At 37.4% G+C, this 127,662-nt stretch overlaps 1 protein-coding gene and 4 pseudogenes across 4 annotated transcripts; 2 read left to right on the top strand and 3 right to left on the bottom strand.

The window, feature by feature from the left end:
* Positions 1-10,236: 10,236 nt before the first annotated feature.
* On the bottom strand, positions 10,237-76,973 carry LOC124962242 (uncharacterized). Of its 4 annotated transcripts, none has more exons than XM_047521445.1 (6): positions 76,395-76,973; positions 75,660-75,733; positions 74,445-74,648; positions 16,895-17,503; positions 16,142-16,326; positions 10,237-10,375 (listed from the first exon to the last, which is right to left on the bottom strand). In XM_047521445.1, the coding sequence occupies exons 1-3, from the start codon at positions 76,878-76,880 to the stop codon at positions 74,555-74,557; spliced, it is 654 nt and encodes a 217-aa protein (XP_047377401.1). In that variant the 5' UTR covers positions 76,881-76,973; the 3' UTR covers positions 10,237-10,375; positions 16,142-16,326; positions 16,895-17,503; positions 74,445-74,554. The 4 variants fall into 4 exon arrangements, with proteins under 4 accessions (XP_047377401.1, XP_047377403.1, XP_047377402.1 ...); XM_047521447.1 differs by having other exon boundaries at positions 74,445-74,527; positions 76,395-76,965; XM_047521446.1 differs by lacking the exons at positions 10,237-10,375; positions 16,142-16,326; positions 16,895-17,503 and adding exons at positions 29,686-30,509; positions 32,919-33,032.
* On the bottom strand, positions 27,479-28,654 carry LOC124961349 (dihydrofolate reductase-like; annotated as a pseudogene).
* LOC124961348 (vacuolar protein sorting-associated protein 72 homolog) lies at positions 33,977-34,489 on the top strand (annotated as a pseudogene).
* Positions 76,974-77,710: 737 nt separating the features above from the next.
* Positions 77,711-89,984, bottom strand: LOC124961347 (quinone oxidoreductase-like protein 1; annotated as a pseudogene).
* A 935-nt stretch (positions 89,985-90,919) lies between these two features.
* Positions 90,920-99,016, top strand: LOC124961346 (protein O-glucosyltransferase 3-like; annotated as a pseudogene).
* The last annotated feature ends 28,646 nt before the right edge of the window (positions 99,017-127,662 follow it).

Raw genomic sequence — 127,662 nt, 5'->3', positions numbered from 1 at the left:
ACTGCAGCATTTTCATCTTGGGGGAAGTACGCTTCAAATAAATCTCTGTTCAATAAAACAATTACTTTAAAAGTAAAAAAATATTTATGTGCCTGAAATCATTGTGTTCTTAGAGACATACATGGTTATTGTAGTATATCATCTCTTAAGGTAGTTTCAGGGAATTCTAACTATATTAAGATTAAATAAGGAGGCTCCAAGATGGTGGACTAGAGGGCGGCTGCATTTCATGTTGCTCCAGGACGCAGGATTCAAAAGAGGAGATAGTGAGAGACTTGGGACCAACTCAAAGCCGCCGGTAAGTCTCTCCCATTGGGGAGGCGTCCCGGATGGGGCGGTAGCCCCGGAACGCAGGGAACTTTGTGAAGTAGAGTTGCCTGGTGAGACGCCCCTCCCCCCGCTGGAGCGGTAAACACAGACCACTGGGAACATCGTAGAGGTGGCTGTTCAGCACAGCGCTTGGACTCGGAGCAACCACTGGGGCTCCGGGTAGCTGCCTGAGGAGGAGCTGCATGGTGAGCTATTTGGACTCAGAGCAATTGCTTCTGAACACCGGGGAGTTGCCCGGTTGAAGAGGAGAAGCGCGGCGGGTCGCTTGGTCTAGGAGTGACTGCATCAGAGCTACAGGCGGTTGCCAGAGGAGGAGCTGCGTGGAGAGCTGTTTGGACTCAGAGCGACCGCTTCTGAACACCGGGGGGCTGCCCAGAGGAAGAGGAGGAACGTGGCGGGACGATTGGTGTAGGAGTGACTGCATCAGAGCTACAGGCAGTTGCCAGAGGAGGAGGCGAGTGGTGAGTTGTTTGGACTCAAAGCAACTGCTGATGAACACCGGTGGCCTGCCTGGAGGAGGAGTGCGGTGGGTCGCTTGGTCTCCGAGCCACCGCTCCTGAACACATGGGGGGCTAACCCAAGGAGGAGGAGGAACAGGGCGGGTCACTTGGACTCAGAGTGACTGCCTAGGCTACGGGGGGTTGGCGGGAGGAGGAGATGCGAAGTGAGTTGCTTGGACCCCTAGAGACTGCGTCAGAACACCAGGCGGCTGTCCGGAGGAACAGGGGTGAGGCGGGTCTCTGGGTCTTGGAGCTATTGTACGGGGCTCCAGGTGGCAGCTCAGAGGAGGGGCCGCATAGCCAGGCGATTAGGTGCAGAGCTGGGTCCCAGGACCTAGGCAGCTTCTTGGTGGAAGAGCCTCACAGAGACATGCCTAGGGGTGGAGCGAAATTTCCAGGTCTGTGGGCAGATTCTCTGAGGAGAGGCAGCCTAAGGAGACTCGTCTGCGAAGGGTAAGGCTCCCAGGCCCAGGAGGTAGGTCTGGGCCCCTGGGAACATTGCAGAGGAAGACAGCCCAGCCCAGGCAGTAGTTGTAGATTGAGGGGTACCTCTAGGAGGGGAACTGACCAGTGAGACATCCCCACCGGGTGAGTCTCCCCTGCCGGTGAGGTTTTCCCACAAGGACAATAAAACCAGAGACACAGGCACAAACAGGCCTTGCCTCAGCCTGCAGCCTAGTTCCCCTTTGGATGACCATTGGTCAACAAGTGGAGGCACCTCTGCCAACTATCAGGGAATATACACCACCTGAGGGTCACCACCCCTAGAGAGGCAGCTTCCTTGTGGAGCACCGCATTATCAACTTCCTCCAAGACTTCAGGATACTGAAAGCTAAGAGGGGATATACTAGATCTTCAGGGATAATATAAGTCAATAGAGGAAATCTGCAATATCTTAATGACTCACTGATTCCTGAACAATATGAGAAAACAAGGGAAGAAAATGCCCCAAACAAATCTAGATGTTACATCAATAAAATCCAATGACAGCATGGCAGAAAAAATGACAGAAAGGGAGTTCAGAATGTACATAATTAAAATGATCAGGGAAGCAAACGAGATGAAAGAGCAAATGCAGGCATTGAATGATGAGATGAAAGAGCAAATGCAGGCATTGAATGATCGCACCAATCGACAGTTAAAAGAGCAAATACAGGAAGCAAAAGATCATTTCAATAAAGAGTTAGAGATATTGAAAAAAAAACAAACAGAAATCCTTGAAATGAAGGAAACAATAAACCAAATAAAGAACTCCATAGAAAGCACAACCAATAGGATAGAACACCTGGAAGACAGAACCTCAGATATCGAAGACAAAATATTTAACCTTGAAAACAAAGTTGAACAAACAGAGAAGATGGTAAGAAATCATGAACAGAATCTACAAGAGCTATGGGATATCATGAAAAGGCCAAATTTGAGAATTATTGGGATTGAGGAAGGCTTAGAGAAACAAACCAAAGGAATGAACAATCTATTCAATGAAATAATATCAGAAAATTTCCCAAATCTGAAGAATGAAATGGAAAATCAGGTTCAAGAGACTTATAGGACTCCAAATACACAAAATTACAACAGACCCACACCAAGGCACATTATAATGAAAATACCTAACATACAAAGTAAAGACAGAATTTTAAAGGCTGTGAGAGAAAAGAACCAAATTACATTCAGGGGGAAACCAATACGGATATCAGCAGATTTTTCAATCCAGACCCTAAAAGCTAGAAGGGCCTGGAACAACATTTTTCAAGCTCTGAAAGAAAATGGATGCCAACCAAGAATCTATACAAAGCAAAACTTATCTTCAAATTTGACGATGAAATAAAATCATTCCATGATAAACAAAAGCTAAAAGAATTTACAAAAAGAAAGCTGGCATTACAGAACATTCTCAGCAAAATATTCCATGAGGAAGAGATAAAAAACAAAGAAGCAAATCAGCAAAGGGAGGAATTATCCTAAAGGAACTGTCAAATAAAGGAGGAACCAAGTTGTGTCAAATAAATAAATAAATAAATAAATAAAATTTTAAAATGAACCAAATGACCGGGAATACAAATCATAGCTCAATAATAACCCTGAATGTTAACGGCCTGAATTCATCAATCAAAAGACATAGACTGGCAGATTGGATTAAAAAGAAAGATCCAACAATATGTTGCCTGTGGGAGACTCACCTCATAGAAAGAGATACCCATAGACTCAAGGTGAAAGCATGGGGAAAAACATACCATGCACATGGACTCAGCAAAAAAGCTGGAGTATCCATCCTCATTTCAGATAATGTGGACTTCAAGCCAAAGTTAGTCAGAAGGGATAAAGAAGGACATTTCATAATGCTTAAGGGAAGCATAAATCAGCAAGATATAACAATCATAAACATCTATGCCCCAAACATTGGCTCATCCATGTATGTCAAACAAATCCTTCTCAATTTTAGAAACCAAATAGACCATAACACAATAATACTAGGTGATTTTAACACGCCTCTCTCACCACTGGACAGATCTTTCAAACAAAAATTGAACAAAGAAACCATAGATCTCAATAACACAATCAATAATTTAGACTTAACATTTATAGAATATACCATCCAACCAAGAGCGAATACACTTTCTTCTCAGCAGCACATGGATCCTTCTCTAAAATAGACCATATATTATGCCACAAAGTTAATGTTAGCAAATACAAGAAGATAGAGACACTACCTTGTATTCTATCAGATCATAATGGATTGAAGTTAGAAATAAATGAAAGAGTAAAAAACAGAAACTACTCCAACACCTGGAGATTAAACAATATGCTATTATATGATGAATGGATAACAGAAGATATTAGGAAGGAAATTTAAAAATTCTTAGAGGTCAATGAGAACAAAGAAACATCATATCAAAATCCCTGGGACACTATGAAAGCAGTACTTAGAGGAAAATTTATTTCATGGAGCGCATTCAATAAAAGAAGTAAAACTCAACAAATAAATGGCCTAACATGACAGCTCAAAGCCCTAGAAAAAGAAGAACAGACCAACACCAAAAGTAGTAGAAGACAGGAAATAAACTCAGAGCTGATATCAATGAAATTGAAACAAAAGAAACAATACAAAAAATTGACAAAATAATAGTTGGTTCTTTGAAAAAATAAACAAAATTGATAAACCTTTAGCCACACTAACAAAGAGAAGACGAGAGAAAACCCAAATCACTAAAATTCGGAATGAACAAGGAAATAAATATCACAACAGACACGACTGAAATACAAAACATAATTAGAAGCTATTTTGAAAATCTATACTCCAACAAAGTAGAAAATTTCAAAGACATCAACAGGTTTCTAGAGACACATGAATTGCCTAAACTGAACGAGGAGAACATACACAATTTAAATAGACCAATTTCAAGTAATGAAATAGAAGAAGTCATCAAAAGCCTACCAAGAAAGAAAAGTCCAGGACCAGATGGGTTCTCAGCCGAGTTCTACAAAAGCTTTAAAGAAGAGCTCATTCCAATACTTCTCAAAATATTCCATAAAATAGAAGAGGAGGGAACCCTCATTGTATGAAGCGAATATTACCCTGATACCTAAACCAGACAGAGACACATCGAGGAAAGAAAATTTCAGACCAATATCCTTAATGAACATCGACGCAAAAATTCTCAACAAAATTTTATCAAATCGCATACAAAAATATATTAAAAAGATAGTGCACCATGATCAAATGGGTTTCATCCCAGGGATGCAAGGTTGGTTCAACATAAGGAAATCAATAAATGTCATTCACCATATCAATAGACTTAAAGTCAAGAATCACATGATTATTTCAATAGATGCAGAAAAACCATTCGATAAAATACAGCACCCCTTCATGCTCAAAACACTAGAAAAAATAGGGATAGTGGGAACATTCCTTAACATTGTAAAGGCCATCTATGCTAAGCCCATGGATAATATCATTCTAAATGGTGAAAAACTGAAAGCATTCCCCCTAAAAACTGGAACAAGGCAGAGATGCCCTCTTTCACAACTTCTTTTCAATATCGTCCTTGAAACTCTAGCCAGAGCAATTAGACAGACCAAAGAAATTAAAGGGATACGAATAGGAAAAGAAGAACTCAAACTATCCCTGTTCGCTGATGATATGATTATATACTTAGAGGAACCAGGAAATTCCACCAGAAAACTTTTAGATCTCATAAGTGAATTCAGTAAAGTAGCGGGATATAAGATCAATGCACATAAATCTAAGGCATTTTTATACATAAGTGATGAATCTTCAGAAAGAGAAATTAGGAAATCTACTCCATTCACAATAGCATCGAAAAAAATAAAATACTTGGGAATCAATGTCACAAAAGAGGTGAAAGACCTCTACAATGAGAACTACAGAACACTAAAGAAAGAAATTAAAGAAAACCTTAGAAGATGGAAAGATCTCCCATGTTCTTGGATAGGAAGAATTAATATTGTCAAAATGGGCATACTACCAAAAGTGCTATACAGATTTAATGCAATTCCAATTAAAATCCCAATGATGTACCTTACAGAAATAGAGCAAGCAATTATGAAATTCATCTGAAAGAACAAAAAACCCAGAATAGCTAAAACAATCCTCAGTAGAAAGAGTGAAGTAGGGGGTATCGCAATACCAGATCTTCAACTCTACTACAAAGCAATAGTAACAAAAACAGCATGGTATTGGTACCAAAATAGAAAGGTGGATCAATGGTACAGAATAGAGGACAAGGACACAAACCCAAATAAATAGTTTTCTCATACTAGGCAAATGGGCCAAAAATATGCAATGGAGAAAAGATAGCCTCTTCAACAAATGGTGCTGGGAAAATTGGAAATCCATATGCAACAGAATGAAACTAAACCCATATCTTTCACCATGCACGAAACTAAACTCAAAATGGATTAAGGACCTCGGAATCAGATCAGAGACCTTCCATCTTATAGAAGAAAAAGTAGGTCCAGAGCTTCAACATGTCGGCTTAGGACCAGACTTCCTGAACAGGACTCTCATAGCTCAAGAAATAAAAGCAAGAATCAATAACTGGGATAGATTCAAACTAAAAAGCTTTCTCTCAGCAAAGGAAACTATCAGCAATGCAAAGAAAGAGCCTACAGAGTGGGAGAAAATCTTTGCCAATCATTCTTCAGATAGAGCACTAATCCCCAGAATCTACAAAGAACTCAAAAAACTCTACACCAAGAACCCAAATAATTCAATTGACAAATGGGCTAAGGAAATGAATAGACACTTCACAGAAGATCTACAAGCAATCAACAAACATATGGAAAAATGTTCAACATCTCTAGCAATAAGAGAAATGCAAATCAAAACTACCTAAGATTCCATCTTACCCCAATTAGAATGGCGATTATCAAAAATACAAGCAACAACAGGTGTTGGCGAGGATGTGGGGAGAAAGGTACACTCATACATTGGTGGTGGGGCTGCAAATTAGTGTGGCCACTCTGGAAAGCAGTGTGGAGACTCCTCAGAAAACTTGGAATGGAACCACCATTTGACCCAGCTATCCCACTCCTTGGTCTATACCCAAAGGACTTAAAATCAGCATATTACAGAGATACAGCCACATCAATGTTCATAGCTGCTCAGTTCACAATAGCCAGATTGTGGAACCAACCTAGATGTCCTTCAATTGATGAATGGATAAGGAAACTATGGTATATATATATACAATGGAATATTACTCAGCCATAAAGAATGATAAAATTATGGCATTTGCAGGCAAATGGATGAAATTGGAGAATATCATGCTAAGTGAGATAAGCCAATCTCAAAAAACCAAAGGACGAATGATATCGCTTATAAGTGGATGATGACACATAATGGGGTGTGGGAGGGGTTAGTGTTAAGGTTAGAATTAAGGTTAGGGAGGGGGGCAAGAATGGAGGAAGGAAGGACTGTAGAGAGGGATAAGAGGGGTGGGAGTGGTGGGGGGAAGGGAAAAAATAACAATGAATCAAACAACAACATTACCCTATGTAAATTTATGATTACACAAATGGTATGCCTTTACGCCATGTACAAACAGAGAAACAACATGCATCCCATTTGTTTACAATAAAAAAATATTAAATAATAGTAACATCAAATCCTTAATCAAATGAGACAGTTAAGGGAATAAGCATTTTTAATAAATGCTCAGGATTCTTTGATATAGAATAACACCAGATATTCTGAAGGTGCAATTCTGGATTGCAAGAAAGACACAGGCAGAGCAGCACAAGAGTGAGCAAGAGAGGACAGGCAGGGAAAAGGCCAGATGTGGGGCTGGGGTGCTCTAGATGCCAGACTCAGAGGTAAGCAGACAGGCATCAGAGGCCATGGACTTCAGTGGGGAAGAGTGTGAGGCTCTCTGCAGTCTGAAATTAAGATGGAAGGAGAGAAGGAAGAAGGCAGGGAGAGCATTCAGAGACCTTACGGATCTACACATCACTCAGGTCTCAAACACAGCTCCCTCCCTCCATATCCAATGTGAACAAAATGACAGGAACAAAAACCCTCAGATGTTGAAGCCCCCTGTGTAAAATGGCATCACTTTTGCATATTATCTACAAATGTCTTCCCTCATACTGGAAATCTTTGTCAGATTACTTATAATGCACAATGCAAGGAGAATATCATATAGATAGTTGACCTGCTGTATCATTCAGGTTTTGGCACAGATGCTAAGCTTCTGAATGTTTCAGATCATGTCTAGTTGAATCCACAGAGGCAGATCCTATGACTGTGGTGAGATGACTGTATTTAGAGTATGTCGGTACATAATTGTGAAATGGAGATGGTGTCTTCAGGGAAGGGGTACGATTACAGAATGTAAAAGTTTCAGACTGGAGACAACTATACAGAAAGCTATGTGTGGACCAACCAGACTCATGACCCAATGTCTACGAGGTAATCAAGAACTTCCATTGTTGTATCCATTAGTTCTATTTGAAATTTGTTATTTAAAACTTTATTTTGAAAGAGAATAATGAGAAAAATAAAAGTAGAATTTGGAGAAGGAAATATTATCATCAACAGGGAAAAAATAATGACATAAGTATCCAAAGAAATGGGCATATATGGTTAGAAGCGCAAAATAATGTGATGTGAAGCATTTGACAACTTTATCAAATTTAAAGCACCTGATGACAAGGGGGATCACTATGACCACTTTATATCATTTGTTATGAATACAGGTGTCACTGGCTACCTGGCCTAGTATGTTTCCAGTGCCTTATGTTAAGTCAAGGAATCAGCACAACTACCCTAAAAGAATATAGTTTTACTCCCTCCACTTTGCAGATCAGGAAATGGAACACTAACCTGTTACCATGTCCACTAGTAGTGGACCTGGACAGCTGGGGGTTTGTGTGAAGTTTCAGGAATGGGTCCCTGGCCAGATCAACCCAGTAGTGGGAAAATTCCCTCCCCTGCCAGAATGACTGGTTTCGAGGTCAGGCACTTTCTAGCTAATGAAATATGACCAGTAGTTTATCAGGTGGCTTGGGAACTTGCATGCTCTTTCTCAAAAGACAGCTACTTGAAGCAGCCTTCTTCCACGTCCCCCTCCCACATCAAGGGAAGCACACAGCCCCAGGAACTAACAAAAGACAGCAGAGGCCATAAAAGGAAGATGGCACTGCAGGAGGCAGAATGCCAGTCACAGGAGCCCATAAGCCCCCTCTGTGGCTAAAGGCAATTAGGGTTAGGGTACTCAGTTGCTGCAGACTGAACACACCCTAACAGACACACCATTTCAACTGCGGCTGTCCCTCTCTTTCTACTTGACTGAGCCATTTTAAAATCACATCTCTAGCCATGTTCCACAAAAGCAAACCACAAAACTAGTCACAGTGAGGAGCTGGGCTCACACCCTAGCCCCAGCACTTGGTAGAGTACATTAACACTACTTCTGTAGGTTCTAAAATGATAACAATAAATCCCAAGTAACTCTGTTGAGTTTTGGGGGGCACAGGCTGTAGGGATAAGTAGCTTAGAAGGATAAGGCTGAAGTGTGGACTTTGCTGAATGGACTTTTCTATGACCACATGAAAATCATCATAATTCCTTCTGCTCAAGTTCATTGCTCATGGACACAGGAGCTTAGGATCTGCTGAAGGGACCAATAGAGACTGTGGGACTCGGTGACAGGAAAAGGTAAGATGCATATTACTTCAGTTTACCCACAACAACCTTCTCTCTGAACATGACCCACAGATGACATACCTCTGCACAAACCACCTTCTTTGAGGAATTCATCTGGTGTCACACCAGGTCAAGTTACACTGTGCTGTTTAAAAATATACCCAATCCAGTCTGTCCCTCATTCAGAAATTCAGTGCTATAACTTCTGCACTCGGAAAAAAATTCTCTTTAGTATTTTGGCACCACAACAAAATTCTCATCCTAATGATGCTGTGGGTAAAATAATGAATCCATACTCCTATAAAGCTTCAGTGTCCTTGATTTTGCTCACAGAAATTCTAGTCATATGTTACCCCCTATGTCTAAGAGGCAGAAGAGTTTTATTTGCTAAGTAGTATTGTGACTTTATAAAGTTTAACAAAGGTCAAAGACATTACAAAGAAGTTTCAAATATTCTGAATGCTCTACATTCTTCATAGCAAAAATGCCTTATTTCTTCTCTATGCTCTGGTACACCTTCCTATTCCATCAGAATCCAGTCATTTCATCAATGCACATGTGCGGGATATCCTCTCTGTGCCAGATGCTAAGGTAGATGACAGAGCTGCAAAAACCAGAAAGGAGCTGTTCTTGCCTTCAAAACCAGGACCATACAACGAAGGAAGAAAGTGGTAAGTGCTACAGTACAGATGAAGGCCCACTACCCAGACAGCTGCTTACTCACTTGCAAACAGGGTAAAATCTGAGGCCCCTCCAGTTCTGAGTAAGAGCTAAGTAGAAGCTACTGCAATACTTCAGGCCCATAATAATTTTTATAATGGTCTAACAGGAACATGGCAGAAACCACCCCAAGCATCAATTAAGTTGAGCACACTTAGAAACTGAGAAAAGCTGATCCCATCAAGACCAGAGAAGGAGCTTAGAACAGATCCCTGCCACCACGGGGCTGTGAAAAGAGGGGGACTTGTGACACTGACTTTAGAACAAAATGGAAATATTTAATCCACATCCACGAGGAGACCTCTCACCTCACAAACCACAGTGTGGACAGCCTCTGCCTTTACCCAAGCCCATCTGTTACTCCAGCTACTTTCCTCACTCACACAGATTTAGATTAACACCATTAGTTATTAGTAAATTAGTAAAGATTTAGTCTTGATCAGGAACATGTTATAAACCTGCTGTTAGCCTGTTAAACATACTAACTCCATTGTGTTGGGAATTCCAAGGTCCTTACCCAGCAACTCATACAGAGAATTCGGGATGGTTTTCCAAAACTCACTGGCTTCTTGCCCAGTGGTGTCACGTCAGACAAGTACGTGGCACTGCTGTAGACGTGCAGTTGGTTCATGCACTCCAGCACGAGGCTTATTATTTCCTGGAAGGCAGAATCCCCATCAGATACCACCCGCTGTCATAAAGAATATGCTGACCTGACTTAAGGAAGTAAGTCTGGCTCACAGTGTTCTCTGTTAATCATAAAGAAAATTGAGATGGCTTATTTAAAGGACTGGAAGATAGATAATCGCACAGGAAATAAAATGTTCTTCAAATAATTCAAGTGACTTTAAACCCTGAGTGCCATTTTCAAAGGGGAAGGGAAGAAAAACATGAAAATACTCATTGTACAATTGTGTTTATATGATTTAATGCTAGGCTAAATGAGTCCATCATAAATGACAGTCTTTTGTTAAGTAATCATCTTTCCTGGACAGTTTTAACTAACTTAATAGATACAATTCTTTCATTTTATATTATGAAAGCTTTTTTCCCTTCTGTTTTTCTTGGTGTTCCTGCTGTGATGATTGATTCACAGTGTGTGTGTGGTGTGTATCACACACATACACATATTTCTTGTTTCTCATCCTTAGCATTTTTAACGCGGTTTTTTTTCCTTGCCTTGTTTGAGGATTATGACATTTTTAATTTTGTTTGCTTGTTTCTCATTTCTTTCTCTCTTCTTCCTTCTCCCATTAACAACTAAGTTTCTTTGTTCTTTCCTCCACTTTTTCTTTTTTCTCCTTATTGATAACCTTCAGTTGCTATATATATCTATGTTCTCTCAAATCAAGTTTTAAGCATTCTAAACTTTTTTTAACCTTCCTATCACATTTTCTTTTTTTTTTTCTTAATTAACTGTATTTCTACTATCTTTTAGAAGTATTTGGTCCATGTCACTGCTGCCCCTACCATTCATGCTATTGTGGTTATTAATTATATGGATGGCATAGTTGACACCTGCCACTCACTATAATGTCAGTTCTTGTTCCCAGTTATTTATTATTTTTGCTGCTGGCAATTGCTGACCTTGCCATTTCTGTGTTTGGGTAATTAGTGTTGTAGATGTCACAGTAGGTACTGGGTTATTTATTATAATGCTGTATATAGTTTGCTTCAGGTGTTTTTTAAATTTTTTTCCTGCCTCTTCTGTGAAGTGCTAGTAATCTACAGAGAAACTACAAGTTCACAGGGAATTAATTCTGCTACTAAACTAAACCAAACCCAGTCAAAAGACAGTTCACCTTGATCTACACCCAAATTAACGGTCCACAAACTTCAGCAACACTGTACCTAAAAATCACAGAAAAGTCAAACCCCTAGAACAAATGATTAGGTCCCAATAGGAACAACTGACAGGACCCTTAGTTTCCACTCATGGACCTTTACTTCTACAGAAAAACAGAAGACACTGTGGAAAGAGAAGGCCATGCCCTAAAAAAATCCCACATGTAAGTCAATCCCAAAAGATACATAAAACACAACCCAGAAAAACATGAAATATGAATAAACAAGGTAATACAATACCTTCTCAAGTTCATGATTCACCAGCAACTGACCCTAAAGATACTGAAATAAAATCACAAAAAATTCAAAAGAATGACTAGAAAAGTGATCAATAAATTCCAAGAAAACACAAATAACAACTGAGAAAATTAGGAAATTAATAAAGGATATGGGTGAGAAATTCAATAAGGAGTTGTACATAATGAAAAATAACCAAACATAAATCTTAGAAATGAAAGACAATAAATCCAATAATATTCATCTGAATGTCTGTTAGTGTAGACCATGCTGCAGACACAATTTCAGAACTGGAAGACAAAGTGCCAGCATTGAAGATTCAGACACTATTTAAGGTAAGAAAATAAAACATGATAGGAATAACAAGAAGTCTGGGATATTAAGGGATAAAATTTAAGAATCATTGGAATTAAAGTGGGTTATGAGATACAACTAATGGCACGGATAACTTCTTCAGGGAGATAACAACAGAAAAACTTCCAAACCTTGACAATGAGATGGACATCCAAATACAGAACTCCAAATAGGCAAGATATTAAAAAAAAAAATTCTCCATAATGCATTGTAATTAAAACGCCTAACAAAAAAAGAATAGAATTTTAAAAGCCTCAAGAGGAAGATGTCATGCCACATTTAGACACAAGCCAATCAGCATTACTTCTGACTTCTTGGCATGAACTTTAAAATGCAGGAATGCTTAGAATGATGTGTCCCAAGCCCTGAAAGAAAATAACTGTCAAACAAGATTGTTATATTCAGCAAAGCTATTTTTTCAGAATCAGCAAAGAAATAAGAACCTTCTAAGATAAACAGCAAGTCAAAGAATTCATGACTACTAAGCCATCACTACAAAAAATTACAAAAATATTCCACACGGTAAAAATTTTAGAAAACTCTAGCACTTGCAAATGAAAAAAATGTCATTTGAAGAGTAGTTAAGAAAATGAGAAACAGGACCAAATTTAACGTAAGAAATGAATCAAAATGGCAAAAACTAATAAACATCTCCTTGTAATAACATTGAATGTAAATGGTCTCAACTCTCTAAAAGATGTAGGCTGATAGCATGGTTTAAAAAACAAGAACTAACTGTGCTATTTGCAACAGACACACCTTACAGGCAAACATAGGCACGGGCTGACAATGAAAGGATGGAAAGTGATATACCATGCCAAAGAGTCTGAAAACCAGCAAACTAGCCATTTTCATTTCCAAAGAAGCAGAATTCAAGCCTAAATTAACCAAAAGAGATTACAAAGGTCACTTCATACTGGCAAAGGGAACAATCCAGCAAAATGATAAAATAAAACAATATTTATGCCCCAAACATTGGTTAGCCTAATTGCATAAAACTGGTAACACTGTGATTAGAACCTCAGATAGCTCTCAGTACAAATAAAGGTGATTACAACACACCCCTCTCACCAGTCACACAGAAACTCAGTAAAGACTCTTCAAACCTAAAAAAATTTAAAAAAAGAATTTAACAGGCATCTATACAATATTTCATTCAATAATATTTGAATATAATTTCTTCTCAGATGCTCATGAAAGCTTCTCTAAAACAGACCATACTTTAGGTCACAAAGCAACATTTACCAAACGTGCATGTGCGCACACATACACACACACACACACACACCCGATGTAATTCATTACATAAATTCTGATCACAACGGAATAAAATTAAACACCAAAAGATCTACAGAAACAATATAAACATAGAGATTGAACAATACAATTTTGAATAATCAATGGGTAATAGAAGAAATCAGAGGAGAAATTAAAAAGTTCCTGGAATCAAGTGAGAATAATGATACAACATACCAGGACCTCTAGGATACTATAAAGCCAACTGTAAAAGGAAAGTTTACAGCTATAAGCACATACATAAGAAAACCAGAAATGTCAAAAAAATAAAAAACTGAAAATCAACATAACAATGCATCTCAAGACACTTGAAAACAGAGACAATTAAAAAGTACTCCAAAACCAGAAAAAGGAAAGATATAATTGATTAGATTTGAAATCAATATATTCAAGAATAAAAACAATCAATAAAAAAGAATCAATGAAACAAAGTGTTGGTTTTTCAAAAGGTTAATCAAGATTGAGAGGCCCTAAACCAAACTAACCAAAGGAAAGGATGCAAATTAATAAAATTAGAGAAGAAAAATCACCACAGACATCACAGAAATCCAGAGGACCATTGGGAACTATTTCAGAAACTTACACTCCAACAAATTGGAAAATCTAGAAGAAATGGAAATGTTTTTGGACACATGTGACCTGACTAAATTGAATAAGGAGGACACCGAAAACTTAAGCACCTCAGAAACTAGAAATGAAATAGAAGCAGTAGTAAAAACTCTTCTAATGGGGAAAAGACAGGACCAGAGAGATTCTCACCTGAATCTCCCAGAAATTTCAAGGACTAATTCCAAAACTCCTCAAGTTACTCCATGAAAAAGAAAGGACTGAACACTTTCAATTCATTCTATAAACCCAGTATCTCACTCATATCAAAACCAGATAAAGCACATGAAGTAAAGAAAACTACCAACCAACATCCCTAATGAACTCAGAAGAAAATACTCTTAATATTAGCAAATTGTATTTAACAACAGCATGTTAAGAAGACTGTACATCATGACCAACTTGTTTCTATCTGAGATGAAAGGCTGGTTTAACTTATACAAATCAAATTGCACCACAGAGTCCAGTCTCATACTCTGTCAAATTCATAATAATGGTGCTGGTCTTGAGTGCCTGTCTCAGTTGACAGCCTGTGAGCTGCAGGCTGTATTCCCCCAACAATCCCAGGTCATCTGAGAGAAGGGCTGCACATGCCATCCCCCCTTTCTCTTTTGCAGTAGGACCTCACGGTTGTGCAGTTCTTTCCCACACAGCCAGGTGTCCTAGGGGAAGCCATCCCACTCCAAGCTGCAGTGGTTATTTTTACTCTGTCAATCATTATATTAGGAGTGGGCATTTAACCAAACTCTGGTTAATGGGACAAATAGTCTGGTGTGGAAAGAGGTTCTGGAAACATATACTTCTCTCCTAAGAAAGGGGTGAGGGAAAAAGTGGTCTTCCTTCTTTCTCTGGACACTGTCCTGTCTGGACAGAATAACTAGAGCCCTGCAGCCATCTGGCTATGGTGAACTGGCAGCCAGCCAAGAGATGGACAGTGAAGGTCCCATGACTCTGGGTCTACTCTACCTCTGGATTAACACACTGGCTTTGGGAGTTTCAGGAATGTGGCACCAAAGGAGAAGGAAGTCAATGTGAAGAGTCGGAAGGCCCACAAAGCAGTGCTGAAATCCACCACAGCCGCACATGTGCTGGGCACATGCTCTGCCACTGAGCTCCTCGTCCAGTCCCCCAGCTTGTTCTCTTGAACACATTCCTCGGGGCCACAAAAGGTTTCAGTCAGCAATGCACAGAAATATTTAGAGAAAAATATTCTCTTTATCAGAAAAAAATAAGCTAAATACTCCAACATTAAGAAGTGGCTCAACTGATTTTCAGTAATCCTTCTAACGGAATATTAAACTATGGTCAAAATTCTGTTAAGAAAAATGTAGTAGTTCATCAGACTTTATTAAATAAAAATTACACCCAACACAGTAGTAGTTGACCCTACTTGGCATTAACAAAATACAAATATGCTGTCAGTTGCAGTGCATACACACACACAGTGTATTTCACGTGAAGGGTGGACTGTAAACTATTTAAATTATCCTACTTTCAAATTGCAGTATCCTCTTGTAATCTTTTCTATAACATCTATTAAATATAGAACAAAAAACGCAATTTTTTAAATAGGTACTACCTCATGAAAAAAATTTACTACCTAATCTGCCAGACATACTGAAAATAAAAGTTCACTAATTTTTACAGTAAAACATCTTTCTCAATTTTGTCCCCATCCTCTCTACTCTTAACCTGTCCTCACGTGCAGTCACCTTCACCCACTGAGGAGACCTACTGGCACCAGGGACAAGTCGGGAATGCAGTGCCAGGCAGGAAACAAGCTCAGGGACACACTTAAGGGATGCTTGCTTGGTCACTGTTCTGTTGGCCCTAAGTGTGAGCTGTGACATGACCTCACAGCAGCGTCCAGAATCACAGTCCCCGAGTGGAAACTACAGAGAAACCTGGACAGTAAGGGAATTAGAATGCAAACTCTGAACACGGACAGATGATCAGGCGAGAGTCAAGAGCAGAATGTGTCAAACACCCAAGCGTTAGGAAAAACGTATTAAGAGGAACGGTGTTAGGTAAGAGGAGTTAAAACTGAGAAATTCAGAAAGTTTCAAATTACCTAACATAACAATACCTTTGTTACGGAATTCCGCGATGAAACACCGTTCACTGCTTCTGCAGGCGAGTGGGGGAGATCTGCTCAAGCTGCACGTCTCTGTTGCCCAGAAATGTTGCAGGTCCTAATGACGGTCCACGCCTTCAAGCGTAGAAGGACACCCCAGCAGCTCACCGTCCACCGCTTCCATTCGAAAAAAGTAACTGGAACACGGAAAAGAGACGAAACAGCACCACACACTGGAACACCACACACCCCACTGTGTTTAGGGGTTTATATAGCCCTTGACTCCCTGCTATTGGTCCAACCTTATGCTAATTAGGGTTTAAAAGAAGGAACCAATGATATTGGTCCAAATTTATGTTAACTAGTGCGTGGAAACGTACTAACGCTATTGGTCCAAATTTATGCTAATTAGTGCGTGGAAACGTACTAACGCTATTGGTCCAAATTTATGCTAATTAGCGCGTGGAAACGTACTAACGCTATTGGTCAGTTTTTTGAATATTTATTGGAGATTCATTCATAAAAGTTCATCAACACGAGCATGAATGGGCTGGATGTACTCAGCCGCAAAGCACTAGCCTGGAACTCATCAACCCTTGGGTTCGATTCCCAGTTCCAAAAGAGAAAAGGCAAAAAAGAGCATCATCAAGAAACAATAAAGTAAAGGAGAACGCGTGAAAAAGCAATATTTATCAATACATAAAATCTTACTCAAGGCACTCTGCGGGTCTACTCACCCCCCCCCCCCACCTTAGTTCATCTTACTTCTTGTGCCGCCACCACCAGGAGGGAGACCTTGCATCTGCAGGGTGGGCAGTGTGGCAAGCAGATCGGTGTCAACTTCTACGAGGTGATCAGCCAGGAGGATGTCTTTGATACTACCAGCATATAACACGGGGACAGTCATCTGCAGTTGGAGAGCATCAACGTGTACTACAGCAGGAACACCGATGGCAAGTACGTGCCCCCCACTGTGCTCATGGACCTGGAGACCAGCTCCACGGACTTGATGCGCTTGGGCCCCTTTGGGCAGATCTTCAGGCCAGACAACTTCGTCTTGGGTCTGAGTGGTGCCTGGAACGACTGAGCCAAGGGGCACTACACAGAAAGCGTGGAGTGGGTGGACTTTGCGCTGCTTGTTGTGAGAAGGAGGCAAGAGCTCTGCCTGCCTGCCGGATTTCCAAATGGCCCACTGCCTTGGTGGAGGGACAGGGTCTGGGATGGGGAGCCTCCTCATCAGCAAGATCCAGGAGGAATACCCAACAGGATCACGAACTCGTTCAGTGTGGTGCCCTCTCCCAACTGTCAGACACAGTGGTCAAGCCGTAGTCCGCCAGCATTCTTCCATTTGCAAGACATTCCATAAGTCAATACCTAAAAAAAAAAAAAGAGTAAGGCTTGTAAGGGATTTAGAATGGTTGGAGGAAACTGAACAGGTGCATGTGGAAATATGTTAGCGTAATCAAATGCTTTTATATCATATTTTTCATAGTCTTACAACATGCATGGTTTGTAAAACTCCAGAGAATGATACAACTAAAAATAATAAATAATACATTATGCTCGTTAAATTCCAATATAACTGAACATTTTCTTAAAAATATTTAGATTCTAAAAAGTGTTGGTAAATGCCAGTGCTACTCTGTCCATAATGGTCTTGGCTCCAATTCTAGTATGTTTTCCATGTGTCTTGAAAACCCTTGTTGGGATTTTGATTTTAAAAGCATCTATATATTCTATGCATCAATTTGGGAACAATTCATTTTTTGAGTGAACTTTCCTTTCTATCCATGAACACTGCATAAATAACTCATGTTGTATGCTGAGTTTTCTTTGAAAATTTTTTATTGGTTGTTTTTAGTTATATATGACAGCAGAATCGATTTTGATATAATTATAGAAGCATGGAATATATCTTATTCTAGTTAGAGTGCCAGTCTTATATATAGCTAGTGGTGGGATTCACTGTGTTGTTTTCATGTATGTATATGGGAAAACTATATCAGATTCATTCCATGCTCTTTCCTTTGCTTACCCCCCCATCCTTTCCCTTCATTCCCATTTTCTAATTGACACATTTCTATTCTCCTCTCCCCGCTCCTCTTATTGTGGGTTAGTGTCCACCTTTCAGAGACAACATTTGACCTCTGGGGTCTTTGGAATGGCTTACTTCACTTAGCATGTCCATCCACATGCTGAAAATGTCATAAAGTCATTCTTCTTTAGGGCTGAGTAATACTCCATTGTATATATATATATATATATATATATATATATATATATACACACACATTTTCTTTATTCTTTCTTCTATTGAAGGGCACCCAGGTTGGAAGCATATCTCAGCTATTGTCAATTGAGTTGCTATACATATGGGTGTGGTGTGTTACTGAGGTATGCTGATTTTATAAGCATCAACATATACCGAGGTGTGAGATAACTGGGTGAAAAGGTGGTTCCATTCCCATTTTCTGAGGATTCTCCATACTGCTTTCCAGAGTGTTTGTACCAATTTGCATTCATGCCAGCAATGTATAAGTGCATATTGGTCAGTTCTTGAAGCCCGATTTTCATCAAGTCTTCTCCCTTTTTATTTTCCCATGGAAGGTCAGGAAGTGGGAGGTTGAGGTGGTGGGATGGGGCTGCAGCAATGAGTGGACTGCGCGTCTGTAGCAGATGTCCATATTGTGTCTGGTCCCGGCCTCCAATGGATGACAGGTTGGTGCACCGTGACTCTCCTGGGCACTGTGGCTGCACCTGTATGGCAGGCTCCACCAGGCTGCAGGCTGTGCTTGCCACTTGCCATCTGACCCACCCAGGCCACAATCTGGGCTGGCACTCTGCCACTCCATTGTTGACTGCCACTTCTTGACAGGGACCAAGAGGCCAGCTGCATGGCTTAGCAGACAAAGTGAGCATGTCACCTTTACTTTACACTAGCAACTATATATTATTTAAATTGAAAATGATTCCATGAGAAGAATATAATTTGACATATTCACAAAAGCTCTCAAATGTATGACTGAAAAGAAAAAAGGTGTATGATCATATTTGCTTCTGCCTTTGATCAATTGAGATATCACACACCATGGAGCCTCTGGAAAGTCCCACCATGTACTCATGGGAGAATGAGAAGGAACCAGGCAAACATATTCTTGGTTTTATTGTGCAGAATAGATTTGACCTTTCAGATCCACGAGACTGGCTGGTACAGGTGTAGCAGTTAGGACCGTAGTAGTCATTGAGAACTTTGGCTCCAATATCACACTAGCCTGGATCAAGATGCATCTCAGCACTTGCTCGTTGTGTCTCTCTATTGTGTCAGCTTCTTCATTCATTCCTTTGTTCAGGAAATGTATACTGGGAGCCTGTCATAGGCCAGGTACCATTGTGGGTTCTAAGAATACTTCGCCTGGTGTTGGTGTTCTCCTATAATTCTTACCTTGGAATCCTATCCCCTGATGCAGGGTCTTTGAGGGGATTACATCAGAGCATGGAGCCCTCAGATGGAATTAGTGCTCCTATAAAATGGACTCCAGAGACCTCCCTCACTTTCCTTCCAGCCAAACTGAAGGGCTTTACACAAAACTCCTGACAGATATTCTTTAACACTGTCAAGGTCATGAGAAACAGAAGACAGGAAACCAGTCACAGACAAGAGGAAACTAAGGAACCATAATGAACGAGCACATTGTGGCAGCCTAGATTAGTCCCCAGATCAGAAAAAGGACAGTAAAGACAAAAGAAAGCCTGGTGTTAGGTTAACAGTGATGCGCCAAAGTTGATTCTGTGGTTTGGAAAGAAATACCACAGCGATATAAAATATCACTAGAGGAAACTGAAATGGAAACTGAAGTGGGTTCAGATACAGGAATTCCCCACACCAGCTTTACAACTTTGCTGTAAACCTAAAATTATTACAAAATAAAATGGTTACTTAAACAATAATTAACAACCACACCCTCAACTCCACCCCCACCAAAACCAAAAACCTTGAATTTTCCTTTCAAAAGTAACACACCTCATTTACATATACACACATAATTGTACAATCTTCTCAGAGACTTGTTGCACTCCCCTATCAACAGAAGCCTCCATCCTCCATGGCCTCTGGGTCCCCTGAGGTCCAGTGACTGGATCTAAACTCCAGAGTCTTCTGCAGATGAGCCAGCATAAAATGCACCTCCCTGGAACCTCCCGGCTGGTAGATCTCGCCCCCTTCATCCCTATGAGGTCTGATTTCTCATGGGCTCACGGTCTCTTGAGGCAACTGCAGCAGCTGCCATGCAGGGAAGTGTGCACCTGAGCTGAATGTAAAGACAGATGTGGAAGCAAAGGGAGGGCTCATGCCCTTCCCAGTTGGTTCTCTGCACATTCCGCAACAGGGCTAAGCCATTACCATGGGCCACTGTGTCCATAAGGCCCAGAAGGAGAGGGTGTCTCCATATCTCCTAGGGAATGAAGCCTCTGGTGCCCTGTGGATATATGAGCATCACTCTATCATAGTCCAGAAAAGTAAGATAAAGGGATGCTGGGTGTGGGTGGCTGAGAAGGCAGGACAGGAAAGAAATGGCATGGAGGGGCATCACATACATCTCGTCCTGCCTTCCTACAGTATGGGTGCATTGGGCATCTCAACCAAGTTCAGTGGTGGCGCAAGGCTTAGATAAACACAGTGTGGGGAATGGACCAGATGCCTGAGTCCCCATTAAACACACACAGTCCCACAGCCCTTGGGACTGCAGAATACTAGCTGAGTTTATAGTCCTGCTACATACTTGCTGGTTCTGGCCTCATTTCTTCCTTCTTTGAACCTCATTTTTGTTCCTTAAAGTGGAGATGTTGGTTGGCATCTTAACAGGGTTCACCCCCTGAAGGTGTACAAGGACAACCTGAGTGGTCAACATTTAGCCATGCCATGGCAGTATTGCCTGTATTTATTGAATCTTCCTATTCATGTCCTGTGAATAGCCATCTAGGGGCCACACAGTGTTACCAGGAAGTTCATCTGGAAGCTATCATAAATCAATTCTCTTGCACTTCCAGGTTTCTCCATCCAGTCAGCTTTTTGGAACTGCAAGAAATGATTGGACGGATAATGACAGAAAAACTTGTGAATTTTTATAGAAGTGCAAGTAAAGAAAGCAGGGAAATGACCTTCAAGAAAGGCCTCATCTGGTTTTGGGGGATGTTGGCAGAAATAACCTCTCCTGAACTAAATACTGTTTCTGAGTGGGTATGATTCTCTGGAGGGCTCTGCCTTCAGGGTGACAGAATGGGCACCAAATCTCTGCAAACCTCCCCCATGAATCCAGCTCTGAGACCTCACCTATGTACTCTGATATATCACAGACAAGCAAAGTGGCTTGGGAGAACTGCATCTGCAAATAGGACACATTGCAGTCATGTGACTCATATATACGAGGAGCCTTGGAAACAGCTGACCCTGTTTCCAGGTGGGGATCCTGCCAGGCAGGGGAGCAGGCTTCAGGGTGGAGATACTGCAACCTCTGTTCGTGTTTCCTGGGCTGTGCTCTTTCACACCGTCCTTCTGAACTCCACTGTCCTCTGTTCAAAGAGGGATTCCTGACAGAAACTCTTTCCCTTCCATGTCCATTTCCCTAAAAAATGTAGGAAGGCTTCCTGTGTGAGTGTGAGTTTGGGGTTTGCTCCTGGCTTCTGGGTCTGCTCCTTGTGTTATATTTCAGTCAGTATTCAGTCAACAGACATTCAGTGAACACCTGCTATGTGGCAGGCCCTGGATTGATCCTGCATCCAGACATCACCAGGCATGATGCAGGAACATTCCCCTAGGAGGGCAGGAACTGAGACACTAGGGAGAATTCTGAAAAATTGGAAAGACAAAGGCAGGTGGGTAGCTGCCAGGAAAAATGTTAAATGCAGTAAATGGATCTGAGAAGGTTCATAGAGTTGCAGGGAGGTGGACAGAGACAGACCCTATGAAGATGTCATGATTGAAAATAAGGAACAGGTCACATGTCATCAGAGGGAGGGCGAACCAGCAGAGGGCAGCTATTGCAGGGCTCCTGAAGTGGGAGCAAACATGCCCTTCCCATTCAACAGGGTGTCAACCCTTTCTTGTTCAAACCAAGAGAGTCAGTACCTCAGCTATTGAGGGCCACAGGTCCCTTGGTGCGATTGCTCCACTTTGTTACATTCATAGCAGAGGAGGTTTTAACAAGCCCTCAATGACCAGGTGCAGGTATTCTCCAATAATGATTTTTAATGAACACTGAAATAGAAATTTCACAGTTTCTTGGTCCTTCTGCATTGTTATGTTTTTGGCAGTTTTAAGTAGAAAATCTGAGCTGGAAGGTCTGAAAACACAAGTGGAAGGCCTCTGTGGGTCCAAAGTCTGTGATGTGCACACCCTTGTGTGCAGAGGTTCAGCAAGGCTGCTAGTGAGGGAGCAGGGCAGTGGGGAGGAAGGCAGCTGGAGATCGATCGATCAGCAAGAGGAACAGGGCCCATCCTCTCAGCCTTGAGGGCCATGCTAGGGCTGTGGTGTTACAACACGCCCTGGAAATGACTGCCTGCACTTTCTGAAGCTATGGTGATTCTGGCCAATAGGTGTCACCCAGGGAGTCTTGCAGGCAGGGAGCTGGTATGAGGATGTGCGTGGAGGCTGCTTCAGTTCCCTTTGTAAAAGTCGCTGTGTGATCTTGCCTGAATTCCTTTCCTTCTCTGGGCTTCTGCACTGACCTACCCTGCAGGTGCTGTCTGGGCAAGACCTGGGCTTCGGAGTCCGGCCAAAATTGCGGGTGGCTCTAGGCTGCCACGCCCCTCTCCTGCCCCTCCCTCGCCTTTCCTGGAGCTCTAGGTCTCTAACCCACAGCCCAGCCTGTGACAGCACTGAACCAGCTGGAAGGGAGAGATTCAAGCTCCTTGCAAAAGGGCACAGCCCAGGTCCCAGGTTCCCAGTGCAGGAGGGGGGACAGCTTAGCATCTGCCCTGCATCACTACTGACAGCCCTGACTGCAGAGAAGCCCTGCAAGCGATGAACACCTTCGAGGGCCACCTTAGGGATGCAGGCCCCCTCCACCATGGCCACATGCAACCATGGTGACTGTGATTCCTGGGAATCCATGCAAAGAGCAGCAGTAGGGAAGGCTCCCTGGTGAGGGTTGGGGTCAGCGCTGGTGGCCAGCCAGGGGTGGTTTCTGTGGTCCCCCAAATATGAGACCACACCAGATGCAGCAGTGAATGCACTTGAAGCAGCAGGGACTCCTCTGAAGGTCCAGGCATCCAATGACCAGGCATTGTGGTACCCTCCCCCACAATCCCCGGTGAAGTCGCCCAGGGCAGAGTTTCTAAGGCTGTCATTTTGGTTGTTCTGGGTCTGCACAGACAGAAAGTTCCTGAAGTTTGGGACTCTCGGTCTCCTCTACATGGTCAGCTTCTTCAAAATAAGACAATAAATTTTGGAAGGTTGACAAGTAGTGTCACCTCAGGTCCAGCCCTTACCCTTCCAGAGGTACTTTTCAGAACAGGACCCTTTCCAGGACCGTCAATCCCCCAATCATGCCAACCTCATCAGTACATTAAAGGCTGCTCAATGACCCTTGGCATTGTCACAGAGGGCTTGTATCTCAGAGACAGATTCAGGCAAGGGGGTTTATGTCCAGGCCTGGGTGTGGGGCAGTGGCAGATGCAGATGGCCTGGCAGTTGCAGTGTGCACAGGTACCAGGATGATCGCTGGCTTGCTGGCTCCTTGCCTGCAACACACATTCTCACTGACACTGCCTCCCACCCTCACTAGGGAGCACAGCCACCACCCAGCTCCCCTTAGTGTTCATACTTGACAGGATCCAGATGTCACCCCTATTGACTTTCTAGGAATAGAGGGGCACCCCACCAGAGTTTGTGTGATGTTTTCCAACTCCAACTTATCCTAACACCACCTAGCTGCATGGGATTATCCACCACCATCAGCAGTTGACGTCCCTTACTCCATGTGGGTGGTTGGGCCCTAACCAGTGCCTTGACTGGATGATATCTTGGCCTAGCCAGGGCCTGGAGGAGTGGGGCTGGAGGGCAATGCCGCTGGGGCCGGTGCTATGCGGGGATATTTATTCCACTTTTTTTCCCTGCCTGATTGTGGTTATAGCTTCTTTCTACTAAGACCCTTGTCCTTTGTCAGACACCTCTGTCCCATGCATGAAGACCTTGCAGGGTTCCAGAAACTTCTCATTCCCTTTGTGCCTTCAGGCCTATGGATGATAACGGTTGGATGCTTTATCATTCCTTTCCTTGAAATCTGCCCAAACTTTTGTAAATAGTCTCTTCATTATACCTTCTTCAGTTCCCCTTTGAGTGTGTCAACTGCTTCCTGCCAGGGCCCTAAGTAACACATAAATATACATTAAAATTATTTTTAACCCTATTATCACCCAAGAATTCTGCTCACATGAATTATAGCCTTAAAGTTTGAATATGATGTGTCTTCTGTCATTCGTTGAACATATACATTTGTATGTTCTAATGTATGTGTACATGCAAAGTCTAGTAAATACAGTTACATAGCAATTGTTCAATAACTGGGTAGAATGCAGACCTCTGTCCTAATTGTTCCAAAATCTAGTTGGGTTAACTTTAGGTTCTTAAAACAATGAGAGGAAAAAAGACCAAAATACCACAGTATTAAGGTAGAGATCCTAGCTAGTTGTCCCCGAGATGTTTCCTACTCTTGAATGGTAGAACTATCTACTTTTATCACATAGCTCCTTGAAATAATGTCTCTCTTTCCCTCTCTCCATGTACCTAGGTGCTACTAGATATGACCAGTGAGATATAAAAGTGGAAATGATGTGTGCAGCATTGAGGAATTTCTTCAAAAGATGATTTGCCATTCTTTCTTTTCTTCCTGTTGGCTGAAATTAGACCTGCTGTTCAAGCTCCTTAAGGAAGGCAGAGCAACAAGACTGGAAGAGCGGAGTCCTTGACACTGGAAAACCATAATCAGCCCTTAACTTCCTACTTCCCCCATTTTCACAGACAGAAATAAACTTCTACCTTATTTCAGTTACAGTTAACTTAAGTTATCTGAGATACATAGCCAAAACTATCTCATTCACTGTGGGTATTTGTATTAGCTTCCTATTGCTAATGTAAAAAATTACCACAAATGTAATGGATTAAAGCAAATGTATTGTAAATCTGCACATCAAAGTACAAAATGGGACTCATGAGACTAAAATCAAGGTTTGGGCAAGATGGGTCTACACCAGAAGACTCTAGGGGAGAGTCTGGTTCTTTGCCTTTTCCAGCCCCTAGGCTGCTCCCATTCCTTGGCTCTTTAGCATCTTCTTCCATCTTCAAAGCCAGCAACATCTGGCACTCACTTTTATATTGCCAGCTCACTGGTTCTTTATATTCTGCCTCCCTCTTCCACATAAAAAGGACTTTGCTCTTCAGTTGAACCCACCCAGATAATCAGAACATCTTTCTGTTTGAAGATCAACTAATTAGCAAGCTTAATTCCATCTATAACTTTAATTTCCCTCTGTGATATAACCTAACATTCACAGGTTTGGGTGATTAGGACATGAACACTTTTGGGGGGCCCACTCTTCAACCTACAGTGTAAAAATTTTAAGTTTTGTAATTGATAAATATGTTTTTACTTGATTTATCTTTAATACATAAGCAACTTTATAGCATTATGCTAATTGGTCATTACTCTTTACAGAACATTTAGTATTGCGCCCCATGTTTAAAATAATTATTCATTGGCTAATTTAGTCAAGTAATATTCTTGAGAATATTCTACAATATTCTTGAACATGTTCTATGTGACAGACCCTGCATACAGTGCCTGGCCTCAAGAAGCTTACAGGTTTGTGGGAGAAGCATTTCCAAAAAGGCTGTTATACAAATGGAAGGGAGGCAAGGTATATGTAAGAGAGATAGCTAAACTGATAAGAAGTCTTTCTGAAAGTGCTCCTACTAAGCACTGTGATTATATATGTGAAGAAAAGTTATTCTAAAAATGAATTATAATCTTTTCAAAATTTACTGGAAGTGTAAATGGGTAGAATATTTTCATTAGTTTTTTCTTTATATTTTTCATAATTTGCACTTATTTACTTTTCACACAAGATTCATGTATAAGTTAAGATAAAGTTCAGCATAAATTATTTTCAAGTTTAAATTGCACAAATTTCCTAGTGTTCCTCACTTTCCAAACACATTTGAGTACAGTAATTTATGATTCTCTAAACATCAAAAATTTTAAATTGGTTAATTTCCTGGTTAATGTCATGTTGGTGTTATTCCTTCATCCAATGCCTATTTTCAATCCTAGAGCTTTGATGGGACAAGGTGAGAGAATTCAAAGAGAGAAGTCACAGTGCATGCAAATTCTAAGGTGAAGGTATAGTGCTTTGGGGATGCATATCTGGTAGAATTAAGCCCCACATAGCTTATAATTCCCATATACTCTGGAGTAGTTTGTCCATGTCCCTGGTAAAGCATTTATCACTTAAATATATGTGGTTTTTGTTTTGTTTGGTTTATGTCTGGCCCCTCTCCTGGTCATCTTTGTGTTTTTGATACAGAAAGCAGTACCTGTCTGAAGTATTCTTAATAATTATGGAAAAGATGGAAAGTTCTCATCATTGGTAAGTCATTCCAGCACAGGGGTTTTGTGAAGAGCAAATAGAATAGTGTATGTGGACTGTTCCACATGGTATCTGGCATTTGATAGAGTACATAAAAGGTAACAAAAAAATAGGAGATTCTCAGGCAAAGATTAAAGTCAGATGTCAAGGGCATAATCCACTAGAATTCTTACACAGTGCCTTTATCTTCAAAGGTAAAAGATAATTTTTATCCCTGAAATTGTCATTTCAAGCATACGTGTAACTAAAGAGCAAAAGGAGGAGAGAATGTTAACATGTTTTGCTTAGCATTAATTGGAATATTATATTTTCTAGAAAGGTTGTTGGCTTACTTTAGCTATCTTGTTTAAGGAACTGCCTCTTCGACAAGTACACTTCCTACCCTAGGATAAACAACACTATTTGCAATGCTATTAGCTAGCCTGTGGCACTTGCTACACTAATTCAGGTTCATTTTAAAAATGCAAGTTAAAGATTATGAAAGAAAAATAAAAATTGCCTTAGTTTCTTGGTTCACGTTATAGATACCTATTTGAACTATAGAAGCAAAAGTAGAAATTTATCATAAAGATATTAATGTCTTTTTTCATAGAATCCAAAAGTAGGAGTGAAGTCAGGTCTCACAAATCAAGAATCAGAAACACCTCTAAATGTACAGGGGTGCCTTTCCATTACTTGCCTCCACATCACTGTGTTTCTGTTTCATTTTGTTGCAGGGCCTACTTCTGTGCATGAAGGTGGTCTGGACTCAGAAGAGATATGAGGACACAGATAAGCACCTGCCATAACCATTCCATTCCATAGTGCTCAGAGAAAAAATCCTACCCTCAAAGTGTTATTCAATAAAGATTGTATTATTCAATGTTTCTTCACATGTATAGTTAATGTAGTTACAACTGTTAATTTTTCCATATATGTATAAGAACATATAATTTAGTATTATGCTGTTTTCACTTAACATGTCTATTTTCCTACATAGCTACATAACCATTACATTTGTTTTACAGGATTGTAACATTCAAGCTGATAAGTGTAATTTACTAAACCAGTTTCATATTGTTGAAAGTTTTACTTATCATTTTTGCTTTATAAAGAATAAACAACACTATATAATACAGTATTGTTTTGTTTGATTTTTGATAATTTCCTCAAGAATACTCTCAAACCTGGAAATGCTTAGTAGATGGAAATGACTATATATATTTTTTAAAGTTAACACAAGTCTTATTCTAAAGTAGAAATGTATAATTTTTCAGAGGGTGGGATAACTTGAAATAAATCAGAAAACATCTTCACATTAATCATTTTTTTCATATACTTCAAATTTGTAATTAATGCCTTTTTCCTCCTGGACCTCAGAAAGAACACCTGGGTATTCTGGAAGAAGTTTATATTTCTCCAAATCAGTTTCTGGAAAAAATGTGTCACTTTCAAATTCCTGCATGATCCTTGTCACAAAGTTTAATATGACCTGGTTGATTCATGGCTTCCTTATAAACAGAACTGCCTTCTACTATCCAAATCGTGTCTATTTTACATGCTAATTCTGGCTGCTCAATAAGTTTTGCTTTTTTTTTTTTTTTTTTTCTTTTTATGGTGGTGGGGGTTGAACCCAGGGCCTTGTGCTTGCAAGGCAAGCACTCTACCAACTGAGCTATATCCCCAGCCCTGCTCAGTAAGTTTTAAGGCATCGTTCAGACTGATGGCAAGAAAATGAGCTCCTTATAGAAGTTCCTTGAGTTCTCTACTGAGAACTGTATTAATTCTGTCCTTTAAAGGTCGATTCTTCTGAGGAATAGAGAGCCAAGTCTTCCTACCCTTAATCACCAGATTCTGTTTCCTTCTACTGAAGGGTTGGTGGTCATCCTTTGGAAATACTTGAATTCATTCCTTTGGAAATACTTGAATTCATTCCTGAGTGTGGGCAGGGCAGATCCCCATTTTTGCCCATGCCCATGTTCTGGGACACGGCGACGACGCAGTTTAGGGGACGAACCACGACACTAGCAGTGATCCCTCCCCGCTTGCCTGCTGCACCCAGACACTGTTTGGAGTTTGGCGCGAAATTGTCAATATTTGTCTTTTTAAAGAGATTGTCAGCTTACTTTTGAAAAGGATTGGAGAAACATGATGTCACTAGAGATTTATGAGTTTGACCATGATTTAAAATTTTTCAAAATTGGTAGTTTATTCACACAGACTGAAAACATTTGAATTCCTTGCCATTTTAGGGTAACTATATAGGAAAACACTTAATTAAGATGCAACAAGAACATCTATAAACATATAATAAGTTCCATACTGGATGAAATCAGTGATCACTCCAGCTCTGAATCAGGCTCTTTCATGTTAAATTCACCTTGATCTGGTTTTGAAAAACATTACTTTTTTTTTCCTGAAGAATTTGGCAAAGGACTGACTTTGGGTTTATAACCAGTTTTGTCTCTGAAATTATCTATCTAGACTTTGTCCAAGGTGCTCCATTAATGTAAATGCAATTGAATCTAATTACATTTTTCTTTCAAGATTAATTTATAAGGTGTTCCTAGATCATAAAAATGCCCACAAAGAGCCAAATTTTTTTATTTCTAGCTTTGATCTTTTTATTTTGTTTTAAATAAAGGTTTAGGTACTTACATTGTTTTACTTCAGTAGCTATATTTTAATTGACAGTAAAGTCATTCCTAGTTAAAATTGTAAAATGTACACATTTGGAATCAACGCTCTTCAACATTTTTTGGTATTAACAACTAACAGTGTTGTAAATATTTGTGGAATTTTGTTATTTCTTTTCATATAATTAATCATTAAATAAGTACCTTTTCTCTTTAGTAGCTCAACTTATTTCCTGAATCTACTCATTGATACTGTGTTTCTGATTTATAAAATCACCAATAAATATGCTACTTTTAAAAAAGTCCATTTTCCATATAAAATATATAAAATCTTCCAGCAGACATTTTCATTAGCTAACTGGTGATATTTTCAGTGAATGCCAAAAAGTAATTTATGAATATATAAAACATCAAATGTTTAGCATAAACTATAGCAGAAATGATTCATAGAATAAACGATTCATATGTTGTCTGCTAACAAAAGATTAAAAAATTGCTATTATAAGAAATTATAATTAGTATTTTGAGCTGATCAAGTAAATTTATTTCAGTTCTCTTTTATTTTCTATGTCCATGGAAGATCTAGTAAATTAAGAAAATGTATAGTTTTGAATTCTGTTTGCATTTCTCTTTTTTTCCTTACTACCTAGTTTACTTATATTGTTGTCTTTCCTTGAACTCAGTTTCTCCAGATTTTAGGTATATTATGGGCATAAATAAAACCACTAGAATCCACTTTTGATATTGGTTTCAAAGCATGTCCTTCTTCCATCTGCTCCCCTCTGATTGCTAAAAAGCTGACCAAAGGGCTATCAACTGGACAAAAACATTTGATACAAAGAATTTGACAACCCAATAGCTAGAAAACTATTCCCTGAATAATTTAAAATTGTTTGAAGCCTTTCTCCTATATATATAACTGCTCTACATTTCTATTTATTTTTGCATTCCTCCTTTGTATAGCCTTGGAAACACAGACCAGTGTTACAGTAGCAAAGGACATCAGGACGCCAAATAGGAAACAAGGACTTGGAAGATGCTTTGGACCTCTTAATTCCAGGCCACTTGAGAGCAGACACACTTTATTACACAGGAAAATTGCTTGATCTTGGGAAGAGAGGGTGCTGTAGGTGAGGGAAAATGAGATAGTCACCAACAGTTCACCTTGCAATTCAGTCGTTTAGATCTAACTAGAGAACGATTGCTGCCATGTTCCAGACAAAGAATGAGAGCTTCTTTCCACTCTAAGATGTCAAATCATATCTCATCTCTGTTTAGATTCTAGGGAAAAGAGTAAAGGGAAAAAAGGAGGATCCTTTTCCCACTCCTTTCACCCCTCCCAATCTGCCCTTTATTCTTCATCACAACAAATCCTTTGTTTAAATTCTTTTGAACTTGATAAACAAAATCATACCCAGGGATTTTCCAGGACAAGATTGTAAAGCATAAAAAATATGTAAATATTCACAAAAATAGAAGCAGAAGTATTTCAGTGAATATTTTGTTATAAGTTCAATATCTATAAATATTTTCATAATATGCAAAATTTTAAATGACATATGATTCTATACTCACTCTTCTGTAGCTGAGCAGTTTCATGAACATGAAATATTCCCCCTACTCTAATGATTCACTTTCTGAGAAGATTCCCAATCCCCACACCACCCACATCTTCCCCTTCTGCTATTTATTTATTTTTCATTGCTTGCCCTGGTCTCTCACCACCCACCCCAAGTTTTTAACATATTTATTTCATAGTCAAGTGTTTCAGGCCATATGTTTCATGCTATATTATAAACACTTTTATGACCAAAAGCTTGGATAACCCCTGTTACATTTATGAACATATTTTGAATATATATTTTTAAATATATGTATTATAGCTATTCTATCTAGGTCAGGTATAGGAAGAGGGTCTGAGTGGAATCTGATATAGAAGGAGATCAGAGTTTGTCTCGGAGCAATTAATAACCTGAACCTAACTTGATAGGAGACACAAAAACTGAAAAATGGTACACTTTCAAATGGACTACCCATCATATGTGTTAATCACTCATTATACTTTAGTTTCATTACATATATTAGTATATTGTGAGTTCTGTGCATCAAGGAAAAAAAGATTGATTTTTGGAGCAAGAATCTTTAAAATGACTACATAAAATCAAAAGTAAAAAACAAAGAAATGAAAAATGACAGAAGTTGATAGTCTTTCATTATTCAAAACAGCTTGAATTCTGAATTAGAATTTAGAAGCCCTGGAATAGAAAGAGATCTAGGTTGTCATTGAACATGAAGACATATGACAATATATCTTTGGAATTTTGACAAAGAAAACATCAAAAATATGTCTTCTAAAGTAAATGCCTCTATTAAGGAAAACTAAGAACTGGGAGAAATGCTAATATTGCATTGCTGATAGCATAACCCACAAACATAATAAAAATATTATTTTGGAACAAGAAAGGTCTTTATTATGTTAACATAGTATACCAAGCCAAGAACTAATAACTATTGTCATTCCTTTTAGACTAAAGCAAAGTGTCATGCAGCTCCATAATTAATTATTAGAACTCTGAAAGTATTGTATCTCCAATATACACAAATTAGATAGAAGAGTTAAAACATGGTAGAAATACAGATGAAGAAAGAAGTTCTTAAGATATCACAAGATGATGTTGTGGAAGGAAATCTAAAACAGCAACCTTTCTCAGTAAGTTGTATCACAGGACTGTCTTGAGTCAAAAATTACTTCCGAGTTGGAAGAAATCTTAGAAGTCTATCAAAAAGATAATGTAGAGTAAAAAAGAATTACCTTCTACTACCTAAAACAGCTTTAGGAGATGTTAGAGAATTAAAACCAAGATTTAGAAGAAGATTGATTTCTGCAACAATATGATTTTATGCGCGCACACACACACACACACAAGATAACAGTGATTGAGAATTTTATAAGGTATAATGGAATAAGTGTGTGTTAACTGGGTAAATGAGAAAATGATGATTATAACAAAACAGTAGGGGCCTAGTCATACTATTAAAGGGGGAGGATTACTGGAAAGAATGTAGTTACAGATACAGCGAGGAACAGAAGGAAGAAATACTGTCTGATCTCACTTACACATGGAATCCAAACAAGTCAAACATGGAAGCAGAAACCAGAGACTGCGTGTGGGGAAGGTTTGGGAGATTTGAGCCAAATCATTCAAAATTTTAGATAAGAGGAATAAGTTAAATCTACTATGTACTATAGTAATTATATAACAATACAATGTATACTTGAATATTACCAAGAGTAGATTTTAAGTGTTCTTGCCTCAGAAAAAAGTCTGTGAGGTAATGCAAATGTTAACTAGCTTGATTTAGCCAATCCACAATGTATACATATATCAAAATATCATGCTGTATACCATAAACATACACAATGTTTACTTAACAATTTAATAAAACAACTCATTTAAGCAATTAACAAAAATCTTGGAACAAAAGAAATTACAGTGAAATTGAGTTTTTAAAGGCTTCTAGGTTGAGCTTACTATTGGTTTCATGCACAAGATTTACTGTTCTTTCAGTAGTAGGGAAGGTCCACTTGGTTAGTTATTCCAGAAAATCTTGTGGGATTACTTTTAGAAGACTGCAGCACCGTGTACCTAAGTAAGATAAAACAGAAACCAGGTATTAAGCCAAAGATATCAAAAGATGCCATTGAAACTTATAAACCTAATGTGGATCAAAGGAAGAATACTTGAGTCTTTTTAAGAGAGGGAGAAAAGAATTCATTCATTCATTCCATTCATTCATTCATTCATTTATTCACTCAGCAAAAGCAATTATCTGCTTTTATATGCCTAGGCACTGTTCTAAGTTCTTGGCAGACTTAAAGGAACCAGAAACAAAAATCCATGCCAAGCAGCACATATGTTCTTATGGAATGAAACGTAAAATAAGCAATAAAAAGATAAATTATATAGCATATTAGAAAAAAATAAAATACTACAGAATAATAAAGCAGAGTGATGGTGACTGGAGATGTGGAGGCATCATGGTTTCCTTTTAAGTGACAAAATCTAAAAACTCAATTATCTGTGATCTGTAACATTCTCAGAAAGGTGCACAGTAGAATATTAAGAAAGAAGTCAGTGGAAGCAGGCACGTGGGGCCTGCCCAGTATGATTTTTAACTACTCAATAATTCACTTTCAGTTCAAAGCAGGTGTCATAGCAGAAAGTAAGTTGCAGAATTCCTGTAAGAGAAATGCTCTAATAAAATCTGTGATGTTTCCCATTAATTGAATCCCTAACACCTGTTCCTTTTATTTACCTTACTTTTGTTTTTCACTTTGGTAAATACTATTTCTCCACTATTTTAAAGACAAAATAATTGAACATATGTGCAGTTTTAGTTATAAAACATTTATACTTTTCATCAGTGCTAATGAAGACATAATTGTCTATGTCTGTATGCCTGAGAAAACAGGAATAATTTATTTAACTACCACAGATGAATATGTGTAGCTCATCTGTTTAAGAAGAGGCTAAAGAGAACCAAGCTGGGTGAGCAGGGCCCTGGTGGTCCCAGGGTCTCGCTAGGCGAAATGAGTTTGGCTGGGGTCCGGGCCCCCCTGGGAAGACCCAGGGAACAGACTTTCTGGGCTTCTGGAGGCCGAGGAAGAAGAAGAGTTCTACCAGATGACTTACAGAGGTTCACTAAGGAATCTGGAGAAGACCAGTATCAAGGGGACCAGACACGGAGGACGAGGTGGACTCTGACTTTGACACTGATGATGGGGATGAACCAGCCAGTGATGGAGAAACAGAAGAGCCAAGAAGGAAGCACCAAGTAGTCACCAAAGCCTATAAGGAGTCTCTAGAGAGCTTGAGACCTTGAAAGGTTAGTACCCCAGCTGGTAGCTCTCAAAAGGCCCGAGAAGGCACTGCTGTCACTAGAACTAGAGGACGATGGCTCTGACAGCTGGAAATCCGTCCATCAATCTACAGCTGAACACCCTCCACAAACATTACTTCAGGTACAGGAGAGGATAAATTGTACAAAGAAAACTATCACTTCAATTAAAAACACAATGATTAAGAAGACTTTACTATTATAATATATATTAGGTTCTATATTAATAATATGAAATTCCAGGCATATAGTAAGTATCCAATAAATATGTTCAATAAATAAATGAGTGACTTAATGAATAAACCTGTTTTATTTCTTGTCTTTCTTTTTTATATTTTACCATCAATTTAGTCTATGCAGTTTTCGGTGTAGAAAGAGAAAGAGTGCAAAAACTGTTTTAACACCATATGTGAAATGACTGAAATCTGGATAGTCATAGAACTATAAGGGTTTTAATGAAAACCTTACTTTCATTTATGTGTATGTGTGTGGGTTCTTTCATAATTTCATGCTCTATATTATTTCATTCTGTTTTCAATAAAAATCTAAACTATCTTTATCTTGGTAGGTCTGTTAACTTTGCTGGGTCTCTGCCTAATAGTTTCAGTCATTCAAAAATTGAAAACTCAGTGTGTGTGTGTGTGTGTGTTGCTGTATTCCTTTTTAATCTCAGGGTTTCTTCATATCATTAAATAAAATGTTAGTCAAATTTTCATTGGGCATATTTTCATGTACCTGGTTCTTAGAGAGACATTTAGTTCTATTTTTAGATTGTGCAGTAACTTTCTGAAACATTTCAAAATAAAGACTTTTTAATAATTCATTCAATTGTTCAAATACAAATTTATATTTATCACTCATTAACCTTACAGTTTTTAGTTTTAATGAATCTTACTCAAGATTTAGGACTGTAGCAAAACCAGATGAACCTATCAGAAATAAGAAATAATATGAAATAATGGTTGTCACTGTCTGTTTACCATATCAATTCCAAAAATAATTTTTGTATAAAATAATCTTTAACAGAGAGAAATGTTGCATTTTTTCCTGTGCTAATTTACTACTCTAATATCACTTAGAAACTGTCAGTCTGAACACAAGACACTACTATATGACTTTAGTAAGAGGGACATTTTAAATGTAAGAGTACCATTACATTAAGAGTACAATGATGGATAAAGATCCACCAGGCAAACCGCAACCATTAAGAAAGCAGAAGTGGCTTGAAAATACATGCTGAAGTGTGAAGTTTTACCTGAGAAAAGGACATTTCATAATGATAAAAGGTCAGTTCTTCAAGGAGACATATGAGTGCACCTTATAATAGAAAAGCAAAACAATGCAAAATGGAAATAAGTAAAAGAGAAATAGTCAAATCTGCGATTATAGTTGTAGATACTAACTCTTCTATTTCAATTGTTAATAGAAACAGTGTGAAAAGTAAAAAAATAAATAAATAAATAGGATATAGATGATTTGATCAATATTCTCGTCACACTTTACATAACTGACATTTGTAAAAAAGTTCATTGGCCTGCAGCAGAAAATAATTTTTCATCGGGTACACTTGTTGAATATTCAACAAGATGCACCATATGATGAGACATACCATCAGTCTCCTTGATTTAGGATTACTGGACTAATACAGAATATATTTTATGACCAAGTGAACTTAAAATAGAAATCAAAACCAGAAAGACATCTATAGAATTCCCCCAAATGTGTGAAATTAAAACTCACCTTTTAAAATAACTCAAGAAACAAAGAGAAGATCATGAGGGAACTAGAAATTTATTTAAACTGAATGAAAATGAAAATGTGACCTATCAAAATGTGTCATATTCAGCTAAAATAATGTTTATAAACCAAAGTATAACTTCAAATGTTTATTTTAGGCAAGAAGATCTCAGATTAGACTTCCATCTTAAGTTAGGAAAAAAGTGTATTAAAGTAATTACATGGGCTGGAGTCATGGCTCAGTGATAGATCACTTGGCTAGCATGTGTGAGGCACTGGGTTCAATTCTCAGCACCATATATAAAGTCCACTGACAACTAAAAAAAAAAATCTAACTTTAACAAAAAGTAATTATAAGGACTGAAATAATAAATAGAGAACAATGCTATAGAAAATAAACTATACAAAAACAAAAGATCAATAAAATCATAATCATATAGACTGATAAGATAAAAAGTAAAACAATAATCAGCAATTGTAATAATTGAAAAGGGGATATTAGCAAGATGTGGTGGCACACACCTGTAATCTTAGCAGCTTGGGAGGCTGAGGCAGAGGGATCTCAAGTTCAAAACCAGCCTCAGCAATAGCGAGGCACTAAGCAACTCAGTGAGATCCAGTATCTAAATAAAATACAAAAAGGGGCTCAGTGTTTGAGTGCCTCACCACCACCAATAAAGAAAAGGGGACATTATTATAAACCTACTGAGATTAAGACAATAAGAGAATATTATAAACAAATTTTGCCTCAAAATCTCAGTTGAAATGGACCAATCTCTTAAAGACACAAATGATCAAGACTGATAGAAGAAAGAAACAAAACAGCTTAATGTTTGCTAAATAAAACAAATTGCTATTTGAAAATCACTAATGAGAGGAAATTCAAGCCCAGATTACTTCCTTGTTGAAGTCTATCAGACATTTAAGGAAATAATATCAAACTTATATAAGCTACTTCAAAAAATAAAGTATTTCTCAAATAATTTATCAGAACTGTACACTCACAATCCCAAAAACTAATGAAGAGGATGAAAATATGACAGATCAATATTTCTCATCCATAAAAAAAATACTTACAAACTATTATCATGTAAATCTATTTTCTTTTCTATACAAAAAGGCATCATAAATTAGCAAGATCTAACCCAGGAATAAAGTTAGTTTAACATTCACATATCAATCAAAGTAATTTAGTGCATATGACACGTTATATTTTGAAAGAAGCTTTCACTATATATGATATTCCACGTTTTTCTTCTAGGTAAGTATCTATTCCTTCCACTTGAAGCATTGTTATAACTGAATAACAGAATATAGTAGAAGAGATGCTAAATGACCTTGGATTCTAGGTCACAAATAACAATATGAATTCTTTCTGGATTTCTCTTTTTCAGAAAATATACCTGAGGAGCCTTTAGATAAGATGTTATGAACACTGGCTACATGGATACCCTGATGCTCCTGTGTGGGAGACTGGACAAATAGATACAGCCCAGCTGTTACAACATCTCGCTATCTCAGCTCAGGTATGTTGAGAACAGTAGTTTTTTAGATAACCCTGACCACAGTAATTAACTGTAACTTCATGTGAGACCTTGAGTAAAAGACACTGAGCTGAGCTGCTGCAGAATTCCTGACTCACAGGAATTGTGAGCGATAATAGATGTTTATCCTTGATTTAAACCTCTAAATTTGGGTGACTTTTTGATGCAGCATTATATAATTACTGAAGATTTTGGTACCTGAAATTGGGGTGCAGTTATAACAAAAATCTAAAATTTTGGTGGTGCCTTCAGGACCAGTGGCAGGCAAAAATCAGAAAATCTTGAACAGATTATTAGTGGAAGCCTGATGGCCCCTGAGAAGACTGTCATTTACAGCATACAGAAAAGCAAGGTGAAGGCTATCAGAAACAGAAGGGAAATCAAATATGTTCATATTATGTGGCAACGGGAAGATGAGCAGCACTGTCTTCTGTTGTCACACAGGAAAGAGAAAATACACTAAAAAATCTAGTTCAGGAGATTTCTAGAATCTTGATGGTGGCACCTGGCTTCCTTCTAATTGCCTATTGAAAAATGTGAAAGAAAGAAAAAAAAAAGAAATATGAAGGAGTCAAGACGTCATTCCAATCTCGCCACGATTCTCAAGTTAAAAGAGAAAAACAGAGCAATGATCCAATACATAATTTTGAAGAAAACATTGCATAAGATGAAGCAAAGTGTATCCGTGTAACCTTGTTAAGACTTCAAAGGGTTGAGGTGGTAATGTTGTAGCATAAGGGTCTGCTGAAGAGCTGAGGGAGCCATAGCAGTCCTCTCTCACCAAGTCTTGCAATCAAACGGGAAATATTTCTGACATGTTGCTCAGAGTAGCAGGCATGAGTTTACTGGAAAGGTCAGGAAAAGGGAAAAGAGGGCACTCTCAAGGCAGAGAATGGGTCCTTTCATAGAGGAGAAGGATGGTACACCTCTTCTACACTACAGTTTTATTGAAGATCCCAGGGAAGTTTTCAGAGAATCCTACCCAGGTCCCCTCTTTATTATTATTAATATTTTTTTCAGTTTTATATTTATACATAGTAGCTGGGTTCATCCTGACAAACTCATACATGCATGGAATTGCAGTTAATGATCCCCCTCTTTCCCCTGCCACTTTCCCTCATATCCTCTCTCCCCTCTCCCATTCTTGACTTTTGATTGACAGTAGGATTGTCCCAGACTTCCAATCCCCACTGAGCATGGTAAAGAACCAAGGCTACTCTGGACCACACTGACTAGTTCTAATGAGAATTTGATCTCACAGATTTATAGTTAGGGCAAATCATCATTATCTCACTGAGTTCTAGAATTTGGTCTGTGCAGAGTCACAAAAGTCTCCTGCTTCAGGGTAACATGTGTTCTTATTGAAATGGAGGAGACTTTTTGGCCCTGAATTTCTCCTGCAGATAATAGGTTTGTTTGCTAAGAAATGTAACATATCCTATTGACTTAAGTCAGGCAGTGCAAGAAAACTGCTTTTTAAAAGAAAAAAAATGGGGTTAGCACAGTGTGTCCCCTGTATAGAATTATCTCTTTAACCCCATGTTTCCACAGCTCACATGTTTGTTACCTGTCAGTACCTCCAAGACAAAAGAAAGTCCCCACAAGGTTTTGATGAGCATATCCCAGATATCTTTTGCAATTTACATTAGAGATTCTAACTATCAACAGGATATTGCCTCACATCTGCTTTATAGGGAGCCTTATATCCAAAAGCAATGGTACTGAGATCGATGTGTAGAGCTTTTATATTTAAAAAAGTCAAGCAATAAAAGATGCACAGGAATCCAAAACACTTTCAGGAGAATAGTACTGGGAAAGCGTCACCACTTTTTTGGGAGGGAGGGGGAAGCCAATATAAAATAGACACCCTAAACTACTACTTGTAAGAAGTAGACTCAGGAAAGCACTCAGGTGCAAACACTGGCTGGTGACACAGAAGGGAGGAACCGAGAATCCAGAGAGGACACCAAATGACAGTGATGAATTGTTCTAACTAAACTTGATCCAAAGAGATGGCAGTATTTCAAAACTGTCATGTATCAGTGATTCCTATGTGTCTCTTGTTATTTCTCAAATATGAAATCTATAATCTATACTGGTTTTCTTCTATCTTATAGCTATCCATTGAAAGCCTGGGAGCAAATAACAAGTCACTCTAGCTCAAAGATTTAATTAAGAGTATATTTGGAGAAAGTCACTTGCAAGCACTTATGTATATCTGCACATTATTTTAAATGAGGAGATTTCTGAATTTAGGTTTGATAAATTATTCATAGTCAAGATTAAAACTTGTACTTATCAAAAATTTCTATTTAGAACAGGCATATCCAAGACTCAAACTGAGAAAAAACCAATAAATATACCTGACATAGGATTTGTGTTCTCAATATATTTTTTAAAAAACCTACAGCTCAATAATGAACAGGCAAATAATATGTGGGAGAAGGATGCATAAAATATGGTTAATGGGCATAAGAAAGCAGTGGAATCAGAGGAATTACTTTTGCTGTTCTAAATACCCTATAGTAACGAGAGTTGATAATGATTAATAGAATATTTCAAAATTTCTCTAGTAGAAATCCGTTCTTAACAGAGATGATAAATATTTGACAGACATGCCAATTACCCTGCTCTGATTTTTTTACATTATATATATGTATGATGTAAAATTATTAATCATAGGTATGTACACATTTATTTCTCATAAATATGCACAATTACTATGTCAACTAAAAATAAAATATTTTAAAAGTTGAACGATAAAAAATTTAAAATCAGACCAAAATGGTAGATACTTCACTAAAAACTCTGAGGAAGTGTTTGAAAAAGAATTCAACTTTTTTCATCATTAAAGTAATGAAAATTTTCACTGTGATGACTTAAATTACAATCCCACGAGATGGCTAAAATTAAAGAGTACTGATGTTGATGGAAAGGAAGATAACTGAAACCTCATACACTGCTGGTTGGAATATAACATGTTTAAAGTACTTTGGCTTATGATTTGGCAATTCCTTAGAAAATTAAACATGTACATGTAATGTTACCCAGCAAGTTTAATAACATTTTTATTCATGAGAAATGAAAATGTCTATCCACAAAAAGAACACTCATGACAAATTTTGTCATAATAGCCAAAAAGCTGGCAATAACCAAAATATTTAATAATACATGAACATTTTGTGTGTGTGTATTTATTTAATGGGGTACTACTGTGTTCATCAGTTTTTCTTCATTGCGACTGAAATATCGGACACAAACAACTTGGACAAGGAAAGTACTATTTGGCTTATGGTTTCAGAGATTTCAGTTCAATCAGCTGTTTCCATTGCTCTGGACCTGAGGTGAGGCAAACTATCATGGCAGGAGGACATGGTGGAGGAAAGTTACTTAGCTTATGGCAGACAGAAAACAGAAAGAGGAGAGAGGAATAGCCCAGGGACATGATAAAGTCCCCAAGGCCATACTTTTTCTCACCATGCCCACCTACTACAGTTTCCTTCTCCTCCCAGTCATCCATTCAAATTTTTCATTATCAAATAGATTAATCCACTGATGGGTTACAGTCCTCATGATCCAGTCACTTCCCAAAAGTCCCACCTCTGGATACTACTGCACTGGGGACTAAGACTTCAACACATGAGTTTTTGGGGAACATTCCATATAGAAATCATAATAACAATTGAGCACTGAAAAGAATTAACTATTGATACCTGAGAAAAAACATGGTTGAATCTCGAATGTAGTTTAAGTGAAAGAACATGCTATTCTAAAAAAGACGGTATAATACCAAATAGTTCGCTTTATATGAAATTCTAGAAATGGGAAAAATAATCTGGGGTCAAACCCATTAAAACAATAGTTGCATTTGGCAGAGAATGGTAGTAGAAACTGGCTACATAAAGGCACTTGGAAATTTTATGAGATAATGGCACAATCTTTCTTTATACATATGTGTGCCTTTGTTAGAACACATTAAAATATATTACAAAGAATTGTGCACTTAATTGTATATAACTTTTTTCTCAAAAAATATTAACAGGCAAAAGGAGTTTAACAAATACAGTCACAGTATTAGGGAAGTTTTGGGAAAAAAGAAAAAGATTATGTTTATCTTGTGTGTTTCAGTAAACTTTGTTCCCCTGTGACCAAAAGACCAGGCATAAGCAATTTTAAAGGAGGAAATGTTCATTTGGGATCCATGGGTTCAGAGGTTTCAGTCCATAGATGGCTGACTTCATTCCTTGGGGCCTGAGGTGAGGCAGAACATCATGTTTCAAGTGGTGGCAGAGAAAGCAGCTTAGAACTTGGCAATTGGGAAGTAGTCTCCTCACCGACCAGGAATAAAATAAATATCCCAAAGGCACATACCCAGTGACCCACCTTCTCCAGGAATTTTCCTACCTGCCTACAGTTACCACCCAGTTAATCTCTATCAATGAACTCATCAGTGAAAAGTTCTCATAACCCAATCATTTCACGTCTAAACTATCTTGCATTGTCTCACACATAAGTTCCTGGGGAACACCTGCTATCTAAACCATAACACTGTATCTTAGAGGAAGTTTTCATTTCTCCTGGCCATTGAAGATCGTATAGACTTTTGCACCTAGAGCCCAAGGGAAGGCTATTCACTCCAATAGGATAAAGGCATGAGGGTAAGCAAAGGCAGAGTAGCAGAGGTGTGGAGGCTAGTCAGTGGGAGCAGCAACTCAATCTTTTTAGACAATAAATAAAAGGAAAAGATGAAACTATGCTATTTAGGAACATGAATGCCAAGGAAAGAAGACTAGATTTCATTCTATAGGTAACTGGGAGACATGAATGCTTTTACAAAAATGAGTGAGAAGATCAAAACTATGGTTTTGAAAAGATAATACTTATTATAATGTGCATGAATCAGAGGATACAAGAAATTATGAGGCTACTGAAACATTCCATCTAGATACAATGAATAAAATTGCAATGGGAACAGAAAAGAGGGATCCAAGCAAGAACCAAAAAAATATCCATTTAGTTCAGAAAAACTCAATATATACTTGACCTAAATAGCAAAGAAAGAGTAAGGCCAAATAAAAATGACTTTTTGGGCTGAGTATGTAGCTCAGTGGTAGAACATTTGTCTACTACATGCAAGGACCTAGGTTCCATTCCTAGCATCATAAAAAAAGAAAAAGATAAACTAGCAGTCTCAAGTTATAATTGCCCAGGTAGCTGCTGGCAACAGAAATGGAATTTCTTGAGTTTATTTCTAAATTTGCTTTAAATAACTTCATTGAGACTAGATGACTTTATAAAGAAAAGAGGATTGTTTCACTCACAATTTTAGAGCTTGCAAGTCCAAACAGCCTGGCAGAGGTTCTGGTGAGGATTCCATGGTTGATGGACAGGAAGGTGTAAGGGAGAAAAAGATCTCCAAACAGAAGGCCAGAGAAAGACTGGAGTTCTGCAGTCCCATGGAAGGACATGCCCCTCATTGACCTAGGCCCCATGTCTTAAGAGCCCCACTACTCTACTGTACTCTAGAGTTCAAGCTCCCCAAACATGAAACTTTGGGGTACTCACTCAAACCATACCCAAACCATAAGAGTGACAAATACTTTTATTCCAGATAATATATTTTTAAATATAGTGATGGCTTAATTTTTTTCATGTATTAGTGTCGAGAATTTTAACGAAGACCAGTTTTATGTTTATACAGGAGTTCTTATAGTCTCCTTATAAGAACTCTCTTAATTGCCACCACCTTCCTTCACCCCAGTCAGATATGTCTCTTATACTACTTTCATTCCTTTTCATTAGTACTCTGTTGCCTTTAAAAATAAAAATACTCCACAGAAAGTGTCACATAAAAATCTATTGCTATTTTAGTCTGAATGCATGTATCAAAAAATAACTTTGTGGCCATCTGTAAGGCCACAGAGTAATGAGATAAAGATCAAGTAGTTTTCAAAGAAGGAGAAAAAGCAAAGGAAAAAAAAAATCACTTTATGGGTCACTGAAGTGGAGAATTCTGGAAAGCCAGGATAAGACAGCATCATGAGGACATAAACTCTGTGACCCAAATTGCAATGAAGGGAGGGGAGAGAAATAAAGCAGAGGGAGGTAAGGATAGCCTGGCGCAGGTTCTGGTGAGGATTCCATGGTTGATGGACAGGAGGGTATAAGGGAGAAAAAGATCTCCAAACAGTGGAGAATAATTTCTATCTACTTTGTAATTCTAAAACTGATTAATGATACAAAGTAGCAACAAAAGCTCTGATTCCTGTATTAGAGGCAAGGGCATTCAACAACAAATACATGAAAGAGGATGAGAAATTGTCTTAGTCCATTCAGACTGCAATGACAAATTATGCTGGATTAAGTCAATTACAAACAACAGAAATTTATTGCTTACTGTCCTGAAGGCTAGGAAATCCAAGACCAAGAAGCAAGGAGATCTGGTTTCCAATGAAGGCCCATTCCTCACATGACAGTCAACTCCCTTGGGCCTCTCATTCAAATGGATGGAATCCTCATGACCTAATCACTTCCCATAGGTCTCACCTCTTAAATACCACCATCTTGGTGAGTAGGTTTCAACATACAAAGTTTGGGGGGACAAAGACATTCACAGTATATTAAGAAGTGAATTTGTGCAGAATCAGTGGGTTTGACCCCCATGCTGGTAAAATTGAAAAATAAAAGACGGAATTTGTACCCAGCATTATCACCTCCATTCAGGAAAACTGAGAAATAAACACACAATACAAGTATATCTTCAGGTTTCTTCCTCTTTCCCAAATCACCATGAAAATCAACTTTCCTTCTCAGGGAGGGATGAGTGAGTGGCACCTGAAAAGATTGCTTTCTTGCAGTAAAAACATCAGTAGTGTGCTCCACCAACCTTCAACATTTCAACCCAAGGAAAAACATTTTGCAGCATGTTGTCAAATGGAGACAACAATGACATCCCATCCTGTCCCACCCTGTCCCACCTTTTCCACTGCACTCCACTCCACACCATTCCGTTCCACTCTATTCCACTTCATTCCAGGCTAGTTTTTTCTTCTTTGTTTCATTAAAAATGTTGATTTAAATCACTGGAGGATCAAGACTAACAATTAAAAAGCACAAGCATATTGTCTCAGAGTTCACACATTTAAGTGCATATTTAGCAAGAAAAATGACCCAGTTCTCCAGACAAGTATTCTTCACCCTCAATCCTATCAGTTTAATTACCCACTTTTTTAGAGTTAATAGTTTAGGCAAACTATTAATTCTTTTGGAAAAAATGAACTTGTAATTAAGCACAAAGTTCTATGCAGTTATTACAATGTTCCAATGTAAAATAGGGATGAGTTTTATAATAAAGCCATATATTTCATGCATGGGCACAATGACCCGATAAGATTTTATAAAATGCTGTGTTGTGCACCTATACCAGAATCTCTACGAAATTGACCACTCCAAATTTAGAAGGGTATAGGCATATTGTGCTGGGACTCACATACTGTAGTGGTGACCTGAGTTTCCAAGATGCTGACCAACTCTTGGTAAAGTTCTGAAAAAACCAAATCTGTATTCAGATATATATCCACACTTGGGTGAATTTTGCATATGTAGTAAATTAATTTTGTATTAAAACCCTGTAAAAGTTATTCACATTGATGACTAAAAGAGATTTAAGTTTTAGACTTGAAAAACTAGACAATTTCTTACATGAATATCTAGCAAGATATTGTGAAGTCACATGAATGATCTTATTCATTGCAGGATGTTTAACATCCTTCAACCTTCTTCTCAAAATATGTCACCTTCCCATTCTGTGTGAAAATTAAAACTGCCTATGATTTCCAAACTGCATCGCCCTTTTGAAAACCAATCCTAGAATAAATCAACCCTGCCACTTAGTAACTATTGGCTTTGCACAAACTTTTCAAACTAAGTACCAGTGTCCTTATCAGTAAAACTGAAATGCCATAAAAAGCAACTTGACAATGTTTTACTGAAGATTAAATGAAACAATGCGTAATAGCACAGTGCCTACAACCCTGTAAGAAATACAATAATTGATTACAATTTGAATTATTGTTATGTTGAAGGTACATACATTATCACTGTAGTAAAATGATAAACATTAAATAATTTAAATTTTAAAATGCAATTACCCTATGGCATACAACATTTACTCTATTAAGAGAAAAATCAAATAGTGTGCAAAGATTCTCATATGAATATAATTACTACATTGTTTAACATGGAAGAAAAATCAAAAATAATTTTAAAGGTTCAATGATAGAAGTTCAAATACATGAAAATATTTTATGGATGAACAGTATGGAAACAACAAGAACAATCTAATAAAAGAATAAATATGATGGGGAAGATGGCAGAGTAGAGGAGGTTGCTTTCCAAGCTGCTCTGCAGCATGAGACCGAGAAAATGGATAAACAGCTTCTCAGTGAAGTGGGTGAAAGAGGGAGTGTTCTGGGAATTAACTGTGGACTCGGAACAGCCTGGGGACTCACAAGGTTGGATACAATAAAATAAAGAAAAAAGCCCACCACCAACACCAGTAGCTTCCAGAACTGATCCACTGATGGCAAAGTGGGGACAGGGAAGAAGGGAATCCGCATTTCAGGTGATACCACGGATGGATTGGTAAGAAGAAATCATAGATCAAGGACAATGCAGCTGATCCAGAGGCTGAGATACACTATATCCTCCAGTTGGAAAAACACCGTGCGTCTCCTGGTTGTTCACAGAAAGCGAAGGCAGAAGCCATCTTGCCACTGCATTATGGTAGCCAGTGGCTATGGCAGCAAGTCCAGGACCCAAGACCTGAGAAATCTGAGCAAAGTCTGAAAACCACACCTCGCAGATGCCCACCACACAACTCAGAGTATGCCTAGGAGGCCAGGAGAAAATCAGCTGTGGAGCATGTTTCACCCAGGGGAATACAGGTAATAGAGACTGGAGAGAGCCTAGTTCACTACTGCTCTGCATCTGGCAGTTCCTGGGACCAGCTGAGGTAGACCAGAAACTTGAACTGGTGCGCTGGTGTGACTGTTGTGCTCTTGGGGACTGAACCTGAGCAGCCGGGAAGCCTGGGGTCTACAGGAAGTGAAGGGGGTGAAGAATTAACTCCTCCACTTCATGAGTGGAACCCAGGGGAGACTTCTTGGTTGCACTCTCCCAGAGTGAATCTGCAGCTGTCAGGCCCTGGAGGTGCGCTGATTTAAAAATCTTCAGACCAACTGCCATTCAACAAAGCACCTGGTACCTACATAGACCTAAACCCACCTTCAGCAACTCTGCCTATTTGAACTCCTCTCACAGAACTACACAATGACCCCAACCTGAGAGTGGATTGCATAATAGTCTCCAACCCACTAAACCTCCCACTGCCAAGAAGAGAAGCCAAAAGTTTTTGAACTCCAACTGGCAACCTGAGCAACAAAAAAGGATGACATTTTGACAGTCTCAAAAATAAAGAGAAAGGAAGATATTTGGGTATATAGAAAATGAACATATATTCCTCATTGACAATGTCTGACCACTGCAATGGAAACAATTTCTTAAGTTTTTGTTATAAACCTTTTTCTGCTTTCTTCTTTCACTTTTTAAAATTGTGTGTGGAATGGTTCATAGATATTTATACATATAGATATTTGTCTTGGCTGGGGACATAGCTCAGTTGGTAGAGTGCTTGTCTTGAAAGCACAAGGCCCTGGGTTCAATCCCCAGCACTGCAATAAAACAAACAAACAAAGAGACATATTTTTCAATCTATTCTCATTGGAAGCATTTTTTAAAGTAGTAATTTTCATGACTGGCTTTCAAAGGCTAGGGTTTTTGATTAGTATATTTTGGTTTAGTTTTGTATTGTTTTTCATTTGTCTGTGTCTCTTTATTCTCCTTTTCTTGTGCTAACAGCCAGATTCTATTATTCTTTCACTCTTCAATTTTTTACTTCTATTTGCTTCAATTTTTTACTTCTATTTACTCCCTCCTAATTATCACATCCTACATCTTTTCTGCATTCTCCCTCCACACCTTTTGAAACTACAAGCCCTTTCCCAAAGTTATTGTCTTTACTGGTGGTAATTGCTTATCATACAATTTGTTTATTGTGTCACTTAACATTGTAGATGTCATAAATAGAAACTATGTAAATAGTTTAACGTTGTATATATTTGCTTTGGTTGTTGTTATAATTTGTCCTCCTAAATTGTGAGGTACCAGAAAACTTAAGGGACACTGTAGGTATGAAGGGTAAAAACTCTGCTGCCTCATATACATACTGATATATGGGTAGACACAAACAATATGAAAAAAAAAAAAAAAAGAGAAACAAACCATCCAAAACAAAAAAATTCCTCAATAACAGAAACCATTAACACCACAATGGAGGAAATGTCACAGAAGGAATTTAGAAATCTATAATTAAACTGATCTGCCATGTAAAAGATGGTATAAGGAATGAAATCAGAGAGCAAACAAAGGAAGTGGAAAATCACTTCAATTAAGAAATAAAGCTTCTGAAAAAGAATCAACCGGAAATTCCTGAAATGAAGGAATCAATAAATCAAATTAAAAATTTAATGGAAAGCATCACTAGCAAATTAGATTTCTTGGAAGACAGAGCTTCAGGCAATGAAGACATAAATGTATAATCTTGAAAATAAAGTTGACCATAGAAAAAAGATGTTAAGAGATCATGAACAGAATTTTCAAGAAATATGGGATAACCTGAAAGATCAAATTTAAGAGTCATAGGAATAGATGAAGGCTAGGAGAAACAAACCAAAGGAATTCACAATATTTCCAAAAAAATAATAACAAAAAAGTTGCCAAACCTTAAAAATGAAATGAAAAATCAAATACAGAAGTTTTACAGGACTCTAAATATAGAAAATTACAAAGATCTAAGCATTGCACATCATTATGAAATACCCAATATGCAGAATAAGGATCATATTTTGAAGACTGTCAGAGAAAAATGACAGGTCATATTTTGAGGGAATGTTATCTGTATCTCAGCTGATTTCTTAACCCAGTCCCTGAAAGCTAGCAAGGCTTGGAAAAATATACACCAAGCTTTGAAAGAAAATAGATGCCAGTCAGAGATACCATACTCAGAAAAATTAAGCTTCAGAATTCAAGATGAATAAAAGCCTTCCCTGATAAAGAAAAGCTAAAATAATTCACAAGAAAGCCTGCATTACACAACATACTCAATAAAATAGTTCATGAGGAAAGAATAAAAAATAAAAATAAAAATTAGCAGAGGGAGGAACCACACTAGAATATTCAATCAATGGAGAAATTAATTCAAATTAAAAACTAGAAATAAATCAAAATGACAGGAAATAAAAATCTCTCAATAATAACATTGGGGGTTGGGGTTAGTGGCTCAGTGGTAGTGTGCTTACCTGGCATGTGTGAGACATGGGGTTCAATTCTCAGGACCACATACAAATAAATGAATAAAATAAAGGTCTATCAACATCTAAATAAAATATTTAAAAAAATAATAACATTGAATATAAAAGGGCTAAACTCATCAATCAAAAGACATAGGCTAGCAGACTGAATTAAAAAACAAGACATAACAGTATGTTGTCTCCAATAGAGCCACCTCATAGGCAAAGATATACATAGACAGAGGTAAGGAATGGAAAAAATATATTATACACATGAATCTTGTAAAAGAGGTTTCAATCCTCATATTGGATAAAGTGGACACCAAGCCAAATTTAATCAGAAGAGACAAAGAAGTTCATTTCATACTGTTTAAGGGAATTATCCAACAATAAGTAATAACAATTACAAATATTTATGCCCCAAACAATGATCCATTTACAAAAATCCAAAACAAAAACAAAAACAAAAAACTTCTCAATATCAAGAATCAAATAGACCACAACACAATGATACTGGGTGATTTTACACACCTCTCTTATCACTGAATAGATCTTCCAAACAAAGCTAAATAAAGATACTATAGAACTAAAAATAACAATTATAATTTAGACTTAACAGACACATATAGGCTATTTCATTCATCAATGACAAAATATACTTTCTTCTCAGCAGCACATGGGTCATTTTCTAAAACAGACCATATATTGGTCCTCAAAAATTTAGAAAATACAAAAATATAGAGATAATGCTTTGCATTCTACCAGATCATAATAGAATGAAATTAGAAATCAATGATAAGATTAAAAAAAAAATAGAAGCTAATCAAACACCTGGAGATTAAATAATATACTACTGTATGATGAAAGGGTAGCAGAAAAAATCAGGAATGAAGTTTTAAAAATGCATGCCTGAAATCCCAGTGACTCAGGAGGCTGAGAGAGGAGGATCACAAGTTTAAAGTCACCTCAGCAAAGGTGACAAAGCCACTCAGTGAGAACCTGTCTCTAAATGAAAATACAAAATAGGATTGGGGATATGGCTCAGTGGTTGAGTATCTGAGTTCAATCCCTGGTACCCCACCCCCACAACAAAAAAAAAGAAACTTAAAGGTAAATGAGAACAGTAACACAACATATCAAAATCTCTGTTACATTACGTAGGCAGTTCTAGGAGGAAAGCATAGACCATTGAGTTAATTCATTAAAGAATAGAAAGGAACCAAGATCCTAGAAAAAGAAGAATGAATCAAGACCCAAATCATAGAAGGCAGGACATAATTAGAACCAGAATAGAAATTAATAAAATCGAAAGAAACAGAAGAATTTTTAAAAAATCAATGAAACCAAAAGTTGGTTCTTTGAAAACAATAAATAAAATTGTTAAACCCTTAGCCAAACTAACAAAAAGCAAAAGGGAAAATCAAATTATTAAAATTCATAATGAAAAAAAAAATGTCACTGAACTACCAAAGATGATAAGAAATTACTGTGAAAATTTATACTCCAATAAATTGATGTTAAAGACATCATCAACTTTCTAGAGACATAAACCTACCTAAATTGAACCAGTAAGATACGGAAAATGGAATCAAATCAATTTCAAGTCATTAAATTAAAGATGAAAGCACAAGTCTACCAATGAAAAAAGCCCAAGAATGGATGGATTCTTAGTCAAGTTCTATCAGACCTTTAAAGAACAACTAACACCTATTCTTAAATTATTCCACAAAAAAGGAAGAAGGGAATGCTTCAAAATTCATTCCATGAAGCTAGTATTGAAGCCAGAATTAAGGACAGGTAGTTAGTGTAGAAATAGGAAATCGGGTCAATTCGAGGAAATGAAGCCATAAAGCCATCTGCCTCTGGAAGTTGGAGACTGCCCCTGGAAGAATGGAATGTCAAAGATCTCCGGAGTCCATTGATTACCAAATTTACCTGCCTTTATCAAGGACTGCAAGCAAGGAGCTGCTAATTAATGCCCCCTGGGCCCTTGCCTGCCTGAATCACCTTGGCCCTCCCCCTGCCCATGGCTTCTCACTTAATGCAAAACCAGGCCTAGTCAGGTAGGCAGGAAACAGAGAGAGATAAGAGGGGAGAGTACTGGAGAACAAAAGAGACTTTAACCTATAAAAGATGTAGGGTGCGCTCACTTCTTGGGACTTTTAGAACATCAGCCATGGCCCCCTTCTCCCTGCCGGGAGAAGTCTGTATTATTCCTTTTAAATAAACCTGCTTAATATGCTTGCCTTGGCGTGCTTCTCTAGTGTTCAATCTTCAACATTAGAAGGAGCAGAACTCGTCACCGGTAAACAGCAGTATCAGTATCACCCTGATACCAAAACCAAAGACCCATCAAGGAAAGAAAACTTCAGACCAATATCCCTGATGAATATAGATGCAAAAATTCTTAATACAATACTAGCACACTGCATACAAAAACACATTAAAAATACAGTGCACCATGACCAAGTGTGTTTCCTACCAGGAATGCAAGGTTAGTTAGACATTTGGAAATCAATAAACATAGTTCACTACATCAAAAGATGTAAGGACAAGAATCACATGATTATCTCAATAGATGCAGAAAACGAATTTGACAAAATAAAGAACCCATTCATGTTTAAAACACCAGAAAAAATAGGGATAGAAGGAACATACCTCAACATTGCAAATCTATATATGAGAAAACCAAAGCCAAAATCATTCTAAGTAGGGAAACACTGAGAGCATTCCCTGTAAGAACTAGAACAAGACAGGGATGACCTCTTTTATCACTCTATTCAACATAGGCCTTGAAACTCTAGTCAGAGCAATTAGGCAAAATTTAAAAATTAAAGGGATAAGAATAGGAAAAGAACTCAAATTATCTATTTGCCAATGACATGATCCTATGTTTAGAATACCAAAAAGACTCCACCAGAAGAAACTTCTATAACTCATAAATGAATTCGGCAAAGTAGAAGGATACAAAATAGCCATAAATCAATTGTTTCTATACTCCAATGATGAATCAGAGAAACTAGGAAAACCATTTCACTTAACAATTGCCTCAAATAATATACTTGGGAATCAATCTAACAAAATGGGTGAAAGACCTCTATAATAGAAACTACAGAACACTAAAGAAACCAATTGAAGAGGACCTTAGTTCATAAATAGGCAGAATTAATAATATTTTCAAAATAGACATACTACCAAAAGTACTATCAAAATTTAATGCAATTCCTCTTAAAGTTCCAATGATGTTCTTCATAGAAACAGAAGAAGCAGTCATGAAATTCATTTGGAAAACTAAGAGGTCTAAAATGGACTAATAAATACTTACCAGGAAAAGTAAAGCAGGAGGGTCGTAATACCAGACTTTAAATAACACTACAGAGTTATGGGAGCAAAAAGAGCATGGTGTTGGCAACAAAACAGACATAAAGACCAATGGAACAGAACTGAAGACAGAGAGACAAACCCACATAAACAGCTGTCTCATGCTAAACAAATGCACAGAAAGCATACGCTGGAGAAAAGACAGCCACTTCAACAAATGGTGCTGGTCAAACTGGAAATCCACACAGAGCAGAATGAAATTTAACCCTTATCTCTCACCCTGCACAAAACTGAACTCAAGGCATAGGTATTAGACCAGAAACCCCTAGAAGAAAATGAAGGCCCAATGTTGCCACATGTTGGCTTTGGGACTGAATTTCTCAACAAGACACCAAAAGACAAGAAGTAAAAAAAAAAAAAAAAAAAAAAAAAAAATCAATAAGTGGGATAGTATCAAATTAAAAAGTTTCTTTACAGCAAAGAAAACCATCAAGAGTGTGAAGTGAGAGCCTACAGAATGGATTAATCTTTTCCACCTGCACCTCAGATAAGGTGTTCCAGGATATACAAAGCACTCAAAAAGCTTAACATACATACACACACACACACACACAACCTAATAACCTAATCAATAAATGGGCATAGAACTAAGCAGATACTTCCCAAAAGAAGAAATACAAATGGTCAATAAATATATGAAAACATGTTTTAACATCTCTAGCAATTAGAGAAATCCAAATTTAAAGTACACTGACATTTCACCTCACACCAGTGATGGCAACTTTCAAGAAAACAAGTATCAATAAGTACTAGCAACAATGGGATATACTCAAACATTGCTGGCAGGATTGCAAATTGGGAAACCACCCAGGAAACAGTAGGAATGGAACCACCATTTCACCCAGTTGTCCCACTCCTTGGTGTATACCCAAAGAAGATAATATCAGCATACTACAGTGGCACAGTCATATCAATATTGATAGCAGCTCAATTCATAACAGCTAAGCTGTGGAACCAACCTATGTGCACTTCAGCAGATGAATGAATATAGAAATTGTGTTATAGATTCCCAAGGGAATATTACTCTGCCATATAAAAGAATATTTTATGACATTTGCTGGTAAATGGATGGATCTGGAGACTATCTTGCTGAGTGAAATTAGACAATCCCCCCAAAGCAAAGATCTCATGGTCTTTCTGATATAAGATGCTAACTCACAACAAGGCAGGGATAAAACTGAAGTTCAGTGGACTAGACAAAGGGGAATGAAGGGAAGGGAGGGGGGATAGGAATAGGAAAGACAGTAGAATGAATCTGACATAACTTTCCTATTTATATATATGAATACACTACAGCAAATCTCAAGATTGTGTACCTCCACAAGACTGATCTCCTAATTAAAATAAGATATATTTCATGTTGTATAAATATATCAAACTAGATTCTACTGTCATGTATAACTAAAAAGAACAAATCAAAATTTAAAGAAAAAGAATAATGATAATGCCTAGATGAATAAAAAATTCCAAATGGCATGTACAGTATAAGTCATAATTTATTAAATATAAAAATTAAAATAATTCATGATTCATTAAATATATATTTAGTATAAGTATGTATATATTATGTATGTATTTATATATACACACAAGTATTCACAATATATTGAAAGGACAGCCAATCTATTAATGTGTTTATAACTAATATTTATGTTACAGTGATGCTTTATAATATTTTCATATTTCCAGTTGTCTATGAGTAGCCTGAATTAACTAATAATGTTAATACATGTGCACATCTGTTTACCTTTATTTATATTCATTTTTACATAAAGCAAACAAAATAATCTTGTCCATTTTTGGAATATGAAGATCCACATAAACTAAAATGAGTATTTGTGGCAAAATTCTGACTCATTCCACGATGAAAGATCTTGGCATGTTGGGCAATGGTGAGGTAGGTGAGGAAAAGCATGGATTTTCATAATTTTTATGATTTTAGGTAATCATCTCCACCAATGAAAAGATCCTGCATTCTATGAAGAGTACACAGCACATACTTTAGATCTTAATCCAATTTCTACACTTCTTACTCTGCCACAAGAAGAATGTGTCTCATCCCCATCAGTCCTCAACTGCTGGTCTTCACCTACTGTGAGAAAAGTCCATGTCATGAAATTTATTGGGGATACCATGGCGAGGGACTGAGAAGACAAGAAGTTCATTGCAAAGTACAACACTGATGATCATCATCTAAATTACTTACCATTCTACTAAACTATGCATACAAGCATACATAATAACAATATTATTAAGTTTTGGTGGAGAACCAATTTACAAAATGAGTCTGGTGAAAGCTAAATCTAAAAATGGATGATACATGAAGTAAGATAATAAATTACTGTCTAAAAGCTATTTTCAAACTACATTTCTGGGAGTTTTAATTTTCCTTCACGTGCAATCATACCAGAAATGTGTTTTCTTCCTAACCCAACTTCTTACTCCATCTGGTCTCTAAACCCCTGAGGTGCACGTTGAAGACTGGGAAGCAGGTTTAGATAAGTCAACGGTTGAAGAAAACTGCTTAAGACTGAATCTGGTCCGTTTCAAATTAGAATTTATTATTCTTCCAATACATAAAATTACATAATTTGTTTTTAAACAATGAACTTTAAGTCACAGAAACCAAGCTTTTGAATTCATTAAATATGATGTAAAAAAATTAGAAGGAGGCTTCAAATATTAATCACTTCTGTATGTTCTGTTAATTAAAGCTCAAACTTGAGAGTAGGTAAATAATTTGAGTTCTTTTTATTCTTGGAACAAAATCCCTGTGGAATCTTTCCTGTCCTAGAAAAAAAATATTTGTTTTATAATAACTCCAGGCTTCTTGTTTAGTTGTTTTAGCTAATAAAGAAAGTTTGTTGTTGTTTTAGTTTCTCATCTCCTCTTACATAACCTACTCTTACAGTTTAAATGCTAATTGGTCATTCTGGCTGAGGAATTCCTTGTTAAAAGGTTGGCCATTTAATCCCAAAGTGTCTTTTGATTTTTTGAGAATGATTAAATAGAAATTCAGCCCTGGTTCAGTATCATAGAAACCCACATGCTTTCCTCTATTGAATTTCCATGGCTTGAGCATCCTACTGGAAAACTCAGGCTGAGATTTTATTGAACCAGGCCCTTGTATTCAGACTCAAAATAACCTCCAGCACACAGATAAAAATAATGTCCCTTTTGCAGTTGTAAAACTTGAAACTATTCCTTGAATGTCAACTAATACGGAAAACCTGTTTCTGCAAATGAAATGAAGGCGTTGGAGCAAAGAAATCACTCCGAATAAAGACCTAGAAATGACATTTCACTTTCTCTTTCAGTAACTGTAAAATTGTGAATCGTCCCTCCAACCTTGTAAAGTCCTCATTCTAGATTCCAATACATGGTGATGATGATGCTGGGCAGCTCCAAGGATGAGCACACACCTCTGCCTACATAATCCATCGAGAACAATTTCCTGGTCCCCAGCACTAATGGCTTCTACAATAATAACATTATTTAGTTGTTGGAAAATAAAAGACACAAACTTCAAATGTTAGGAAATGCTGATAACTTGCAGTATTTGACATCTATTTCCCAAAGTCCTCAACATTAGAAACACTTTCAGGTAAAAGGACTCAGTTCTCTCCTCTTACTGATATTTTCTCACAAGCCAGGAAGTCTTTTATTCACAGCCAGTGTAATAGGCAAAGGAAAATAGTCCTATTAGCTAAGCTTATTTATGCTGACACAAAGAAAATCATGAAAAATCCAAGTTCTAAACTGTAATTTATTCCTGATAAGTAGTAAATCGAGCAGGATTCCTCTGCCCATGTAGGAACTTGCCATTAAAGAAGAAATGAAACATAATGAGCCTCATAAATGATCACAGCGTTACGGAGCTATTATTTATACATGAGCTCTCTCAACAAACTCTCCTGTTGGTCTGGTTGTGACAGCCTAGTGTTCCCAAGATACTGTATGACATACAAGAATAATGACGACCAAATTCTGGAGTAAAGGTCAAGGATTTTTAAAAGCATATTTTCCATATTTTTCTAGGTTAGTGTTTTTACTGCTTCCAAGATTTTTGGACACTCAGGTTAATTTCTCAATTTCAAGACCTTCACTTCTGTTGTTCATCATGTTTTTGGTAAAGGTAGTCATCGTCTAAATATATTATGAAATGCAATTAAACAAATGTTTGATTATTTTTCTTATGGGGTTGGACCCATAAGAGAGGGTATAGAATAAGATCATAGTTTTCTTATTGCCAACGTAACTTATGGTTCAATACAGTGCATACAGCAAACACAGAAATAGAAGAAATCATATCACACCTAGGGCATGATGGATGCTCGGGCTTTTCAGAATCACTAGGGTGGAATATCATGTGGAAATGATCAAAATGAGTAAAAGAAAGAAGACCTAAATTTTAATCCTAGAACCTCAACTTTCCAGTCATAAAACCACATTAACTTGCATAACCACAGTCATATAAGTTTTATCAGTATGACAAGGAACAGGAGTAAATGAATATAGGTTGATTATCCTTAATGTGAAAATCTAAAATCCAAAACTTGGTGAACATCAGTATAATGCCACAAGTGGAAAACTTTACACCTGACTTCACAGGACATGTCACAGCCAACACACAGGTGCATGACAAATAGAATTTTGAGTGTTGCCACAGTTTAAAAAACAAAAACAAAAACAAAAAAACTCTCCTAGCTCCTGTCATCTGTTGCATCTTTTTCATGCACACCCATATAGCCCACATAAGCACACCCACAAAAGGTAATAAAATATAACATAGGTAAATTATATGTGTCAATGGCACCAAGAGGCTGTGGAGTCAAGTCTATATGCATAACTGTGATTCTTTTGTTGTTGAAAATGTCCAAAAAGTCTGCAGGTACCCCTAGGGGTAAAAGTAATAAGAAAAGATAAAATATTTATGTTTAGAGCACAAAAAAACAAACTCAGAGTAACTGGTAGTGGCATGAGTGTGAAACATCTTACAGAAGAGTATGGTATTGAAATGACCACCATATAAAACCTAAAAAAAAAGACTGACGCATTGTTGGTTATTGAATGTTAAAAACAATGAACAGAAGTTGATAAAAAATAGAAAATCACTAAATAAAGCTAAAAATGAATATCTTCAATTGTTTTATTAAAGAATGGATCTATCAATGTTGTAGTGAACTCATGCCAATTAATGGCATGCTGATGATCAAAGATCACAATGAACTGAAAAGTGAAGAAAACTAAGTAGTCAACAAAGAAGTTGTTGCAAAGAAGTTTAAGACAAGATATGACTTTTAAAGACTTGTGATGATAAAGCATCTCCTGGGTATGAAGCAGCAGAGAAATCCACTGGTAAGTTTGCCAAAGTTATCGCTGATGAAAAGTAGATACCAGAAGAAATCTATAATGCTGAAGAAACACCACTGCATTGGCATTATTGGCTCAGAAAGACACTAACTACAGCTTACCAGGCAATCCCTACAGGAACCAAGGATGACAAAGACAAAAAGACAGACCTGGGATGTGCTAACGAAACAGGCACACAGAAATGTAAACTTGCTCTGATAGATAAATTTGTGTCCTCGTTATTTTAAAGGAGTGAACTTCTTTCCAGTTCACTATTATGTGAATGAAAAGGCATGGATCAACAGGGCTATCTTCTCTCAGTAGTTTCACAACATTACCAGTTGCTTATGCTCACTGCCCAGAAACTATACTAGATGAGGACTGCATGGCAACTTTATTCATAATAGCTCAAAACTTAAGAAAACCCAAATGTTTACCAACAGCACAATGAATGAAAATTTTACAACGTGAAAAAATTTTCATATATAAGATTACTATACAGGAAGGGGAATGAACAATAGGTAGACACAACATGGATCAATCTCACAAAATTACGTTAAGCAAAATAAGACAAAAATATACTTTATGTGACACCACTGACATGAATTTAAACGACATAACTATTCTGTAGTGTGAAAAAATTAGAATAACACATCATTTTGGCATTGTTGATGAAAAGGAGCACAAAAAGGGCTTTCTGGAATGTTGGCAGTATTTTCTATACTGATCTGGGTGATGATTCCAAGAGTATATGTAAGTACTTAAATTTTGTATATTTTCCTCATTTTTTTAGACATTAAATATTAAAAAAAAAAAAAGTTCAAACAATTTCCCTTCAAGAAGTCACTCCTACTTCAGGCCAGAGGGGAAAAACATGAATCTCAAGGTAAAGACAACTCCAAAAAGGAAGGAGCTATGTTAAAATAACCTCATGCAATTAGAACTAGTTTAGATTCAAGCAATTAGAAAAGTTTTCCCATTGCCTAATGAGAAGGTATAAACCATATTCATCTAATACAGGTAATCATTAATTACATCTGTTTCTAAGATAAAGTTCCTCATTTAAGAGTTATGACTCTCAACTAATTTAATGTTCTAAATTCGAGAATCCTACTCAGGTAATTTTAATCTGGCTGTAAGATCTTGCTGATTAATTTGATGATTCTGTACATGTTAATGCTGAACTTTAATTGCTTTACATTTTCAGAGGTGCTGGTCTCTCAATTAAAAAATAGAACTTTGTCCAAATTATTTAAGTAAGTAGTTAAATATGTTAAACCTTTTCCAGAAATGGAAACCAAACAACCAAATCAAATCACTTATTCAATGTCCAAAATGGCTCATTAGCAATGATTACATTTAGGTAATTTCAGGTGACCTAGGCAGGTTAAACACAGTGCATTGTTAAGCCATGACTCCAATTGTTTTACCTCTTTTTGTGAAATTGCCACTAGAGGCTTGTAATTCCAAACTGTAATTTCTTTAATATCTGAAACCATCTCTCACTCTATACCTTATTCCTCTCAGTTTCTAGCTTAGCTAATATATCTTGTGTTTGATATCCCAGATGTGACTTAATATGATGTAGAAGATATTGTTAATTTTAAAAAAAGAAAAACTAAGAAGAAAATTCAAGATTGAGTACAAAAAATGGAATCAATATGAAATTTAAAAGGCAGATGCTAAGTATTTTCTAGGAATGGCTCTAAATTTGGCTCTCAGTTTTCTAGCAGCCAATCCTGATGCTGGGCTTATTATTAGTGCCTAATCCATGTTGAGTACTGTCGGATGAAAATTAGAATGGAAAAATCATCAGGTGTAGCTGGAAATCTGCAGTCTTTTCCCTTTCTAAGTGCCTTTTCTTTTATAGGCTATTTTGATTTGTCAGCTTCAGCTGACTTGACTCCAGAAGCCCTTTTTGCTACTGGTCCTGTGGTTTCTTGCTTCCAATTTATCCAGAGTTCCCACTTGCATTTATGGTTTATTTTATTATTTGTATTAATAATTAGGTTTTGAAATTTTGACCCTGATAATAAATATTAATTTTAAATAACACACAACACTCTGTCCCTTAGCAAATGAACTATAATTTTATGTTTATAGCAAACATATATTTCAATGTTGATGTTGGATGGCTTGCCAAAGTAACTTCTAAAATAATGGTTAAAAAAAATAAAACTGCTAAAATAATTTATGACTGGTCTCTGTTAATTTGTACAAATTATGTAAGGATTTAACATAATATTCTGTATAATTTTTACCCCAAATAAGGTGGGCTAATTATTTAGGGGGATAAATAATAGACAATGATTTGGGGCTATGCAAACCAAGATTTTACAACAGTTATCTGACAGGTAGGAGTAGGGACAAGTAGTATTTCATTCTACTCATGTACTTTATATATATTATTTTGCAAAGACTTTGTATTTCTTTTCTAACAGCAAACACATACTAAACAAAGGCCTATTGTTGAGCAGAACTAACAAAAAAATCTGTTTGGTACCTAAATCTACTTTTATGAATCATCAAGAAACCAAACTTTATTTTATTGTTAATGCTTTGTGATAGGTCATAAAGGATAATTAAGATGTGATAAAAGAATAGATCAGCCAGCATGTCTTTGCTTATTTTCAGTCCAATGCAACACAATTGGACAAAAGTACATGCACGTGAATACATACCCATAACTGAATTACTCTCTCTGTCTACATGTATAATAAGATTAACCTATGTTTGGCACATTAGGGGTTAGCACTCAAGAGCAACAATGACATCGTGGCTGCCATTAATTTTTTACTCTAGACAATACAGCTCAGATTTAAAAAAAAAAAAAAGGAAGGAAGAAAGGAAAAAAGAAATCTAAGGTCTCTCTTCTCCTATTGATACAGCAGGCTTTAGAAGATGAATCCCTATTAGTGTCAATGGTAGTTATATGTCTGAATTTCCCCCCATATTCACTAGGCTAAATGGGAAAATTTGACAGCCTACTCCCTAAAACCATGTACAACAGCAATAATATTGTCTTTTCAGAATTTTCTACATGCAAGCTTCCCAAAATCTTGCACTTAATGTATTTCACATTAAATTAGATTAGAGCAGAGTTGAATGTTTTTTTTAAACCCTCAACTAACTGTTCCTTAATTAAGTTGGGTGATTTGTGATTGAAAAAGGATGTTAGATTTCTAGTCGGATAGGGCTCAGTTCACAATTACTGATGGAAGAAAAATAAGATACAGAATTGAGTTTCAGAAATCAATGCAAAATAATAAAAAATTAAAAGGGAGGAGCAGTCTATCAATAACACTGCTGTAAAAAAGGGGAGGCTTGTTTTGTATTACTTAGCTGCTGTTCAATAAGGTGTCACTGCTTCCCAACAGTGCAGGGTCTTGCAGGTTTTTTTAATGCAAGGTGGGGTGGGGGGGTGGTTTGGACAGAACCAGAGCATCAAAATTAGAGCAGTAAAAACACTTGTAAAGGCAATTCTGCAGCTCACCATCAGAGTAGCTCTCTAACCAGTAAGCCATGGTAGTCTGGAAGAAAGAAACTAGATTGCTGCTGCACAAAATTCCTCATTGGACCTTCTAGAGAGTACTGGGATTTGGTTCCTGTTAAGATGGAACTCACTTGAGAGGTTATTTCTGAATACTGTCTAATGCAAGGCATTTACCACCTCACATCTATAGATTTCACAGCTTAAATAAGTTATGCAGAACTTAACAGCCCCTCAGAAGACAGTTATCAGATACTCAAAACTGGTATTCAACAATAGTGGCAGTTATTTTCTTGAAAAATTGTCCTGCAATAGAACAGAACCTCTATAATTATCATCAATTTCATTATTTCATAATTTAAAAGCAAAGATATACATAGGAGATGAAGATGAAGATACATTATTATTATCTTCAGGATTCAAAATCATAGTAATGCTTAAAATTTAGCAGTAGTAATGTTCTCACATGGAAGGAAAAATTATCATATCCTAAAACAATATCTAACACACTCTAATCTCCTAAAGAAGAGCAAAAGGAATCATAATTTCTTCTTTAGGGTCTTGATGGCAAAAAAGCAGGGTGAGAGAATCTACTACTTATAAGATTTATGTCTTTAGTCTTTGGGGTCATCATCTAAAAATTGGAGATGGTAAAATCTTCCCTTTCTAACTCATTAGGCTTTAGGGCAATAGACAAGCTAATGCCCATAGTAACATGATAAATTGTAATGTGATATACTTACTTAAAATATTGCATTATTCTTTTCTGAAGAATAAGCTGAACAAAAGGAATAGGAAATCCTTCATGGGAACTAATATCTTCTAGTGGTTACTGCCAAGGAAACCAAAGACAGGTGTCATACTTAGGACAAGAGCCCCAGAAATCATTTATTAAATGGAGCCTTCTACTAATCAGTTAATGCTTTTTTTTAATTTTTTTCTTATTCCAGGGAATTTCGGCTATCTTAAACATGTGACAACCAAACGGTAACATTTGCAAAAATTGTGGTGAACAAGTGGGGTGGAGACAAAAAATGTTTGGGAACAGGAAAACAGATGAAAGGCACATGATTAAGTCATAAATATATTGGAGCTGCTACATACGAGCTTACAAACGTTAACTGTGCACAGTTCTTCAACTTCACATCTTGTGATGTTATGTGGGTAGACTGAAATCAGCCAAGGTACGATAGTTTGCAACTCAGAAATTAGCAAGTATTAAACTCAAAACTTCTCTTTTTCCCCTAAGAGCTGTGAAATATTTGTCAACACCACAGATGACCCCAAAACTTTGCCATAAACTTCATAGTACCCAAAGAAAAAGGGAAGTGTTGTTTGTTACAGTCCAATGTCTGCAGAGTAATTTGTATCTAAGTTCTAGGAGGAATTTGTAACTATTATTTTTACAAAGCACAGGAATATCTTGCCTCAGTTTCTCACAAAGTAAGTACTATATGAGGGAGTAGATAACCCTCTCCAATTTTCCCATCTCCAAAATATTGAGCAAAAACAACCGTTTTAAAAGCAGAAATATTTCAGCATCCCATATTTATACTGCCATTGTACCACAAGTCAAGAGGAAGTAAGTAAAGTTTTTGTTTCTTTTTTTTTATTAATGAAAGAACAAAAGTTACTATTTTTTCAAAAGCACTCTGTTAGTTAGCTTTCCATCACTGACAAAAGACCTGAGATAATCAGCTTATAAGGACCAAAGATTTATTTTGGCTCACAGTTACTGGTGTTTCAGTCTACAGTTGGATAACTCTTGCTTTTGTGACTGAGAGGAGGCAGAACATGATTAACTGGGAGTGGGAGTAGGTGCTCCAGCAAAGTCTCTCACCTCACTGTGGTCATCTTATGATGGGCTGGAGAGCAATGAAAGGAGGAAGGAATGGGAATCCAATATCCCTTTCAAGGATCCGCCCTCACTGACCTAACTTTCTCCCACTATGCTCCACCTCTTAAGTGTTCCACCCCCAATAGTGCCATGGCGGATGACCAGGCCTTTAGCATATAGATGAGCCTTTGGAAGACATTTAAGACCCAAACATAGCATACACTGTTATCAAAATAAAGCTTAATGATATTGGAATTCTGAATCATCTACATATAGAGAGGAAGTACTAGAGAAGCAGAGAAAAACAGGAGATATTAACTCTATGAATACTACCATTTCTCACAAGCAGGTCACAGTTCCTAACTGAATGGATAATTCTAGATTATTAATTTGATTTATGTTGTTTCTGGTTAGCCTCTACTTTTATCTTCTTTTACGCTTTTACAGAAAATTTCAATGTAATTTACACTTGTTCTATATATCCTAGTTTTGATACATAGATATAAATTTTAAAGAACAGGCTTTCTTCTTACTAGAAATATTAGTCTGCATTCAAAAATTTTCATTTTAGCTGTATAGGTATATAAGTGTGTATCTTAAGATTTATCTGCTCCTATTGAGCAATATTTTATGTCTTTTTCACTGAACTGATTCTCATAAAAGTATAGTGAGAGAAGGAAAAATAGATTTCATAATATTGGTAGACTGCCATCCTGTCTTCTAAGCTTTTAATTTTAGCCCATTTTCTCTATTCTTCTTTCCTCTGTTCTTAATACAAGTGGTATTTACTCAGACAAGGATGTCAGCATCATTGAAATTTCAGAAAAGAAAAAACACTTGTTAACACTTTCACTTTCCTTCATTCTCACTCCTTTGTGCATTAGGAACGCACCTTTCAGAACACAAACACAGACACACCTATCTTCCCTGCTACTCACATGTAACACTCAATCTTCAACTGCATCCTTTACTCTGCTAACTGTTAAACTACAATCCATTCACACTCCTGATGAAAGAGCACTGCTTAAAATATTGGACATTATCAACTCTATCTCTTTTACATTACAAAGAATAATGGGCAAGGGAAGAGATTATCTTTCAGTAGTTTGGCAAGTACTTTATAATTATATACACTTGAATAGCATTATTGGCTCTGGAAAAACTATATATACTCATTACAAGAAATTTAAAATAGAAAAGTGTACAAGAAATAGCTATGAACTAAAATTATAAAACTTTACCAGATAATAATTGTTAATACTTTAAATACCAGCACCCAAGTAGTTCTGTACATATGCAAAGAATACCTTCAATTTTCAAAGAGATTAAAAAAAGACAAAATTGTCAATGATGAATTTCTACATGGCAGAATGAGTGCCACAAAGTTACCCTTTTCTATATGTACGCAAGCATTTAACAAATGGTTGAATATTGACACTAGTGTAAGAGATGTAACTAAGTGTTGAAGACTGAAAAATAAATAAAACACAGTCTCTGCCTTCAGAGTCTACACATGATCAGGGAGAGGGATGTAACAACAAAATTATAAAATAGTATGATGGAAAAAAATTGAATCAAGACCCTCTAAATAAAATTGGGGAAAAAAAGCAATGGTTGATTAGGCTAAAAAAAAAAAGAGTTCGTCAAACATGAAGTATTCTATTTTAGAGATTCAGTGGATGAATAAATAATGTGGGTAGTAATACAATAGATTTTGCAGCAAACAAAAATCTTTGGCCAATTCAAGAAGTGAATTCTTTGGTAAATTCAAGAAGTGTAAGTAATGCAGTATTTAGCAATATAATTCTACATTTCAGGAAAAAGCTCAGACCTGGAGTCATAAATGCACAGATGTTATACATGCATTGTTTTGAAGTCGCAGCACTGAATTATGTATATAGACAGGTGGATAGATGTCTTTATATACAGAATATATACTATAGAAATGTGTGTATATATATATATATACACACACACAGAATATACACTGTATGTATACATATTTCTCTACATTCTCTATGGCAATTAATGCCACTCAAAATTCATATATTAAAACTTAATTGCCAATATCATACTATTAAAAAGCGGGACCTTTCAAAAGTGATTAGATCATGATGATACAGTCCTCAGGAATGGTTAGCAACTATATAAAGACTAGAAAAACTAGTCTAGACCCTTTCTGGCTTCATGCCTTTAACGAGGTGAGGCATCATCTTGGGAGTAGAGACTAGTCCTACCAGACACTGAACATGCTGGTACCTTGTAGCTGGACTTCCCAGCTCTGTGAGAAACAAATTTCTATTCCATATAAATTAACCAGCCTCAGGAATGCTGTTATATAATAGTATTAATGGAATACACACAAACCCCAACACTCACTTACACAGACACCTCCAGAATTTTAAAAACTTTTAATCGTATATTTTATATTTCACTGAAGGAGAAAATATGCTATTTCTAAAACTTCAGAATGTAAAACTCTTCTGGGTGTAAATTAGAAGATACAAAATTCTTTTAAAAGATCAAAGTTTTGATCATGAAATAGATCTAATCAAAGATAGTGAGGTCCTTGTCATTAAAAGTGTTCGACTAGTCTTTGTGACATCTCCACCACAGAATTATGAAAAATAGACAAGATTTTAAACAACCATGGATTTTAGAGTCTGATGTATTTTCTTAACATTCTAAACTATAAATTTGTTCTCCTTATTTTGAACTTGTTCTTTGTGCCTCATTAATGAAGGCATGCTATGAAGAAATACTAAAAAGGGGATACATATAAGGTTTCACTTTCTTTAAATGAACAGGTCTCTAGACTCTAAATATACCAACGAAAATTATATACTAAGTTTCCACTCTGCTCTCTTCCCAAAAGTCATACTCAACCTACAAAGCTACCTTCATGAAACAAACATATAGCCTAGTATGACATAAAGTTAAATAATTAAACTGCAGAAAAAAAGAAGTGATACAATAGTAATGCTGTGAAAACACAGGTCATATAACTCATTTGTAATTGGATTTGGGAGGTCAGTGCATTCCTACAGGATATGAGGCATAAATTAGCATGTGAATAGTGGAATTAGATCAATGAAGATGGAAGGAGAGAAAGCAGTCAGTAGAAGCAGGATGTGCAGAGGGTAGGACATTGGCCATGGAAGATCAGTTAATGTGTAGTACACTGATGAGAAGTGAGTGGCTAGGGATGGAGAAGAGACTTGCACATAGTCAGATCATGACTACACTGGACTTCATCTGAGGCAAAGAGAAACTCCAAAATACTACAACCCAATGACTGAAATGAACAGATGTTAGAGAAATTGCCTGACTTCTCCCAGGAGAATCTATAGAGCAAGGAGAAGAAGGTATGAAGTCAGTTAGGAGACCGACACTTTGATCTGGGAGAACATGAATTATTATTTTTATTGGTTCTTTTTAGTTATACACAACATTAGGATTCATTCTGACATAACTATAAAAGCATGAAATATAGTTTATTCTAATTCACTCCTCAATACTTCCAATTCCATCCCCTTCTCCCTTCCCCTGTTCCCTACCCTCTACTTTACTGTCTTTCTGCTATTTGCTAATATTTTTTTTAATTAGTGTCTTGTGGATATACGTATGGTGAGATTCACTGTGGTATATTCATATATGTACATAAGAAAGGTCAGATTCATATTCCATCCCCACTCCCTTCCCTTCATTCCCCTTTGTCTATTCCACTGATCAGAAAGATGAATTATTATTAGTGAAGTAATTAGTGGAGAATAGAAAAGAGTGAACTACTCCCAAAGGCAGTTAACAGCTGAAATATAAAGCCATGGATTCCATTAAGTTCACAACATTTAATCGGTTGCAAGTTTGGGCCCAATATGTTTTCTAGATAAAAATATATGCCTGCCTGAGAATATTTATCAACTAATTTACTAATGGTAACAACAGTTACTGCTAGCATCGATTATGAACCATATCTCCAAGGGCACTGGAAAAGCATGAAAACCAATGTGTGGTGGGCCCGATCCCAGGACACACCCAAAACAGGAACCTGAGACATTCGGGATGTTTACATTCAGGCTTTTCCAACAGTGCCACATATTTACTGTAATGCCTCTTGTGCTCATGTGCAGAAGTTATGGAGGGGGGCCTTGCTTCTTTCTGTAGTGAATTCCTAGACCACTGGGGAAATCATACACAACCCAAAGGACCACATGATCTCCACATACTTTTGGTAAAGAACAGGTAAATCTTGTGGCGGACGTACTTCAGCACCACATGGAGTAAGGTTAACAACATTTTAAACAACTTTACAACAGCAGGTTTCAGGGAGCCTGGAAATTGTTGAATTTATAAACATAAGATTGCGGAATTAATTTCATTCTCAAACTGTGAAGAGGCAAAAGTTGATGTCATATAAAACAGGAGGAAGGAATTAAGGAAAACAAGTTTACTTCCTAGAGGCAGTTCAAGTCTGGGAGAGATAAGCCAAGCAGAGCTGGGATAGTTTGCTAAATTTATAAAGCAGAGGCCATAGCTCAGTGACGCTGTTCCACATATAAGTTATGGATAGATACCAGAGAAAGGAGAGAAAAATCCAGAGAATTCCAGTGAGAAACTCAACTGACAAATCCCCTGAGCGTTTGGCTGAGAAATTATTTAGTAGATAAGAGGGGAATCTCCATGAAGTAGGAAAGAATATGTAGATAATAGTTGACCAAATAATTCTCCAAGCTAACACAGGATTGGAAAAAATTGTGCTTCCTCAGCCACAGTAAAGAGATTTGTAATACTCAAGACATTAAGAAGACCTCAAAAGGTGTAGCCATCACAATAGGTATGGCTGGCCTAAGAGTAGCAAATGTTATACATTTACCCTTTCCAAGCTGCGAAGTCTTGACAAAGCTCAAAACAATCTGCAAACAACTACAAGCCCGTATAAAAACCCAATGATTCTTAATAAAATGAAACAAAATCTAACAATACATAAAATATACTAGGTCTAGTATCAGTGTGAATTTGCCAGGCACAAAAAGGAGGAAATACAGAATAACTAATAAGAGAAAACAGTCACTAGACCAGACAAAAAGGACAAAGATGATGGAATTAAAAGGCAAAAATCTAAAATAGCTATTAGAAATATTCTCAAGGATGGAGAGGAAAATAGAAAGCTATGAGGGAAAAAATAGGAAATATAATAATCATTTAAATAGAGCCACATCAATGTTTACAACAGCTCAATTCACAATAGCTAGATTGTGGAACCAACCTAGATGCCCTTCAATAGATGAATGGATAATGAAACTGGTATATACACACAATGGAATATTATTTGGTCATAAAGAAGAATAAAATTATGGCATTTGCAGGTAAATGGATGGAACTGGAGAATATCATGCTAAATGAAATAAGCCAATTCCAAAAAACCAAAGGCTAAATGTTTTCTCTGATAAGTGAATAATGATACGTAATGGGGGTGGGGGATGAGAGAAGAATGGAGGAACTTTGGATTAGGTAGAGGGAAATGAGAGGGGGGAAGGGGCAAGGGCATGAAAGACAGTGGAATGAGACAGACATCATTACCCTATGTACATGTATGATTACACAAATGGTGTGAATCTACATCATGTACAACTGTAGAAACAAAACGTTGTACCCCATTTGTGTACAATGAATCAAAATGCAGTCTGTAAAAATGAAAAAAAAAATAGAGCTTTTGGAGAGTTAAGAAAAAAAAAGATACACTGGATCTATATGTTTTTAAAAGACGGATTCACAGGGAACACCTTATTTAGTGTAGCTAGTGGTACCCTATTTGGAAAATAAGAAAAAAAAGGCACAACAGATAGAAAAATGTGGGATAAAATATTAACAAGTTATATATTGTAATATATCAAACAAAATACAGCAAGATTAAGGGGGCATCAGGATATAAGCATAGCTTAACAAAAGAGCAATTTGCTATATTAGTGGAATAAAATAAATACCATGTAATTATCTAATTAGATACATGAAAGTATTTGACAAAATTCTAACACCTGATATTCACAGAAAGTCAACTACTCAAACAGGCAAAGGATAGCTATGTAAAATCTGCAGCTAATATCATACTTAAATCACTCTTAATCACCATTGTATTTTCTACTCTGTTCAAATTGTGCATCAGAGCTCAAGCAGTGCAATGAAGCTGTGGAAAGAAACCCAAATATACAGGTGGAACAGGAAGAAGCATAATTTCTATAATAGCCAATAACATGATTGTCTGCCTAGAAAACATTAGGAATCTACAAATCAACTACTAAGACTGATAGGTGAGTTTAGGAAGGTCACCAGATACAAAAATCAATTTATTTCCAACTATTAGGGGGAAAACACTCAAAGTTAAATAAACAATGCTATTTACAATAACATTGTAATGTTAATGTAATGTAAATGCATAAATATAATGTAAATGCATAAATATAAATCTAATAAGATTTATGTAAGACTTAGACAGTGGGAACTACAAATCATTCCAGAAAGGAATTTAAAAAGGCTCAACTAAGTAGAATGAAACAAGATGTTAGACGAAGGACTCAGTATCAATATGATTTCAGAAATATTAGCACAATACTGCAAAGATGTCTTTAAAATTGACCCAACACAACTGCAATTATAACATCATCAGGGAATATGAGAAGCTGTTTTTAATTTTTTAGGGCAACTCATTGATCCTAAAGTGGCTGAAAAAAAGTGAGAAATACCAATGTTGAATGACTTCTAAAACTAAATTACAGTAACTCTTATGTTAATTTGTGGGGCGCTAGAAAGCTATGTGTAATTTTCCAAACCAAACCAACAGACCAAATCCTGCCACAAGATCTTGGCCTCTTTCAATACAGTACAAACTCTCCACCATGACACCATTTGAGATAACACTTAAAATGAGAAGTGTCAAATTCCAGAGATGGAGTATCTCCAGAAGAAAACCTATGCTATGATTGGATGGCAGTGGCTTGAATCTCTGCCTCTGAATTTTTTGATTTTTATACAGAATGGCAATATGGTCTCTGAGAAATGTATACAGGTGGAACACTGTAAGCACTGAGTGCTAGAACTGGCTTACCCCCCATCTAGCTATGGGATTTGCAGGTGGCTACGCTTTTCCTGATCTTGTTTTCCTCATTTGAAGACATAGATAGTAAGATTAGATAATGCCTAAAGTACATTTTCAATGTGAAAACTCCAAGGTGAAAAAAAAAAAATCAGTGGTTTCCTTTAATCACTCTCTTTCCCTTAAGATAATAAATTTTCCCTTATAATAATAATTATTATATTTTTCCCCTAAATGTGTGGTCAACAATTTACGGAATATGATTCTGATGATTCAGAGGTTGAAATAGCCTATATAAGAGTAATATCATACCCTGTAAGCCAGTGATCATTCCAGTATTTATATACACAAATTCATTTAATCCTCATGAACACCCTACAAAAGTAGGCATTATTATTATAATTTTACAGAAAAGACTAAACAATATAATTTCCACTTAAAAAATTATCCTGCCAAACCTATGAATTTGTTTATGTTACCTTGGAACCTCCCAATTCCTCTCTTGCCTACGGCTAATTCAGCCTCATCAATCTCCTTTACTTTTCCACATGGCCAAATGGTAATTGTCCTGGAGATGGCTGAATTCAGAAGAAAGTACTCTTAGACAAAGTGACTTATTCAGAAGAGAGATTAAAATTGTTCATAGAGATTTTGGAATGCTTCAGTTTCCAGGAGGACTTTGATCCTGGTTATTAAACACACACACACACACACACACACACACACACACACAATGATTTATGAAATAGGAAGGTCAAGGTCAAGGCAGGAACCACCAACATGTAGCAGGTGAGCAAAAGGAGACAGTGGATATGGTAGTATTAATCACCAATATCCACTTTTCCAACATCCCTGGGAAGAGTATGTTATATCCCTACAACATGGGAGTCAGACTTGGGCATATGACTTGCATTGGCCAATGGAACAAAGTGGCAAAAGCCTTAGGAACATACTTGTTCTTTGTTGAACTCTCTTTTTCCCCTCTGCCACATATTTCAGAGAAGCTTCCCTGGTTGTGGGGATACAAGAGTATGATACACAATCTAAAGTGCAACAGAAACTTGTCTTTGATCTCTTGAGGCACTGAGACATTAATACAATGAGGAAAATAAGGAGGGCCCAAAAAGGTATGTGTTGAGAGTAAAATAAAGGAAAGCAGAGGGAAGGAAAATATTACGTAAAGGACAATCAAATACAAATGAATAGACTAGGGAAAGAAAGACTAGTAGAGTAGAGAAAGGAGAATGAGAAAAGGGAGAGGAGACAAGAGGCAACAGGGGGAGAGAAAAGGAGGAGATCAAAAACCAAAATTCTTAGCAAATACAAAAAAAGAGATACTACCCTGTATTCTACCAGATCATAATGGAATTAAATCAGAAATCAATAATAAAATAAAAAATAGAAATTACTCCAATACCTGGAGACTAAATAATACATTACTGAGTGATGCATGGATAGCAAAAGACATCAGGAAAGAGATAAAAAAAATTCTTAGAGGTAAACGACAACATTAATACAACAAATCTCTGGGACACTATGAAATCAGTACTAAGAGGAAAATTCATTGCATATGAGCTCATGCATTAAAAGTATAAAAAGTCAACAAATAAATGACCTAACATTATATATTAAAGCTCTAGAAAAAGAACAGATCAACATCAAAAACAGGAAAAGAAAGGAAATAATTAAAGTAAGAGCTAAAATCAATGAAACTGAAACAAAAGAAACAATTCAAAAAATTGACAAAACAAAAAGTTGGTTCTTAGAAAAAAACAAAAAAACAAAATTGGTAAACCATTAGCCACATTAACAAAGAGAAGGATAGAGAAAACTCAAACAACTAAAATTTGTGATGAAAAAGAAATAGTGTCATGATGGACACTATTGAAATACAAAACATAATTAGAAGCTATTTTGAAAATTTATACTCCAACAAAATAAAAAATTTCGAAGGCACAGACAAATTTCTAGAGACACAGGATCCACTCAAACTGAATCAGGAGGACATACACAATTGAAACAGACCAATTTCAAGCAATGAAACAGAAGAAGGCATCAAAAGTCTACCAACCAAGAAAAGCCCAGGACCAGATGGATTCTCAGTCAAGTTCTACAAGACCTTCAAAGAAGAACTAATTCCAATACTCCTCAATTATTCTATAAAATGGAAAAGGAGGAAACCCTTCCAAACTCATTCTATGAAGCTAGTATCACCCCAATACCCAAACCAGTCAAGGACATTAAGGAAAGAAAACTTTAGACCAATATCCCTGATGAACACAGATGCAAAAATTCCTAAAAAAATTCTGGCAAATTGCATACAAAAACATATTTAAAAGATAGTGCACCATGATCAAGTGGGTTTCATCCCAGGGATGCAAGGTTAGTTCAACATCTGGAAATCAATAAGTGTAATTCACCACATCAACAGACTTAAAGTTAAGAATCATGTGATTATTTCAATAGATGCAAAAAAAGCATTTGATAAAATACAGCACCTCTTCATGCTTAAAATACTAGAAAAACTAGGGATAGGAGGAACATACTTCAACATTGTAAAGGCTATCTATGCTAAGCTCAAGACCAACATCATTCTAAATTGAGAAAAACTGAAAGCATTCCTTGTAAAAATTGGAACAAGAGAGGTATGTCCTCTTTCTCCAGCTCTATTCAACATCATCCTTGAAACTCTAGTCATGATAATTGGACACACCAAAGAATTAAAGGGATACAAATAGGAAAAGAAGAACTCAAGTTATCACTATTTGCTAATGACATGATTCTGTATTTAGAGGATCCAAAAACTCTACCAGAAAACTTCTAGAACTAATAAATGAATTCAGCAAAGTAACAGGATATAAAATCAACACTCATGAATCTAATGCACTTCTATTCATAAGTGACAAATCCTCTGAAAGAGAAACTAGGAAAACTACCCAATTCACAACAGCCACACACACACACACACACACACACACACACACACACAATTAAGATAGTTGGGAATCAATCTAACAAAAAAGAGGTAAAAGACCTCTAAAATGAAAACTAAAGAACGCTAAAGAAAGAAATTAACAAAAACTTTAAAAGATGGAAAGATCTCCCATGTTCTTGGATTGGCAGAATTAACATTGCCACAATGACCTTCATAGAAATAGAGAAACCAATAGTGAAATTCATTTGTAAAAATAAGAGACGCAGAATAGCCAAAGTAATCCTTAACAGGAGGCATCAGAATACCAGACCTTAAACTATAATACAAAGTCATAGTAACAAAAACAGCATGGCATTGGCACCAAAATACACAGGTAGACCAATGGTACAGAATAGAAGACACAGAGACAAACCCACATAAGTACAGTCATCTCATACTAGACAAAGGTGCCAAAAACATACAATAGAGAAAAGATAGCCTCTTCAACAAATGGTTCTGGCCAAACTGGAAATCCATATGCAGCAAAATGAAAACATGTATCAGAAGGAACACACAAATAACATAGATGGCAACGTTCTCCTGTCTCTACTACCCTTAACAAAATTTTTTTTTACCATAAGTGGTTGAAATATGTTTGTGTAGAGAGCACCATGCCACATTTAATCCCTGTACCCCATAAAAACACTTTCAGAAGTAGTCAGTGAACACTGATAATGGATATGACAAATCATCCTAATTTACTGAAAAAGATATAACAAGTTTTAAGTAATCCTGTTTCACCTAGTTTGAGTTGATGAGATGCTTTAAAGTAATGAAGCTGTATTTCTCTAGAACCAGTCTAGAACTTTAAATTTACAATAGACCATTACCTAGGTAGCAAAGTGAGTGCATATTTAAAAAGACTATATCCTATGAGAAAAAAAATCAGTAAAATCCATCTGCTTTTATAACTTAGACAATTGCATTTCATTTCCTTTTATTATTTTTTTCCTAAAGAAGCCTTAGAAAAGAATGGTTTTCCGCTAAGGTGTGGCTCATGGGCAAAGTGCTCACTTAGCATGTGGGAGGCCCTGAGTTGGATCCTCAGCACCACATAAAAACAAATAAATAAAATAAAGGGATTCTGTCCATCTACAACTGTGCAAACACTTCCTGCCTGCACCACTGCCTAATTCTCAGGATAGGTCTCTAAATTTAAAGGGCTCTTACATAATCTATCAAAAATGTGTATGAAAGCACCATTTGGAAGAAACAAAATGCCCCAATTCTTAGTGTCTTTAGATATTAGAAGAAAAACTTAACGGAATGAAATCTCTTTAATATTTTACAGAAGCATTTTATACTTAATCTGCTACTTTAAAACACAGTTATTTATTTCAGAATTACCTTTATACTTTGAGGCAACGTAACTTCTGTTGCTCTACAATGCTGGATACGACCTTGAGCCTCTTCCTGCACTTTCAAATGATCTGCCCAGGTAAAGAGTTGAGAAGAGGTCACAAGGAGTCAGGTTTTAATACTCCAGTCCAAAGGTAACTCAGTATTTTCTGAGGACAGACTATCCGATTCAGAGAATGATAAGGGTAAAGCCTTTTAAAAGACAAAGAAAACAACACAAAAATCAGAGTTTCCAGAAAAACCCTTCAATCTAAAGATTTTATTAACTAACATATTCACAGTCTCTGATTAGCAAAATTATATGAACTATATACTAAATATCATTAAAAATATACTACATACTGAAAAATTCTGGAAGGAGCTAAATTAATCTATTAATAGTAGTTTCCGCTAAAAGGCAAAAACTTGTTGGAATGGAGCATATTTCACTTTTTAGGTTTTACTAAAAAGAACTAACACTTTACAGAGTACTACAGATGTTGCTATCAAAGTACAAATCTTCCCAATGTCTGAAAAAGTACCTAAAGCCTTTGAAACTGGAACTTGGGCTAAGCTGTTCTTCCTGCAGGTAACTTTAGGGACCCTTAAAGGCCATATTTAAGAAACATTTTCTGATCTCAAAAATCTGCCATTAACCCACTTTGCTGTCTTTTCAAGTCAATATTATTCACATTACAAGAATTCTTTTAGGTAAGGCAGTCTTAGGCAAAGAGGGGAGATTGAGTCTTGTGGCATTATGATAGCCTGTTCCCATTAGGAACAATCATACATTTGCCAACTGATCACAACATAAGTACTTGTAGGTGTTGTTGGGGAAGTGGACAGCAAGGTTCAGTGCTATGCCACAACTTGTGGAGGTAACTGGAGGATTTGTTTTGAAGATTTAATAAAGGATCAAGTTGAAGAAGTACCTTAGTATGGAGGGGTTCCTCTGAGTGATGAGCTCAAAAAAGAAGTGTGTTAAAAAACTGATGAGGGCAAAGGGCAACCAACAACTCTTATCTAATATGCCTACTTTCATGCTGGTGACCATTACAGCAATTCTTACTGTAACACACCAAGTCCTTTATTTTGGCTGATGCCCATCTATTCAACTCTGGTAAAGATAATTACTTTCAAGCTTCTCTGCAAAACTATTTTTCAAGTAGAATGTTTCTGAGAAGCATACGAATACACATGCTAATGGTACTTAAAAAGTATTACCTGGGGAAGTTCAGTAACTGTTGTACTTTCAGATGACTTCTCTTCCCATGGCAAATCATTTTCTTGATTAGTATCTAAAAACGGGTTAAGAAAATTGTCCTTTTAAAACGTAAATGATGTTGAAGTTTGCTTTAAATGTGTAGACAGGCTCACCTGGCAAACTACTTTCTCTGTAAATGCCAGTGCACACAAATTTATACACACCCAAATCAATCCTAGCAGTTTTTCACTTTGGTTCTGAACTTTAATATTAAACCTAAGAGGGAAAAAGGTCAGTTTTGCACATTTAGTAACTGACAAACCTTAAGCCGAAAGACCCAAAAGACTTCAGAGTAAGAAAAATGCTCGTGAAGTCTGAACAGATTTATCCTCAACACTCCTCCACTCCGGGCAGCTTTGCGCGAGAAGCACGGTGGGAAGGTGGTCGGGGCTTTGTCCGTCCACGCTGCCCTCGGGATGCCTTCCGCGGATGGACGTCCACGCAGACCTGCAGTCACCTCTACCCGAGCTGAGGCGGCGCACAGCGGCAGCACACCCGCAGCCGGGCAGCCTCCGCAAACCCCGCCTTTCAGGAGCAGCCGTCCCCAGGGCTCGGGGCTCCCTCAGGCCGCGGCGACAGGAACGCTTCGCGCCCATTTCCCTGCCCCGAACCCTAGAACTTTCCATCCCTAACTCGCAGCTGGCCCCACCATGAAGGACGAAAGCCCTTCGCCCGGCAGGCACGAAGACACTCACCGAGCCCGGCGCCGCCTGCTGGCCGCGGGGCAGCCCGTCCCGGGCATCCATGGCGACCCGCAGCCGCTTGTCCAGGCAGGCGAAGGGGTTCCTGCGGGCCGCGGTCGGACCGCCCACTCTGCCGCCGGCGGCCGGGAGTGGCCCGAGGGGCAGCACGGCCGCCAGTGCGGCGTGGCGAGGCGTCGGCTCCGCAGCTCGGGAGACCGGGAGTCGGCGGCTTCTTGGCTCCGGGACCTTTTCCGTCGGAGCCGCACTGTCTCCAGCCGCCTTTTGAAGGTGGGCGAGTAGCCGGCTACCGAAAGGGCCACGACGCGAAGCGGCTGAGGCCGACCGCCCGCCCCGCAGCACTTCCCGCGCGCGCCAGGGCCCCGCCCCCGCGCGGCGTGCGTGACGGGCAAGCTGCCCGCGAGGTCCCGCCCCCGGCTGCGTTCCTCCGGGCGGGGCGGTCCTGGCGCTCCTCCAGGCTCTTGGCCGCGATCCTGCCATGAGAAGAAGCGGCTGTGGGCAGCACTTGGCCCGGGCGGGTGTGCACTACCCCGCTGGGCATCGAAATGGCTGAACGCTGCTAGGCCTGCAGTAGGGATGTCATCACCGCGGGTACAGCGTCTGGACTGGAGCCTCGGTGCTGGAATGCTGCTTAGATAGAGCTTTCGGGGAGCAGTGGTGACGTCTAGAGGTGGTGACAGCGCCAGAGCCGACCCCCAACCCCGCCTTCCCCAAGAGAGAACTCAGAAGATAGCACCCTTCAAGCTCAGTCCCCCTTTCCCAATGCCAGGAAGTCCCAGCCCTTCACGCAAATGCTCTGCAGCTCCACAGGACAAGTTACTGTGATCCTTCTTCCTGAAGAAACTCGAAGTAAATGGATATTTCAATACAAATTCAAGTGTGTATGAGTTAGGTACTTTGGGACCTGAAAATATATTCAAATGCTTAAATTCTGACAGCAAAGACTCGTTAAGATGCTCAAAATGGAATTGACAAGTAACTAATAACATTATTTGGACTGTGTACCAAGGCCTGTAACAGACTTATCAATAGCATGGTGTGGATTTTGCTGAAAGCAGTTTTCCTCATGGGAAGAATTTCGTAAAAGAGGCAAAATGTGTAGAAAAATATTTAGAAATGGCTTTCAGAATACCCCTTCAAATGTTAATTACAGAATTATCTTACTCATTTGCACAGTAATCTGGAAAACATTTTTCAAGTATGTCAAATAACTGAACATCTTGTAAGTCAGAAAACATGGTTAAAAACTGAACAACTTGCTTTTATCTTCCTTGACTTTTTCCAATTTCCAAGGAAAACTCTGGCTTCAAATACTGGGATGGTTCATCCAGCTGAGGTCTGAGAAAGAAGATTAAAATTGAACAACTTGCTTTTTTCTTCCTTGATTTTTCTGAACAACTTCCATGGAAATTTTTGCCTCATACAGTGGAATAGGTTCATCCAACTGCAGTCTGGAGAGACAAAATTATTATAAATGTCACAGATGTTTAGAACACACTGGGCAATAGTTGGCAGTTGCCATAGTCTAGCCATATTACTTTAAAATAAGTCAAACTTGTCCATTAGGATCTCCACTGTTAAAAGTGGTCAAGTTTTCAGGGGGAAAATACCTACTTTATCCATTCTAAGTAATAACCACATTGGATTTTCCACTCTTTCCAAGTCATGGATTTTTTTTTTTTTTTTTTTTTTTTTGGAGGGGAGATGAGAAAAAGCGATACAGAAAGGCATGGAGGGCAGGAAACTCACAGGACACTTCTGATGTTATACTGCAAGATACACTTTGAGAAATATTAAACAGCAGCTATTTATCTAAATTAAATAAGCTATGGAGGCAACAGGTATACTGTAAAAACTGAAACAAAAATGGAAATGTCCACATTATTTCTTTGAAAATAGAAAATAAACCAAAATGATTTGGTTAATTTAGCATACCTAAAAACACCAGCTGATAACTTCTTCATCACATCTTTTAAAATGCGTAGCTGAAAGGATTGTTAAGGTGACAGTATTAAAGAGAAAGGATTGAAGACATTCAATAGGCAGAAGCCACTAGGCAGGTCAATTTTCTTTCAAGTTTTGTACTCTCAGAGATTCAAACTGTTGTTACAGAAATTCTGTAAGCTGTCAAGTTTACCTGTAAAACAGGAATGATTCGTGACAGTTGGTATAACTAAGCCTAAACTTCTGAACACAAGTGATAAGAGCAGCAACTAAGGGATGACCACTTTTAACCCAATGAATGAAGGCAGAATGACATATTTAGCACTTACTTTACATCTCTTACATCTGGTTGGTAACAGACCAAAGTATGTGCATGATGTGTGTCACTACCAGAATCAAAATTATGTAAAATCAAAAAATTTTGTTGGAAATTTAAGTGAAATTATAATATTAAGAACAAAAGTCTATGTAATTGTTAATACTGAAGAATTATTTAAGGCATGGAATCAAAAAATTGGAAGGAGAGGTCTGTGTTAAATCAAGCTTGTGTGAAGTGGGTGAGGGGGGCCTCTGCACAAGTGAGAACTAAAGTTTCATTCAGGACTTCAGAAAATGTAAATTAGAAAATACGATCATATGTCTTTTTAAAAGTTAAAGAGGAATGAGCTAAACAATTAATTCACATATTCACATCCCTGCAAACTCTCTTTATACTTCTGCTACTGAAATTGCTCTGGGTGCAGTGGTTTATGCCTTAATCCCAGAGATTAAGGATGCTGAGGCAGGAGGATCACAAGTTTGAAGCCAACCTGGGCAATTTAACAAGGCCCGTCTCAAAAACCAGTCTGCGGGATGTTGCTCAGTGGTAAAGTGTCCCTGAATGCAATCTCCAGTACTGCCAAACAAGCAAATGAAATTGCTATTTGTGGGTGTGTGTACCTATAGATGATCCATGACTTATGATGGGATTTTGTTCCAATAAAACCACTTTACTTTTTTTTTTTTTGGTGGTACTGGGGATTGAACCCAGAGCCTTGGGCTTGCAAGGCAAGCACTCTACCAACTGAGCTATCTCAAATAAATACAATTTTCTCATACTAGACAAAGGTGCCAAAAATATGCAATGGAGAAAAGATAGCATCTTCAACAAATGGTGCTGGGAAAATTGGAAATCCATATGCAACAGAATGAAACTAAACCCATATCTCTCACCATGCACGAAACTAAACTCAAAATGAATTAAGGATCTCGGAATCAGACCAGAGACCTTGCATCTTATAGAAGAAAAAGTAGGTCCAGAGCTTCAACATGTCAGCTTAGGACCAGACTTCCTCAACAGGACTCCCATAGCACAAGAAATAAAAGCAAGAATTAATAACTGGGATAGATTCAAACTAAAAAGTTTTCTCTCAGCAAAGGAAACTATCAGCAATGCGAAGAAAGAGCCTACAGAGTGGGAGAAAATCTTTGCCAATCATACTTCAGATAGAGCACTAATCTCCAGAATCTATAAAGAACTCAAAAAACTCTACACCAAGAATGCAAATAATCCAATTGACAAATGGGCTAAGGAAATGAATAGACACTTCACAGAAGAAGATCTACAAGCAATCAACAAACATATGGAAAAATGTTCAACATCTCTAGTAATAAGAGAAATGCAAATCAAAACCACCCTAAGATTCCATCTCACCCCAATTAGAATGGCGATTATCAAGAATACAAGCAACAACAGGTGTTGGAGAGGATGTGGGGAGAAAGGTACACTCATACATTGCTGGTGGGGCTGCAAATTAGTGCAGCCACTCTGGAAAGCAGTGTGGAGAGTCCTTAGAAAACTTGGAATGGAACCACCATTTGACCCAGCTATCCCACTCCTTGGCCTATACCCAAAGGACTTAAAATCAGCATATTACAGAGATACAGCCACATCAATGTTCATAGCTGCTCAGTTCACAATAGCCAGATTGTGGAACCAACCTAGATGTCCTTCCATTGATGAATGGATAAGGAAACTGTGGTATATATATACAATGGAATATTATTCAGCCATAAAGAATGATAAAATTATGGCATTTGCAGGCAAATGGATGAAACTGGAGAATATCATGCTAAGTGAGATAAGCCAATCTCAAAAAACCAAAGGAAGAATGATATCACTAATAAGTGGATGATGACACATAATGGGGGGTGGGAGGGGTTAGTGTTGGGGTTGGAGTTGGGTTTAGGGAGGGGGGCAAGAATGGAGGAAGGAAGGACTGTATAGAGGGAGGGGAGGGGTGGGAGGGGTGGGGGAGAAGGGAAAAAAATGGCAGAATGAATCAAACAACATTACCCTATGTAAATTTATGATTACACAAATGGTATGCCTTTACGCCATGTACACACAGAGAAACAACATGTATCCCATTTGTTTACAATAAAAAAAAGTAAAAAAAAAAAGAAAAAAGAAAAAAAATTTGAGATTTTAATATAAAGAATATTTAAGCAATCTCAGGTCTATCACCAAGTAGAAACATTCCTAAAATATAATACTTCAAAATTACTTAGGGCAGGTGCAAGTCTATAATCCCAGCAGTTCAAGAGGTTGAGGCAGGAGGATCTCAAGTTCAAACCCAACCACAGCAACCTAGCCAGGCTCTAAGTAACTCAGCAAGACCCTGTCTTAAAATAAAATATAAAAAAGGCTGAGGATGTGGCTCAGTGTTTAAGTGTCCCTTGGTTCAACCCATGGTACTAAAAACAAAAGTTATTTAGTTATAAATGTCATATAATATGAACAAGACTGTAAACCTGTTTCAACTTTTTTGAGTATAACCCTAGGAACAGAATTGCTGCTTCATATGATAATTTTATATTTAAATTTTAGGGGATATGGCATAAATTAATTTTTGAAAAAATTTTTAAAATTAAACATTTAAAAAATAAAAAAAAAACACTTTACCTTAAACATATCATAAGTCAAAGTGCTCTGACTACCCTACCAAATATCCTATTTAGCAACACAGTACACTGTAGAGTATTGGTTGTTTCTCCTCATGATCTTACAGCTAACTGGGAGCTGTATCTCGCTGTTGCTGCCCAGCATTACAAGAGAATATCAGTATTGTACTGCATATGGCAGGAAAAGGTAAAAATTCAAAGTATGTTTTCTACTGAATGCATGTTGCTTTGGCAACATCATAAAGTAAAAAATATCTTAAGATAAACCATTGTTGAGTTGGGGACTGTCTGTATATAGCATATATTTTTTATTTTGGAAAACTTAACATATTTCATATAAACATAGCATATTTCAGCCTGATCCAGGGATTTGTCAAATAGATTAAAATCATCTTGTCATGGAATGGGTAGAGGTGGTTTGAGAGAATTAACACAGGACAGTCAGCCTAGATCTAACATGTAAGATTCAAAACATGCTAACTAATTGTATTTGTTTATTTGGGGGGGGGGTTCTGAGAATTGAACCCAGGGGCACTTAATCATGGAGCCACATTTCCAGTACTTTTAGTATTTTTTTTTTATTATTTTGAGACAGTTTTGCTAAATTGCTTAGAGTCTTCCTAAGTTGCTGAGCTGACTTTGAACTTGTGATCCTCCTGCCTTAGCCTCCCTGAGCCCCTAAGAGTAGGTGAATGCCACCATGCCTGGCTATTATTCATAACAGCTATGTGGTGTTTTCTACTGTTCACATGTCATGTTATCCTAGGGATGTAACTTTTTAAATAAGAAAATAAAAAATTTATTGAAAAAATATTTAAATCAAAATATTTTAGACTATTACATTTACTACATGAATGAGTTCTGAAAGCTTCTTAACATGCAACACATTTAGTGCTCTCATTACATATTACTTTTTTTTTTTTTCTTTTTTGTTTGGGGTGCTGAGGATTGAACCCAGGGCCTTGCACATGCTAGGCAAGTGCTCTACCACTGATATACACCCCCAATTTAAATATTACTATTTTAAACCTTTGAAATAAATCTGTCATTACTCCTAAAAGGGGTTGACCTTTGCACACATCACACATATCTAACTACACACATTTGACAAAGGTAATGTAGGATGTTCAGTGAATACAAATGTAAAGGTATATAAATCCCTTCACACAAAAGTTATCATACAAGAACATTTTTTGTCCAATACTTTGAAACTTATGAAGCAAAACTGCTTTTAAAACAGTCATCTTAGAAATAAAATCAATTCTTAAGAGAAGTTGACCCTGCTCAAGGGAATTTTGGACCTTTGTTTTTGGAAATGCTTTCTCCTTCTTACAGAGAAACTTCTCATTCCTTTCACCAAAACTGGAATGATCTGACTTCATTCACTAGATTTGTCTCTAATGCCTTTTTTTTTTTTTTTTTGGTGGTACTAGGGATTGAACCCAGGTGCACTTTACCACTGACCTACATCCCTAGCCCCCCCCTCCTTTTTTTTTCCAAGACAGGATTTCACTAAGTTGCTGAGGCCGGACTCAGACTTGCAATCCTGCCTTAGCCTCCAGAGTAGCTGAGATTACAGAAATGCACCACCATATCCAACGGAATGACTTCTAATTTAAAATTCCAGATGCATCCTCATTTGATGAAGATTTCTTAGCATCAATATTTATAAAAACCAACTGTTCTACTTTGAAACTTTTTGTGCAATGATACTATCATAGGAGTAAGGCGTGCGACCTCTCAAGGTGACACGTAGAGTGTCAAGTGAAAGAGAAAACCAAACCATCTTCCACATAATATTATGGTTTATTTCCAACTCTGAAAGGAGGGAAACTTTCTGGGTATGACTCTGGTTCTGCCACTTGCTATCCTTTAATTTCCTCAACTGTGAAACAGGGATAACAATACGTAAATCTCCTAGATTGTTTTAACATTTAAACAAATACCTGCAAGACATTTGGAACACTGGCATACTCAAGGAGAGTTGTGGCTAATTTTTGTTTCTTATTATCATAATGAAAGAATTTATAAGTAGAGTACAAGGTAAATTTCAAGCCAGAAACTCAAGTCCATAAAAGAAAAGGATATAAAGATATTTTGCCTGTGTACATTTGACAAATTCCAAATTTCATCATTAAGGAAAGCAACCCTTCCTCCCTTGAGGAAAAGGTAATGGCTATCCGAGGATCTAACTTTGACAGAATAAACAAAGATCAATCAATTACTGTGAGCCTAAGAGCAGAAGGATGATTAGTAGCATGAGCCAGAAGAAATTCTGCAAAATTAAATAATGTCCAAATCACAAAAACTCAGTAAACTCTAACAACATGTAAACTATAATGTTGGTATAATGTCCTATTTTCTATTTTATGGCCCCAAATGATGATGAAACAGCAAGGTGTATAGGTTAGATGAAGGGCAACCTAGAATCCTGGTGCTGAAGTGGTAGAGGTATGTGTATGTGGTTTCTGGACATTTTACTTACCAGTCTCCTTCATAAGAATAGTAGAAAGTCAGTCAAGATGGGCATATGAGAATTATGGTATTTACATATCACCTGATATATTTAACTTGAATTCTACTGAAAAACATTTGGAAGATAATGTATTGATACATTTAAATAGTAATTCCAATTTAAATAATAAGGAAGTTGTGATAATTTTTATACGGAAATATTTTGTTAAGTATATGTCAATGATGTTTATTACTAAGAAAAGATTGCTATTTGAAATATAGTTTTTTAAAAATTATTTTGGAGATTGAAGCCAAGGGCAAATTTCCACTGATCTACGTCCCTAGCACTTTTATTTTTATTTGAAGGCAGGGTCTTGCTAAGTTACTTAGGATCTAAATTGCTAAGGTTGGCCTTGAACTTGTCATCCTCCTGCCTCAGTTTCTTGAATCACTGGGATTACAGGCATGCACCACTGTGCCCAGTAATCAGGTTTTTTCTGTAGTGGTGGGAACTGATTCCAGGGCCTTATGCATGCCAGGCAAGCGATCTACCACTGAGCATCCTCAGTCCTGAAATGCAATTTTAAAATGCAGATGTGGCTACTTTCAAATAACTAAATAAAATTATAATTCATTCTAACTGAAGAACTCCCCTATTAAGCATTATTTTAACATTTTGGTCAACATATATTTAACATAAAAAACAAACTACATTTCTTTAAACACAGGGTATAATTAGGCATTATTCTTTTTAATTACATTCTTGGCTTAACAGAAATGCTTTATTGTTTCTGATAATACCTGAAGGTTTTCTTCTGTTGTTATCCAATGGATAACCAACACCAAGAAGCATGATGATATCATGTTTATGCGGTAGTAGTTGTAATTTTACAGCTGGTCCATCATCTTTACTATATAATCTCCCTTGTAAATGAATACAGAGAGAAGAAATGTATTTTATTAATCTGACAAAAATTTGTTCAAAAAGTTTTACTTTTTAATATAGTGATATGGAGGCATTTTTCTTAGAAAAAGGCAACAGTGTATTCACATATCTTAAAATACACCTTTTGCATTGAAACTGTTTATAAGATTTATTCTGTATTTCATTATAAATGAAATAAAGTCTGTTTGCATTCAGACACTAAGTAAGGTAATATAACAGGTAGCTAAATCCCATAATGTATTAATTATAACAATGATGACAATACTGTGGGATGAGTTGCTTTCTGATTAAAGCATTCAGATTCAAAATAGTCACACTTTGATGTAATTACTGAAATGATGTCAATGAAATATATGCTCACCATCATTGAAAGATCTTTCTGAGTTAATTGAAAATCTTGATATTTAAATTTTTTAAGTGGTTAGAAAAAACAAACCCCACACATGATGGCTAAAGTGGTATTCACAACAAAATATATACAGAAGCATTCTGTGGGACTGTAGTATTTTAGAAGTGATGGCACTAAGTGTGTACAGATTAGGTGTTGAATAGATATTGGTTAAACTAAAAAAGGTCAAGAAAGAGAAAACAAACTTATGTATGTTTTCCAACTGGAGACCGCAGAAATCAACCATCCAAATAGAGGGCAGCCACGCATAGCAGAAATGACTGCAAAAAGGCATCTGGATAGTAAAGTGTACTATCTGGGACCAAATGAGATCACAGAAATAGGTTTCTTACAGAGATTTGTCTTCTGTTACTTAAACTACAATGCCTATAATGCCTATTCTTTAAAAGGCAAGCATGATCTCTCTTCCAGATATGCAGTGATTATAATGGGAATAATGTGAAGAAGGTCCAACTTAAGCTGACAAGTCTTTAGTTAAAAATTTATATCCAATTTAATAAATGCATTAACAATTATTCCCTCATTTTGTTTGTTTAGTTTTTGGTTTTGCTTTTTTTTTTTTTTTTTAACCTGAAATTCATCAAACTGAAAAAAACTACACAGGCTACTGATTTCTTGGGTACCAACCTCCAACATCTAGGACAATATCTACTCCCAGGCCTCCTGTTTCTTCCAAACAGCTTTCAGCAATATGAACTTTGCCATTCCATACATCAATCACTTAGACTGTAAAGGACAGGAATGCGGGCAATTATACTGTTCTGTATGTGAGCAACACAAATCAGGGGGAGAAAAAGAAAAGATTTATCTGTTCTCTGAAATGAGTTAAGCAGTTCATTAAATAGTACATTTAAAGGGGAAAATTATAAGCCAATAAAACATTTTCCCATCAAGCCCAATTTTGATAAGGTTCAATTCTAAATGAATAGACTGATAAATTCAGTAAATAAAAATATGAGCATTTTGTGGTAAGGTGGTCCAAGGACAGTCTGGGATGCAGAGATTGCTCTCAATAGCTTAGGACATGTTACTAGAACTGAGAATCTGAAAACACAGAGGTATATATGTATCATTCATATTACAACATGAACTGGAAGAATAAGCAGTTCCTTAAATATGTTTAGTTTTAATTATGTTTAAAGTTCAGAAATACAAGAATATAGTTTTTCAACAACTTATCTACTAGAAACTTATCCTTTCTCAGTCACAGAACCCCTCCCCTTGCTACCCAAAATGGAGAAAAATCCTGAAGGTAAGGAAAAGGAACATAGTTATTTCTAGCTATTAGTGAAAATTAAACTAATTGTAATTGGTTACTTTAAAAATATTGTTAGTAGAAAAATAATTATATTTCTATGTAATAGAACAATCAGATCTTGAATTAGCAAATAAATTTTATAATCCATTTTAATATTTTTATTTCTATGTTTTCATGGTACTTCAGATTGAATTCAGGATCTGGTTCATGCCAGACAAGTTCTCTACCACTGAACAACATCCCAATTTATGAATACTGTCAGCACCTTGTTGAAGAGAATTCCTCTTAGAGCTGCTCAGATTAGAGGAATAGTGCAACAGTAATCTGAGGTTTGGGGGAATTGGGTGGGAAGACAGAAGGGAAAGAGGACTGAAATCACCTAGGAAGGGTAGAACTGACCAATACAAAACTTTTCCCTTCAATAATACCACTTGCTTGCTTTCTCCATTCTATTTTTTATACTTTCAAATATATTCTTGTCCCTCTTTTCCTTCAGCCCCTGTATTACCTCCCTTCCATTTCTTGGTTATTTCTGCAGGATGCATAATGTAACAATGGAAATAACATGAGCTTTACTGTTATGTTAGGCATCAAGGCCCATTCCAGTCCCTTGTCTAATTGTGTATGCTCGCAGAAGCTAGTTAAATTCTGAGAACCTATTTCAAGGTATCTACCATAAGTCTGTTGAGAATGTAAGGAGGAAATGTCCATATTAAACTCAGTGAACATTATTTCCCTTCCTGCCTCCCTCTCACTTACACTCTGCTAATCCTCTTTGATCTTTTCAGTTAGTTTCTCTGTTCCTATTTTCTTCCTCCTCTCCATATGCATTGCTGTTTGGAGAAGTTCAACTTTTACACACACACACACACACACACACACACACACACATATGTTTATTATTTATTTATATTTGTTAGGTCGAACCTTTTTAAGAGCTCACAGTCTCCACCATGTCCTGCTCACTTTAAACTATATCTGACTAGTGTTCCTGTGTACATGGATCATTTGTCTTCCTAGGGTCTCACAGAAAACAGACAACTTTGAGAGCATATGATGGGGTAAAAGAGGTTGAGAAACACGGAGTGGTACAAAAATATATTGATTTATTGAGTGAAACCAAAGAAACAACAGGTATTTCTAAAGTGTGTAGGGTTCACTTAATGCAAACTTGGGTAAGTTGGTAAAACAAAAATAAAAAGAAAGATATAAGCTTGAAAAATAATTGAAGCTATCACTTAAGTAAATTTGGAATCAGCACAGATTTTTTTGTAGCTATTATTGAATTTTAAAGTTAACTTTCATTTGGAATTTTGTACTTCACGTTATCAGTGCGGTTTTGCGATTTTTATTTCCCTGAAATATTTCATGTTCTAAATTTGTGCTGAGTAATGTAACCCACCTATAGAAGGCCTAAGTCTTTCAAGGCACCGCTTGTCTTTCAAGCTGCATGCTGTTGAAATCACTTTGGCTCCTCTGTGTGTGCGACCTGAATGGCTATTGTGCCACATGCCTGTGTGGAAACACATATACAAGAGGTTAACATATACAGGGGACAGGCCATATCCAATCTATTTTGTAGACTATATAAAATATACAGCATATATGTATTATGTGTATGTGTATATGTGTGTGTATGTGTGTGTGTATATACATATATATACAGTATAAGTGTATGTATACACATATACACACACATTCATATATGTATACTAGGATTGAAACTGGGGTTCTTCACACTGAGCCATATCAACAGCCCTTTTTACTTTTTATTTTGAGACAGAGTCTTGCTAAGTTGCTGAGCCTCCCAAGTCACTGAGATTCCAGGCATGCACCATTGCACCTGGTATAAAGAAATATATTACTTTAATATATTTTTTAAATAAATAAATAAATAAATAAAAAGGTCTGGGAATGTAGCTCCATGGTAGACTGCCCTGCCCTTAGTTCTCCCTAAGTGACACTGAAAAAAAAAAAAAAGTTATAATAAAAAAGGAAAAAGTACAGATAAATTTAGCAGGGTAAATGTCTGATTGGTTTCTTCAGAAGGGGGAGTAGAAAAGCTGCACACTTCACATGCTCAGGTCAGAGCATCATTTCCAGGATGGAGGCCACATTCAGAAACGTGACCTTAGAAAGAGAAAGGCAGCTTAAGGGCACTGTTTAAGTACTTCAGGAACCTAGCTGCCTCTCTTTGGAGACTGGAGCACTTCAAACACTCCATCTGTATTTGGACCTGTAGGGTGAGCACAGGGAAACACTACTACCCCGATGTTGGACATCAGAGGACGTCAATGCTGAAGACAGCTCTGCCTTTTTCCAGAGAAAAGGAAAGGAAAATAATTTTCATCAATAGCCAAATAGGAAACTATAAATTCACCTCAAGTTTTGCAATGATTTTAGATTATAATATTTTACATATTCTTTTTGTTTGTTTGTTTGTTTGTACTCTGAATTAAACCAGTGGTACTTAACCACTCAGTCACATCCTCAGCACTTTTTCTTTTGAGACAGAGTCTTGCTAAGTTGCTTAGGGCCTCACTAATTTTACTGAGACTGGCCTCAAACTTGTGATCCTCCTTCCTCAGCCTCCAGAGTCACTGGAGTTACAGATGTGTGCCAAGACCAGCTGTTTTACATAGTCTTTTAGTGTCTATTATTGCAATAGTCTATTTTTGGATGCTATATGCAATACATTTAATTTAGTACATTTTGACCTCTGTGTGACCTAGCTATAAAATGCCAACACTTTATTAACCTGAGTAAGTGTCAGTGATATGATACAAAACCAGTAAGGAATTCCAGGAATGAATAAAAATGGTTTGGCTGGGGGTACAGCTCAGTGGTAGACAGCTCACTTACCAACCCTGGGTCCCCTCCCCAGCATGGGGTTGGTTGGGGGAGATATGTTTTCTTTTTAATGTACTGGTACATTTAAAGTAATTAGAAACTAATTACACTAAATCTAACTTTTACCTCCTATTGATAAAACCTGCTTATGGTAACAAAATGGGAGGCTGGTAAAGATATCAGTTATTAATCAATTGGCAAAGAATTCTATTAGCTTGTTTCTAAATTCCCTAGGTTGACTGCATGTTAATCTATTTCTTAAAAACAAACATTAATACTTACACTTGCTCCATCCATTATCAGTATTGATTTTCCAGGAGAGAGATGAGAAAGTTAATGCAGCGCTGTATAAACTCATACTCCATCCTGGATAGTTCCAGCTGCTTCTGTCCATGTAAGCTTTTCTGGTTTATGAACTATCACAAGGAAAAAAAGGAAGCCATCCATTAGCAAGTCCTATTAATACTGCCTGATGAATATTTCTTTCCTTCTCTTTATCCCTGGACCATGGTCCTGGTCAAGCCCCTGCTCCTGTTAATCTCTCCCCCACATTATGGTTTCCCTGGTCCACTCTTGCCCATATATAATTTATTCTTAAGATAGGAGCCAGTGTGTACTGAGTGAGTATGTTTCCTAAACACATTCAGGAGCGTACATGAAACATAAACACAACTGCATTAATAAGTAAAAAGCAGAAGGTAAATAACCACCATCAGAGAGGAGAAACAGTGCATAAGGATCATCCCCGCAGCCTCCTCTCTCCCTACCAGGGGTCACCATTCTCACTTGATTTCTGATTCCCCTTTAGAGTTTATCAAGTGTGCACTCCTCAACCATCATTCAGTTTTGCCTGGTTTTGAACGTTTATCTAAATAGAACCATACCCTAAGTATTCTTTGCTATATTGCCTTTATGTTGAACATTGTTTTTAAGAGACGCATTTTTGTGCCTTTTTATCTGGGAGGATGCTGTTCCATTATGCATGGTTTTCATTAGGATATTTACTTTGGCGTGGAAATCCCAGGTCGCAGAGTATATTACTTTTGACTTAGTTACACACTTTTCAGTGTGCTTGTATAAATTTACTCTCCCACATCAGTCTTAGTACATTTTTGCCAGTCATGTGTATAATGGTTTAATGGTTTCTTACTGTGACTTAAAATTGCTTTTCCCCTACTACTGAAAAGGCTGAGCCCCTACATTTGCTGGCCTTTTGGAATTCTTTTCATGAAGTGACTGTTCAAGTCTTTGTCAAACTTTCTATCACCCTGTCTTTTTCTTATTTATTGACTTAGAGGAATTCTTATACTCAATTGTGCTGTAAATATTACAAACTGAGTCATTTGTCTATGTGCTACAAATATTACAAGTGAGTATCTCTTATCTGCAATCACGCCTCCCATCTGGAAAAATTACTGAAGGTAAATTCTGACTTTAAGTACAGTTATGATAAAGTCAGATGTAAGAATTTATATATCAAATGCTTAGCATATTATTGTTGAACGTATCTTAACCTTATAGCTTTGGTAAAACTTCCTCTGATTTAACTTGAAATATTTCTGTGTAAGAAATGTGAACAATAAATTACCAGAGAAGAATAAGAATTAAACCACTAGGAGCAACAATTGCAACAGCAAAAACATTGACAGTACTCCTCTCTGTGGAAAATAAACATGTCCAGGTTTGAGAGTAAGGCATAGAAAAGCTATCCAACGATGTTCTCCGGCCACACTTTTGAGAAATATCTTTTGGATGTTGTTGTACCTGTGATGACATCATATCATACTGGAGAAAAAAGGTAGACTATGCAAAAGAATAATTAAGGTTGGCACACTCTAAGAACATGCTAAAAATGGAAAAATACTATATATATATTGTACATTTCTATGTTTGTGTGGGGATTTTCAAATATACTTTGTGTTGTTTAGATCAAGGAAATTCTGTGCAAATTTGGAGATTGAGCTTAAGCAAGTACCTTGTCAAATTTGCTGGCGATTAACATGAAATCCAACTAAAAGTTATTTTCAGTGCAAATTGGTTCTACTGCAGCAGTCAGTGCCTGATTTTTGCCAGAAGAAGCAAGTGTGGATATTAACACTCCACAAACACCTTTTACATTCCAGTTGGTATCCCCTTCATTCATTTAATCACCTTGATTTACAACCATAACTTGTCTCACAGGATAATGTCAAAACTTGAATGACTCTTGTTCTACTCTCTCTCAACATTCATGAAGGCAAGATGTTGAATAATGTATAAATAATTAAGAGCTGATTACATGTAATTAATAACAATTGTCCTATGGCTTTCCTCAATTAATACCTAAGTCTTTTATCAATTTTTAAAAACAAAACACAAAAATAGTAAAATAAATTGTCTTCAACTTTTATCTTTCTACTGCTCAAAAATTGATGTATGAATAAATTGTTAAAAATCAAAATATGGATAATGAAAGGACAGAAGAAGAAATCAGTAAGAAAACTGGATTTCACATGCACAGATATCAGGACCTGGGGGAATCTGTTATGTGTAACCCACACTGAAATTAGGTGGATCCTAGAATTACCCTTTATGTGGAAAAATTTTACTAGACCAATGAAGGTCTACCATCCTGGCAAAGAATTGTCCCGGCCCGCGGGACATCAACGCAGGATGGCGAACCTAAGAGAGAAGGAATGAAAGGGACAAGAGACGCAGGGAGTGACAGCAAGACAGGAATTCTGATCAAGCTGCAAATTTTTATTGTTCTCGCGGGTATTTATGCTGAGGGAATGAGGGGTATGACAGGTGCAGGTTGGTTGGCTGTGTTCTTCTATTGGGCTCCTGATAGGGTGCAAGTTCGAACCTGCGTGAAGGTGAAATCCCAGAAGAGAAGCAGGGACGGTGCCACAGGCGCCATATTGTTAGAACTATCAGCCAGGAGGGGGGAGGGGCGCTGCTGCTTATCGTAAAGGTCAGAACGTTCTCAGAATGAGAACTTCTTCTTGGTCCCTGACAAAGAATAAGGGGGACAGGGGCCAATAAGGAAAAGGCTGATGATTTTTTTCTTTTTGAATATCAAGAAGTTCTAGCAAGCAGTGCTTTGATGATTTAAGAATAACCTCATTAAATATCATGTTTGTACTTTTCCTTGAAGGCATTTACATTTAAGAATTAATGACACTTGGAAAATAAAATTGGTTTTTCCTAACCCAATATATTTAGATAATAAATAAAAAGATTAAGCCTAATATACCTTTTTACTAAAAAAAGGGAAACAAAATTTAAGATGAAGTAAAAATATTTTCTATCTCTACTCAAATTATTTTAACATTTTACATATTTTTCCCAATTAACCATTCTCTTTATGATGTTCACTAGCACAACAAAAATCTATAACTGAATAGTGCATTATTTTTATTACTCATTAACAAGTGAGCTTCTATGTGGATTTTTTAAGGCTTTCTCACGGTTGCTTGTATATCTATTATAGAATTATTTTAACATTTATAGTTTATTTTGAGAAAGTTAAAGAGTTAAAGGTGCATTTTAGAAATCAATATTTAATTGAAACCAATATTAAGTACTCACAGAAATTCAAAAAAGTAAGGGAAAGGAGAAAACGGTGGAAGAAACTGAGGTATTAAATTTATTAAATTTATTTTCCACTTATCAGGAAAACAAACGGTGGAAGAAACTGAGGTATTAAATTTATTAAATTTATTTTCCACTTATCAGGAAAACATTGGCCTTTGGTTTTTTTGGGATTGACTTAATTCACTTAGAATGATATTCTGATTTGCATTTTAATAAAATTCTGTTTCAAGAAAATCTCACTTGAATTTTTGTCTCCTACCATCTGAGGCAAATCTACCTCTTTTTAAATTTGTCATTGACTGACATGCTATCTTTTAAGAAGAGATGAAGAACTCACATTAAGGACTTACACTTGGAAGTAACATGTCCTCAGAGTGCTACCAATATTGTTCACTTTGTACAATTTATTGAATTCCCTAGTTCTCAGTTCACAAAATTGCTATGAGCATTTAATCAAATTATTTATTTAAAACATTTAGCACCTTTTCAGGAACAAGGTAGTCAATAAATGTTATTGTTGTTATTAACTTATAGTGAAGCAAACATGTAAATAAGTGCATCAAGCAAACAAATTTTAAATCCCATCCACAGAATAAAAGATAGTACAGGAATCCACACAGTTTGTAGGCCCCATTGTTTGCCTGTGTAAATAAATGCTTCTTAAAATACAGTATCTGTAACTACTTTTGCAAAATTGAGAAATCGCATCAGAGTGCTATAATCCCACAAAAATATTTACTATCTGACTTTGTATAGGAGAAATTTACTGATATTTGGTATAGTTCATTACTAATTGAAAGAGTCAAAAACATCCAAACCATAAGTCATGAACATTGATCACACCAGAACTATTCTTTGTACATCTTAAGCTCTTCTTATTTTTATATTAGTGTTTACCCTAATGAGACAACTCACCCCACCTTTATGGAATAAGTGAAGGATTAACTAGAGATTAGGAAGATTATACTAATTACATACTTTCTAAACAGAAGCATATGTCTGGAATTGAGAAAAAGTAATCCCAACAATATATTGAAAATGTTTCCAAGACCTTAATGAAGAGATCACAAATTTTCACTACTTCCAAATATTTTTCAGAAAGATTTTAATCTCCTGATGCCAACAAGGATGAGTATATAAAAATATGACTACACAAAAATGAAATATGATGGAAAATTTGGATATCACATCTTTATAAACTGTTCAAAACTATTCAATAGTTTATTACTGATTACTAAATCATATTCACACATTAGCAAAATAGTAGAGATATTCTTCTATCAAGTAATGACTTGAATGTCAGAGCAAGGTGTTCAAGTAGAACTCTTCAGTTAGTAGCAGGAAGGGAATAAAAATTATCAGAGAAGAAATAAATGAATCAGAGACTATAAAAAGTAGAAAATATCATTGAAAGTAAAAGTTGGTGTTTATTTCTATAAATCAAATTGACATGCATTAGGTAGACTAAGAAAAACTGAGACAAGGCTCAAATAAATAAAATTAGAAATGAAAAGGGGGACATTATAACTGATACAATAAAAATGCAAAGTTTTATAGGAGACTATTACAAACATTTATATGTCAAAAATTGTATAACCTAGAAGAGGTGGATAAATTCCTTAATGCACAGAACCTACTAAAATGAAATTATGAAGAAATAGAAAACTATTAGCATTTCATTACTAAGGATACTGAATCAGTAATAAAGCTTTTACTGATGAATTCAATCAAACAGAGAAAAGGTAACACTAATTCTTCTGAAAGTCTTACAAAAAAGTGAAGAACAGGAAATACTTCCAAACTCAATTTATAAAGTTAGCATTGCTCTGATACCAAGGCTAAAGACAATACAAAAAACAAAAACCACAAGTCGGTACCCCTGATGAACATCAATGCAAAAATTCTCAACCAAATACTTGCAAATGAAACTCAACAGCATAATAAAAAGACCATTGTCTTTGATCAAGTGGGACTCATCCCAGGAATGCAAGGTGGTTCACCATTGGATGTCAATAATTCAGATAAATCTAATTAACAAAATAAAGTATGAAAAAAACACAAACATTTCAATAAATGCAGATAAAGTATTTGACAAAATTCCACATCCTCTGATGTTTTGTGCTCAAAAAAATAGACTTAGAAGGAATGTATCTCAACAAAATTATTCTCGTACATGACGAAACCACAACTAATATCATATGCAACGAGAAATGTTGAAAAATCTCACCACTTCCATTTAATATAGTAACAGAGGTCCTACCAGAGAAGTTAGACAAGAGAAAGAAATAAAAGGCATCCCTTACAAAAGACATGAACTTGCTCCTGATTACAGACAACAGGCTCCTATTTCTATAAAACTCTAAAATACATAAAAAATAAGAATTAATAAATAAATTCAGTAAAATTGTAAGATAGAAAATCAACATATAAAAATCAGTAACACTTCTATCCACTAACAGTGAACTATCTGAAAAAGATATCAAGGAAAAAACCCATTTATAATAGTTATAAATATATACTTGGGAATAAATTTTAAAAGGAAAGTAAAAGATTTGTAGACTAAAAATTATAAAACATTAATCAAAGAAATTGAAGAAGACACAAAAAAACTAGGAAAATATCACAGGTTCATGGGTTGAAAGATTAATTTTTTTTTTTTTGGCGGTACTGGGGATCAAACCCAGGGCCTTGTGCTTGCAAGACAAGCACTCTACCAACTGAGCTATCTCCCCAGCCCAAGATTAATATTTTTTAAGCATCTCTAATACCCAAAGTGATCTATAGATTTAACACAAAACCTTTCAAAAATATAATGTCATTTTTCATAAAAATGGAGAAAATTCTAAAATTCATGTGAAACCACAATAAAATCACAAGTAAAGAAAGCAATCTTGATCAAAAAGAATAAAGCTGAAGGCATCACACTACAAGAATTCAAAATATACCACAAGTCATAATAACAAAATGTGTGGTGTTAGCATAAAACAGCTAGAGTAGGGGAATAACCCAGAACCAAATGCATGCATTTAAGTCAACTGGTTTTTGACAGAAAGGTACCAAGAATTGACAAACAAAAAAAACACAATCTCTTCAATAAATGGTGTGGAAAAACTGGAAATCCACATGCAGAAGAATGAAATTAGTCTCTTAATCTCACCTAAGAATCAACTCAAAATGAATTTAAAAACATAAATGGAGGCCAGAAATTAAAACCACTAGTAGAAATCATAGTTGGAAAAGCTCCATGCCATTAATCTCAGCATTGACTGTGAATACAACCACACAACAGAGAAAACAAAAGCAAAAATAAACAAATGGGATTACATCAAACTAAAAACCTTCTGCACATCAAAGTACACAATAGACTAAAGAGACAATATACAGAATGGGAGAAAATATTTTTATGAATCTGGCAAGGGGTTAATATCCAAAATATATATGGTACCAAAAAAATCAATAGCAAGAAATCAAACCAAGTTACAAATGTGCAAAAGCACTTAATAGATGTTTCTCAAAAGAAAACATACAAATGGTCAACAGGCATATAAAAAAATGTTAAGCGTCACTGATCATCAGAGAAATGCAAATTAAAAACCTGAAATATCCCCTCAGGCCTGTTTGGATGACTATCAAAAAGACAAGATACCAAGTGTTAGGAAGAATGTGGAAAAAGTGAACTTTTGTACCATGTTGGTGGGAATGTAAATTAGAATAATCATTATGGAAAACCACAAAAATTTAAAAATAGTCCTTCCACATGATCCAAACTTCTCACTACTGGGTATATTTCCAAAATAAATGAAACCAGAATGTGAAGAGATATCTGCACCCCCATGTTTATTGCAGCATTATCCAAAATAGGAAAAACATGGAAATAACCTACGTGTCCCTGATCGGATGAACACATAAAGTGTGGTATATACATTAAATGCAATACTACTTACCATATAAAAGAAGGAAATCATATAATTTCCAAAACCATGTAGGAATTTTCAGAACATTATACTAAATGATATAAACCAGACACAGAAAGACAAATATCACATGATCTCAGTCATTCGTGGAAACTGAAATAGTGGGACTGGGGTATAGATCACTGGTAGAGCACATACTTAGCAAGTGCAAAGACTTGGCTTCAATACCTAGGAAATAAATAAGTAAATCAGTAAAATGAAAAAGCTTATCTCACAGAAGTAGAGAGTAGAATGGTAGGTAGATGCCAGAACTGGGTTGGTTGCAGAGGGTTGGTTAGGAAGATGTTGGTCAAACAATACAAAATTTCCATTAGATAAGAGAAATAAATTCAAGAGATCTATTGTAAAACATGATTATAGTTAATAATGTATTCTTGAAAAAAGCTAAGAGAGTTATATGTTCTCACCACAAAAATGAGAATTATGTGAGGCAATACATGTTCATTGTCTAGATTTAGTCATTCTGCAGTGTGTATTTACATGAAAACCTCATTTACACAGTACATATGACTTTATGTGTTAATTTTAAAATGTTTTAAATAATAATGAATAATGACAAAAGAGTTATTAATATAAGAAATAGCTTCCTATTCTTAGCTTATTGGAAATTTTAAACTAGAAAAGGATTAAAATTTTAGTACTTGGCCGGGGGGCGGGACGGCGGGCGGCCACGTAGAGGTCCGCCCCAGGCGCCCGGGACCCTCCCTGCAGCCTCAGAGCTGGACCGCAGCTGCCGGCCGTCCATGCGCTGCCTCGCGCGGTCCCGCTGCTGCTGCTGCAGCTCACCCTGCTCCTGGCCGCAGGAGCCCCGAGGCCCGGGTCAGAGCGCCGCGGAGCCTGGCGTCGGGCCCAGGCTGCAGGCGGCGGTCCTTCTGCCCGACCGCTATTTCTACTTGCAGGCGGTCAACTCCGGAGGCCAGAACCGCACATGCTCGCCCCCAGGCGAAACACTAGTCAAAGTAGTAGTCAAATCTCTTTCACCTAAAGAATTAGTTCGAATCCATGTCCCTAAACCTTTGGACAGGAATGCTGCAACATTTTTGGTGAGATATAGGATGTATGAAACGGTCAATGAAGGGTTCAAGATAGAGATCCTCTATGATAATGAACATGTGGCTCAGTCTCCCTATATTTTAAAAGGACCAGTGTACCATGAATACTGTGAGTGTCCCGAACAGGATCCTCAGACCTAGCAGAGAACTCTTTATTGTCCAACCAAGGAACCACAGATTGAAGAGGATTTTGCTTCCTTCCCCAGCATCAATCTCCCACGGATGCTAAATGAAGTTCCCAAAAGATTTGTGGAGGAGAGGGGTGCTATGGTACATTACACGATTCTCAATAACCACATTTACCGGAGATCTTTAGGAAAACACACTTCAAAATGTTCTCTGATTAAATTTTGCTGTCACTGGCAAGAAAGGTCCTTCTCCCAGATTTAGAATTTTATATTAATCGTGGAGATTGGCCCCTGGAGCATCGAAAAGCCAGTGACATCCCTGGCCCTATACCTATCATTTCCTGGTGTGACTCTCTGGATTCAAGAGCTGTTATCCTTCCAACCTGTGACATCACCCACTCCACGCTTGAAGCAATGAGGGGTGTCACCAATGATCTGCTCTCTATTCAGGGAAATACAGGGCCTTCCTGGATCAATAAAACAGAGAAAGCTTTATCAGAGATAGAGATAGTTGTGAGGAGAGGCTGCAGTTGGTACAGCTATTCAAAGAAAATCCACAACTGCTAGATGCAGGAATTACAGGATATTTCTTTTTCCAGGAGAAGAAAAAGGAGCTTGGAAAAGCCAAGTTGATGGGTTTCTTTGATTTCTTTTAAGTACAAGTATCAGGTGAACGTCGATGGGACCGTGGCTGCATATAGGTATCCATATCTCGTGTTGAGAGACAGCCTGGTTCTGAAGCAGGACTCGCCCTATTATGAACATTTCTATGTGGCACTTAGGCCATGGAAACATTATGTTCCAATCAAAAGAAATCTTAGTGATTTACTAGAGAAAGTTAAATGGGCCAAGGAAAATGATGAAGAAGCCAAGAAGTTTACAAAAGAAGGGCCATTGACTGCTAGGGACCTGCTACAGCCACACAGGCCTTACTGCTTCTATTACAGAGTTCTACAGAAATATGCAGAGTGCCAGTTCAGCAAGCCTGAGATCCGCGATGGATGGAACTTGTTCCTCAGACAGATGATAACACATCCATCTGCCAGTGCCACAGGAAAAGGTCTTCAAGGGAAGAGCTTTAAGGTGGCCGAGATTCCCACTCCTGTGTATGCCAGCTACATCTTTAAGGGAAGGCTTAAGATAGATGCTAAACTGTGAAGAAAAACACAGAAGACATTTCTCTTGGTGGCTTTATATAATGTGAATGGATGTAGCAATATTTGAGCAAGTAATACCAAATATCTTTGGATGTTAATTTCTTTTAGGTTAAAACTGCTGTTATCAGCATCATAGTTTTCTCATAAAAGAGCATTTGCAGATCATAGATTGAGAAGCTTGTCAAAGTACAAATCACCCTCTGTGAATCTGTTGACACCATGCCCATTGACTTATTTCTATCCCTTGTTTACTTTCTGTCTTCTGCTTCTGTTTGTGAAGAGAAAATATTTGTCCAGGGAAAAAACTTTTAGTATTTTAAAAGTATTTTTAAATGAGTACAAAATTTTTCTAATTTTTCATCATCTTTCTATTCTAGAAAAACTTACTAGTTATAGCTTGTTATTACTACTAATATTTTTGCTTTGATTCTTAAATAATTTCTATTCTGCAATAGTTTGCATCTATATCTCTCATACTGTTATTTTCCCCCAGTTTTTAATCTTCCTGCATAATACAAGATTTCATATTTCTTATTTTCTGAATTGCTGACCCTGAGCTCTGCTGTCACAACTGAAAATGACTATGGATTCAAACAGAATTGTCCTAGTGAGAGTAATAATTCACACTGGCATTCAAACTTTCCGCTTAAAGTGAGGATGATGGTGAGGTTGAGGATCTTTCTGACATCTCGCTGAAGAGCCATATCATTCCTTCCAACAGGTGACTTTCATGTTGGTCCTCTAGTCGTCAATGCCCCATTAGTTACATGTGTAGGAGAAAATCTCCTAAAATGCTAATATTTCAAATTTTTTCTCCAGTGTTTTAGTCAGCTTTTTCACTGCTGTGACTAAAAGACCCAACAAGAACAATTAGAGAAGAAAAAGTTTATTTGGGGACTCCAGGTTTCAGAGGTCTAAGTGAGCTGGCTCCATCCCTTGGGTCTCAAGATGAAACTGAACATCATTTCTGAAGAGTGTGGCAGAGAGAAGCACTCACACGATGATCAGGAATCAGAGAGAAAGAGACTTCACTTGGTGGATACAAAATATATACCTCGAAGCTACATCCCAGTGACCCACCTCCTCCAGTCACACCCCACTGGCCTTTACTGAAGGCATTCAGCTACCTCTCAGTTAATTCCTATTAGGGGACTAACACAATAATTGTGTTAAGGCGCTCATAACCCAATCATTTCACCTCTGAGTCTTCTTGCATTGTCTTACACATGAGGTTTTGGGGACAACTTATATCCAAACCATAACATCCAGTTTCTAAGACTGGATTCTCTTCATTCTCAGGTTTTCAGGCCTGTGTCATAAAGAGTGGAAGATAAAAAAGTGTGAGTCGAATGTAATGTCTTCAATTCTTCAGCATAAGTGGGACTAACATATCTTTTGTCTTTGGATAATTAGCATTTTGTCATCAAGAATGCTCTTGTATTCTTCACCTGTCTTCCTTTTCTAAATAAAATGTTCACCGAGGTCCTCTGATTCCCTAGTAGGGAAATAGAAGCTGTGTCCACTATGAAGCTCTTTGTGTATCATATTATTGAAATTGGGGCCAAGATTTAGACTTAACCAAATCACCAACCACTAGAAAAATGTATTGTTCAATGCCAACAAACAAACATGACCTAAAAGGGCCTCAGACCATGCAAAAGAGCAAGCAAGAATGCACCTTCCTGTGAGAACAGGACCCTTTGTGTTCTCTGGAAACTCTTAGAATTATCTACCTATTTTCATGCCATCAGGAATTTCTTTGATTATTCAGTATTCATGGAGTTGCTACTAGTTTTGTAAAGAGTTTCAAGAGTTTGAAAGAATTTGATATTTGAAGTCACTTGCAATATAGATTTAACTTACTTGACAGTTGTCTCATCACTAAAAGGAGGGTGATAAAATAAATCTTGCCCAACTTTTATTTTATTAGTAATTAATGTGAGATTTCTTACACAATGTCTGGCATTTGGTAGGTACTGAAGTCAAGGCAACTGCTCCTCTTTCTTCTGTCATTACTTCCGGTTTTAATTTTCCACCATGACTGATAAAATTGAGCAAAATGATGCTACTTACAGATCTCACACTTTTTTCAAGTGAAAATGAAAAAGCCATTTGACTTGTGGAAGCAACTCCAAATGTAGCAGCAAAGATATGCTTGGTGATTTTCAGTTTACAATTGGGCTCTGAAGTCAGCACTCAACAAAGTGACAAAGCCCAACAGCTCTCTTGGATGACTCAGTTGGAAGGATCCACGCACATGTCTTACTTGTGTAATCACGTGGTGTGAGATCTGCAGATTGAAGCGCTCTCTTCTGAACCTTACCAGTTGAATATTCCCAGCACAAAGAGGTGTGGTTTAATTCCCGCATGAGAAATGGGGAAATGGCCTCAGTATAAAGTTTCTGAAATGAATGTGTTAGGATTAGTTTGGATTAATTTACAGGGAAATGGAGTGAACAGGATCTAGTCATTGTCCAAAAAGTTAGTTGATTCTTTGTTAGAACTTATCCGAGGTAAAGATCAGTGTGATTTATACCCAGACTCAAATTTATCTAGGTTCAATTGATATGATAGATAATGAAGTTTCCTTAATCCTTACTCAGGAAAGTAAACTGTTGTTAACCAATCAATTATTTATTTAATGTTCTGTCTCTCTATCCCTGTTTACAATGAAAGTAAGTTTGAAATGGCCAAATCACTTTTTGGTTTTGTTAGTGAGTTTCCATTTTTCAGCCCTTTTTTGTCTATACAACTAACCTCTTCTGCTTGGCTCATCAGAACACTTATTCTATTTTATGGAATAAAGTGTTGCTGATTCTAGAATAAAAACAAAGTCGATAAAGATTGAACTAAATTGCTACAACTTCGTCCTTTGACACATTATCTCAGATACTAAGGTGGGATAAATTGAGCATCAGAGAAGTTCTGGGGATGCAGAAAAGAGGTCACACAATGCTGCCTGGGGCTTTGGGTGGGAAGCCTGTGGGAAATTTCTGGTAGAGAAAATGGCCAAGGAAGCTTTCTCCTGAAAACCCATTCTTGCTAAGTTGCCAGTTGACCTTTAACTTGCAATCCTTCTGCCTTAGCCTCCAAGGTCACTGGGATTACTGGTTTGTACCACCAAACCCATTTGACTATTTGTTTTATTGAGTGAACATTAATTAGTTTGTATGAGAGCTGCTTCAGACTCTCTTGGGGTGTTATGTGATATAAATTATATTCAATATACCTTTCTAAAATCCTAAAAATTCTGAATTCTGAAATGGAGTTTGCTCCAAAGGCTGTAGATAAGGGTTTTGTATCTGTAGCACCTACTGCCTAAGGACCTTGTGCAGATTAAAGGCATAGCATGCATAAAGCACTAGAGGGAGGCCTGGCACATAGAGTTTGCTGCTTTGATCAATGCTAGTCTCAGAGCCTGAGTAGTCAGCTGGGGGCTTCCACTCTCCTTCACACTTCATGAGTAGCTGGATCCTCAGTGCAGCTGGGAGAACTGAAATTCCAAATGCTTTAGTGCCTCACTGCAGTGGATTTGTGGTAGGTAAATACACATCAGAGTGCTGGGTGTTAGTGAGTCATTAATTTATGTATCAAGTTCTTCCCGTTTCTCTCTACCCTGGCCTCCGTTTTGAGTTAGTAGCTAGTCCCTTGTGTTTTCTACCTCAAGGGCATCTGTAGGATTCTGAGCAACAGCTCTTAGAAGAAAAGCTTCTCTTGTTGTCTTTGGAGAAAACCCAACCTCAGTGGGTACATTATCTACCCCAGGTGTCCTGGAGAGAGAGGGGAGCAGAGCCAGGGTGGAATTGGGGATTTCACAGCAGTGAGAGGGAGACAGGGACTCCTTCAGCTTGGGAATGGGGAGGGACTGGTGGTCTCATGTATATCCAGAACTCATGCTGTTGTCCTTGTTGCACAAGGACAGATGGCGATCTCTTAGGGTGGCACAGCCATGTATTGCAAACTTCTCTTTTCCTAGAAGAACGTCCTATTGGATAATGAGGGTATTGGCAATGAGGTTGATGGACTGAAAAATAAATGGCCCTTACTTCAATATGCCCCAACACCCTCTGAGGTTTTTTTCAATTTCTCATATCTTTATTTGAAAGGCACAGCTAAAGCTACCATTGATACAGCATTTTCCACCTCTTCCTATAAGAATAAAAAAATGAACATTACAAAAGCAAAGAGATTTTAGGAAAAAGTAAACCAGTCCAAGGTTTTTGGAACTGAGAGTTTTCCTAGAATTTCAGATTTCCTAGATTTTCAGTACTAAAACCAGGATGACTCTTGGTCACTGTGTTAGGTCAAAAAAGTGCCTTTCCCCTGCCCAATATCTACAGCCTAATTGCTGGAACCTATAAATGTTACCTTATATGGAAAAGGGACTGGGCAGATGTGATTTAGTTAAAGATCTAAAGATGAGGAGATAATCTTGGATTATCCAGATGGACTCACAGTGTCCTTAGAAGAGAGAGGCAGGGGAATTCTGCATGGAGAGAAGGAAAGATGATCATGAAGGCAGAGGTGAGGTTGCTGTGGCCACAAAGCAAGGTGTGCCAGTGAGCATCAGAAGGAGGAGCAAGGAAGATTCTCAACTGGAGTCTCCGAAGGAGTGTCACCCTGCTGAGCATTTGATGTTGGTCCAGTGATGTTGGTTTTGGGTTCTAGCTTGCAGAACTGTGAGAGAATAAATTCTGTCACTCTAAGCTACCAAGTTTGGGATCATTTGTCACAGCAGCCTATAGGGTCACCCAACTAAGAATCCCTCACTCCTTTGGTTGGAGCAATAGAAAAGCTCTGACCACCTGAAGCAACAAGTAAGTGAAATGGAAATACAAGTGCTGGGGACTGAATTAGAGCAAATTATATTTTGTGCTTTTGTGATTATGTCCAAATATGTCCTAGTATGACATATAACTAAAAAGAATCAATAAAAAATACTTAGAGGAAAAAAGTGAAGAAAAAAGAGGAAATTCAGAATAAGAAATCTGGCTAGCCTACTGCAGCTGAGGAAAGGTGAGACTCTTGACTGACAGCTCCTCCATGACTGTATTCAGTGGTAGAAAAGGAGTTCATTGGAGCCAAAATCAGATATGCAACACACCATGCCTGGTTCTTAAGTGTGGTTTCCGTGATCAGGAACATGAATGCCACCTAGGCACTTGTCATACGTGTAGATTCAGGGTCTCACCTCAAACCTACAGAATCAGAAACTCTAGGTAGGCACAGAAACTCAGAAGGCCTAGGTGAAGTAAAATAGCTCATTGTCTTTGGGTTGAGAACTGTTGATTCAATTAATCAGGGCTTGCTTGTCTTGACCTAGATACATTTATTTTCCCCATTTCTTTGCTTTTCTTCTGCATCCTAATTTAAGGTAAGCCTTAGTGCCTCTTGCCTAAGTGATTTCTATAGTGTTCTTATTCATCTGTTTGTTCTGCTCTTAAATGTCACAAATTTCCCAATCATTGTTCAGAGTAAATTATATAAATACATACATGATCATTTATTCCCTGATGAAAATCATGCCCCATATTTCCAGTCTTGGAAGTTTATCAAGATAACCAGGGAACTTTCTATGATACAAATTCTATGTGTTTTGGGGTGGGTACTGGGGATTGAACCCAGAGACCCTGTATCACTGTGCCGCATATCCAGCCCTTTTTATTTAAAGATAGGGTTTCCCTAAATTAGCCAGGCTGACCTCAAACTTGTAATCCTCTTGCCTCAGCCTCCTGAGTCACTGGGATTACAGTACCACCATGCCCAGCTCTAGAGACCAGTATTTGGGAAACAGTTCCTACAGATTAAATCTAAAACTCTCAGGGAGCTGCCACTTTTCCTACTTCAGCTATTTGTCCCACCCATTACTGTCTTATGTCATGTGTTTCAGTATACTGAATGACTTCTATGTCTTTTACCTAGTATAGAGTAAGTACATGACTACATCTGAAACTTTATGACTAGCAAAATACATGACATATTTGTGGAATAAAATGATGTCATTGTGTGTGTGTGTGTGTGTGTGTGTGTGTGTGTGATTATAATACATTATATATGATGTGGTTCACACAACTTTTGAGACATCATTGAAACCAGACAGGCATATGACAGAGAGTAGTATTTAAAAAGCAGTAATAGTGTTATATTCAGAGTAACTAAAATTGGGGTTCTAATCCAAACTGTCAGACTACAAATTCTTTTGCTTTTACCACTTGATTTTTTTTTTCTTTTGTTTATTAGCAGTTGGTTCTTACAGGAGAGGGAGATGCCTGGCAAATAGAGTATAATGTATTACCTGCCACACAATAATAGTAAATTGAATTGAAATAATAGAAAAATCTAATGATAATGTTATTGGGAATTCATGAGGCAAAAAAGAAATGAGGGAACACCTCCTTTAAATCATTAAAAAAAAAAAAGACTGCAAATTCATTTAAATTATCATAGATTATCTATAATTATAGTACTAACTTACTGAAATAAATTGAATTTCCTATTTGGGATATTTAGGAAAAATAGTTTAACTATTTTGGAGGCTGGGCATGTGGCTCAGTGTGTAGGGGACTTGCCTAGTATAGCATGCACAAGGCCTTGGGTTTAATCCCCAGCAAGCAGAAAAACAAAAAAGATCATTTTATTTTAATTTTCCAAAGAAGTGAAACAGCTGGTTTCTGATGTAGGGTGCAATGGTAAGAAGTGAAAAATGTCTTTTTTAAACACATTTTCTGTGACTTTTGATAGCAACTTTTGCTGAGATTGGGAGTGGAGAGGGAAGGGAGGTGGAAAACCTCAAAACTCTGTCAGACACTGCCATCTGCTGGTCAGTTCTCAAAATGCAACCTTGGACTCATTTCTCATTAAAAATAACTCAAAGCCAGGCACCCTGATGCAGGCCTGTAATCCCTGTGGCTCAGGAGGCTGAAGCAGGAGGATCTCAAGTTTCAAAGCCAACCTCAGTAACTTCAAAGCCCTAAGCAACTTATTGATACCCTGTCTGAAAACCAAAACGAAAACAAAGGGCAGGTGCTGTAGGTCAGAGGCAGAGCACTTGCCTAGCATGTTTGAGGCACTGGGTTCCATCTTTAGCATCATGTAAAAATAAAATAAATAAAATAATTATTTAAAAAATCAACAAAAATGGGTTGGGGATGTGGCTCAGTGGTTAAGAACCCCTGTATCAATCCCTGGTACCAAAATATATAGTATAATATAATATAATATAATGCAATACAATATAATATTCAAACTCATACCTTGGCTATTGTGAATTGTGCTGCTATAAAAATTGATGTGACTGTATCATTGTACTATGCTGATTTTAAATCTTTTGGATATGTGCTGGATCAGGTGGTGGTTCCATTCTTAGTTTTTGAGGAATCTCCATATTGCTTTCCAGAGTGGTGGCACTAATTTTCAGTCCCACCATCAGTGTAAGAGTGTTTACCTTTTTCCCCACATCCTTGATGACATTTATTATTACTTGTACTCTTGATAATTGCCACCAACTCTGACTGGAGATGAAATCTCAGTGTAGTTTTGATTTGCATTTCCATTTGATTGCTAGAGATATTGAACATTTTTTCCATATATTCCATATATTTGTTGATCTTTTGTTTTCTTCTTTTGAGAAGTTTCTGTTTAGCTCTTTGGCCCATTTATTGATTGGGTTATTTGCTTTTTGAGTTCTTTGTACATTCTGAATATTAATCCCCTATCTGAAGAGCAGGTGGCAAAGATCTCCCATTCTGTTGGCTCTCTCTTCATATTCTTGTTTCCTTTGCTGTGAGGTTTTTTAATTTGATGCCATCCCACTTATTGATTTTTAATTTTATTTCTGGTTCTATAGAAGTGTTGATGAGGAAGTCAGTTCCTGTGTTGGGCCTATATCTTCTTCTAGCAGTTGCAGGGGTTCTGGTCTAATTCCTAGGTCTTTGTTCTACTTTGAATTGACTTTTGTGCAGGATGAGAGAAAGGGCCATTCTTGTACATATGGATTTCATTCTTGTACATATGGATTTCCAGCTTTCTCAGAATAATTTGTTAAAAGGCTATCTTTCTCCCCAGTGTATGTTTTTGTCACCTTTGTCTAGAATGAGATAATTGTATTTATGTGAATTTGTCTTCCACTCTATTCCATTGGTCTTCATGCCTGTTTTGGTGTGAGCAGCATGCTGTTTTTGTTACTACAGCTCTGTAGGATAATTTGAGGTCTGGTATTGTGAGGTCTCCTTCATCATTTTCTTGTTAAGGATTGCTTTGGCTATTCTGGGTCTCTTATTTTTCCAAATGACAGCACAATTCACAGTAGCCCAGGTATGGAACCAATCTAGGTGCACTTCAACAGATAAATGAATGAAGCAAATGTGGTATATATACACAACGGAGATTAGTCACAGAAAAGAATGACATCATGGCATTTGCCAGTAAATGTATGGAAGAAACTGGAGAGTGTCATGCTAAGTGAAATAAGCCAGTCCCAAAAAGTCAAAAGTCAAATGTTTTCTCTGATATGTGGAAACTAATCCAAAGTAATGATTGGGGTGGGGGTAGAAAGAGAGAGAAATGGAAATAAAGGGAGAGGGAATTTCATAAAAATAGAGGAAATATCAGTAAAGTAAAGAAGATGAATGAGGGAAAGAAGGGGCCATAAAAGGGAGAAGAGTGAAATAAATCTGACCAAACTTTCATATGAGCATGCAGTCATGGCCCATGGGTCCCAGCATCCGGTATATCCACAGGATACCAATTTAAAATAAGTGAACTGTAAATGGACTGAAGAGGGATGGGTGGAGTGGAGGGAGGGAGGTGGGGGGGCACGGGCAAGTGCTGGGGACTGATATGAAGAGGCTGTGTTTCATGCTTCTGTGACTATTTCAGGGTGTATCTTGGTGTTTTATATAACTAAAAAGAATAAAATGAAAATATATGTATATGTTTATGCATATATGTAACTCAGCATTCCAAATTCCTGTTATTCCAGTGTATGTAAAAAATGGGATTCATAAAACAATTATGTTTGGATAATAATGAGGTATAAATAAAATTTCAAGCTATTGAAACAATGGAAAGAATACTTTCCCTAAAGTGTGAAAGAAATGCCAATTCTATATATATATTTTAAAAATTCTCTGTTAAAAATGATTATTGCTATCATTTAACCATCTGCATAGGGTGAAATCAGCAAATGAAAGAGCCCAGAGGCCTACTTTCTCCAAAGTTGACTAGATTAAAGAAAAAAATTATTTAAGTTTCCCATTCGAGGGCTCATCACAGTGTTCTCTGTACTTCATGTGAAGAAATCAAAAACTGAGAAGTCTAAAGTATGAGACTTGCCTTTTCTCGGCATTAATATGAAACCCCTTCCTAACCATAGTGGTTAGCATGTTCTGTTCTGCCTCTGATTCTGACATGGTTATCAGCAGCTCAGGGCTTTATTCCTGCTCAGCTTGGAGGCCACTGGCAGAGGGAGTTGACTTTGCTGTGCTGGGTGTGTAGACTAGGGAGGCCAAGCCAGGACTCTGCAGGACCATACTCAGGACCAAGCAGACCGCATTTCCATGGGACATGTCCCAGCCAGTGGTAAGTGTGAGTTTTCTGTACTGGACTTCTTCTGCTTTCAGATTTTTCCTGTGTTGCAAAGCAAATGCCCTTTCCCCAAGGTTGAAGACATTTTGCTGACAGTTCTGATGATTGTCTTTAATTGCAGTAGTCTCTTGATGAGCATGCTTTATAGCTCAGTCTCGGTGTTCTTGGATTTGCATTGACTGTCACCACTTGAGAGACTGCAGGGTGTTTGAAGCAGTCTTGGGGCTAAACAGATGTGTTTCATCAACCCAGCCCCTTAGTTAGGGGACTGCTCCTGGTGGCTCTTTGAGCTTGTTTCTTACTCAAAATTTCTTAACTTCAAGTTCCTATATAACTTCACCTGTGACTTACAAGTTTCCTAACTATATGGATTGTGTGTGTATCATGGTATTATATATATATTTTTCACGAGATTTTCTAAGTGTCTTATAGCTCCCAAACACTTAAGACCACCTGTGATTATGAAGATTCTAGTGGTACACTAATTCCCAGGGTGGTTGTGGTGATGAATTAAGGTGGCAAAGTCACAGGAAGAACGTCTGTGCATGTACATGTTAGTTTCAACGAGGGGATCAGACAGGGGCAAAAACTATTTCTGAAAACAAGAGACCAAGGGTATGCAATTGAGATGAACTCTGAATGGATGTACTGCCAATCACATAGTAACTGGGAGCATTCTTGTGTTGCTTGAAACAACCGAAACCACCACCAACAAACCCCAGCAAACTTGAACAATGCTGGAGAAAACTGTGACTCTACTAAATTATATTTATGCTATTTGATGCAGAAAAGGAATTTCCAAAACCTATATTCATATATACCATTTTGTATATACATAATTTTTTTACCTTCCACAAGGATTTTAGAACCAAATCACCAAAAAAAAGTATACTGCACTTTTCTGTACACAGAATTATTCTAGAAATATCTCATAAAATTAACATCCTCAAAACACATTTGGAAAATGTGTAAAATCAATATTGTATAAAATCAATACCCAAATTGAATATTCATTATCAATTTTGAATGATACCATGCTGAAATTATAATAGAATTAATTTTCATATAATGATTTGTATTCCAATTTCAGAAAATTAATACTGTAAACTAAAGATGTGTTTACTAGGATTATAAAATATTATCTCAAATTAGAAGATTTATTACACTCAAAGGAAAGTCATAGCACAGATTCAAGAGAGAAGATAAAATTGTCAAAAGATATGATATATATTCAAGACATTCCTATAATAAGAAGCTTAACTCTAATACCAGGTATAAAATGCTTTTTAAGTTCAACCAATGAAATTAATAAACAAAAGTACCCATAAGCATTCACTTTATTTTTTCCATAGCCATAATCTAAATTTCCAATTTAATTTTCTCTCCTGAAATGCCTACTCCTAAATGCTATCATAACACTCTTCCTAAATTACAGCTCTAATCATATTGTTCCCATAATCAAACACTTGCAGTGGCTTCCAATTGTACATTCAGTTAAGTCTGACTCATTAAAAATACCATTTAACATAGTCCATAACCTGGCACCAATCAACATCCAAACTGGTTTCCCTCAGCTCACTTTGACCCACTCTGCTTTTCAACAAAAATTTCTGAGAATTTAACATGATTTAGGTACCACAGTAGGTTGTAAGATACTCTGTTTCAAGTCACGTACAGTGGAGCACACCTGTAATCCCTGGGTATTCAGGAGGCTGAGGCAGGAGGATTGCAAATTTCAGGCTAGTCTGGGCAAATTAGTAAAGCCTGTCTCAAAATAAAATCTAAAGATGTTGGAGAAATAGCTCAGTGGTAGAGTACTTTTGGGTTCAATCCCCAATACTGTGCAAAACGAAAACAAAAACAAACAAAAACCCTCTTATTTCATTGGCTCTCAAAGTTTAGCTAGTATAAGAGTCTCTAGAGGGTGCATCAAAAGAGCTTGCAGGGTCCCATTCCCAGAGTTTCTGATTCAACTGGAATAGCCTTACACTTCTAGCAAGTTCTCAAGAGATGCTGGCATTCCAAGGCCCTACACTTGGAGAACCTTTGCACTATTCCAAAAACCACAAACTGGGAGCCCAGTGGCTGAGTGAAGCCCAGTGACCTGTCTGTATGGAGTCTTAAATGTGTTTTGAATTATTTGCAAAAGTTTTAAAATTGGAAAAATTTACATAAAATGCAGATTTCTTGTTTATTGCTGCATGCAAAAATTCAACTCGAACTAAGTAGAAGCTACCTCCAGAGAGGTTCTTAGTCCACTTACCAAGCCTGAATAGGCTCTCTCTGCACTGAAAATCCCTGGGCTTCACACTGTATGTGTGCGTGCACACCCTGAGCTACTCTCTCCCATTCTCCATGCCATTTTTCTTTTCCTTTCTTTCTTTCTTTTTGATAGACCTTTATTTTATTCTTTTATTTATATGTGGTTCTGAGAATCAAACCCAGTGCCTCACACATGCTAGACAAGCGCTCTACCACTGAGCCCCAGCCCCAGCCGCCCGTGCTGGTTTTCGATCGCTCACTCTGACTTCCAGCACCCTTTCTGTCCCACGTTGCTGAAACTCTGGCTACCCATTCTGAAGAGTGGCCTAAAATCCTTCCTCAACAAAATCCCAGCAAAAACAAATTTTTAAGTAAAACACATATTAATGATTTAGTATGAAGTTAACATGTGTTCTTTAAACATCAAGGTTTTATTTCCATAGCTACTAAAATAGCACTGTTTACAAAAAACAATAGGCTATCTCATAAATTATAAACATGACTTTTCACTATTTTTGTTCGAAGTAAAATTTTCATTCTGATTTTTACTGTGAAGGAAATCTTTATCAGAATAAGAATTTTAAAATAAATTAGGATATAACTTTAAGTCACACAGTCAAAATAGATAACAACTTCAATAAAATATCTGACCTCACTTTACAGGACAAAAAAGAGAAGGGTTAAGGGCTAATATGAGGCCTGGATTTATAACCTAACATTTTTTTAAAAGCAGTGTTTTGTTGTCCGTGGTGCTGGGGATTGAACCCAGGGCTCACACACACCAGGCAAGCATTCCACCCACACCATATCCCCAGGCCTGACAGCAATTCCAATGAAATAAATTCTTCTAAGATTTAAATCCAGAGGATATTTACAGGTTTTTAATTCTAAGACTAAATTGGGGGGTGGGGCACACAAAGAAAAACTGAGTAATGGTTGTTGATCTGCCACAGCTCTGTAACTTCAAGGAAGTCATTGAGTTCTTCTTGGATCTCAGTTTCATTACCTCTGAATTTGAGGAGGAGGGAAAAAATGTTTTCCAAATATCTTCCATCTCTCAAATCTAATACTAATTCCTTCAAAAGATGAAAACATTAAAAAGTCACAATTTTATTATTATTATTATTATTATTATTATTATTATTATTATTATTTGGTGGTACTGGGATAAGCCCCAAGGCCTTACACATGTAGATAAGAGCTCTGCCACTGAGCTGCAGCCCCAGCCCCACCGAGAAGCTTCTTGTTATTAAGTCAGTATAGCTTCGAAACTGACTGACTTTGAAATCTTTACAGCTTTCAAAGTTCTAACTAAAAATGTTTGAGTGGAAACTTTGGAAGAATATGTATCTGTTTGTATACATAATTGTATTATTTTAATGATTAAAGTAAAAGATTGTCCATAAGGCCAACAATTGAATGTTTTAGAAAATGAATGAGGGAAGATGATGAAAAAAATATGACCAATCATATCTAAAAAGAAAATCAAATAATCAAAAAATTATGCCATAAAAAAAGAAAATCATGTCAAATATTTTTTTCATAATTGAGATCAACAACACTTTCTACATCTATTCTCCTTCAGAATATGCTCAAAGTAATTTTGGAAAAAATTGAAATTATCAAATTACAAGATTGAAAAAAAATCATAGAGACTCATATATTCAGGTAGATCAAGCCAAAAGCAAATTGCTTTCAGCTTCTCTATGTCAATTTTTGCCCTTCTCCAGCTACTGCCTTCTTTTCCATCCATCCCTCTTCTCCTGAACATACAATCCAAAATTGAGTTGATTTTCTAAAATTATCTGATGCCCTTCTTTCAACATTTGCAGGATCTGAGGTTCACACACTAATAGTGACTGAAAGTGTTCTCTGTTTTCATGCAGAAAAAAAAAATCATCTCTCCTTGGAGTGCAAGGTGGAGATGATGTGATTCTTGTTTCACCAGAGGAAAGTGATGCTGACAAGGATGTTTCCATAACATGTACTAATTCACATTCTCTTCTTGGCTCTATGGTATCACTGTGTTTAGAATATAATGCCCTCTTGGTTCACCACCCCTGGAATAGCAGCAGGACAGGACTCCAACATTCCCTGTAGAGGGCTGATACCAGTTTGTGCCAGTTCATCCAAGTTTGCCCCAAAGGAGGTGGCTCTAGGGTTGCCAATGAGGATGCTTCAAAACAATATTTTCCACTGCAATTACTCCCATCATTACCTTCATTAGTGTTTCCTTCAGCAGATTTCTACTGCATACTCCAGAATCATTCTGTGACTGGAGAAAGGCAGTATTTGCAACATCCTCAAATAACTTATATGTGGATTCAGCTTTGTAATCTTTTCATTCAAACTTAGATTGCTTCTTCATGGTGGTATGATTTTTTTTTTCAAGGAATTACTGTGTAAGCACTTGGTACTACAGTACTGACAGCCTGTCATAGTCTCCCCCGCCCCCAGCCCTCCAGCTTACCCATCCAAGGATGCAGCACTGGTGACAACAAACTGTGCCTCAGGGAAACAGAACCCCAAGTGGGTGGGAACCCCTCTCAGCTCAAGGAGCCCAAGTCCTCGGGCACCCAATCACTGCAAGGAGCAATGCAATATTTTAATCAGTGGTGTTTAAGAAGTCCTTGGCCTATGCAGTCTGTCTTGACTTATTCTAAGGCCTTTAATTGGAGCAACCACATTCTTCAAAACAAAAATATCATAAGGATCAGTTAGAAGATGTTCTTGATAACTGACATTCTGACCCGGGTGAGATGAAATCTGAGTGTAGCTTTGATTTGTATTTCCCTAATTGCTAAGATGTTGAACGTTTTTCTCCATACATTTGTTGGCCATTTTTATTTCTTCTTTTGAGAAGTGTCTGTTTAATTCATTGCTCATTATTTGGGTAACTTGTTGTTTTGGTGTTAAGTTTTTTGAGTTCTTTATGTATTCTAGATATTAATTCTCCCTCAGAAGAGTAGTTGGCAAAGATTTCCTCCCATTCTGTAGGTTCTTTCTTCACATTCCTAATTGTTTCCTTTGCTGTGCAAAAGCTTTTTAATTTGATGCCATCCATTTATTAACTCTTGGCATTATTTCCTGAGCTTTAGGGGGAGTATTGAGATAGTAGTTGCTTGTGCCTGTATACTGGAATGTTTTATTCTAGGAGTTGAATAGTTTCTGGTCTAATTCCTAGGCCTTTGATCCACTCTTGGTTGTTTTTTGTACACAGTGAGAAATGTGTCTAGTTTCAATGGATAACAAGATTTCCCAGCACCATTTGTAAAAAAAAAAAGAAGCTATCTTTCTTCAGTGTATGTTTTTGGCACCTTTGCCAAAGATCAGATGGCTGTATCTGTCCGGGTTTATCTCTGTGTCTTCTATTCTGTGCCATTGGTCTATGTGTCTGTTTTATGCTAGTACCATGCAGTTTTTGTTACTATAGTGCTGTAGTATAATTCAAAGTCAGGTATTGTACTGCCTCTAGCATTGCTTTTTTTGACTTAGAATTGCTTTGGCTATTCTGGGTGTTTTATTCTTTCAAATGAATTTTAGGACTGTTTTTTCTAGTTCTGCAAAAAGTGTCTTTGGTATTTTGATGGAGATTCCACTGCATCTGTATATTACTTTTGGTAGGATGGACATTTTAACAATATTAATTCTGCCTCCATGAACATGGAGGTCTTTCCATCTTCAGAGGTCTTCTTCAATGTCCTATAGTTTTCATTTTAGAGATCTTTCACATCCTTGGTTAGATTTATTCCTAGGTATTTTATTTTATTTTATGAGAATATTGTAAATGGAATTGCTTTTCCTGATTTCTTTTTCTTCAGACTCGTTTATTGATGTAGAAAAGTTGTTGATTTTTGTTATGTTTATTTTGTAACCTGCTACTTTGCTGAATTTGTTTATTAGCTCTAGCAGTATGTTGGTGGAGTTTTTTTTCCCTCCTAAGTATAGTATAATATCATTTGCAAACAGTGGTAGTTTGACTTCTTCCTTTCCTATCTTATTTATTTTCTCCTCTTGCATCATTGCTCTACCTAGAATTTCTAGCATTCTTGTTCTAGATTTTAAAGGAAATGGTTTCAGTTTTTCTCTAATTAGTATGAGGTTGGCTTTGGGTTTTTCATATATAGCCTTTATGATGTTGATGGAAGATTTCTTCTGTCCCTAGTTTCTTCAGTGTTTTTATCACAAATGGGTGCTGAATTTTCTTGAAGGCCTTCTCTGCATCTATTCAGAGAACTAAGGGCTTTTGTTCTTAATTATATTTATGCAATGAATTAAATTTATTGATTTGTGTATGTTAAACCACCCATGAACATTTGGAATAAAGCCAAGTTGGCCATGATGTATAATCTTCTTAATATGCTGATGAACACGCTTTGCTAATATTAAGTATTTTTGCATCTACGTTCATCAGGGATATTGGTCTTTAGTTCTCTTTTCTTGATGTGTCCTCATCTGGTTTTGTTATGAGTTTGATGCTCAATTTGGAAGCGTTCCATGCCTTTCTATTTAATGGAATAATTTGAAGAGTATTGGCATTGATTCTTTTTTAAAGTTCTGGAAGAATTCAGCTGAGAATCTATCTGGTCCTGGGATTTTCTTTATTGGAAGACTTTATTTTGGCTTCTATCTCACTGCAAGTTATTGGTCTGTTTAGGTTTTCTGTGTTCTTTTAATTCAGTTTTGGCAGAATGTACATCTAGATTATAAATCTAGAAATTTCTTCTAGATTTTCCAATTTATTAGTGTATAAGTTTTCAAAATAATCCCTAATGATCCACTGGATTCTGTGACATCTGTGGTGATTTCTCCATTTTCAACTCTAATTTTATTAATTTGGGTCTTCCCTCTTTTTCTTTAGTTAATTTGAATAAGGGTTTATCAATCTTGTTTATCTTTTTAAAGAATCAACTCTTTATTTTATTGATCCTTTGTTTTATTTTTTATTGTCAATTTCATTGATTTTGATTCTGATCTTAATCATTTCTTTCCTTTTATTGGTTTTGGAATTTGTTCTTCTCTTTCAAAGGCCTTGAGATCCACCATTAGATTGTTTACTTGGGATCTTTCTGATTTTCTTCTGTAGACACTCATGGCTGTAAACTTCCCTCTTAGAATTGTCTGTAGAGCAAAGGGACATTTTTTACTCAAATTCTATTTCTGTTTGATAAGCCAGACACATTTACATTGTGCTGCCCCACCCCCATACAGACACTCAGATGCCCAAGTTACTTTTCATTTTAAATTTCTTCTGTCGGATTCACACTGGGGCCTCAATGCTTTTCCAGATTAAAAAAAAAAATGTACATTACATAGTCTTTGGGGGCTGGGTGTAGAGCCCTTGGCCAAAGGCCAGGGGTCCAACCCCAGCAGTAAGCCAAAGTTCCTGGGTGCCTAGTAGGTAACTTTACACTATTTTACAGTGCACTTGGGAATGTTATTGATGCTTTTCATATTGATGGTCAAAACTAGTTTAACCAGTTACTCTAATATTCAACAGATTTTCTTTTACCTATGATCTGTTCAATTAGCAGGCTCTGAGTTCAAATCTCCAGCTGAGGGTGTGTTCTACTGAAATCCCATACTCATCCTTCTGCACATGTTGAAGGATGAGATGGATTAGCAAAAAACCTTATTCCAACCTAGACTGTGTGTTGTATATGATGTATAAACTGCCCAGAGTTACTTCCATAAGCAAATCCTCATGTTGTCCAATACCACTAATCAGGTCTTCTCTATTTATAAAATACATGAAAATCTATTAAAATATAATATATAAAAAGTATATAATTATGAAAACATATAAAATATTTAGTATTTGTTATTTTTTGCAGTACTGGAGATTGAGCCAGTACTCAATTGATTGAGCCCAGGGCTTATGCATGCTAGGCTCTACCACTGAACTACATTTGTAACGCATTTTAAAATTTTAAGATAGGGTCTTTTAAATTGCACAGGCTGACCTTGAACTTGTGATCCTTCTACCTCAGTCTCTCAAGTACCTGGCATTACAGGTGTGCATCACTGTGCCTAGCTCAATTATGTATTTTTTTATAATTTAATCTGTCTGGATGGAAAAGAGAAATAGATTGCTTGGGATCAATGTAATTAAAGCCATGAAAGAAAAGTCTTTTGCCCAGGAAAATGAAATAGGGTTTGAGATCTTTAAGCCAGTGCAGATTGCTCTTTCTTGACCTCTCTTCATCTCCTTCCTACCCTAATATGCACCCAGAGTCACAAGACAGCTGGGTAGGGAAGACTCAAAACTTTTCTCCAGATGCTTAAAAAATTTGGAATTTAAAAAGCATTTTGAATTTCTTTCCATTTTTTTCATAGTAAGATACATAACAAAATTTCCCATCTTAACATTATAAGTGTATGGATCAGTGTCATTAAATACATTCACAATATTGTGCAGCAATCACAACCATCCCACTCATGATTTCCCCACACAATTTATTGAAGAGGTTATCCTTTCCATGGTGTGTATTCTTTGAACCCTTGTCAAAGATGACTTGACCATAATTTGCATTGCTTTCTTTTGGGGATTTCTACTCTGTTACATTGTTCTATTTGTCTATTTTTTATGCCAATGCCAAACTTTTGTGATAATTATTGCCCACTTTGTAATATACAGTTGACCCTCTGTATCTTTGAGTTCTGCATCTGCATTTTCAACCACTCACAAATTGAAAGTATTAAAATATTGCATCCTTTTGGAACTGGCTTATTTCACTTAGCATGATATTCTCCAGCTCCATCCATTTACTGGCAAATGCCATAATTTCATTCTTCTTTATGGCTGAGTAGTATACCATTGTGTATATACACCAAATTTTCTCTATCCATTAATCTGTTGTAGGGCACCTAGGTTGGTTCCATAGCTTGGCTATTGGGAATTGTGCTGCTATAAATTTTGAAAACCAAAAGCAGAATCTTCTCTCTGATAGGTGGATGCTAACCCACAACAAGAGAGGGGAAGATTGGAAGTTCATTGGACTAGACAAAGGGGAATGAAGGGAAGGGAGGAGGGCCAGTAATAGGAAAGACAGTAGAATGAATCAGATACGTCTTTCCTATCTTCATATATGAATACATGCCAATGTAACTTCACTTCAAGTACAACCACAATAGTGGGATGCTAATTGGAACAAGTTATACTTATTCTACGTATGTATAATATTTCAAAGTATACTGTACTGTAAGGTAAAAAATAATAAAAATGGTAACAAAGCTAAAAACAATCCCCAAAATGTTGTCAACTAAAATGTTATAAACAATTTTATCCCTAATTAGCATAAAGTAGGCTAGTATATGAAATATCTTAGAAAAGATGCCTACTTGATATTATTTTTTGACAAAAAAAGTTATGAGAAACCAATCCAAAATATTTTAAGGTAACAATTTTTAAAACAAAATTTAAAAATTGTTTGTATTAATACTAAAAAATATTGCATCTTTACAAGATACACACAGACTTTTTCTTGTTATTATTCCCTAAACAACATAGCAATTATTTACATAGCATTTACATTGTTTTATGCACTGTAAGTAATTTAGAGATGAATCAAAGTATGTAGGAAGATTTACATAAGCTATATGCAAATACTATGCCTGTAAGGGACTTGAGCATCTATGGATTGTGGTAGTCATGGGAGGTCCACATGGATTTGAAGGGATGATTGTAATTTGAAATCAGGAAGTTGATACCTCCAACTCTATTCTTTCTTCTTAAGATTGCTTTGTTTATTTGTGGTCCCATATAGATTTCAAGATTTTCTATTTCTGTGAAAAACACTGTTGGAATTTTGATAGGGATTACATTCAATCCCAATATGGCCTTTGTGGCGATGTTAAATTTTCTAAGCTGTGAACATGAGATATCTTTCCATTTACTTGTGTCTTCTTTAACTTATTTAGTTAGTGTCTTAAGGTTTTCAGTGTACATATTTTCACCTCATTGGTTAAATTTTTTCCCAGGTGCATAAATTAATATGGCCTTCTCTAGGTCCCTGAGAGGGCTCCTGCTGGTTTCCTGGATTGGTCCCTGCCTGGCAGACTGGCTCCAGACTTTGACTGAGAGGGGCTAGGACTGAGTCACAGTGCTGCGTCAGCTGAGATGAAGGTCTGAAGGCCTGCCTCTGAGGGCACAGGTGAGCATGCTTCTTGCTCTTGGTTTCCTGGGCAGGCAGGGGCTGCCTCTGGACTATAGCTGAGCAAGTCTGGAGCTGTGACAAGGGGTTCCTTCTAGATCTACAGTCTGACCAAATTTGGTTGGCCTGTCTCCAGAGGCATGGATATATGTGTCCCTGTCAGTCTCTGGTGAGGGACCACTTGTTCCTGGACTGTGACTGGGGTGAGAACTGGAACCAACTTGTAGGGATAGGGCTGTTTGAGGACCTGTGATGGGACAGAAGTCTACAGGCTGCATCTGTGGACATAGACATGACTTCCAGTGGGTCCCTTGTTGGGCAGAGCTGCTCTCAGACTGCAGCTGTGATAGGGGGTAAGTTACAGGACTGCTTCAGCATCCACAGTTGAAACTGAGGTCGGCAGGCTGGTCACTCAAGACCTGAGTGGGCTTGACTCCTCCTGGGACCCTTGGCAAAGGTGCTGGTGGTAGAACTGAGGCCAAGAGGGCCTGTAGTCCAATGTGCAGGGATTCAGACTATTACTTAAGTGTTTGTAGCCAGGACCACATGTGGCAGGCTGCCACCTGGATGTGAATCTGTCCTTTCTAAACAACCTTCCTCAGTCTTGACTCCACAGCTTACAAACCGCAGTTCCATTAAGGGTACTTTTGCTTGTGAATGGCTGTCAAATTCTAGCTGCTGTTGGGGAACATGAACAGGTCACATGTGGTCTACCACCTTGCTGATATTACTCTTCTTTTATTCCAGAACTGGGGATTGAACTCTGGTGCTGTAGGACTGAGCTACATTCTCATCCCATTTTAATTTTCTTTTTTTAATTTTATTTCATTTTATTCATTTATTTATATGTGGTGCTGAGAATTGAACCCAGTGCCTCACACATGCTGGGCAAGTGCTCTACCACTAAGCTATGACTGCAGCCCCCATTTTACTTTATATTTTGAGACAGGGATCCTGAAGTTTCCCAGGTTGGCCTCAAACTTGCAATCCTTCTGTGACAGCCTCCTGAGTAGCTGGGATTATAGGCATGTGCCACTGTGCCTGGCTTGATTTTACTCATCTTGAACTACTATTTATTAGTGGAAAAAACTACATTTAACTCATATCAGTGTAAGAATGACTAAATTAATTGCTTAAATTTTATTTTTGCATGTAATTATCTGATAGAAATGGAGATAAATTTTCCTATATATTTTATTTTTTATTTGTTTACAGTTTTAAAAACACCTTAATTGAATATGAACAAACTAATTCTTCCAATCAACATTTCTCTCTCCCTCTCTCTTACACACACACACACACACACACACACACACACACACACCTGCTGTGAGGCTTTGAGAGCACTCACCTGAAAATGACCTGTAGGTTCAATATTGTTGGTTTTCTAGGGATGCCATTTATGAAGTACCACAAACTGGGTGGCTTAAACAGCAGAAAAGGATTTTCTCACCATCCTGGAGGCTGTAAGTTAAAGATCAAGGAGTTGGCAAGCCTTCATTTCTAAGGTCTCCCTCACAGGTTCACCTGCCTCTGCACTCACAGAGCTTTTTCTCTCTGTGGGTCCCCCTGGTGTGTGTGTGTTAAAATTTCCTCTTTTTGTAAGGATGTCAGTCAGATTGGGTTAGGACTCTTTCTAACATCCTCATTCTAACATAACCACCTTTTTAAAAGTGTTCAAATATAGTCACAGTCTAAAGTACTGGGGGCCAAATCTTTAACATATAAATTTTGAGGACACATAATTTGTATATAACAAATATATATTGTCTAGGTTTAGACATTTTAGCATTTATCCTGCTTAGTGTTCTGAGTTTCCTGGACCTGTAGTCTGGTGTCTGGCATTAATTTAGGTAAATTTTCAGTCATTTTGCTTCAATTTATTATTATTATTATTATTTCTGGTGGTACTAGTGATTGAATCCAGCGGCACTCTACCACTGAGTTACTAGTCCTTTTATTGATTTATTTTTAATTTTCAGATCATAGCTCCCTCAGTTGTTCAGAATGTCCTATGATCCTTCTGCCTCAGTCTCCTGAGTAACAGGGATTACCACTCCTAGTAATTATTCTCAGGATTTTTTTTTCTTTTTCAGTTTTGAAACTTCTTATTGACATATCCTCGAGCTTTCTGATCTTTCCCTTAGTCAAATCTGTTCTACTATCCAATGAAAGGCAGTCCTTATTTCTGTTACAGTATTTTGATGTCTAGTATATCTTTTTGCTTTCTCTTTGAGTATTCTTATTACTGCTTATATTATTCATCTGTTCTTGCATGTCATCTACTTTCTTCTTTATTGTCTTTAGCATATATATCACAGTTGTCTTAAATTCCTATTTTGATATTTCTAATATCCCTGCAAACCCAGGTCTGCCTCTGAAACTTACCCTGTCTCCTTAATCTCTGCTTGCCTTTTAGTATGCATCATAAAGCTTAATAGTCATGACTTAATAGGTAAGGAACTGAGGGCAGAGACACAGTTGGTGATGTGGTTTTGAGGTGTAGGGTGAGGGGAGGCACTGTATACTGCTGTGATGAAGTCTCAGGCTTTTAGTGAACCTGTCAGTAGTTTTACCTTTTGCAAGAGCTTCTCAGTTTTGTCTCCCCCTCAAGTGGGATGGGAGGGATCGAGTGGGTGGAGTTGGGCATTTCCTTCTATCAGATTGAAGTTTCCCTGGAAAAACCCAGTTTTTGAATTCATGCATGCATTTACAAAATCAGACACATTTGTTTGACTCAAATGAAATGACTCATGTTGGGCAATTTTGCAAACAGAAGGCTCTGCTCATTGTTGCTAGGGCTGGTGCGTCTGCTTTTGACTCCATTCAGAAGGAGGCTCTGGAAGTTCCCAAACTGGAATCCTCTAATAATGTATTTATGAGAGGATCATGGGTGGAGAAGGCTTTTGTAGACCTTAGATTCTGAGAAGAGTGGAGAGAAGTGGGGAGGCTAGAAAGAGAACTGAGACTATATTTTAAATGCAAGCAGGGTCTGCAGTAAAAAACCGGCAACTCCCCCCATCTCCCCATTGAATTCTTGAACACAGCTATGTTGAGTAATAGGAATAAATAATATTTAATGAGTTTGTCTCTGGGTGGGGGCCATTTCTTCTCCACACTCTTCAAGAGAGTAATTACTGCTCCATTCCTTCAGCTCTGGGAAATTGAGGCCAAGAAATAGAAAACGAGCTGACCAAAGATAACATAGCTTCCCAGCTGTGATCTGGGATGTCACACAAGAAGGCCTGTGGTGCTGGTTGAAAATGCAGGTCTCTGACCTCCATGCCTCTCATTCCTGACTCAGTAGTTTCTGGATGGGTCCCAGGAATGTTTCTTTTTAATAAGTTCATGTGTGATTCTAATGGGCAGCTGAACATACTGCCTCTCAAGGCAATAGAAACTCTTCAAGCAGGACAATGTCCAGGGTTGGACAAGCCCACTTTATAATTGTGAGCTGACAGATATGTGGAAGTTTTGCTTGAGAGGCTTAGAGAAATTGAAGGAAGCAGTTCATGCAGCTCATCCCCATGAGACTCTGATCAGTGACTGACATTTTCCAAAGGAACCAGGAAGTAGTTAGTTTAGGAGTGGGAGCAGGGTTTAGGGCATGAGGAATACTGCTTTAGGGGTAAAGGGACTGCTCCCAGGGAAAGGGTTACCTGGTTACCTAGTTGGAACCCAGATGTATAAGCAAAAACAACTGGACAGAATGAATCAATTTTTCTTTCTTTTTGTGGGGTTTGGGTACCAGGGATTGAACTCAAGGGTACTCGACCACTGAGTCACATCCCCAGTCCTAGTTTGTATTTTATTTAGAGACAGGATCTCACTGAGTTGCTCAGTGCCTTGTTTTTGCTGAGGTTGGCTTTGAACTCATGATTCTCATGCCTCAGCCTCCTGAGTCACTGGGATTGCAGGCATGTGCCACCTTGCCTGGCTTGGATTCATTTTTCTATGGACATTTCCCTGACTCCACATGCTGAGACAAGATAGCCTAATTAGTTCTGCCTTTTTGTCCTAAACCAAACTGAGAATGTACATTTCATTTTGTTTGCAGGGAGGTATGAAAATTGCTGAACACAGCAGTCAAAGTTGGGAATATTTGCTGATCTGGGTAAACAGAGTTGGACAAAAGAGCTAGACCCTCAGGGTTCAGAGGCAGGAGGAGGGACTGGGGCTTTCCCTGGAGCCCTTTTGCATAGTTCCTCACTGAGAGCTCACCCAGTGGCCCTGGTGGTGTGTGAGTTAGCTTTCTATCACTGTGACAAAGTACCTGAGAAAAGTGAGTTAAAAGAAGAAAATATTTATTTTTGTTCATAATTTTAGAGGTTAAAGTCTGTGGATACTTGGCCCTATTGCTTTGAGCCTCTGGAAAGTTAGAACTACATGGTAGGGGAAATATAATAGAGCAAAACTGCTTACTTCATGGTGGCCAGAAATAAATAGGAGGGTTGAGAAAGGGGATATGGGAAAAAAAATGACAAAATATACCCTTCAAGGGCATTCCCCCAATGATATATGTCCTTCAACTAGAGCCCGCTTCCTAAAGTTTCTACCACCTCGCAGTAGCCCACTGAGTTACAGAGCCATCATGAATCCTCATCATTCATTTATGATGTCTTAACCCTCATGATTGAATCATCTGTCCAAGGCCCCAGATCTGATCATTGCTGCATTGGGGAACAAGTCTTCAATACACAGACTTGGGGGAAATTCTGCCCCCAGCCCCCAAAATCTGATGTCCACCTGATAATGCAAACTGTATTTGGTTGATCTCCAAGGTTTCTCTAGTGAATAGTTCCACCATGGCTCAAACACTCAAGTTCAAAGTCTCCTCTGAGACTCAAGGCCAACTCTTTGATGTGAGCCACTGTAAAAGTTAAAGCAAAAGTTATATACTCCTCAAATACAATGCACAGGGTAAAGATCGCCTTTCTCAAAGAAAGGACTAAGAAAATGGTAAGGAGGAATAGTCTAAAGCATGACCAGAACTGAGCATGTCAAACATCAGTTCCTGTAAGTCCATGTTCAGCATCTGTGTCACACTATTGAGTTCCAAAGGGTTTTAGAGTGCCCCACTCCAATGACCTTCCAACTCCACTGTCTTGGGCTGGCTCTGCTCACTGCCTTCAGCTTTCCCTGGCACACATTCCACATTCCTGGCATCTCTAACTTCCTGTGGTCTCCACTGCAGCTCACCCTTCACTCTCACAGCTTCTCAGGTCGCCCACTTGTAGGTGTCCTCAGGGATTCTCACCATGCCATGCACTGCCTGTCCTCTTTGGCTTTCCTTTGACACCTTGGTGGAAGTTTGTGGGATTCTGTAATTTTGCTTTGGTATACCTATTAAAAAAAGCAGCATGGAGAGGACATCAGGGCCTGCCACAACAGGAACGATACCTGCCCACAACTTGAATGTGCCTGCAGCTGCCTCAATGTCTGGATAGCTGGAGCCTGGGAAGGAAATTTTGGGGCAACAATTCTCTACACAGCCCTGTGAAAACAGGGTGCCCTTGGAGCTTTCTCCTGGAACCATCTTTCAAATGAGTTTATACTTTTATGCACTTGAGTTGGATGGAGGGTGTGGTTAGTTCTTGAGAGGTCCTCAAAGGAGCTTTCCTATTGTCCCAGTGCAAAGTATATCAGGGGACCTTTAAGATCCAAACCACAGCAGGAGGCATTCAGACTTTGCTAAGAATGTGGGTTCATTGCAGTCCTTGGGGTCAAATTGTTCTCAGTGCTGATCCATTTCTTCCACTAACCCTCAATGTTGCTGTGGATACTGTGGATATGACACTAAACTCCCCAAGCCTCACAGCTCATTCTCTTTCAAGAGACTTTATTGAGCACCTAGTGTGTTTGTTTCTATGTCCTAACCCCCAAGGGCACACCAACCCATGAGATAATGTGAATTTCTGCCTCATGACAAAATGAGAGATAGGATTTAAGCCTCAAGGTCAATGGACTATGTAAATGAGTCAGATCATGGGACAGTATGTGACACGTGGCAACATTCAAATAACATTCATTTCTTCCTGCTCTTCTTTGTTCTCCATCACCATAGTTTCAGGAGACTCAGCTCTTCAAATGTCGACAGAGGGTCTTAGTTAAACCATGGTGACTAGAACAGGATGTGCTAGTCCCAGTTTGAAGGGTGCTCCCTCACATGCTTTCTATTCTCCACTCAGGTTCAGACTGTGTCTGGGGCATTCTGGAGGGCTCTGGTCCTTCCCTGACACAGAAAGTAGAAACATAGGAATGAGACTCAAGTCAACTTCAAGATGCCCCAACCAACCATCTGACTAGGTGCTTCAGAGATGCCCTCTGGTGATTCTTTATGATAGACCAAGGATACTTGGTAGAGCAAGCAGCCTGCTGATGTACTTGAAGGGGGACTACACTGAATTACTAGTTATATCTGAATATCTGTGTATTGCAGTTATTATCTTCGATAAATAACTAGGAGGTACGTAACTCCATGTATGTGTGAGTTTGACCCAGTTACCATGTGTTGGGGAGTGAGGCCTTTGACCTCAAGGTGGGTGTGAAAGAAGGGACTGAGTAAGATGGCTCCACTTTCCTGGGCCTCAGTTTCCTCACATACAAAAAGGAAATGGGACTACCCATGTTTCAATTTGACCTTGATCTGACCTGTACTGGGCTTTTCATGTGTTTCTGGCCCCTTAGTGGGTTCACACACTCAGACTTTCTTGTACATCCTTCCCTCTCAGCCCTTTTATGTCCACAAACTTTGTCCCTGATAATCACTCTGTCTAGAGCAGGCTTCACAGATCCAGCCAGGGCTGGAGGTGCTTCCTCTGTTAGGTCATGTAGACATAAATTTGATCCTGTTTTCTCTTCCTTCTGCCACTCCATTTTTGGATTGGGGAGTTTCATGTATTTTCACTTAAAACATGTCCTAATAAGGGAGGACTCCTTGTGTCTTTTAATTGTTTGTTTCCTATAGTTCTTTTGTCCTTAAATTCCTGAATGCTTATCTTCTGTGTAGCTGATTTTTGTAGTGAAACACTTGACTTTCCTTCTATTTCATTCTCTTCATGTACATTATTTCATTGTTGTTCTCATGGGTTTCCATTTGACATGAAAAAGTGATACCTTGTTTATGTGGATCAAGAGAAGTGTGACTTCAATAAGATTCTAAATACTGTACTAGGCAGTTCTACCCTATCCCCACTCAGTTATGAATGTCATAATGTTCCATGTGTATGCACTGTGTGCTCAGTAACACAGAGTAATAATTGGAGTTTTTTGTGACATTAGTCTCCTTAATTATGTAGGAAAACAAACCATTACTAGTTTTTATAGTGATCATGAATTTGCCTTCATCAGTGCTCTTTCTATCTTCATCCAGCTGTGAAATCCTATTGAATGTTCTTCAGTTCAACCCAAAGGAATCCCCACATGTCAGGTACCTCTACTAGTGATCAAGTCCCTCGGCCCTTGTTTATGCAAGGTTGTAGTTCCAATGCATGTATTCCTCCAAAGCTCCTGTTGAAAGATAAAGTCAAGGGTAAACATATTGTGAAGTGTAGGCCTGAGGAAGTGGTTGTGCCATGAGGCTCTGACATTATGGAAAGATGTGTGCCTTTAGAAAAGAGTCCTTGTGTAGCATGCACAAGGCCCTGGATTGGTTCCCATCAACACATACACACAGATATGAGCAGCTTATTAAGTCAGGAATGGTGGTGCACATCTGTGATGCTGATACCAGTGATGAGGATCAGGGCTGAGTCCTGTTCCTCCAGTGTTAAAATTGAACACCTGAGGAGTGCTGAAGCAAATGTAGAAAGCCAGTTTTATTTAAAGGATAGAACAGAGATATTTAGACTCCTCTGAAGAGAATAGACCCAGAACTGGGTGTCCAAGAAAGTGGGGGTGTCCTGCCCCTTTTATTCATTTTAGATTTCTTTTGTTCTCATGCTCTCTCCTCCCCCCATTCTGCCTACGTGACCCAAAAGGTAGAATGATCCAAGGGAAGAAATGAAGCTGCCCAGGGGTAGGGGCAGGAAGGGAGTGGCCCAGGAGGCATTCATTAACACCTGCTTATAGGGAGGAACAATTCCCTGGAGGCAAGTAGCCTTGGCAACAGGTTGAGGAGGAGGTGGAGGAGGAAGGGCTCTGGAGGTATTAGCATTTTATTTCCTTTCCTTTTGAAGCAGCCCCTATCTTTCCAAACTGACCCAATCATTTATTACCTACACTGACTGTCTTTTTGTCCCCTGGCCTCAAGTCCAACTACTCTGGAGACTAAGGCAGTAGGAACACAATCTCAAGGCCAGTCTGGGTAACTTAGTGAGATCCAGTCTCAAAATATAATAAAAAGGGCTGGGATGGAGCTCCGTGGTTATCATGGTTAATTTGAATTGTCAACTTGATCGGATTAAGGGATGGCAAAGATTAAGAGGCTTCTGGGTGTTTCTAGGAATGACTGGCATTTGGGATAGTGTACTGAAGTGGATACCCTCCCCAAATGTGGACAGCAGCATCCAATAAGTTGGAGGTTTAGATGGAATAAATGTTGGAAGAACAAGGAAGTAGCAACAGATACAA

The sequence above is a fragment of the Sciurus carolinensis genome, chromosome 12 (genome assembly GCF_902686445.1).
Source record: "Sciurus carolinensis chromosome 12, mSciCar1.2, whole genome shotgun sequence".
NCBI classification, from domain to species: domain Eukaryota; kingdom Metazoa; phylum Chordata; class Mammalia; order Rodentia; family Sciuridae; genus Sciurus; species Sciurus carolinensis.
This window is presented reverse-complemented; position numbering and strand designations above follow the sequence as displayed.

Bases quoted from the DNA above. Each gene is read 5' to 3' on its own strand.
- LOC124962242 (XM_047521445.1), bottom strand. From the start codon at position 76,880: ATGGCAGGATCGCGGCCAAGAGCCTGGAGGAGCGCCAGGACCGCCCCG. The intron at 75,734-76,394 runs GTGAGTGTCTTC...ACCCGTTTTTAG, and splicing joins AGCAGGCGGCGCCGGGCTCG to ATACTAATCAAGAAAATGAT. The intron at 74,649-75,659 runs GTAATACTTTTT...GTCTTTTAAAAG, and splicing joins CAGTTACTGAACTTCCCCAG to GCTTTACCCTTATCATTCTC.